The sequence below is a fragment of the Athene noctua genome, chromosome 2 (genome assembly GCF_965140245.1).
Source record: "Athene noctua chromosome 2, bAthNoc1.hap1.1, whole genome shotgun sequence".
Lineage (NCBI taxonomy): Eukaryota > Metazoa > Chordata > Aves > Strigiformes > Strigidae > Athene > Athene noctua.
This window is the reverse complement of record NC_134038.1, coordinates 69155264-69299442: the sequence shown is the minus strand read 5'-3', so window position 1 is coordinate 69299442 and position 144179 is coordinate 69155264.

Sequence of the window (144179 nt, the reverse complement as noted above, 5' to 3'; positions counted from 1 at the left end):
GCTCAATCTGTCTGCGTGACAGAAATAGGCCTGACGCATCTCGCCGAGGAATGCTAATAACCCCGGCCTGGCCCGGGCCTTTGTGGGCAAGCCGTGATAAGGAAAATCAGCCCGTCCTGTCAAACGCTGCGAAGGCCTGATCGGTGTTTGTTCCAACAAGCTGCATAGGCCTCGGAGTTGCCATCCTATTTCATGTAGTAAATGAGAGGAAAATAAGATCCGGCTACCACGGTTAAGATGCTGGTGACTGTGATGAAGCCGAAGTGAAAGGAAACCCCATTGAATATCTTGAACTGATCTTATCAGCTGCTGGAGAAATGAGATATTGGCAGGGGCTGTTGAGATTCTCACAGCTGAGCAGGTTAATAAGGTTGGGAGGCAGGCCACAGGCTAATTGGATTTGCCTTGGTTTGATAAACAGTGGCAGGCCTATTGCCAGAAAAACATACTCAATGTGGCTTTTTTTTCTTTGTTTCTCTTTAAACCATATTAAAAAAAAAAAAAAAAAAAAAAAGCTTTAAAAAAAGCTGCCTTTTTTTTTAAGCTAAAGGTGTCTTCCTGAATTCCCAGATGAAGAGGCCAACAAAGTCAAACTGTGAAACAGTAGTTGTTGGGTGTTCTGATTTTAATCAAACACCATTTAACCCGTCTGACCTCACAAAGTCAGCTCACATCAAAACAGCAAAACTATAAGGGCTAACTAGAAGCAGAAGGAAATAACAACTTATTGAAGCTTTCCAAAGGCTTAAAATATGCAAAAGGAACAGATTTTGCAGCCTCATCTCCAGGCAGATGCAGCCCAAGTGAAACAGGAGGCCTGTGCGGCCATGTCCATGTCATTCCTGATGTGGGCGTGCAGGCTGTGCCCATCGCCGCTCATCATGGTGCCAGCACCCCTTCAGCTCTCTTGGTCAATTTGATCCTGTGATCCTTCAGTTCTTGCTGTCATGCTGCTTCTTTCCATACTGTTATTTGGCAGGATCTAGCCTCTAATTTGCAAGGAGGTGAGGTGTGTTTTGTTTTAGAGCTGTAAAACTCTGCCCTGCAGGGGCAAGCAGAAGGTTGAGCTGTTAACTACGTGTAGCTGCACTGTTTGATGCGAGGTTCCACCCACCCTGCTGAACAAAACCTGCAGCGCATGCCGAAATGCCAGGACCTTGGCTGTGCTTGGATATGTAATGCTTTGAAAAAGTTCTAGCTGTTGAAGTTGCTTTCAAATGCCACCAATAAAATCCTCTCACTACAGTTTGCTTCATGTGTTTTTTGTTGTATTTCCTTCACTGATTCTGCTAAACCTTGGGGCTTTATTTTCATTGGCATGAACTTGGGATTGTCGTTGGCAGGGCTGGTCCAAGAAGAAATGATGAAATGAGAATGATGCTGCCTTACTCTTTGGTACAGATACGAATAGAGCACCTGACCAAGGCAGTGGGAAATTATCTACAGCAAAGCAGGAATTGTTCATTTTCTATTGTCTGTAGATGTGTTTGAACTAACTTCTGTTTAATTACACATATTTTTAATATGAGTGTGAGCAAATGGGTGCATTTTTCAAAGTGTACAATGGCCCATACAGTGGCGTCTGGACATCAGAATCTTTTCATGAACTTCTGTGACCTCATCTATAAAATGGAACAAATAACCAGTAGGAAAATACATGCCATCCCAGTGGAAAGCTTCTAAGAATCTTATTTTTTTGCTTTATTTAGTTCTTGTGTTTTCATGAAACATTTGCTCACCATCACATTCAGCGAGTCAGACGAGATGAGGAGCTAGAAAGTTTATTCAACATTTTATTTTTCTATATTCAGAATGTGGAATTGTTTGTAATTTTTTGAAATAAAAGATTAATTTATCTGAGGAAATACTGGTTTTCACTTTAATAACAGTTCAGGATCTTGGTTAAAATATTACCCCAACAAACAGTTTCCATTCTCTTCTGCCCCATTCTGTAGAAAAAATAGTTGTATTTTATAGCGTTTTATTACTTACATTAATTTTTATTTCATTATTTTAAAACATACTTCACATTTGCATAGCATCTTTTATCAGACTGTCTCAGAATACTGTGTCAAAATTAACATCTCCCTTTTGAAGTTGATACATGAGCAGAGGTTTCCTGGCCAACTCTTTCCTGTTTAAAATTTTCAAGTTTTTGAAAGCAAATCTTTTAGGAACATATAAATTTCAGCAAACATTGACTGTGCAGATAACTTAAAATTTCAGCAAGTTCAGAAGAGTCCATTTTTGGGCAGTTTAGATTCTCATCCTAGACTGGATACTCCTCGTTTATCCCTTGGGACTTCTTGATCCTTTTGCCAAAATAGAACTAGAATAGAAGTTGCCTGCTGAACCTGATCCATTTGTTTAGGAATAAGAACTAACTTTCTAGAAAACAATAACAGTCCTCACCTGAGAAGTGGGATGTTGCAGAATGTAAAGCTACCTCTTCCATCTGCTAGCTGAGTACCAAACCACTGCCTTTCTGAAGATGTCTTTCCCTTTCATTCTCTGGTCCACAGAATATCTAATTATTTATAGGAAGCAGAACAGTTTGGACAGAACAGAAAGTAAATTTTTTCCCCAACAAAATGAAGCTAAAAACTGGTCCCCCACATGCTTACCACATGTCATAACTCTCTGACTAGCAGCTTCTCTAGAGCAGAGAGGGTCCAGGCAGTTCAGAACTTACCACGTCCTTTGGCTCTGGAAGAAAAACTAAAAGAGAGGGAATGATTTGCCAGCAGGAGAGTTTCTTAGATCAAGATAATCAAAGAGATTTTCTTTTTTTTTTTTTTTTTTTTTTTTTAGTTTTGGGCCTGGAAACATTTAAGAGAAATTTTATTTCGTGGTAAATAAGAACAAAATCTGTAAATAGTACTGTGAAAAAAAGAAACAAAACCCAATCCCTGTATCTTGATGGAAATGAAACCATTCAGGGAAAATAAAGAAAATAATTTCAACTAAACTTTGCTTAAATTAAGATTCAGGTTTGTTTTTAGAGAAATAAAACTCTTTCCTCACTTTGAGTATGTTTCTGGACACCATCCCACAATACAAAATTGGCTTTGTACTTGCAATGACTTATGCATAATAGTTTCTTCCTTTCACATTTTGAGTGTTTTATTATTTTTGGATGCACATCAATACAGCATGTGGCACATGCATAAGGCAGACTGGTGTAATGGAAGTACATTTTCTGCAGTATAAATGCTGGCTAAAACTAAGTTGACAAAACCTCTTGTGCAAAATCCAGGTCTACTACCAGAGAAATTAATAAAACTCCCTTTAGTAATAGTAGGATCAGTCTTCAATGGTTTTCCAGCCCTACATAAAGCTTAAAATAATGTTTAAGTCAAAAACGTCTCACTCATCCTAAATTTGCTGTAAGTTGCATTTGGAATCATCAATTGATCTAGTTTCCTGACATCCCAAAATAGCAATAAACAGATGAATATGACATGATATGTTTCTAAAATCATGAAAGACAGCAAATAATGTACATATGGACTACTGATTTTAAAACCGCATCAAACCCAAGTATATCTTAGATAGTAATGTGGCCAAGGAGTGATTTTATTAGTTTGATATAGTTCAGAAATGAAATAAAGGAATAACTTGCTGACTAATGTTTTCTATTGAGATTCAAAATTTATCTTTCATTCAGTCTTATTTTTTAAAAAATAGACAATAGATAAATCAAAGCTAATAATAGCAGCTCCAAAGACATCTCATAAAGACTAACATGTGCTTTTACCTTTAATCTCAGTGAGAAGACCCTTGCCTTTAATGGAAGTATTCACAGTATATAAAAATGAGCAGATGATCACAACTTTGAAAGATGAGGGCCTAAAGAAACACCTGGTAATTAGTACTGAGTGATACAACATGAATAGAGCTCATAACAGGGCACTGAGGGGTTTTTGGAACATCATTTACTACTATTTTTGGAAGGAAACAGACGTATCCAGGATTTGGAAAAAGTAACTGTCTCAAAGCACAGGCAAGCTATTAATAATTAACAGGTACTGTGGAACAGTTTCCCCTCACATGTGGCAAAGTTTCTACAACATTTACTAAGTTTCACATCTGGAAAACAAAAAAATAGAGATACAGAACAGAACCTGAAAATGTTAATCTTCAAGAATAACCATTTCCAAAATCTCTGTGCAGGATTTTGGGACCAATAAGGAGATGAAGCAACTCTGCCTCTCTTCAAAGTGTAAGGCACTCTATGTACCTTGTTATACATTCACCAAAAGGACAGCACAAAGATTTGTATAAAAATCAGAAAGTAGATATGAATTTCAAAATACCCAAAGTGATAACAGGCAATTCAACAGCAGATTTTATAGAAAAGCAACAAATAACAAAGCACAAGAAACTAATGATTCTGTCAGGTCCTAACTACAATTTTGATCCAATATCAAACTTCTTTAAGAGGTAGTTTTCGGCTAGTATTTATCAAGACTGAAGCAGCACTTTTCATATCATCCCCTAATATTTTTGTTTTCTCTGTTTTGCATAGTAATGTTTTAAAACAAGAGTTCCTTAAACTTCCTTATAGTTAATTTCTTTTATTCAAATAATAGATTCAATGCAGAAAGACTTACTATCAGAATAGTTTCTTACAATGTATACAAATGTATTAGGAATAAATATGAAGAGGAAATTAAGAAAATCATACATAATGTGGTAATTAACACAAATATATTCTTGTACATTAGCATAGATATATACAAATACATTGCAAATGTAATTTGCCACCCAAACTTCTTTTTTTCATCCATGTTGACAAATAAGAGTTGAAAGATTCCAGCCCCTCAGTAACAGATAATCCACAGACAGACCATTATACATAAATTAATATTGTTATTTTAATGTTATTTTATCAGGATTCCATAGGAAATTAGAGCTATTTCAATGGCTTTTTATTCTGCTTATTTAAATTTTTTGTAATTTGAGACAAATACAGGAAATAACATGACTGAGAATCTCAATTTTGTATTCTCACGTTAAGATGTTGTAAATGGTTAACTTGAAGAGTAACCAGTTTTTGAAAATCAGATGTTCCAAGCAATGTCATAAACATAGCTAAAAAGGTTAAATGTTTAAAGACATTTTAGTTTTGAAAAAATGTGGTCTTTAAATTCTAGTATAAAGGTGTTAATATTACATTACTGTGTTTTATACATCAATATAGGAAATACGCTGAGTCATGCACATTCCCCTTTCCATGTTCTCATTATTCCATTGGCTTATACTGTTCTGTGATGCACTAATATAACCAAAGTTTCTCCTTCCAAGTGGTTTCCAACAGATAAATCCCCATTTTACAGTGTAAACCTCTGCTATTCCAGCTCTGAGTGTCTCAAAGGCTATACCTACTTTAGAAAGTACAGCTGCACAGTAGCACAGTAGGAGTGGATCTGTATCACAAAAATTGGGTTGCTCGGACCCTATTGTCTACCCAAGACACCTGCCAGAGGCTTTAGTTCAGACTTGGCTAGTCTGATCCTATGGACTGAGCACTAGGGGCTGGCATATGATAGGTACTGTCCTGGAGTTCAGGCTTCAGTTTAATTTTACCTAAAAGGAATGTAGTTTATGGCTTCATAATGAAAATAGTAGGAGTGGATCTGTAGAGTGCACTAGCTGGTACTAAGGACTTCATGTCCACACATTTTGGGGTACGGGGTTTTTTTAAACTTTGATGTAGATCAGTCTGATACAGTGAACCCATTTGTGATTAAAGAGCATTGGGTACATTGCCTGATACTCCAGGAAACATCTTCCAGCTGTTTTCTGAGACACTCATTTGTGAACCACAGGTCAATGAGTGGGGAAAATCAGGAGACTGACTTCACAAGCTCCCTGTTGCCCTGAAATAAAATGCTAATGAAAACACACTCTATTGCTTTCTATATTATACTCGTCTTTTTTCTACTGATTACATCACCTTATGTTATGTCAGAAGAATTTTCATCGTCACAGTTTAACTTTTAGCACTGACTTCACTAATGAAAACATTAACAAGCATCTTTGTGCCAGACCACTGTTCCCTTTCCAGGACAGTCTGGGTTACCTGTTAGCCACTTCATTGTTCATTTTAGGGTTTAGTTATCATCTCTGTCATCTTAATTAATAACTTCTTATTTAGCGTTATATCAGATTTCTCTATGATTCTTAATAAATAAGTTCCTCTCCAGGAGAATATCTAAGCTTTACTTACATGCTAGTTAGATGAGATCTATCACATTTTGCTAGTATAAAAAGACAATTATTTCACCAGTGAAAGAAAAATTAGTCTAGAACATTAGTTAGAAAACTAAAAAATCAGTCTGCCTTCTCTTAATATGTATCTCTTTGTCTCCTATTTTTCATTTACATCCATGTATTATTATACTTTGCTTCAAAATGTGTTCTGATATTTTCTACATTATTTAGGTCAAGCTGATAGGCCACCTGACTTTGCCTCTCCCTTATTCTCATATATATATATATATATATATATATATATAAATATTCCCTATCTTACATTTATATATTCCCATTTCCAATTTGTTATACTTAGTCTACTTGACCTCTTGTTTCTACTGCAAGTTTTCTTTTTTCCATAATTCTAAATTGGAGATTATCAAGTCCTTATGACTTTAACACATTTAATCTTTGATTTTTCCTTAATCTCAGATGTGGAATTCTAATTGTCATACATTCATCCTCATTAGTCCTTCTGCCTTTGCCTTTTTATTCATTATTATTGTCTTACTGAAAACCACAGCAATGTATTTGTCTTTTAATGTCTCCCTCATCCTTACTGCATAGAAGCCTTAGTTTTCTTATGAGGTGTCTAAGAATCTTTTGTAACTTTTTAACTTTCTTTTCAAGAACAAAATAAATTCTACCTCTGGCTATTTTCTCCTCTCCCTCCCCCCTCCCCTGACCTCAAAGTTATAGCCTTATTTATTGATTAGTCAATTTTTCTGACATTTCTAGATTTATTTGCTAATGTGTGCCCTTTCTGAGGTGTGTCTATAGTTTGGAACTTTTTCTACAAAAAATTTCCTGTCTTGAAGTGAAGCTCCAGATATTTTTGTACATTTGTGTTTATAAAATTTCAAATCTCTTTACTCAACCCTCTCAGTACTCAGGCAATTTGAGTTCATGAACTAGTTCCCTGATTTCTCACTTCACCCTTCTAACTTTATAAACCTTGATTATGAATCTTTCTTGCTTATCCTTTCTTTTGAATTGAGCTTAATAAGACTGTAATCATATTACTGAAGGGCCATTTGTACAACTAAGCCTCTTGCTACAGAGATATTAATGGCAAAGGATATTAATATCTTGATTCAATAACTCTCTTATGTAGAAATTTCACATTCAGAAATGTCTGCACCCTGTGTGTATTAATAGCATTTGGTTTACATTCTGTATTTGGAGATTGCAATACTCCTGCAATAAGTTAAAACCATCCAGAAACAGTTTCTGTCAGTAATCCTTTCATTAAGGGCAATGCAGAGATTTCTATTCACATCCAAATAAAATCTCAAGCTTTGAAACAGACCTTTCACGGTTCTCCGTAAAGCTTAATTCTCCAGGCTTTCTCAAACTGGATTTGATTCAATCATAGAATCACAGAATCATTGAATAACTGAGGTTAAAAAGGGATCTCAGGAGGTCATCTAACCTCCTGCTCAAAAGTGCCCCCCCACCCCCCCAATTCGATGTAATAATCCAACTTTGTGAGCAAGTACTCCATTACCTCCTCCAGATCATGGATGAAGATGCGAAAGAGGACATGTCCCATGATAGACTCTTGTGGTATACTACTTGTAACCAATCCCAAGGTAGAGTACAATGCACTAGACACTATTTTTTCAGCCTTATCATACAAATTTTTTTTACCCAGGTAGTTGTCTACCAAGCCAGACACTTAAGTCACAACTTCTGTATAACCACATTGTGGGATACAGTTATCAAAAGCCTGGCTGAAGTCAGTGAATGACATCCAGTGTTCTCCTTTTCCACAAATCAGACATTTTACTAAAGGCAGTCAGGCTGATCAGATGTGATTTATCCTTGATATTTCTATGGTGACTATTCCCCATCATCTTTCTCTCCTTTGTATGCCCAGAAAGAAGTTCTGAAAAGACAGACTCCATGATTTTCTAGCCTGTAGTTTTGACTGATCCTCTCTTTTTATACCTTTTATATATTTTCAGATTGCTGTGTTACATTCTTTTGTTGATTACTAAAGGATTTAAATTGAAACATGAGAGATTCCAACTGGATATTAGGAAAAACTTTTCCATTGTAAAGACAGTTCAAACAGGGGAACAGGGAGGATGTGCAGCTGGATGCAGTCCTGAACAAGATGGTCTGATCTCATTGCTGACTCTGCTGACCCTCCTGCTGAGCAGGAAGTTGGACTAGATTACCTCTTGAGGTCCCTTCCAGCTTGAATTATTTTGTGGTTCTATAGTCGTGCCAATGCATATTTAAAGCATGTTCACAGGATCTAAGCCAAGGAGATGCAAGAGCCAATAGTCAGTTCAATGACTACAAATAATCCCATAAAACTAGAGATGTTCTGTTATATAGTCATCTTCCATGTCCTATGTAAGAAAAACTCAACACGTGTGACATTTATTTCCATACACTTTCACAGTGACAGTCTGACATCCTCTATCAATAATCATTAGGACACTTATCATCAACTTTCTGATTTTCCTGACTACTGCTCTCATCAGTAGTATTCTTATTCCTTCTGACCATCACTCTATCCTTTAGTGGCCTGTAAAAACAGTGGTATTTCAGGTAGTAGATTTACCTTTGTGTGATCCAAATTCTTGCATAGAAATGGAAATTATTTTGCCTCAGATTCTGCCCCCTGTCTTAATTTGAATAGTTGAATGATAGAAGATTCAGTTTCTATTCAGAGACTCTCATCCTAAGTAATGTAGCCTACTTCTGCCAGATATGCTATTTTTCTAGGAATGCATCTCAGGGCATTCAAAAACTATCCACAAAGTATTGTTTATTAAAAACAATTCTTAACATTTATTATGCTTTCAAAGACCACCTGATATATCTTTTGTTTAAGAATCTTCTCAAAGTTGGCACAGCCATTCTTCATCTGTGGTGTCTATAGTGCTGCTTGACCCATCAGTCAGAAGATTTTTGTTTGCTTTCATCAGGATTGCTCTTAGACACAGGTGTAAAGCTTTGCTTCTGTCAGACAGCACAGAACTCTGCTCTTTGATCAACGAACTTATTGCTTGAGTTTAACAAGGGGACAAACCTCTCTCTTCCTTTCAATGGTGTGAATCTCCAGCCCTTTCTGAAATATACTTCCTCTATACCAATCATTTTATTCTTGACTTTATTCTCCCAGTCCATAATCCTCACGGACTGAACTAATTATAGTAATTTTTATTTAGTCAGTCTTTTTAAACTTTTACTCATGTGCTTGCAAAAGGTAATGGAAAATTCAGGAGGAGAGTTAGGTAGCAATTCAATAGTAATATTTTTAATCTGGGAATAAAGAGAAAATCTGTGTTTACCACATAACTCCAGCCCTATCCAAAATTATATAACTGACTAAATGTGCCAGTTTTACCATTATGTCATTAACACAAAATCTTATTGGATATTCTACTTGAAGGGAAAGTCAGTATTTCCAAAAGAATCTGAAAGCAGCTTTTGTCTGCTAACATCACTTAATTAACATTAATTAGTATAGCCAGAAGATTCATATTATAGTCTCAAAAGAGGTTCACTGATGCATGTAAGTTGGAAAAGGAATGAGAAAAACACATCAGCTAAATTCAGTGTATACTCAACCACATATATTACAAATTACTATGAGACAAATAGTAGGGTTTAAATGAAAATTAGTAAATCATATCTTTCTTCAGGCAGTCATTTTTTGCAGTTTTCAGCACTCCACCTCAAAATTCCATGTGATATGATCAAGATACACCAGCTTGCTAAATTCTTTCTAGATGTCAATCCAGACATTTTAAACTGTCAAAATACCTTCGTTTTCCTCCACAGGATCTAGACATCCAACAACTCTGCTTAAAATACTTCAGAAAGTTAAAAGTTCAGAGGTTAAACACCTTCCAGAAACTTTTATAAGTCTGGCTAGATTTAACACAAGTTCAAAACATTAAAACTCATAGTCTTCCCAAACTGAAAGACAGATGAACCTCAGGAAATATGGATTTTTGTTTCAATTACACAGCCAAAGTTTCAGAAGTCCCTTCATACTCCCTGGCTGTGAATTTCCAACTGATCCAAATCATTCTAGATAATTCATAATCATAATGTTGGAGGTGCCAGAGTTCACAGATTTACAGAGGCAAAGCCTCTTAATGAACAATAAATGAACTGCATCTTCCTTCTCATCAATTCATGTTCATTTTGGAAGAAAAGCATCAGATTATGAAAGCAATGTATTTCTTTCTTTAATGATACGTGCTTCAAATATTCTAAGTCATTGCCATAATGATGTGTTAATATAGTTCAAGACATGTGGTCAAATTTGCATACAAAATGCAACCTCTCACTTGTCTTTCAGAGATATATCATATAAATAGCACGAAATTTCTGCCTGATTCCAAAGTTGTGCTGATATTTGAGATTTTGGGTTCAAGCAGGAACATGATTTGGAAGTAAATTTCCTGGTTTTTTTTCTACTAATCACCTATTTAGTTAGGTTTTGGGCCAATTTTGAGATGTGCAAACTAGATTTTTTGAGAAAACAAAATCAGAAGCTTCACTCCAAAATCACTCTAATGTTTTACGTGACATTTTTCTTTATTTATTTAAATTCAGAACAAATGTATGGGCTGCTCCATCTGCAGATCCACAGTACACACTTATAGTTTTCTTTCAAAAATCTGTAAATTGCATGTGTAGTGGAGACTAAATTTTTTCAAAGCCAACCTGTTTGAAATCAGGTATAAGGCATATACAGAAGCCTCATCACCAGTTCCTTTACTCTATCGATGCACTTTTGCACCAAGTTACTTGCACCAACTAGACTTATAACATAAATCTAGCTCTCAGCAGAATAGAATTCTAAAACAGTTGGAATATTTTAGTGATAGTATCTTATGTAGCTTGAAAATCATTGACCTGAGATATTTCCAAGTGGATTAAAACCGCATCCATATTTCTTTAAAATTTTTAAAATTCTTTAAGGAAATTTCAGTTTGGGGAATTCATAGTAATTTATTGGATATTCAGCAAAAGGTTTTTCACAGTCATAAGAGAACAAGAGTTTATCCCTCCCTTATAATTTTTGTGGTGTTTGTAAAATACTCTTTTTGCTTCCATGACCTTTTCCTTCAGACTGCTGCTAAAGGCTGGGTGATAGTAGTTACAAAATCACGTAGGTCCTTCCAGTTTCATACCACAGAGAAGAAAAGGAGGAATGTCACATAACCATCCAGGTACATACATGAGCAAAAAGACAATTCTAACATCACTGAGAAGAGGACTCTAATGAGGCATGAGATGAACATGCTAAAATGGAAATCTTCCTGTGTAAGTCAGCAATCTTTGTTAATTCATTGGTGTCAGGTAAATATTTAGGCAGTTACTTGCCATCTCATTCACGGTGGTTTTTGGGGCTGTAATACAGTGATAAGCTTCATCACACTCTGTATGGTCTCATCCTATACAACATTCCTAATCTGAAATAAGAGTCTGAAGTTGTGATGTGGCCTCCAGCTAGCTCTCCATCCATCAGATATCATGTCCCAACACAGAATGAGAAGGCTGTGATTTCTGCAGCTTATACAACAGCTTCTCCAGTTTAAGGATCTGTGTGGATGTTCCTGTATAAATCACAATTTCAGTTTCTAAAGTATTATGGTTCAAATGGAGTAAATCATTGTCTTCCCCCCATCTGACTCTCTGATCCTATTTCGAAACACTGAAGTTGTCATGGAAGCTTGAAAAAATAGAACTATTTGCAATGCTTAAATATCCAACAATAAGCTTCCTTAATTGTGTAATTCCAATAATAAGTGATGCTGTAATGTTCTCCTGAGTCTGCATGCAGTCTGAAATGACTGCTTGTGAAAGAGTTTAAACTGCTTTATTTGATGCAGATTTGCATGTTAACTTTGGTTAACCATTTCTCAAAAAGTATGTCCATATATCTTGTGAATACATTTCATGACTATTCTAGCACACTATTCCTTCAGATATTCTCCTACTAGAAATGTAACTGTTAAACTAAAACATTACCATGGATACTTGCTTCCAAACAGCATCATCTGTGAAATGAGAAACTTCATTCTTGTCATGAAGGAGAAAACATTTAACCTGCTATGGTGAGAAATTAAGTCATTAGTTACCCACAGGAGGAAAAAGGATATTGTAGTCCCTGTATTCATTATACTAAGGCAACCAGACAAACGAATTATCTGTAGGAATGTATGATAACACAATTCCAGACAAATTAGTCAGTTTTCATAAAGTGAACTACACACTTTGTGAAAGTGAAGATCTTTGGCATTGTTATAAGAAAAGAATGGGAAAAAAGGGGATAATTCAGCCTACAACCCTAATTTCTCAAGTACGAAATGTATTTAGAATAGACATTCCACTATATTTTTACCCTGGAAGAAGAAACTACAGGGACTATTTACAAATTACAGTGTAAAAAGTGTAAAATCCAGTTTCTTAGAGTGTGCAGGAATACCATGAATAGACAAAATAATGAATATTTAATTTTTGTCTGTGTGGTTTGGGTTTTTTTTGGCTTTTTTTCTGCCACCTGGTCATTTGACATATTCTTCTCTAATACACTAATGTGATCTTTATGGATAATCAGTTATCCAGTTCAACTGCCTGTGACCCAAACTAGTAACCTGTGGAAAACATTCACTAAGAGCTTACACATTCATTAGCTATTATCAATCAGTACAGTTTTACTTTTTAGCTGGAGTTATGAAAAATGCATGAAGGCAGAGACGAACTCTGGTTTGTGGCATTTGTTGTGAAGCCCAGAAGCAGCAGCAACCCGCAACCTATCATGCATAAAACCTGAAATAACATTTATGAGCCCAGTCATGTAAAGCTTGAATAGTCAGATTCATGAAATTCACTGAGATTTGGATTAAATTTAAACCATTCTATACAGCTCTACTTTTGATTAGAGCTCTGTGTGCAGTGAAAAAACCTCCCATTTGAATGGAACTTATATTTTTAAGAAGTTTGAATGTGCTGGAATTTAAATTGAGCTCCAAGCTTGATCTTAAAATGTACGGTGGGTCAATTTGCATTCAGTGTAAAAGGGGGGGACATGACACGAAGGAGATAGCACTCCATCCTATTAGAATTTTAGCTATGGATCAAAGTTTATAAATACAAGGTTCAAAACATGACTGACTTTTAGTATCTGCAATTATGAAATTAAAAAACTTGAAGTGACTAAATGAAGAATGTAAGCTAAACAATAGAAACTCTATGATGTATTTAATTTTTACTTTTGAAGAAACACAAACAACAAAAAATATTTCTTCTTACCACTTCTCTGTGTTTTGCATTAAAAACTAATTGCACTGTACTTCAAAATATATATTTTCATTTTTCATTTGTGGTTCATAAAATATAGCATAGATTTAGCAATGACAGAAAAAAAATAAACACTTTGTAGATCAAATTTTCATGACAAACTAGTAGCATTTCATGCTTTGTATGTTTAAATTCTGTGTAAGTATCAGCCACTGTGGCTTTCACATATTTTCAGTACATGCAGAAAAAATCACTGAGGCTTAGAATTTATTTTAATATCTAAATAAATTCACAGCTCATCATTCAGATGACTTGTGGACTGCAAATAAAGTCATACAATGCATGAAGATGAAGAGATTAAATCACAGGTCCGGATTCCTGTAATGTATAAATATAAATACATAAATACACATACACACACACACAAACCCACCAATACATATGGCTAAGGTTCAGATCAAAATGCTTTGATCCAAGCCTGTCCTTTGGCTGGGGTCCAGTCTAGAGCAGAATAGCTCGGTTTCTCTTCCCCAGATCTGCAAACTTACATCTCTAATTAGTAGGAGGAAAAAAGCAGATAATCTCACATAGCTATTTAAAGAAAGAAGCTCTGGCAAGGTTCTGCCATTTGCGGCCAAAACCTTGCAAAATAGATAGCAAGATTTTAGTATTACAGATTCTAGGTTGATGGTTTGCAAATACACTTGCATAACTCCTTTTGCAGGATCAGGTTCCCGCTGGGATACTTACATCCTTATAAGCCTACAAAACTAAACATGTTATCAACTGTTTAATTTTAATTCTAAAATCTATTATTTCTGTCAGTATTAATCTGTGTATATAACACTTTCTATTTTTTTATGTTAAAACCTATTAGGAACTTCTATACATTATTATTATTAACTGTCTGAAAAAGCAGTCTTTTAAAAGAACAATATTACTATTTATTTTTTAAAACAAAGTGTTTCAAAGTATACCCTTAGTCATTTTCATATCTTTATGATTACCCATTTATTAGAACACATTCTTAAGATCAGTTTGAGTGACCTAGAGGGAATACATGTATATATCTTAAAGAATTCTGCAAAATGCTAATCAAAAAATACTCCAACCCCAAATTATTTAAAAATAGAATTCTATCAAATTTCATTGCTGACGTTTGTAAACTTTTTTATTAATTTTCTAATTTTCAGGAATATCAGGTTTTCAAAAAGTCTAATATACCAGATACTTTATATGGAAACCTGTCTGCTAATCAAATTAAAACAATAGAAGCCACAGAAAGAAGTTTTTAAAGATAATTTTTGTGGTAATTTTGAAAAGCTCAATTATTTTGCAACTGTTTGTAAAGCAGGATTCCTTCTTCTTAATGAAAATTAGATCACCCAGAGAGAGACCACATCAAACCCCTTCTGAATTCAATATTCAGAATTTTCTGCAGGGTGACCTATAAGCAAATTTATTTACTTGTCATGTTTGTCTTTGTTTTCAAATATGCCTAAGAGACTAACCTGTATTAATTTTATTTTAGCACTAGGCTTTCCTGAATCTACACCAGATATTTTCTACTTAGGATATTAATTCACAGTTTTTTATTCAGACTTTAGGCCTTTGCCACAGGATTCCCAAGAAAATCTTCATGATATTATTTTATTTTAAAATTTAGAAGCACATGTGATAAGCAGTTTAGCTAAGACTTATATACCTTTTCTCTAGGACGTGGTCTTCCTCTCAAACCAGTGTCTTGCAGAAGACAGACAATGGGGATAACTGAAAGGGTAGTGAGGCTAGCTATATTTTCCTAGTTGTTTGTAGACTCACATTCCTTCAGAAAAAGCACACACCTTCTAATAATCAAGCCACAGGTTTTATATTTATATTTGTGTCTACTGGCACCAAGGATGAAAATCTCATCCACACCAAAATACTTTAAATTTGAAAAACAACATGTTCTTCCACTGATATTTAACTTGTATTTCATATAGAATATCCTTTTTACCCAAATAGTACACAGATATATCAGTCTGCACGCGGCATTTCAGCAACATCTTGGGACAACTTCTGGAACAAATTGCCTTCAAGTTACTTAAATTTTGCTTGGATAGTTCCTCAGACTGTCAGATGTCATCACAGACTGAACTTTCTGTTAGTTTCCAAAACTTCACCATAAAGATATGAATAGGCTGAGAATGTTATTTGATGCTCCAATATGGAACTATAACAAGATTTTTTTGTTTGTTTGTTTTGGAGCCATGAGACACAAAAAGAGCTGTATGAATGCCATGAGACGTTTGGGGAGAATTTTGACAATACTCAAGAAAACTCAGTTGTTCATAGAAACTATATGATGGATTAGTAGATCCTTTTTCTGTGTTCTCTTTTTTCACTGTCATTTAAATGTGACGTGGTTTTATTTAGTGGGAAAGAGACACTACATTTATCCCCCCTGCTGAGCATTATGTTTCCCAGTATCTATGTATCTATGGAGAAAGACAGCCAGTTATGACTGATGACTATTCTGGCATTTGGAATGGAAGAGGAAGTCTTGCATCATATTTCCCATATCTACAAATTAGCAGAACCTTCAGCTTAAGTTTCTTCAGAAGTCCATTGCCAGCCTCAATGTATCCAGGAAGAAACATGTTTTCTCAGTGCTTTTTACTTTTCCTGAAGATAGAATCATGAAAAGTACAGCAATATTGTGTAAGTACCAGCACTGAATGAAGAGAAAGAAATCCAGAGAATTCTGATAACCACACAATATGGTGTGTGGCTCCTGTCCTTCTAGTGAAGGGACATATTTTTTACCCAGGTTCTCCTGAAACTGGAAGTATCATAATCACATCTGCTTTCTTTCTCAGATTTTTTCTTTTTTTTTGGAGGGGGTGGGAGTGGGGGTGGGAGTTGACCCTAGAACAGTGGTTTAGTTGTCATTTGAACAGGCCTTTGGTAGATGCAACATATATCTATGAATTTTGCCACAGTAGGACTTCATAATGAAGTTAAGTCAGGCTTTCCTGACTGAAGTAACTAGTGGGAGTTATAGCAACACTAGGTATCACAAGCAACAAGATGAGAGAGATTTAAGGAGCTAACAATAGCAGAAGTGCTTGGTCAGAGGAGAGCGTACATGAAAGAAAGGAGAGTGTACATGAAAGAAAAAACAGCTGTTTCACAGGGAGTCCTGAAAAGTGTGAATGTGCAAGGCTGAAAAATGACAGGGATCAAGCAGGAATAAAATTGGCATATGAAGGAGAAACGGGCATAAGCACAGAGGCAGGAATGGATCTGCTTATCAAAATGGGGAAAAGATTAGAAAAACTAAATCAGAAGAGAAAAGCTCTTGAGTGGCATGGGATGCTCAGAAGCTGGAGATCTACTTCCCTTTCTAGCTACTAAAAGTACAGCAGGAGCAAATTTTTACCTAGGTTCCTTGTAGATACCAGGCTCCCTCCTCCAAGTTTTAAAAAATTTCCTTACCCTTCCTTTGTGGAGTCCCATTAAAAACAAACAGTAACATTGAGCACAATGTCCTTAATCCACACCTGTACACAATTAAAATGGCAACTTTGGTGTTATTTTACTTAGATTACAATAGAATAATTACGAGACTGCTATCAGCAGTCTGATTTAAAAGAAGCTGAAGAGAAAAGGACATTAGTGGAAAAAGTAGATATAGATTTAAAAAACCAAGTGATTTAAAAAAAAATGTTGTCAGGTTAGTTCTACTGCATTTTAATAAATGGTACACTGAAATGACAAACTCCAGACATCTTCCACTTCAGCAATTGCATTAATTTGGACAACCAAAGCATATCTGCCCAATTCCCTCCTGTAGCATCCCTTGACCCCTTCTGAAAATCCCACTATGTATCTGTTTAAATACTTATGCAGAAGAAAGACAAATGAAGTGTGGGACAGTACAAGGATGGAGACACACTCGAACATGCTGCTTAGTAGTGTTTTAGTTTAATAGCCAATAATAATAACAAAATGCAAGTTTAATATCAAGTAATAAAAGCACAAACCAGCAATCTTCCAGTGTGATCTTAACTGGTACCTTTGCTGCTGAGACAGGAAGGAGAATGTGAGACTATAATAAATAACAAGAATCAAAGTCTGATGGTTTTCACCAGCTAATATTTCTGCGAAGAAATATTTAACCTCTTCAGTGCTGATTCTCCATAGATCTATTATATTGTATGCATTCAGGAGAAATAATTCCCAGGACATAATTGTCAGCTAAGGAAACGCGTTTCTTCTAAGTGTACCTTCAAGGGATAAAACAGATTATGACCAGGCACGAAGCAATAAATAAGGTTCCTAGATAGCAGAGAACAAAGAGGTAAATGGGTGGGAATGTCTTGGGGGCAACGAGGTCTGCACATCATTGGCAAGCCTGTGAGTCCAAAGCACAAACACCAAGAAATCACGGAGTTCCATCATGAAGAAAATACACTCTAAGCACCCTGTTTCCAAGAAAACTCTACCTGTGTCTCAAAGTCAATGAGATTCATTCTGTTTGGGGATCCTCTTGAAATGAATTAACATAATATAATGACAGTTATGTTATCCTTCTGCCCTAAATTCCACAAAACCAGGGACAGGACAAAATATGCTTGAGCCCAAGGCTTTAGAGTTTAACCACAGAGCAGGGATATGAATTAAGTAGTTGCCACATTTGCCTTTTTCATCCCTCTGCCAGAGATTGCCAACCTTGCACCAATAAATCTCTCATTAACATGCATTGCTTCTGAGTCCCTTAAGTTTGTTTGCTATGCTTTGTTTAGTCTGTTGGTGAAAAAAACCTCCAAAACCAAACCAAAGTAACGTGAATTTGTCAGTGGTTATTTTAATATCCCAAACTTCAAACCTCCATCTCATGGGGCTGTTTCCAGTTCAGTCATTACTCCTGGAGACCTTGGGCAACATTTTGGAGAAGACAAGGCTGGGCAGCTGCTACTGTCCCTCATGTTATTGCTTGTGAATCAATACCTTCATTTTCATTGATAGTGTCTGCCCTGCTGGATCCTGCAATTTGTGGAGCATTTCTTATACAGACTTAAGGAAAATAGGGAAAGGCAAATTATTGTAAAAGCTGCTGACCTTTTACCTCCTAGTACAAAGAGAGATTTATGCATGGTATAACACAGTTTACTAAGGTAATAGAAGCACAAAAGATTTCCACAAAAATATTACTGTATCTCCTAATACAGTGGTAAACTCTTTCACAAATGGTTCTGAGTACATATTTCAGGCAAAAGTATTGAATTCTCTTAAAAATTTATATAACATAGGCATCTTGAATCAGCCCATATGCAATCATAAATGGGCACATATATACATATATATGTATGTTCTATGAATGCGTATCTTATACATGCTTGTAAAGAATTTCCACAAACTGACTGCAATTTTTAGAAACTGAATATTTTGTAAATGAGGTAACTTGTTGTTAACTGAACCATAAATAAATATTTAATGAAAATAAATATATCGTCACTGAAATAGAAAATCACAAAGAAAAAACCCACAAAAGAAAATGGCCCTTCCTTTCTCCCTCCCTACTTCCCATCCTTCACACATTTGAAAAAATAAATCTAAAATACTTGCCAAATAAAAAAGGACTGAACAGGAATCCACTACTTCATGTTATATGGGGAAATGGAATTGTTTTATTCAAGTAGCTATCTTGGATACTAATATCAACAGTATAAATGAAAAAACATCATATGAGATATTTAGAGAACAGTACCTATGATATGCCTTCAGACCTTATTTTACTGGTCAGAAGGAATTATTTTACTGGTACAAAGGTGATAATCTTAATTCAATACTAAATATAAAAAGCACTGTAACGGAACTACTGTCATATATGGAGTTAATAGGAGTATTGTAGCTGATTTCAACCAGAGGATTGAAGATCACATAAGCATAGAACCAAACACTTAAAACAAGTCAACCATCTTAAATATTAACAAGAAGATTTCCACTAAGTTACATATAACAAAAGGCTTTTGCCAGAATAGACTAGAAACAGGTCTGTAGGTCCTGATGGCATTTGTGCCTCTGTTCATTGCAGTCATATCTGTAGTTTGTAATATCATGAAATCTGTGGTGAAATAAGTAGGACTTTGATATTCCTGTTTCATAATTACTATATTTGGAAAAGTAAAAATAGCAGAAAATCTGCAGAAGTAAATACATTCTGTCCAGGCTTTATTTATTTAGAGTATTTGGCCTACAAATCTGTAGCTCCTCTACTCTAGAGAAAAAGAACAACCACATGCCTTGGGCAAAGTCTCCCTTCAGTGTGGTAATGATGTTTAGAGGATTTCTGTATTAGTGTCCCTCCATGTATTTATAGCGTGTCATATACATAGTACAGTATTGTGGATTGTTTGGTTTACTGCTGGATCAGAACAGATTTCATGCAGCAAATGGTTCCCAACCCTTCCACTATTTTGTGTCCTTTCTTTAACATCCACAACTATTTTTGAAAACTAACTCACCAGATGTGCCATTCTAACGAGGAACTGGAATACATGTCTTTTTTCATTCTTTTCACTTCTCTTTATAAGCACCAAAAATTCATGTAAACAGCTGTTTCATTGTTAGAAAGGGATGAGGAAACAAAATGGACTTAAAAAGGTTATTTTTCTGTAAGTCGCAGTCCTTCCTGGTATTTACAGGCAGAAAGGAGGCGGCTGCATTCTGTCCCGGCCTGAATTCATAACTTGATCGTCTTCTGAAGAATTTATGAATCATGGTTAATAATCAGCTTTAGGCCCTTCTGAGGGAAGAATCACATTTTGAAGCTACAAAGGTCCACTAAATAGCCCATGGGAAATGACCCTGCATCCCATTAAATATAAAAACTCACTACTGTAGGACTCTATGTCAGAGGTAAAACATTTCAGTCTCTGCTCCCTTCAAGTGTCAGATAGCTCCCTCTGCCTAAATGCTTTATTAAGATTGAAGAGGCATACCAGATTTCTGTTTCTCAGGGAAAACTGTTTTCTTCTTGAAAAACTTTTTTCCCTTTTACTTTGGGGGAAAAAAACCAAACCCTTTCTTTTCTCCATTCCCATATATTCATTATTGTCCACCTTTTTTTAAAGCTTTTATCTATCTTTTATCTATTTCATATGCCTGTGGCAAACACCATAGTTGTCTTCTTTCTATTCCAGGAATCAGCTACAGTGTATGCTTTATCTTAGTTAGACCAGGTTGCTATTTTCCTATTTAAATGGAAGATATGGATTGAAAGTCAGATGTGAAGGTCAGGGAAATGGTTCTTAGTTTATTGTGATTTAGGTCTTTGCAGGCCACTTTGTGCTTGATGGAAAGCATAATCACAAGCATATTATTGAGAAATGCAGTGAAATTCACATTTTCTTTAATAATCTATTTAAGTTTCCCAGGCATACGTGGTTCCACATTTGTTTTGCTGTCTCTTCAATTGCAGTGGTGGTATTTGCCACAATTTCGACAGGAAAAAGTAATTTACAAGCACTTCTACATGTTAGTCAAATCAGTTTTTTAGGGAACATACATACAAGGTATGTGAAAGTGAAAAAAATACAAATAGAACAGATAGACCCACAGCTGTTGATTTCCATTGTGTGATTTAATAAGTAATATCAACAAATGATGATAATTTTATAGATGCTAGAATGAGTGTCTTGTGTTTCTCTACTTATAAAGGGGAAAATTTTACCAAAATATTTTCTCATGCAACCATTCTGACTTCAGTCAACTTCCCATAGCCTACAACACCTTTGTTATAAAAATTCTTGGCATACCTGATGGCTGTTCAGAAGGTCCTTAAACTGTATACATTTGACACAATATGACTAGCACCCAAGAAGATATAATGACTATAAAAAACAATAGTGTAGCAAGCTACCACCAGTAACAAAAGTCATAAATTATAATATCAACATAAAAGACTTGTTTTCAACCACTTGAGGTTTTACAAAGGATCTTCATCATGAGGAAAGAAAAATGGAATTCAAAAAGAGGAATATAAATATTACGAAGTCTGGAAAATAAAAGAATTACATTCTGACTCCATTATCTGAAAAATCCAAAAGAAGAAACTTCTCTGGGAAGTAATAAGGACGTGAAAGTCTTCAGCAAATTAGATATGATTTTACAGTGTGCTGGCTACAAAAAAATAACAACTTTCAACTGCCCACACAGAGATTTAATTTCTAAAAGCAGAGAAGTAATAAACAGCTATCCTTTTACAGCTGAAGTGCAGCCTTACTTGGAATATTGCCTGCATTTCTTGGTATGAAATTGTAAGAAAAATGCTAAAAATTTCCAGGAACTTTTAAGAAAAAACAAAAAACCACACCCCCCACCCCCCACCAAAAAAAAAAAAACAACCACCTAACATTGAGGAAATGACAGTAACAGAGAAGGAAAGAAAAAGACCAGTAGAGCTTCAGCTGAAAAAGAACTAAGCACCACTTTCTGCCCTGTCAAGAAACCATTTATGTAACAAAAAGGAAGCTCTTCTGTCTTATGATGATGATGTCTTCCATCACAGAAGGTAGAATCTGTCTGCTCTGGAGATGTGTAGGTTTCTGAGAATCCTGTAAGTCTCACAAAATATGCAAACAGAAATGTTTATTACTATACTTATCCTGTCCCTTCATCAACTTTATATGCTCTTGTTTTGACACAAAAGTGAGCTTCAATTGATTTTGAATTGCCTGTTGGCTTTATTCCAATGAATAGTCACCTATTTTTCCAGTCTGCAGGAACAACACATTATTTTAAAAAGGCGCAGATGTTAGAGGTTTGGGGAATAAACCCAAAACTGGTTTTCTTCTGTTCTATTTGTGTCTCTTATATTACCATTTTTTTGCATCTCAGTTAAAGAATAGATTGCCAGAGAGCGTTGCACTCAAAATCTTGACAAAAGGAATAGTCAAACCCAGGAATTGTTAGAATAATGAAATACTAATACTTACTTTGTTATGACCAAGCCACGTTTTACCCAGCTCCCAAGGTGGCATTCCTGTGATGAACAATAATCTGCCACAAGTCAGTCATTTTTAGCCCCGGAGTCTCCAGTGGCACCCTCTTCCTGTATTTTCAGGATGTCCACTATCATTCCATGTCTTTATTTTCTGCTGCATTTTATTCCATGACAATAGATCCTGCATTCCACAATATAACTATCTGTTATTATTGTGTATTCATTACAAAGTGTATAGAACAAAAGCAACTGTGCAAAGTTCAGTAAAAACTAAACCAAACCAGGTAAGAGTTACCTGATCATTAGATATGCTAAAACCATTGCGAGCTAAAACCAAATCTCCAGACAGGCTAAAACAAGTCCAGGCACAACCTAACAGGTCCTGAGGTATAAAAGAAGCCTGTGGCTTCTTACAAGCAATAGCAACTCCAAATTTACTGGGCTAAAAGGCTACATTGAATAACAAAAAGGGAACTGCTCGTAAGTGTTGAGCAAAAGAGTTCACAATAGATAGTGAGCAATAGTGCAACCACTACTTACATGTCTTGGAGCACTCAGTAAGTTTGAAACAGCCACCTGGGAGAAGAACAAGCATGGGATACACAGTGAACTCTCTCCAGCTCCTTCTGGAATATGATTTCTTGAAGACCATTCTAGTTTGAGACAAGCAGCACATAAACTCAATAAACTGTTTTTAAACCATTATCCTGTCCATGAACCTGTCTCCACCAAAATCTCTTAGCATCTTCATCTTGTATTTATTTGTTTAGGTTGCTCTCTTAGACTGTGGGTTTAGGTTGTATAAGGAAAAAAAAATGATGTGTACTGCCCAGAAATTACTCTGGAGAGATTTTGTTTTCTCATAACATAAGGTTATGATTGTTCTTACCATTCTGTGTCATGTACAAAAGGGTTGAATCCTACCTCATTGTTCCTTATGCCCTTCCTGTACAGAGGACAGCCTCACAAACGTGTCCTGTACTCTGCAGGACGGGGCAGAAGTGTCATTAAAACTTTATGGAAACAGACACTATGATTTCATGTGTAAAACTCTAAGTGCTTTCCTGGTGCCATATATATTTCATTATAAAACTATTAACGACATAGCTAATTATTACACAACACATACTTATTGCCTAAAACAGAATCGACGCATAGCCTCAAAACAGAAATGGAAGTAAAGTACATTTTATAACTAGTATTTAGCTTGTTTGATTAAAGCCAAACTGTTCTTCAATTTCTGTGTCCACATAGCTGTCTTTGGCCCAAGCAGGAATGCAGAAGTGTGCAGAATAGACTTGCCAGGACTCTGATAAAATATGTACTTTCTCACTTGATTCCTGGACTGCTGATTCAATGTCTTTGGAAACTCCTTCTGACAGCAAGCGTCTTACTAAACATATTTAAATGTATCTTGTGTATACAGACGGGTCCAGTGTATCCAACAACAACAGAAAAATAAAGCCATCTACTGAGAATTGGTCACATAACTTGAACATGAATACTTAGTTGTTATTCAGTGCTTTACATTTGTAGATCTCAAAGTGCTTTTGCAAAGTATTATCCACATTTTTCCCTATGGAAACTGAATTGCAAAGTGATAAACAAGTCATGCAGTGTCAACACACTTAGCAATTTTGTAGTTTTTGGGACAAGCACCAGTTTTACCCTCTGCCATGAGAACCCTGGAGGATAAACACTATCACAAAAGTTTTTGTCATTGTGTCTCTGATACAGATAAATGAAACAACAGTGATGTTCTATTTCATCCAGGAAAATACCTTAACCTGTTGGCTATGCTGCCTTTGGTTGATGGCACCCCTGCTGATTTCTTCTTCACATCCTTTTAAGTGCAACTACCATTGGAGCTTTAGGAAGAAAACTGGAAAAGAAAACATAACTAGCAAACCCATAAAATATCATTTTAACAATAACTATAGTGAAAGCATTTTTAAGAAAGACTCACAAGTCTTTTTCTATGTGAGAATAAGTTTTTCAAGCACTTCTATGTATAAGATCATAATATTTTATGATTTATTCCCAAACACATTGAAATGAACAGAAAGACCCTCAGGTTTCCTACAGGTGAAGAAGTTGTTGAAGATTTTTCTTTGGCCTATAAAAGCAGCTCCCTGGCAGACATATAGGTTCCTTGCTTAGACACAAAGCTTAAATGGAACTCTGAGAACAAAATAAAGCCATTGAAAAGAAAAAAATCTTTTCTGCATAAAAGGTTATTTATGGATCTCACCTGGGATTAGCCAAGAATTTCTTTCACGTGTGACTCAAATGAAAGAATAATGGAAAGTAATTACAATGTGATATATTACATCGAAAGACAGAAGTTTAGAAGCACATCTGCAGCCTACCTATGTGAAAGACAGGGAGGAAACTGACACAAAAAATACCTGAAAATGTGAACCCAGCAAGTAACCACAAGTTCCTACGTAAAAACATAATTTACATTCAACATCTGGATTTTGTGAACTGCCTTCACAATAAAAAAGAATAAAAACATCAAGTGGTGGAGTGTAGTCTGGAGCTGCAATTCCATCTCTCATTTTGCTTAACTTCTCTTAGGCGTTCCAAGAGAATGTTCTTTATAGCAATCCTAACAATGTCAACGCAATTAATTATGCAAATGAAATTCCTCCTATAGGACTGCATCCTGTTGAAAAAATCAGCATATTTTTAAACCTATCCAGTGCTTTCACATAAAGAATGAAAATTTCTGGACATACAAAAAGAATTCTTTATGAGAAGAGACTAAATGATAAAGACTACTTGATTTAGGGCTCTTTACAGTGACTGAAAAGATTAGTTCCCAGTTAGAGGAAACATTTTGGATGTATGTAAAACAATGATGGCATGTTGTACCCCCATGGCTTATTTGCCCTCTGACATTTTCCACATTTATATACACAGTGACCACAAAGCTTGTGACTGGATGGCGCTAGTCAAGAACATGGGAATCCTGTCTGCAAGTAGAGGTTACTTATACTCCTGAGAAAAGTTACGTAGTGGGAAGAGATTCTCTTTTGTCAGAGGATTAAGTAATGCAATATCACACAATACCAACCTATGTAAGCCCTGCAGCACAATGCCAACAGAGAGATATAAATGGGTTTTTTGATCACATTTCCATTCTGTGTTAAGATTTAGCCTAAAATTGATATTTGGAAGCAGACCAAACAATTAGACAGGTCCAGAATCCAGGAAGTGGATGAAAAAATGAATCTATAAATACTGTATATGCATTGGGAAGTTAGTCACATTTCTTCATAAAACACACAAAAGTTAAGAAAATAAGGGGATTTTATCCCTTGGGTAATGATCCATAATTTTCATACCCTATCTCTTTATTCTTTGCTTTTCTTCATAGATTTATTCTGTGATACAGGAATGGGAGACTGAGAAAAATAATGTTGTATACTGTTATTTTCCCTTTTTTATACCAGTAAAATAAAATAATAATATGCCCTTTCTGGCCACATTCTACCTAACTTTTTGCTTTTCCACAATGGCAAGATTTAAAGGATTTGGAAACCTTCTGTACAGTAGCTTAGTGATTCTGTTAATATGAGAGACAGAAACTGTGTTTTGTGCCAAATATGCTAGACACATTAGATATTTTTTAGATTAATCTGTACATAAAATATTTGTATGATAATCTACTTTACTATGATACTCTCTTTGTGGTTCTTTGACTTTACAGCAAGAAAATGTCTAATTTGGGAAGAAAAGAAAAACAGTTTAACTTGGTAACATTTTTTTCATCAGAGTGTTTACAGCTGCAATTCCATTTTCTTTCCACACTACAAGTTAATGGTCAGATCATCCACCTTCTTTTATGAGTTATAATATCCTGTTCTGTGGCTGATGACACTAGAATCAATAATAAAAATACCACCCCATGTTAAATCTACGCTGCGCCTCTCAGAGAACTGCTCCTCTTTTCCAGGCCACTTATGTCTAAACCAGAAGGTTACTTTGTGGAGGTTATCTTGACCTCTTGGCTTCACCAAAGCTCTTAGAAGTCTTATTTATCCAAGTCTCCATTGCAAATGCAGATGGAGAAAACATTTTACAGAGGACCAAGCCTGTCCACAAGGTGGGCAGAGGTATCCAGAAAAGCTTTTTTGGTGGAGGCTCCCTTGAGCTGCTGCCAGATGTTCTCTGGACAAATATACAGTAAAGAAAATACAGTCCTACTCTTATGGCCTTAGCACCACCTTCCAGACTATGTAAAGAAAAGATATCAAAATATATATATATATATATATATCCATATATATATAAATGTTCATATACAATAGGTGGAACACATATCCCCTCATCCTGCAGAAATCATGCAAAAATGACCTGTTCCATGAGAAATTATCCATGTCCCATAAGGAAAGGGAGGTTTCACCATTCAGGAAAACCGTAAGTTTAATTTACTTTTTGTGGGGCAAAGCTCCAGTCTCACAGGTTCAAATATATTTTTTGAACCAGAGGAAGGGCTTATCTGTCATATTTGCACTGCTATTGACAATTCTCATCTGAATGTAGAAATAGTGGTCTAATTATGACTGCAGCAGTTGTGGGTCTGTGGTGGGTTTACCCTGGCTGGATGTCAGGTGCCCACCAAAGCCACTCTATCACACCCTCTCCTCAGCTGGACAGGGTAAAGAAAATATAATGAGAAGCTCATGGGTTGAGATAAGGACAGGGAGATCACTCAGCAGTTACTGTCACAGGCAAAACAGACTCAGCTTATGAAAAATTAATTTAATTTAGTCAATTAAATCAGAGTAGGATAATGAGAAATAAAACCAAATCTTAAAACACCTTGCCCCCTCCCTTCATCCTAGGTTTAATTTCACTCTCAAATTCTCTACCTCCTCCCCACCAGTGACACAAGGGGATGGGGAATGGGGATTGTGGCCAGTTCATCAAACATTGTCTCTGCTGCCCCTTCCTCTTCAGGGGGAGGACTCCTCACACTCTTTTCCTGCTCCAGCGTGGAGTCCCTCCTAGGGGATACAGTCCTCCACAAACTTCTTCAATGTGAGTTCTTCCCATGGGGTGCAGTCTTTCAGGAACAAACTGCTCCAGTGTTGTTCCCCCAAGGGGTCAAAAGTCCTGCCAGCAAATCTGCTCCAGCGTGGGATTCTCTTTCTCCATCCACAGGTCCTGCCAGGACCTCTGGCACACACTCTCCATGGGGTCACAGCTTCCTTTGGGTGTATCCATCTGCTCTGGCATGGGGTCCTCCATGGGCTGCAGGGGCAGAGCCTGCTTCCATGGTCTTCACCATAGGCTGCAGGTGAATCTCTGCTCTGACCTCTGGCTGCAGTTGTCATTATGGCAACTTTTTATCCTTAAATATGTTACCCCAGAAGTGCTACCATTGTTGCTGATGGGCTCAGCCTTGGTTGGAGGCAGGTCTCTCTTGGAGCTGTTTGGCATTGGCTCTATCAGACATATTGAAAACTTGTATCAGCTTGTCACAGAAGCCACCCCTGTAACCCCCCTGCTACCAAAACCTTTCATGCAAACCCAATACAGGGTCACGGAATTTTTTGCTACAAAACACTTGTAGTATTTGTAAGTAAGCAGGATGTTATTTATTGTATAATGATATTATTATACAAGCAAATAGTTGATAAATAAATATAAACATTGGTTTAATTTCTTTACATTTTTTTCTGTAGCAGCTGGGGAGAGGTATTGAAAAACTATGGAGACTATGTTATACATTGACAAAAACAAGACTGGCACTGTTCAGTTTAGCAGGGCCATGCCTGTATACTTCAGAAGAAAATGGCCATTGGTATTGTTTCATGCAAATTTACCAATATTTTTTTTTATAAAGAAAAGGAAGAATGACATAAATACAAGACTATTATTTACTATTATTAGCATAATATTACTAAGAACAACATGTAGTGGGACTGATCATAACCTTTTTATTAGCACACGTTTCAGAGATATCCCAAATTATCTTTTAGTTGGTTTCCTTATTAATTCAGCTAGAGAAGACACATCATTAGAAGATTAAAATGGCATTATTATTTCTGGGTGATATGAAGCTTACTGGAAACAATAGTTGTTGTGACAACAATCACTGAAAAAGAAAATTAAATATGTCTAAAAGTACTACTGATAAGGCTGTAGTAAGAATTCTCTTTTTAATCTACATTATAACAAGTAAGCATTTTTTTCTTTCATGTCACTAAATCATATAAATACTAGAGTGAATTGCACCAACTAACAGTGCATTACTGAAGTGCTTGGCTTACAAGAAAGTAGGAAATATTTATTAGTTTTCCAAATATTGTATACCAGATGACTCGGAAATACTTATCCACATGATTAATGAAAAAGAAAGTTGTTTCCTGCAGGTAAGAACAATACAGACGAAGAAATATTTTGCAGTGCAAATAGAAAGGATGAAAAAAACAAAACACTTCCATCATATTAACTGTAAAATTATAAGACTGAGGAGTATGATATGCATAAAGCATAATTATATACAAACACATACTTTGAAAATGAACATCAAAAGTGTGTTTATATTGCAGTGAAATTAAGCACATGTCCCAGTTAATATTAATAACTTCCTTACACGAGTGCGTTTTCATTTTAAACATGTTTTATTGTGTATTCTTTCCCACGGAGTTGGATTGTCTCTTACAGTTCTTACACCAAAACCACACGAGTAGACGACTCATGGGCAAAGAAGCCTTCAGTGCTTGTCTGCCACTGCCACTTCCAAATGGAGCATTACAGAATTATATATGGTCTTATACGAGGTCCTCTTATATGCACTGCTCTAACTGATAGGGTCCTGTACAATTTGAGGAATACATGCATCAGAGAATGGAATAAAATAAATCAGTGGGATAGTAATATAGAAGTTGAAAGTACTGAGGAAAATGATGGAGGAAAGTTACTCTATGATATAGAAAGCTTGGAGTTAAGCATTACCAAGCCATTCACAAAATAATTTTGTGTGTTTATTAATTGAAATTATATATTTAAATAGGAAAAATAAACCTGTGGGACTACATTGCCTAATCAACCTGGCAAAAGTGACTGCCATCTGCTGAGGGGAGATCAGAGAAGCAACAAATGCAAGAAACACAATAGGAACCTGAGAAGTCAGCTAATTCACACTAGACTGGCTAAAAAGCATGCAGGGATGCTGAGGTTGTGTTTTTAGAAACAGCCAATTATTCCTGGACAACTAATGATTCCTGGGCCAAGCCGTACAAGAAATCCCTGCGGAGAAATAATTCTCCTGGCCCTGAGTAAGTCCATAGGAAAGTGTCATAACTTTATTGATGAAGAGCCACTCTGCCATAGTAGATATGTAGATACAATATACTTCATCTCAACAGCTTTGTGTGAATAAAAAGACCTGAAAAATCCTCTACTGTTATGTGATATTAAAAAAAAAAAAAAAACCAAACGAACAACGTGAGCTAAAAAAGTAAAATCTTCACTGTAAGTTTGGGAATAATTTTGGAGACTAATATCGGAGGCGCAACACAAATGCATACATTTCCAAAGAAGATTTTAGAAAGAACAAAAGAAAGTAAGCATGGACAAACAACAGAGTAAGGAAGTCTATTAAAAGTAAAAAGCCATCCTTCAAAGACCTAAAGTTCAATTTGAATAAAGAAACCAGAACACAACATGAATTTTGGTAGCTTAAATGTAAAAACACAATAAGGCCAGACAAAAATAAAAAAAGCTCAAATCTTATCAGGACCAGAAAGTCTGTCTGAGAGTCTAAAGGGCCAGTAAACAGTCAAGACATAAAATGAGTGCTTGGATGAGATGACAACATAGATGACAACATAGCGAAAGAACTAAATTACTATTTCAAATCTCTCTGCATATCTCTTTTCACATAGAAGACAAAAGAGAATATAAATATCAGATTTAAATGTCAGGAGTACAGCTTATACGACAACTTAACGAAATTAATGATTTTAGATCACCAAAGCCAAACACTTGCTTCCAAGAGCTCTGCTGAAATATGAGGAAGAAATGGCTGAACTATGGACTGAAGTATGCAACTTTGTTCTTAAAATTGTTGTCGTGCTACCAGAGGACCAGAAAGAGATCTTCGTCCAGAGGTCTAGAGTACCACAGATCAATAAGGTTATACTCTCAATGAAACTGGTGATAGAAAATATGACAAGGTCTGGAGCCTCTAGAGAGACTCATAAGGAAACTAAGCAGCCATGGTATAAGAGGAGAGTCCACCAAGGTATAAGAGGAGAGTCCAAACTGGATAAATAAACAGCTACAAATTTGGAGGCAGTGGAAAAAATGGTTGTTTTTTACAGAGAAGTGACCAGCAGAGTTCTGAATAAAACACTCATGAAAAGGAGATGAATAACTATGTGACAAAGTTTGCTGATCACGCTGATTTATTTTGGATCTTAAAAAGGAGTTGGCTCCAGAGAGTTGCAGAAAGACTACACAGCACTGAGGAACTGGATGACAAACTGGAAGATGGACTTCAATGCAAAGAAACATGTAGTAATGTGCCTATGGAAAAACAAACTTAATTTTAAGATGGGTTCTATAATGATGGGTTCTAAAATGACTGTTACCGCTCAGGAATGACATCATCAGTTGTAATAGATAGATTCACAAAATTATCACTTCAGTGTTCAGTAGAAGGAAAAAAAATGTATGTTAGGAATTAAGAATAGAAAACAAGTCAGAAAAAGTAATTATACTGCTATATAAATCTCCAGTGCACCTGCACTCGAATGTTGTGTACGTCTGACCTTCCCATTCTGGAGCTATGACTGGAAGTCAGGAAAATGTACAAAAAACCTCAACAACAAACGATGGCAGGGTAAATGTTCAAAAGTGTGAAACAGTTTCCAAGTGAGGAAATGTTAAATAAACTGATATGCTTCGAGCCAGACAGCAAGAAAGGAGGTATGATGGCATCCCTAAATTCAGAAGTGGTGCAGTGTAAGAACCTCTTCCCCTTCAGTCCTAAAACTATATGCAATCAAACAAAGCCAGCAGGTGACAGTTTCAAATCAAGAAAAAAAGGCTGATCTCCACACAATATGTAAATTAGCTGTGGTAATACCCAATGTGAAAGGCATTAGGACTCAACTGTTTGTTTGGGTTCAAAAAGCATTGGAAGAAGATATGGAAGAAAATGTCACTGGAGTCTGTAAGGAATGGAGATACCAGCTCTACTTCCAAAAGTTTCCTCAGTGTGTAACTCTTGGGTGGGGATGAATGTTCAGGGGAATTTAACAGTATACTTGTCATCTTCCTCTACTTTTTCCCAGGCATTTGCTTTTGTCTACTGTCAGAGACAGGATACGGGACCAGACAGGCTTTTGGTCCAATCTAGCGCAGATGTTCACATGTTCTTATTGATAAAACTCACTGTTGTATATTATGAAAAATAAAAATATTTGATTTTTTTTCCTGTTAAACTTTCCACATAATAACCAAGAATGAATGCTAAACTTCTTTGCAAGTGAGCTTGAAAGCCCTTCTCCTGATTGCACAGAATGCAAAGGAGTTCTGGAGTTTCTATCTTGACTACACAGTGCTGCTATATATCAGGAGTCCTATAAGAGCTTAAAAGTGTGTTCATTGTGGAAATCTTTAAAACTTAGAAAAGGTTTCTAATGGGTTTCTAAAGGGTTTCTCTTTTAATGTTTTAGCAGATCTATTTTGATGAATAGTCAGTATATAAAAAGGAAATTGAAAAGAAACAAAACAGCTACCTTTGCAGAAGCTTTATAAATAACCTTGCCGAAGAAAGAAAAAGGGGCTTTATGTTTTAACTCACTCATTCAGCTACATGAGGGTTAAGCAAGGTCAGACTTCTATAGTACAGGTGCCAATTAAAAGTAATCAAGTTACTGCATCATAATTAGTTACCATTTATCTGCTGAACCTTAATAACTGCCTGTATGTGTGCTCCTGATCTGGAACAATTGTAATACCAAATGCTTTCATTAAGGTCTGCCCATGTAGATTGCAATTGTGTGACATTACCTACATATAGGTCAGAAAATAAATTTATTTTTATAGAAAGTTTCAGAAAAGAGAAGATCTCTGCAATCAAAACCAGCATATGTTTCTGACGGAATTTCTTATTTTAGTAACTCATGCTTCCTTTCATCTTTTGTGTTTGGTCAGATGACATTTCCCTGATGCAATATGGTAGCTCCTTATTTTTAAGGAGAGGCAGTGAACCAGAAGATAAAAATTCAACTCAGTGGTCCTACCGTAATGAGGAAAATGTTTCAAGGCAATAGACTTATTACTTATATGAAGCTCCTTGTATAGACAAATCAACTTTTTCAATTTTCAATTTTTTCTACAGTTTTCCAGTTTCAGAAAAAGACCTGCTTTTAGGTGACATCATTCAGGATGATTGTATATGTGAAAGAGGGGACTGTAATAAGGACAGAATCTGCTATAATGGAGGATTTAAATTGCATGGTTACTGATTGGAAAACAGCTATGCAAGACCCAAAGTATGAAGTTATAATGCAATTCTGGATACTACTGAGCTTGTTGAACTGTTTATGTGGGAAGAAGCCATTGTGTCATAATTTCAGGAAATGAAATTGCACAGAAAATTTTGTGTAAACATTCATAAAATGTGTAAAAACTTTTGAATATCATGGGAAGCCTTGGTGATTATTAAAGTTAGATGAGTAATATTCTCCTGGATAAGATCGTAGCTGCCTGTCACAGGCTGATGTTTTCCAGAAAACTTCTTGACTTCCAGGTAAGACCTTTGATATCTTCACCAAACATGCCTAGTAAAGCTAATGGCCTTCAAGTACTACTCTCTGGGGCAAATGCAGCATAGACACCAATGAAGTCCAAGAATTTTGCTTTGCCACCTGATGAGAATGTAACTCAGAAAACTGCACTAGAAGGAAACGATGTAAGACATCACTGTCTATAGAAAACAAAAACATTTAAGATACTGGAAAGAAATATAAAATAGCAATATGTAAAGGAAAAGTTAAGAGGTTCCAGATGTTACCTGGAAATCAAGTTTACATTAAATAGTGGATTAGCATGAAACCATCCTTGCTACCAGCCACTGTCAATCACCGTACCCCAGTGTAGATTTGAGAGCAAAATGTGCTTTTTATTCTGTCATTAGGAATGTGAGGGCAAGAAGAATTGTCTTAGAGATAGAAGGGGTATAATCTCCGGCAGAGAAGGGGAAGAGAAACAACTGCAAGTACAGGAATACTATCATGGCTTGCTGGAGTGTTTTAGACTTGGCATGAATTCTGTCTAATTTTGCTTTGTTTTAGATAGATTGTTTGCACCCAAGACAGTTTGAAAATAGCAGTCAGCTCACCACTGGAAATATATATCTCTGCGTTTGGTTTCTCATAACCTGTATTGAAATAAACCAGAATGTTTTGGATGTTTCTGGACTGACACTTCGTTTTTGCTGTTAGAAAGTCTGATGTTGTGTGACATTTCCAAAGGCATTTTGTTTGGGTGTTCTCCAACGCAGAGATGAGCACTACTGATGAGCACTGGGAAATAATTTGAGAAACGGCTGCAGAGCCTGCAACTGAAATTCATCTCAGCTAAATCTAAACAGGGAGGAGGGTTACAGAGGTCAAATGTAGTTATGTAGTATGTAAAGAGTAGAATGAGCAAATAATCGAAAGGCTTTTGAAAAATATATAAACAGTCTGGTAGAAAGACAGACTGAGAAGGGTTTATACAAATAAGCAGAAGAAAGTTAAAAGGATAATTAGAGGAGCAAAGAAATAATATTGAATGTCAAGTTGTATGGTATATTTCAATTAAGGGCTCTTCAACTATATCGGTAATAGAGACATAGGTTCAAAGGTTAAATTGTCCCATTAAAAACAATGACGGGGGATTGAAGACAGGGCACAAGGAAATGGCAATTTGTTAAATATTATTTAGCTCCTGTTATTACAGCTGAAGAAGAAGAAGATGGAAAACTGCTTGGAAGAAGAATTGAGTTGCTTAAAAAGATAGGTCAGCTCCTAATAAGGGGCAGGTAAAAATTGGAAGTATGAGAGACATCGAGCTGTAAATGTACATTTCCCTGGTGTCATAGAGGCGGGGCGTAGCAGATATAGAAAATACACTCTAATTGGCTATAAATAGGGAGGTTCTAACTTGTTATCAACATTTTTTTGTACACAACCTTTATTCCAGGTCTCATATAGCACAGGGGTAGCACAAATACCTTTACAATCAGTGCAGCTCATCACAGGCTTTTATAAAGTGAAGTAATAGAAATTAACTAGGTTAGTACAATAGAAGAGCAGAACCAATCCAAACCTGTAAATTCTGGGAAAACCTAAGAAGATTCTTACAAAATACATGGAAATATATTTCCTCAAATCAGATACCAGCACTGCAAAGAGATATTAAAGCTCTGAGCTAGAAAAGTATCACGACATATAAATGAATATACTAACCAGCTCAATTTATAAACTGACTTAAAATTCGAGTTACCATATTCAAAAGAACCAGAAATGTTCATATGGCATAAGTTTTAAAATAGTAGTACAGAACATAATCAGGATACACAGTATAACATGATGAATTAGAATATTTTTACAACAAAGACAAATGCACAGTGACTATGAAGACTTAAAAACAGGATGAGGTTTCTGTGAATAGATACTTCCTGAAAACAGAAGTTCATCACCTTTTATTTCCAAAATTCCATTTTCACTATTCCTGTAAAGATGTGTGGACATTCATTCTATTAAAACAGTTGGAATTGAGAGTTTCTGGGAGTTTTGAATCTGAGTGCATCATCTTCCTTAACATAATATTTTACAGTGAAGATTCAGACCTGTGCTGCCTTCCACAGCCTTGATTTGATGTTTTCACTTTTTATTGCTTACAGGCAAGATTGGCTTGATCAGCCTCTTCTCTATCACAGCTATTATCAGTTAAAACAGTTTGGTGCGTCCCATCTCCTCTTTATATCTTTGCATCAGTGGAAGCTATGAGCTAAACCACTGGAGGAAGGAGCCTTTAGGATGCAAAACAGAAAGCGGATGGCTGGAAAGCTGTCCAGAAACCAATTATCCCCTTTTATAGGGGTTTAGACAGCTAAAATAGTAGATACACCTGTGAATTGAAGAAATAGTAACAGTCTTTGTCACAGACACTATGGAAAAACTTTCCATAAGACAGTTTGGGCCTTTAGGGTGAGCTCCAGAGGTCTCTGAAAATATGAAGCTTTTTCATCATTTTCCCTCTGTAAAAGATCACAAAAGAGGAGAGAACCACATTAAGAATATCAAGCCTTGTTCTTGACTAAAACTCTTCACGTCTCAGATGCAATACCAATAGATTTATTTCCATTTCAGTCCTGACAGACTATATGTCACTTATATATTCCCTACCAGCAGCAAAATATACCTGCTTCATCATGAGGCTTGCTTATTGTAATTTCCTCTTTAAAAAGCACTCATCAGTTTTGTCACATCACCTTTGAATGTAAGAACTCAACTGCTATGCTATTCTCATGAATTGGAAGTATATTATGCTGTTCCTCTTCTTAGTGCAGTAACTGCTTCTTAAACAGCTGATTTACTATAAAATGCCACTATTTTTAAAGCTTTTACTAATTTGGGACCTGGCTCTGTTCTTGAATCTCATTTTGACAGGTATCTGTGCTGTGTGTGTATCCTATTATTTAAATACCATACTGTCACCCCTTTGGAAGATAAATGTCTTTTGCATTGTTTGCTTCAAATTTAAGGTGGTTCTTAACTATGTCACTATGTATCTTTTTATGTCTTTATGTTGTTTAAAATTACAAATGTCCCAATGGAATGAGAGGAAAGATAGCAATAAATAGATATTATTACCATGGTATCAATCATGTTTGTTAATTCAGTACTTTGGATGCAAAGGTAAAACAATCACCAATAACCTGGTATATTTATTGCACCTACGCAAAAAATTTCTGTATTTCAACAAAATTCTCAATATGAACATGCTAAAAGGTAAGACCTGAGGCTTAAATCAGATTAAAGCACAAATCTGCTTTTATCATAAAAGGAGAGAGAAAAAAGCCCTTGAATTATTTTCCTTTTTCTTGCTACATATCTCAAGCCATTACTGCCAACCCATCAAATGAAAACTGCATCTTCTAGAAGCTAAAATTGCGAACACTACAAGTCATGTTGGAGTTGACATGAAAACAACCATTGCTGGCATATCTTGTATTTTTACAGCTGACTATTCTCTCCCTGACATTTTTAGTAAAGTTGAGCAATATCCAGATTCCAGCCTTGATACCAGTCGGCACAGCAACATTCATCTTAAGATGACATCTGTTGAGAATTTTTCAATAACTTAATGGTTATAAAGCATGTGAGGAGGGGGATAATAGAGGGATTATGACATAAAAATGCTAAAGCCCTTGTGGGGGAACTGCTGCACATAAAGTTTTGATTTGGTAATTCAAACTAATGCAGTTTGTAGTCCTCTAGAGAGAGGGCAATAATGGTGCACAATATGCTCTTAAACACTGATGCATAACACATTGTGCTAGAGCCAAAAGGCACTGTACAATATCATTATGGTGCAGAGAGAAGTAGCAACTTCGGGAGCTGCTTTCACAAAGATCTGAAAGCACAGGTAACAAACAATGCTATTCCTCTCCTTTCTATGTTCCTTAATATATTCATTTGGGTATCCTAGGAAAACATGGCATTCATTGTTAATATGGTAAAATCATAAAGCTAAGAGTACAAAGATCAGTGTCATGTAGTACATATAGGCTTTTTTTTTTTTTTTTTTTTTTAAAGAAAATGGATTAAGCAAGATTAAAATTTAGGATTGTTTGCCTTTGAAAGGTAATAAAATAGAGAATGTAAGGATTTGGACAAAGCTAGAAAACATAGGAAAAAATAAAGGCCCCTCTACTTATAATGCACCCAAATCTAGTATTATAATATTTTATTGAGTATTAAAAGCATGTAAAGAGAAATTGTTAAAATGGAATAGAGAATTATTATATAATTTATAAAAATCTTGTACAATGTACAAAGGATACACTTTTTTTTTCTTTTGCCTATTTTATTATTGTTGCAATTGGTTTATTTAATTTACATTGCATGTGCTGCTGGATGTAGTGTGGAACATAAAATTTAAATGAGAACACAATTTTTTGATTACTTCTGCAGGACTTCTGGCAGTGTGAATTTAAGGTTACAAAACTAATCTGTTTGAATGATAAATTGTCTGTACCAGGACACAGCAAAATAAATAAATAAACCCACTACCATATTAGCTGATTTTCAAGAAAAATCATGTATAGATGATTTGTTGGTTCATAAGGACTCTATCAAGTGTGGATGACTCCAGCATTCACATGGTGTAAATACAGTGAAACCATTTTGGATTTTCCAGTCTGAGTCCAAAGTTTAAGAAAAGGGTCTTGTCATTTAAAATATACTTTTTCTACTGAGAAATCCTTTAAGAAAAATAAGAACTTTGTGACTTCACATAAATGATGATTCGTCTCATCTCCCTTCTGCTGCCTGAAAATCGGTTTTCTAGTGCAAACTGGTCGATTTGTCTGACCATACTTAATGGCACCAATATATGTAAATATATGACAACCAGTTGCATCTCAATGTGATTTTTCAATCAGGTGGGACAAATCAGCCTCTTAGGCCCCATGTCCCTCTACTGTCTTTGAAGAAGTAGCACAGAGAACTAGATTACCTAATTCTGACCAACAAAGATGGCTAAAAATTCTGTCTTAATGACCCAGTAGAGAAGCTGTGGAAAAAAATGGAGAAAGAGATTCACACTCCTACATGCAAGTGTCTAGTGTCATTTCAGAGAGTGAGGGAAAATTTATTGGCTTTCTGCTGCTCCAGACTCTGTGGATTTCCTGTAAGTCCTAGGTCATACCTGCAACCACTATGCTGATGTGTCAGGCAACTGAGGGCATGTAAAATGAGTTAGCTGCTGCTGCTGCTCCCTCCTTCACTTATCAAGGGTCTGTGGTTCCTCTGCAGTCAGGGAAAAAACAGTCTGTCTGCAGCAAGGGATCAGGGTCTGAGGTCCTACCTGATTTTGAGTGTAACGTCCAGAGAGAACTTAGAGAGAAGCCAGTGGGTCTGCTCCAGGTAGAGTCTTGCACATCACTGTGGTCTTCCAGATCTCTCCTGCACAAGAACCTGTTCCTCCTTCAGTGTGCTCCCGAGCCATGCGGGTCTATGAAAAAGTGCACCATGCCTCATTGTGCTCGAGAGACTCGCGCTTTGTGTACAGCACTTGTGTCAACAGAAAGCTTTGCAAAGGGGCTCAGATCTTCTCAGACAGAGTTATTTATGTGCCATGTGATTGAACTTAATTTAAATTGATATCTTTTTGGTATCCCAGAGCATACAGCGGTCAGCCTCTCCTCTTTCGTCATTCAGCTGCACTCTGACATTTTTTTCCACACATTGCTGGTTACAGTAACAAGTTTTTAGGATCCTTTCCTTCCCAGCTTCTCCCGTCTTTTCCATTAGGAGTCTGATCCAAAGGTTTGTTAAGCAAATAGAAGATTTTTCCATTTAAAGCCAATGTCTTAAATCAAGCTGTTTGGTGGGAATTTTCTTTTTTAGCTGAGGTGTTTTTAAGTTTAATCATGTCTCTGGGAACAGACATGGATCCCTAGAAATTGAAGCATTGCTTGTTAGGATATTATTCCACAATACAGCAAACAGGACTCTGGGACTCCTGAAATCAGTGTTCTAAGGCAGCTGCAGGTTGCAAATTTGGACTGATCTGGAATAAATTCAGTTTGGGTTCAAATGTGCTGATTTTAATGTCTCCCACATAGCTTCTTCCTGGCAGGATCTAGATTGGATCAGGTACTGCCCATCATAAAAAATGTGCTGTCGTAAAAAATATGCTGTATGCTTACTTCTCATCTAGAGCAGAACAGCATTAGCACATTTGTCTAGTGAAGCATAGATCTTTGTGATTGTGAAGCTATGGAGTTAGAGACATTTCTTGAAGGCACAGTTCCCCCTCTGCTATCTTGAAACACCTGAAAATGTGTACAAACATAAGATGCTGCAAACCCATGAAAGTTCAACAATATTGCGTCACTCATGCCTGGTCTACAGGTGGCAAGGTTAAGGTTTCATCCCCACTGTTCCCTCTTGTTCATGACGACAGAATGACAGGCAACCATGACTGCGCTCCTCCTGGAGGCCATAGCTCATTTACAGTGTACATGCAAACCACGGGGTGGAGCTGGGAAAGTATACATGCTATCCCAATCATTCAGCAAGATAAGTGATTTAACCCCAAAAGAATAGCTTCCCTTTTATCCATTCTTCCCAGCCAGCAGGTTCTGGAACATCTATCTGATGTGATATATGAGATGCATATTATCTTTGAAAATAGAATGTCATGATGGAAATTATGAATTTGTATTTTGTGACACATCTACTAATTAAAAGACTCAAAAGTCTGCTCCATGCTTAAAATATAATGGGGAATTTACATGGAATGTATGTAAATCTTTTTATGTTTTCTTTATATATAGTATTGTAATCCCTAGAATGAGAATCTGCTGCATTGTTCCATTGCCAAAGTGATGTCTACAAATGAGGGCTCAGGGAATTGCTGCAGGCTTTCTGATGAACTGAGCCAACAAGCCACTGTGGACACAAGCCTGAGTTTTTTGAATGAAGAAAGAAGAGGATTTACACATGCAAAGATATTTGTCTCTCCTCTCTTTCAGATTTCCACAAACAGCTTGTCCTTTCATTTAACAGCAATAATTGGAAATAAAATAAATGCAAAAACTAAAAATACTTGAATTCTCCAAGTCTTTTCCATCTTTTCCAGCTATATAGTTTGTTCTGTAAAAGATGCTACTCTTCTTCACAGTTATCACTAATTAATAGATTAATAGAATAACTTGAAGATTCACTATTCTAAACACTTTTAAAAATACTTAAATGCAATTTTGCAGACAAATTAGTTGCGAAACTATCAGTGCAACTCAGTTAAAATTTTGAACAAATAAATATATTCTATATGTTATTCTTTTCAAAGAATGTTTGATCTAATAGCTTCTAAAGACTGAATCTTGTTTGATTTCTTCGTTGTTTAATACCTAAAAGAACAGTCTGAAAAAGACGAAAGATGTATTAGTTTGCTTAGCTACTTAGTATTAGAAGACTCAGTATTTTGTGAATTAAAGAACAAGATTCAGTTTAAAGGATGATTTTTTTTTTTTTTCCCCACAAATTGCTTCCCTGCTTGAAAATACTAAGTGGCCTTAAAGTGCCAAGAAGTTTTAAGAATTTTAAATTAATGTTAAATATTTTAAACCTTTTTTATAGAAAAAAGGAATACATTCAGTATACTGAACACATTCAAAACACAGCTACTTAATGATTTTCTAACAGATATTATATATATTTGTGACATATGATGACCTGAATTATACAGGAAGTGAACAAGAAAGAAAAATAAGACTGTCTTTCTCCCTAGACCCCTTGTGTCTGTGCATGGCCACCTTGTGTGCTGGGATTTGAAGCATGTGGCTCTCTGAAGCTTTGTACCCATTATCTTTCCTTGTAGATTTGAATAGATGCTCAGATGTCAGCACAGAGGAGAAAACTTTCCTGAATACATTTCTATAACTGTTTGTGTGCATGTGTGTATACATATATATATATATATGGCCATGATATCTACAAATTTTGGAAAATAATTATTAAATGTTAAGGCACAGTAGCCAGAAATATCTAGGGACTTTTCATCGTCATGGCTGCTGGAATAATTTCTTGCACACTATAACCAGAATTTAGCTGCCTCTGAAAGAATAAGAGATAAAACATTTATTGCAATTTTGCATCACTTTCATGGTGGTTTTTGAAATGAAGTGCTACCTATGCTTTAGAGTCTTTCCAGTCAATCAGAATGCAGAATTCCTTTTCAGAAATGCTTATTTTATTGTACAAGAAAGACATATTTCCTGAGAAATCATTTGTTACCAGTGGTTATGCTTTGCTAGTGGACTGTCTGAGGCAAATCCAAGATCAGTTATGGTTTGAACATAATCGTGAAGTGTACAAATAGCTGTTTTTAAAAGCAGTATTCTTGTAGTTTATATTCAAGGGTTTACAACTGAGGTGGTATATTAAGAAAAGTTTGTAGTTAAAATTCTGCAATGGAAAATGTCCCCCAAGTCAGAAGGCAGGACCCACTCTATCAAGTTTATAATTAAGCAATAATCCCAAGAAACGCAGTCATTACCAGCATTTAATGACTACTTTGTTGGTTAACAGCTCAACGTGAAGTTGAGGATTGTTAACACTCTATCAAACTTCTTGTTAAGTGTGCTAAGTTTTTATTTAAACACACTTGGATCGCAGCTGGAAAGCTGTGGGGGGAATCGGGCATTCCCAAGCGGCTAATGACCAATTTTTTTCCATCACTCAGAACACAGGGCACATTCCTTTATGTTTATATAATAGCTGTTAACTACAGATGGCTGGTGCCACCCGATTTTGGTACTTTGTGTGACCTTAGCCATCTACTCTATCTGTAGCCACTTGATGTCCTTTTGCTGCTGAGCTTTTGTGGAATAACAAAAGTTTATTTTAGAACCTTTTGGGTAATCCAGCCAAGATGACATAATAATTACCACAGAATTCAATAGTAAGACAAAATTGCAAGCACCTTTCCAAAAGCTGTGACAACCTCTGCTGAAGTCAAAAGGAGCTGCAGCGTACACCTCTTGAAAATTCTGAAAGTATCATGCAACTTCCTTGAACTGTATGAATCAAGCAGTAACATTGTACCTGAAAAAGTTTCACCTAATCTCCCAGTGGCAATAATCAACAGTGAGTACAATTTTAATTGGAATCGGATTTATTCTGATGGACCAGAAAGGAAATTATTTTACCTTGTTGGGGTGGGATGGCTAGGCGTGAATCTTGCAAAGTCCACTGAGATAATTCAGCTTAGGAACATTAGCTGAAAGTCGGAGTGATACATAAAAATTAACTGCAAGTTTTCTTCTGAACTGCCTGCAACAAGCAGCCATTTTCCTTTGTCTCATGCAGTAGAGGAGATGCTGCTTTATTTATGGTTTACAATAATTTCCCAGACAGGTAACAGCATTTTCACTGCAGCTGAAGAAACCTTAAATCAGCAGCATGGGTTGGACAAGGAGAGGGAGAGAGGGTAACAGAAGTGATGTCATGCATGGGTTTGTTGACTTTGTTGAAATACCCACAACAGTCGTGGAGTCAGACAAATTCCGCCTAATCAACCCGATAACTTATTATCAAAAGGATCTATTTCTTTGTCACGTCTGTCAGGGTAATCCGGAATTCATTATCATATTAATGTCCTGACTGGGCTCCTTTGGACCTCTGAGTTTTGTTTGTTGAAGAGCTTCCTGGGGCGTTTGGAGAAACAAAGCGCGCTCTCTGGAACATGAGGCATTCAGAGCAGCGTACAGATGGGCCTGGGCTCTTTGTTCCTCTCTGCCTGGGAGGCTGTTATGGGAAGCAGCCAACCTGCAGTCTGTCACAGTGAACATTGTCAAGTCATTGTGTACTTTTAATTGTTACTATGTACATGGAATCTGAAAGGTCGCTCTGGATATATAGTACAAGTGCACAGAGCCCTTTGCCAGACCAAACAGCTGTCCTGTGGTGTTCCCATATTCAGCTCCAGTCACCTTTCCCTCATTGAAGGATCCTTCTGACAGAGCAATTAAAACATACGATTTATTTACCAAACAGTCAATAAGGAAATCTTAGAAGTGCACTCTTTCACCACTTCACTGTTTCCCATGTGGCTGTCTTAACAGGTCCTTTTATATTTAAGCAATTATTTCTGCCCCAATGATATTACAGACCAGGCAAGATTAATTAAAGAGCCGACAGCAGAGTACAATAACAACCTCAAAATACAATCAAAGAGGTCAAACTGTATACCAAATTCTGCTCTTAGACATTCCTAGATAAAATAAAACTCTCTAAGTTTGTCTGACCTGCAAGAGATGAACTACATTCTTTTCTTTATTAAAGATATGTGAATATTCCTTTAGAAGACTTTGTGTAGTTTCTCATTTTTATCTGCAGTATAAAAGAATCAGTCTTAGAGGAAAACTTAATTGTATATGGTGTGAATAATCCTTGGCTGTAGAAGCACTACTCACCAGGGAGTCTACAAGCCATGTTCAGTCTAGATATGCTAATATTTGTTTTCCCATCATGCATCTCAGCTTTTGTTTAGAAAAATATGAATGCTTGCTAACCACAGCTGAACACTAATATGATGGTATTTCGAAATCTTTGCTAAGTAAATGTGGTTTAGCAATATTGTTATGTAAGCGAATTCAAAAATTAATAAATACTTAAAAATGATTAAGTTTAAGGCACAAATCCAAAGAGATTTCCAATTCCTGCCCACTCTGTTTGTCCCAGATGTGCAAAATATGAAGAAACCATACAAAATGTATTGTGAAGAATATGGTCATTCTCATACTGCTGTGCTGTATTAAAATTTGATAATGAATAATTTCATGTTGTATATATGTAAAAAGTAATAAATATGTATATAAATTAATATTTATATGTATGTGGGAAAAATACTACATTTAATGTCCTTGAAACCAGAGTTTAACATTAAAAAATCAGAGATAATGAACATAGATAAATGATAGAGCTCCAAAAGTATTATATAGAGAACTCTTAATGATTAACAACACTATATATAGTTCTGAGGGTCCTGCAGTGCTGAAAATGTACATCTAGTAGTATACTGAACCAGCTATTCTTTAATTTGGTACTGATTTCCAACTCTTTTTGGGGGTAGGGTCCTTTTCCTCTGTCCTTTCGCCGTTCATTTTCTCTGCTGGTTTTCCCCGTTCCTTGTCCTCATCCTTATCTTTACCTTATCCTTATTTTTGCCTTGAATATAGAACACCACAAAATCTGGTTTAATATTGTAGGTACATATGATAACAAAAATAACCTTCAGAATTATCCAATACCCATTTCAGAAATCCATTTATGACAATGAGATATATTTTAATTATATTATTGTAGCTGGTTTTGTTATTAGTATTATTGTTATTCTCCAGTGCTTCCTAATGATCCTAGTTATAGAAGTGAAAACAGCGAGACTTATACAATTAAATTTATGAAATTTATTATGATGAAAGTCTTTCCAGATAACATTGCTAACATCCATTTAGCTAACTGCGTTTCTCAGTCACTCTTTGTTTACACAAATAGTTATATATACTTAGTGTTTCTTTAGGTATTCATAACAACTCAGCTTCATTCATGTCCTGCATCTCTTGGATAAAGATCACTAGCAGCTTGCATATCCTTTTTCTTTCCCTGAAAAAGTCTGAAAACACTTGCTTTCCTGATTTAGGATTTAAACCAATTGGTCTGTTACTCAGATCACTGCAGATAACTTATCAGTATCACAGAGAAGGAATGAAAAAACCTACAGAAGCTCCAACACTAACTGCTACAAGTCTCCCAAATTGAGACTTAGACCTTAGTTTATAGTAATTCTTACTTCAGTTACATAAAAACCTGTTTCTGACTAAAGAAAAAGTAGTGTACTCCACAAACTGGGATTGTGTCTGAGTACTCCAAAGAAATCTTTAGGTGACCATAAATAAACCTATGGTGAGCTTTTGTTTAGAAGTTCTCACTGTTGATCAAGAAACCTCTGCAGGCACAGAAGTCTGCAACGCACAAGGCAAAGCAGGCCAAAGCAGAACCCTAGGTACTGGCTGAGTGTTTTTTAGTGATGCATTTTTACACAGAACACATTTTACAGCCTTTCACCTGGGACTATTTGCTTTACATTTTGATTTTTACAAAAGAAAAGCAGAGAAGTTTCGTCAAGAGCAATTACCACATCATGAGAAACAATTCCATGTCGTGGGCTGTTTTATTTCATCTTAGCTTTTCTCAGCAAAACTCTGTGGGGATAAAACTCACACTGAGCAAATCCACACTGAGGCTGATGAACTCAGGGCTCAGTTGAAAGGACACCATACCCAGCAGAAATAAGAAAATTCACTTCTGTGAAAAGTTCCTAATAGGTCTAAATGGTTTTTGTGATTTTTTAGAATATATTTTGTGACAGTCTAGAACCATTTCAAATCACTGATTTTCCTTGAGAGACTTGATAAATGCTAGTAATGAACTCTTGTGCTTTTAATTTCTAAGATTATACACAATACAATAGTCTGCTTATACCTTACCATAGATTTAAATCCATGTTGGGACTGCTCTGCAGCTGACAGTTCATAAATGTGTCCTTTTTTGGCATTTTTTTAACGGGTTACTTTTTTTTTTTTTTTTTTTTTTTTTTTTTTTAAAGAACTGAACAAATAGTGAACACTATAAGACAGCTACCTGGAGGTCAGCAGCAGTACTGCTGATTGCTGTACTTCACAGGAGGGTGTAGGTATAGGGGAGGGATCCTGGGGTTTGTGGCTGATCACGGGCTGCCCCCCGTGTTCCCCACTCCTGCCCTCTGCCTGACTGCCCTCTGCAGGCACTGGCACTCCCCTGGCCATCCACTGAGCCAGCCTGGGGGGCAGGATGCCAAAAAAAAGAAGGAATAGTTTTCTGTCAGTTTACTCCACTGAGCCATTCCTCCAGGGAGTCAGACAAGCACCACTGCCAGGGCAGGAGAGGAGGCAGGCGCACATAACCAGGGCTAGGAGGAAAGGCAGGGAAGAGGGAAGATTCCTCTGTCTGGTGGCAGTTAGCTGTCAGATCAGATTAGCTGTATCATAAAACAGTGTGTTATGGCATAGCTCCAACATAAACCCAAGGCCTCAGCACTTGAATGGGATGAGGAAGCTTATTTGTATGCTCCTGCATTTGGGACATGATTCCACCACGCAGTGGATTAGTGAACTGATCTATGCAAAAAACAACACAAAGTAAATGAAAACAAAATGGACAGAAAGGGTGGTTAGTTTGAACACCTTGGGTTTTTGATCCATTTTGCACTACTACTTGCAGTTATCAGCATGACGCAAGGGAAGACGGGCACAAGGATGCCTTCAACCACTGCTGCCACCCAAACTCCATTACCATAAAAATGAAAGTCCAAGTCCATCTGCCCTTATAAGCAAATGACAGTTTGGTTCACAGATTTGGAATGTCTGTCATGCAACTGTGAGTATATTTCTGTAGTGATTATTGCATCTAGGAATAGTTCATTTTATCTAAAATTATACTATACTTGAAAAACAATTCCTAAAATGGGCTGAATTCTTAAAATGAAAATAATTTTTAAAATTAATTCAGTTAAGAGCAAATTATTTTTATAAACACTGATGGCCACTAAATGAATTTTCTTAATTCACTGACTAAATGATAGTCACCTACATGGATATACTGTAACTCAGTTACACAGACACCATTCTATAATGTATGTTAATGTATATGATGTGAAAATAAATATTATGTTAACTAATTGTGCAACATACTTAAAAATATTATCCAAAATAATACCTTTGTAACAGTCTGCATATTTTTTTTTCCTTTCTCATTCTCACTCTTATTTTAATGAATAAGGTCAAAATTAATCTGCAATTAACCATTTCCCAAGTACATGAGAAGGTCATAAACATTGGATTTGCCTCAAAAATGAAAGAATTATATCTTAAAATAGATAAGCAATAAGCAGAGAATAGGTTGGAATATGTTTGAGATGCTGATGTACATGTGGAATAGCAAAGAATTTAATGACCCCTTTGCTCCAGTGATATGGCTTTTAAGACACAAAAAAACCCCACAAGCAAATCGCCCCTCCCCAAACATTTCACATGTGCTTGGAACAGTGTCTAGAAGTTCTGAAGCTGGTATTTCTTGAGCTTACAAAATATGTGGGTATTTTTTCCTCTGTTCGTGTCTAATCATTCCTGATTAGAAGACCAACCTGCCTGTCTTCCTAGCAGTGTTAACACTTTTCTCTCCTGTATCACAAATCTATTATGTGACAACTTCCTTTTCCCTTTTTCATTCTTCCCATAAAGTAGTTTGATTTTTTCCCTCTTTACAAATAGCACACATCAAGAGTTGTCATCCCTCTGCTTTAGATTTTCCGCTTCCCACCTTGCACCCTACAGACAGAGCTGGACATCCTTTTGCATGTGCATCTGCTCAACATGGAGATGATGTTCTTCACACAGCAAGGCCAAGGAAGGTCACTGATGTTCCTGCCTGGAACCAGGAGAGGAAAGACAACCACAAAATGGAATGAACAAGAACCTCAGGGGCAAATTTCCTTTTCAAGGAAGCAGAAGAGGAGATGAAGCACTGTCCTGTGAAAAGGAAAGACAAAGAACCAAATTCTGAATAGCTGAGTGAATGATAAAGAGCAGACAATCTAAGGTATATTTTCCTCATTAAATATTTCCAATATTAGATATTATAGATATTGAGGAGAGATGGAAAATCCCCAATTCATGAACAGTACAATAAACATCTCTGAAACTGTTCCTGAGTTTTCCTAAACGTTTTGTCAAACTATCCCTTTGGATTTTTGTTTTATAAGAGCTTGGAATACAGTATATTAAAAAACAGGAGGATGGCATTATGTAGTCAGCATACAGCTGGTTGTATTTTTATTCTAGACCATGTTTTAGATCCACAATGGTAAAATAATAATATACACACATAAACATTTTCAATTAAAGATTAACAACCAGACTTAATATACAAAAGCTAAGGCCAATACATGGTATAGAAATAGATGAATTAAACATTCATCAATTACAGCAAGTTACATTTAAGAGGCATGTTCTGAATAAGTCTGAAAGATTCTGATATTCAAAACAGTTTGTGGTGAATATCATTGAATCATATTATTTTACAAATATTTCTTACTAGGATTGCAGAGCTAAAATGTATCATTGTGACCCCTTTCCAGAAGACATTCTAAGCTATTGTATAATATAAAATATTGTACCATCCTGAAGTATAAATAAATAAAAGAGATTTGTTATGCTAGTCACAATGCTAATGCATAATGGTCCCCACTTTTCAATTTACTGATTATTACTTTTCCAATTTATCTAATCTTTAAAATCAAAGGTGAATTCTTTGCTGAGCATCCACCCTCTCATATTTTATTTAACTTCACCCTTGTTTCTTCTTTGTGTCCGCCAGCTACTGTAGTTTCATTTCACTCCAATCCATTTGATGCCTCAAAAAAAAAAAAAAAAAGAAGAAGAAAAAGTAGATATAAAGACAGACGGATAGAGAGAGAGAAAGAGAGTTGGGGGTGGGGGGTGGGGGGGAGAAAGAGAGGAAAGTTGCAGTGGGCAAAATATATCAATTAAAAATTAGGGTAAAAATAGTCTTTCATGTGCAGTGCATGTCCCTGAGCTAGATTAACATTGCTGTGAGCATGTTGCACTAGTCAGTTCATTGCCTGAGGAAAGTTTGCAGGCAAAATTCATCTGCACAGCTAGCACACTTGAAAGACTCAGGCACAGGGCTGTGTTCATGGCCTGGCAACAACAAAACACCTGCTTGAAGTTGAGACAGAATAGCAAGCTGGATGGAGTTCAAAAGAATTGAATGATAATCACACCCTGATTAACAAAAAAGTGAATTACTGTAGTCCTTTGTCAATAGCTGGCCTATTTGCATACTATCTTGCAATACCCAACAGGTTAGAACTTTTTAGTTACACATGGTCAAACATTAAAAAATGGAAGGAAAAAGCTTTATGCCTGTGTAACTCAGACACATTGCATGCATATTGTGTGTGTTACACCTTCTTAATGCTATCTAGTCTGATGGCATGTGTAGGGAAAACTCCACCCACTGTCTTTCCTCCTTCTCCCATTCCCCCACCTTCCAAAAACATACCAGGCAAACAACAAACACAGTCTATAATTTTGTTGGGCATAAGTGTTTTTAATGTATTTGACAACAAACAACTGTATATTAAACCAATTTGTTTCAGCAGATGAAAGTGAGTAATTTTAGATTCAATCCATTAGAGATGCTCTTGGCTATGTGAGCTTTTCGAGGTTTATCAGCAAAAAACCCCTTTAACAACCTACAACGCCAGAACATAAAACATGGAATGTACTACCTTAATTTCATACTAGATGCCTTTTGTTTCATAATTGAGTTTTCTGTGCATACCCTAGGTTTTATTTTAGATTAGTTTCACAACTGAATGTTGTCATGATAAAACGAGCACTTCTGTATTCATATCTTTACATTGCTAATAAGGTAGTGAAGCATGGCAAAGTGCAAATAGGAAACATAATAAAGCCAAATTAATACTGCTGATTGATGTTTTCCTTTATATTATAAATGAAATATTACTCCATAGGTATCTATTTGAAAATAAATCTTTTGCTGCAGTATAAGCAAAGTCCTGATGGACCACGGCTTCCATTTGTTGAAAGAACAGGCAAAGCACAGATTAGCAGTGGTGCATATTACACCTTCACTTTCCCTGGCAACATTCTTCCTTTGTAGGAGAGTATAACAGGAAGTGACCTCATGGGATCATTTCCCTACTCTAGTTGAGATCAAATATGTCATTGCAAATATGTCACATGTCTAGTTGTTCTTCAAAGTGTTTGCAGCAGGAAACTATAGCCACAGAAGATATTTAAAAAAAAAAAAAAAAAACACCTAAATTTCCATTATTCCAATTTAATTGTAAGTATGCTTTCCTTTGTGCTTATTACTTCTTATGCTCCTCATCTTGGATAAGGAAGAGACTACTCTGTTTCTCACTGCATTAAACTTGTATTTATTAAAAGTTTAATGATTTGTCTTCACTTTCTTCTGCAGCCTGATGAAAACTGGTAGCTTCAGACTTCCGTCACGGATAATGCTTTTTAGAACTCTAAATTCCATGTTTCTCTCCTGCTATGATCTCTAACTGGTCCTTTGAGGGCTTAGAAGTAGTAGAGCAGAAGGATAACTTCATGTGTCTTATGGGTTATCCTCTTGTTCCCGTTTTTGTTCAGCAGTGATATAACATCGCAATTCTGAACGTAGACTAATATTTGTCTTGCTATCTGCTGTGACACCAAATTTCATTCTGCAAAATTTTTATATGACCACTTTTCTCCTCATATTGGTTTTACAATGGATAACTACCTCCCTGTAGTTATGAATTTATTCTTTTTTCTATGAATCTGTTCTTTTTTTGCAGACAGTTTTTCTAGTGTTTCAAGACAATTTTACATTGTCTTCCTGTTCTCTGAAGCTTTTGTGGTTGTGTTACTTCCCACTCACTTAATAAACATTCCATCATCTATGTCACAAAAGGAAATCTTGAAGAGGACAGAGATGATCTGTTTGATTTTATCACTGAACCATAATCTTTGATACCTGTTTTTTACTGACATTGTAGCAAATTTTTCTAAAATGTGTCTTTTTAACTGACTTAGGAAAATGCCATGTGTGCATTGTTAAAAGGTTTCTATTGTCAAAAATAGATCTGTTGCTTCTGTTTTGTCCACAGGGCCTACTACTCTGTAACAGAATGAAATTATTTGCTCTTGAAAAATCCATGCTGGCTGCTACTCAGTCTTCTGTTACCTTCCAGCTTACAAATAGTATGTTGGATCATTTGGTTCAGTAGTTTTCTGAGCACTGAAATTAAACCTGTTGATCTATAATTCTCTTGTTCCTCCTTTTAGAGTTCATGTCTCATTTTAGAGATGGGCAGTCCATCTGTATTCTTCAAGTCTTCAGTACCGCTCCCATCCTTTATGTTCTTAGAGATCACTGCTAACAGCTCTTATACTGTTGTAGTTGAACCTTTCAGTAATTTAAGATGAGGTACATGGTCCACATGGCCTAAAATATCTGATTTCCTCAAGTATTCTCTATTTCTGTCCTCGGTTGTTATTGTACTCTTTGTTTGTTTTTTTATTAACTGTGCTTCATTAATCGCTACTCTCTCATTTCAGATTATTTTTTTAAGGGAGACTGAAACAACAAAGGTTTATACATCATACAGTAATAGCCTCCTTCTTGGTCAACTGACATTTTAGGTGATCATCTTGTTATCATTGGTACACATATACAACCATCAAAGTCTTAAATGTAACACTATTTTTTCTCATTCTTTATGTTTTGAATTTGATATACTTATCTTTTTTACTCATCCTTATTAAACTGACATTTCTGTTTTCTGCATACTGCCTTACTATCTTTAAGGCCAATAAAGTTTTCATTATTTAGTTAGCTTAATCTCTATCATATTTCTATTTTTTCTCCACACTGGGATAGTTTGTACTTGTGCCATTAGTATCAATTAAAAAAAAATGAAGCCTTCTTAAATGCTTTTTTTCCTTATACTTGTTTCCCATAAGAAATTCCCTGAAAACACTTGCTGAATTTAGAGAAACCTGTCTTCTTAAAGATCATTTTTTCTTATTATGCTGTTTTACATTATGCTGTGTTTCTCTTCTTCCTTGTTACCTCCTTGCTACTCTTCCTCCTTTTCCTCAGGATCATGACTATATTCATTTTATGGGCACTCTAGCTCAGGTTGACTTCCATCTGCCTATTCTCAGTCACCTCCTACTATTAGTTAGAATCAGATCTGAAATCCCCAGTTGTTTTCTTCAAAATATCAAATTTTGATATAAAAATATCAAAAACATCATGAATAAACACAAAGAACTGGTTTGGCAATCTGTGTTATGAATCCTGAAGAGCACATTCTCCATCCAACAAATACTAATTTACTCCACAGTATAATAGCTTCATCACTGCAACAGCTCCAAAATGAGGCCATGAGAATTCTCCCTTGCAGTGTGGTGGTTCTTGTATGTTCATATGGAAGAACTTTGTTGTCCGCAGGACGCAGAGAAAGCTGATCCAAGTTCTTTTTCACGTTCTGGTGAGTACTATAATCAACATGCTACTTTATCAGTGGTCAGCCTCTAAAAAATCAGATGCTGCAATATTCAGCAGTGTAACATCCATACCCTTTACGGTTTTAACTTAAGGTACATAATTTCACTACTAGATATATAATTATTCATTGAGCTGTAACCCTCCCTCACTCATATGCTTGTCTAGAACTTTATTAGTCTTTGAATGGATTCATGGATTAAATCTTTAATTCTGGAAGTTGTCCTACGAGATAGACTTGCTTTCTGATCTCCAACAGTGTTGGAACATGCCCATTTGATGAAGAGTTCACAACTTTGTTCCTTCAGTTCAGGGGAACCTCTTTCAGCTTAACTTGAAAACACCCAGAGAGAAAGTTTGAAATAAAGTTTGAATTCTGATTGAAAAGTCTATGGTTTTGTGATGCCGACTAAAAATCAGAAATATTAGATAAAGTATATGCATCCAGTAGAATAGTATTCCACCACTGTGCTTTCAAAAAGATATTCAGGTGTGACTTGAAAGTAGCTAAGGTGTCCAAATATCTTTAAAAGTCTTGCCTTATCTACAGTCATGGATGATATTCTTTTCATTAACCTCTGTCCTATCAATCTAGTTGTTCTGATCTCTCAGAAACCATTCTGTAGTTTCAACTGAGTTAGTTGTACTTCATCTTGGTGCTAGAATGGAAAAATCAAGAACTGTCTATAGTACATCACTTTTCAGTGTACCTAACATATATTTCAGTTTGACTTCTAAGTGTATCAGCATTTTCATCTGCAGTAGCTAAAAATGAAAAATACTCAACCAAATCACTTTTAAAAGTTTATATAAAATTCAGAAAATAGAAAGTCCAGTTACTCCAGTATATGGCAGGATATACTTGTCAACATTTTTTCAAGTGTCTGACATTTTCTCCTTATTTTTCCCCAGACATATTTTTATTAGAGGTTAGTAACATGCTGTTGCAAGGAAGGTAGAAATCTATTCTTTTTCATTTTTGTTTCAACAATACTTTTTTGATTATTAGAAATTTTTACATGATATAGAACCATCTCATCAGAAAATAGCTCAGGCCACAGGCTTTTTTTTTTTTTTTGGTCATGCTCCACTTTATCAGTTTCAGAGTTTGACAAACTGAACAGCAACTTATATAGCAAATGTTCCTTGAGGACATGGACAAGTGAATATAGCACAGGGAGAGAAAGGCAAAAATGAATGTCACACTTGCATGACTATCTAAATGCAAAGGTTGCTCAGGCTTCATAATTTGGGGAAGTAGGTTGGTAAGGAAAGCTTGTGAGGAAGAGATACCAATAAAGTGTTAATGCCTCCTTCCCCATAGCCTTTTAAATATATATATATATATATGTATATATATATATATAAATACTGACATTATTTAATGTCATTTAATGTCCTTAATATAATTTAATTTAATGTCATTGCTACAGTATTTAATAATGGGTTGGAGGAGACTATAGTTGTATCTACACATCTGTGTTAGTTCAGTGACAAACTGATCACAGGAAAGGGTGTTTGGAAACATCTAGTAGACATGCTAGTACTGTTATGCTGATTGCAGAGAACTGTGCTTTGAAACTTAGCACATGAGGCCATTTTAAAACTAGTGGTGTTGCACTGTGGCATAGGATTTCCAGACAAGATACATAGGCTCACCAGACATATCTGTTCCATATCACATCAGCTCTCAAACATGCAGCAGACTCATCAGATTTCCAACTATTGTCTTCATATTGACATTATAAAAGAAAATGTTATAGTATTTCACATTTTGAGATGAATACATCAAAAATAGGTGAAACAAGAAGGAAAAAGTGATATAGCATTTACAGCTTTGCAGATTTTGTTTAACTTCCCCTAGCTCTTGACATATGTCATTTCATTTTTAGGAACTCAAGTAACAATTTTCATCACCTGTTGGTGCCTCTTCCACAACTTTTCTGCAATTCTTTAAACAAAATAAAACAAAACAGGATTTGAGAGTAAGACATGGCTGTCATGTCTGTTCCTGATTAGCTTCACGGTAAGATTTTTCTCCTCCCTGACCAGTCCAGCTTAATAATTTTCTTTGAGCTTATTTTAGTCTGTGGAGCAACTAACCTAGTGGCAGTCAAATGTGTCTAAAATTGGTCATATCTTATGGTGGAAACTCTCTTGTTACGAAACGCAGTACTGAAACACTTATGTACAAAAATATCCTCAGGTGAAGAGGAGCTCCTCTTTCTTCAGGAACGCTTTCAGAATCTGAACCATTACTACAGCATCACACCCCTGTTCTCCAAATGCTATGTATCTTTTATAACTACAGATAGCCCTGGAAAATCATGACAGCAGAAAATTCTGGAGCAAACATGGCTACTGTGGGGCTACCAATTGATAGTACTGTCAGTATTACAACAGACAATATTACTGAACACTACAAGACTTAGAGAAAAAGAAGATACCTGTATGCACTCTGGCATATACTTTCTCAAGTAGTCATCTCACAGAATTGTTTCTAGTTTGTTTTTCTGTCCTGATTTATTTCCAGTAAATATCAAAGACTCAAGTATTTGTGTAAGATGGCTTTCTTTGCGACATCTGTTATTGGATTTAACTTGGAGAAGTGGCTGTGTTTAATCAAATGGGTTGAAATTATCCTAATGACTGTGACCTCTACTACTGGCATTATCAGATTCCTGTGTACACTGTTTTTCCATCACTTGAAGCAAGTTATCCTTGTTTCCACTGTTTGAAAAAGGTTTTGATTTACAACCAGGTGGGTTTGTGCACACATGATGGCTTTGCAACAATATCTGGATAATGTAATTTTCTATTAAATGGCTTGGCTGAGATGGTGGAATGATTCAAATAGGGCAGGCTGAAGATGAAAAGCTGAAGATGAAGATGAAAAGATGAAAAACTTGTCAGCTTTTCCTTAGTTTCATCAGAGTCTGTCAGAACATCTAGATCTGCCATATGTAGATATTTGGGTCATACGGTACATTGCTTTGTGGCTGTTAATTTAAAACTGTTGTTGTTCATTCCAGATTTCACCTGCACTCTCCAGTTTAACTTCTGTATTTTGGCTTGGGGAGAGAGTGATATTGTAACCATGAAACTCAAACTCTCGAGGCACTGGCCATGGATATTGTTCAGGCTGCACAGCTGATATGATCACTCCTGCATCTGAATGGTACCTACTGTTAGACTCTCTCTTTTAGGCACCTTAATCCTTGCAAACTTCCTTCTTTTTTCATGAATGGATAAATCAGTCCCTTGATATGTAACAATATCCACAGTATGAAGGGGATAGCTCCTTTGAAGACCTTGATTCAGCCTGAGTCTGTAGACACTCTGTACTGTCTTGAGTCATGTTGAAGTTCAAGATCAATTTCATGGAGTCCAGAGTCAGTTTTGTCCACACTGTTGAAGACACCGTCCCATTTTCTGCCAGGGCCCTTGCTCAGAGACCCAAATGGAGACATGGAATAGCAGAATATCAAGGAAACAGGGCTTCAGAAGAGGTTGTGCAGGGAATACAAGGTCTGACTGGGAAATAAAATTCTACTTTCTTCTGCACCAGGCCAGAGGCTGCAACACAAACCTCCTGCTGCCACAGCAAAATCCACTGTGTCAACTATATGTCTTACCTGGGAACTCTGGATTACTGTAACCATGTAAACACAGAGCCTGAATTTCCTTGGCATAATGTGGACACCTACCCATCTAAGTCCAGTCTGAGAACTCATTTATTTAATGTCCCAGCTGTGTTTCCTAACACAGAAAGACTTGTAATATTCTTACCCATTCTTTTGGAATAATTCCAGAAGAGAATAAAGTAATAGCTTCACTTCTGAGTGACTCATATTTCTATACTTTTATAGATTAATTCGTTAAAATCTTTGAAGCCATCTTCTTCCCCAACAGATATTAAATGTAACTAGTATTCAAATCTGTATGTTGGACTCCCGTTGGCTCATTTGTCACAAATTAATGTATTTTTTGATATCTTAGAGTCCATAAAAGGCTCAGAACTGTGGGGATGACATCTGTGAAAACACATATAGGTGTTTAAAGCATCCTATGGCAATTTTTATATTAATGCAGTATAAGTGCATGTTAATTCAGTAGAAAGCCTCAGCTCTAGCATGAACATGAATCCAGTTTCATATTGATCCATTCATTGCCTCTCTGAGTCCAAAAGCTTGCCCTTTTTTCCCTTCTGCATCTACTTATCTACTTATAGACAATCCCTACCCAGATTTCTGTATTTCAGAAAGGTATCTGGACAATCAAATGTGAGTTTTGAGGATATCTACTTGTTCAGCAAAGATGGCAGTCACGATTTTCTAACCTGTTACAGATTTGTTGATGAATTTCTCTATTAGAATTGTAAGCAAGGCATTTCCAGCTACTTTAGAGCTACTACCATTTGCTTTCTGGTCATAATACCATTTTTGGTAACAGAGTTATGCCTATAATGGAGAAATGCATGACAAATTTATGTATTCAGAGTAAATCACTGTGTGAGAATTATTCACTTGAATGAAGAAAAGACACTAATTTTCTTTATTCGGTTATATGCAGACTAAATTTACATTGTGAAGTTTCATCTGTTTATGCCATGACTGAATTTTGACCTTTGCATGTGAACGCATCTCAGCAGTCCGAGTAACCATAGGAATTTCCTGTCATCACATAGCAATAAAGTACAAATAGTGCCAGTGCTGTGAAAATTTCTTCTTCCTTAGCATGATCATATTTACACAAATGCAAGAGTCCAAAATCTGTCACTACACCTCCTTACTAAATTTTTAGTTATATCTTGACACCTGAACCAAGAATAACCAAGAATAAAGTGTTTTAACTAATCAATTAGCAAAATATTACTTTTTTTTTTTTTTTTTTTTTTTGACACATAGTACATGGGAGCTATGCTACAGATAGTTTCTCAGTTCTAGGAGACTATGCAAAGTGATTTCATTCTTGACATTTGTTACTCTAGACATGCAAAAGCTCTTAAGTTAACAACCAAAATGAATCAAGGTAGGATGATTGCACTGGCCCACAGATGTAATATTTCATAAGGAAGCTAATTGTTTTCCATTCTAATTTCTGTAGAAGAAAACAGGCTTAAGAGAAGTAGGCAGTAGCATCAGACAATCATAAAAAGAGATACAAGTGAAACTTAATGGTTTTCCTTTAGATCAGTTCTAATAGCCCATCCACATGATAAACAAGAAAAGATGTAAAAAAGAATAGGCATCACTCCTGCTAGAAAAAGGAGTGCTTTCACAGAATTTCCTTGGTTTTAGTCCTTCAGCAGAGGAAATTTCATATTAATTTGTATCACAGTTAATATTCAGACAGTTGTAAAAGATGCCACTTGACCACCAGTACATACCTTCCACTTAAAATGAAAGCATTCAAAAGGAAACTGAATTCATTACCATTTTTCCTAATGGAACTAAATTAAACAACAACAAATATAGAAGTAAACCAGTCTGGTTCCTCTGGGATTGATAGAAATAAATAATTAAACTTTTGCTTCTATTTTTTTTTTTTTTTCCAAATGTTACCTAGATATTTCCTTAACTTTGTGCATCTAGTATTCTATATTCAGTTTCATTTTCTTTGACTTTAAAAAGCACTAACCAATCTAGGAAGAAAACCTTTTAAAGGAGTTATTTATACTTAAAGTGCAGAGGATAAAGACAATGGAAAGTGCAAAAATCAACTCAAATATCTTCAGAAATAATTTAACTCTCATGTCACTGCTGACTGACAGCTCTAATAAATTCCTACATTTTAAGCAGACTTACATTTCACATGCATTTGCTCTCCACTACTGAGCAGACTTGAACATCTATTGTCAAATGCATAAAATAACATTAGAAATGCAAACTTAATGTAGCCAATGGTAATGTGTTATTTAAAACTTATGAGCTTGAATAAGGGCTTATTTTCTCCAAATTGAAATTTATAGTTTCATTTTAAAGTGCTAACTTGAATATTGATGGGCTTTAGGCATGCTGTTATAAAACGGGAATGAAAAACAAAGCAAGTAACTATGAGGCATAAAGCTGCTATTATGGTAATATATGGATACTTATATAAAAGGTGGATTCTAGTTACCTGTACTAATAGCAAAAAACATACAGTAAAATTTGTGCAACTGGTATAGGGAAGTCATACTTTCCTGCAATATATGTCAAATCATTATAAATTCTAAGTTTAGAATCACGATCTTTAAACAGCGGTGGCTGAAGAATAATTTTGAAAATGCAATTGCACCAAAAGGCAGGTGATAGTTTCAACTCTCCTTATGAAGGTTTTTTGATATTTTTTCTTCAGTTCCACTCTGATCAGTGAAAATAAAGAACAGAGACAGTGTTTCTCAGTTGCTTTCTGGCATCAGATTTTCTTGACACTGGATGGTTATACCATACAAAGTTATAGGAAAGCTAATTAAATTTACAGTAAACACAAATCTCCTTCAATTTCATAATAAAAAAATACCTCTCTATCATATATTGATTTTACAGACAGTCTAAACCACTGAAGTTTGTTTCCACTTCATCTATTCAAACATATTTTTGAGCCATACATATGTACTTTAGAAATGATGCAGTATTGCTCAGGGCATACAAAGATACTAACTTGAAATTCTATAGTACTTGTCATCTTTCGATGCAAATGTTTTACAAAGCAGTAAATAGCTTATAAAATACCCTCAGTGGAAGTATTTATGATGGAAAATTCTTATGATAATTAAGAAAATCATGCTTAGGAGTTTCCTAATTTTTCTAAAAATCAGAGGGTTTGATCAGTTGCTCAATTAAGAAAATAATTTAGTTTCCCAAATCCAATGCATGCAATTCAGTCCTAGAGGTGTGATTCTTCACACTAAAAATGATAAATTCCATAGATTGAAAACCCAGATCCAATCCTGCTTAATCTAGACATTAGAAGAATATGTAGCTGGGCCAATCAGCGTGCTAAACACTTTTCTCTCACAGGTCAAAAGTATTTCTAGAAATACAATATAGTAAAATTGTCCCATTGCTGTAGAAACAGCAGAAACACCTCCACCATAATTTGTTTTTACAAATAAATCCCAAACATCTCTTCTACACAAAGGCAAGGATCGTTAGCTCAAAGACTTTGCTTTCCACAACTTCTGTTTCGATCTCTGTACAAGAAAAAGCTTGTGAAAGTCTTTTTCCCTTTTGTTTATGTATCTTCCTAACAATTTTTCAGGGTGCTTAAATCGGTCTGTTTTCAGCTTCATAAGTCATTCTTGTGTGCTTTCTGAAGCATGCCACAGCTCTGCTGCACAGCCATGCTCCTTGCTGGGAATATGCTGTTACTTTTTGCAGTGCTGCCTATGTCAAACTATTGCTGTATTGTTTTGGCCAAAGCAACTTTCTCCTTTCGCTGAGCTTGGCCACTTCTCAGGTATATTTTTTCTTTAAGGAGACAGATTACATAAAACGTAGGTAAGGACTCAACAGAGAAATATATTCTTAAACAGCTCTAGCCTGAACAAAACCAATCTTAGTGCATCAACAGCTACAGGCCTTAAATTATAAGTGAAATGAAAGTACAATAATCAAGTCATTCTTTAGTTATAATTTGGGTGTAGCTGGGTATAAGGGCTATGCCTGTATGCCCACTCAATTCACTCGAATCATTAATTCTGTCACCTGTATATGTGAGATATCAGTCACCTGTATAGATGAGATAATAGATAAGGTTTGGACTGAGGATCAGTTCAAAACTAGGTGGCAGGTGGAACATTTGAAATTAAGTGTTTGACTTAAAGAAATACAGGTAGTAATTTTTGGTCAATTTGAGAAATTTCTTAAGGCAGCTCCTGCTGTGTCATGTGTGATTAGTATATTTAAATGTGTTGATTATCAACGTGGGTGGAGTGTCCCAAAGGCTGCCCTCTGTGATTTCTGCTGCAGAAGTTAACAAATTGTGCATAGATAAGATATAATATTCAATGGAAGCTGTTGCTTCATGACAGCATCTAGAACAGTCCTTTCAATCTAGTTAAGATATTTAACAGATGGTTTGTATGTAGTTAAGACAGGGGGAGTCAAGTAGCACAGTTGAGCAAAAATAATAGTTTGAGGAACTCTCCAAATCCAGCTAAAGATGCTGCTGCAAGAACCCTTGCAAGAGACTCATTTTACCATGGAACAACATTGCCCTATATCAAGTGATATTATCTGCTACCTGACATCTATTATCCAGGAACACATGTTAAGAAAGAAAGTATACTATTATTTTTTAAGAATAATACAGTATTGGTGCACACAGATTTCTTAACTAATGTAACTTTAACACAAGAAGACTGTTGCAATATTTCCTTAGTACACAGCAGCAATTCAAGGCCTTTTTCTGGTTTAGGATAAGATTCCTCCATATATGAACATACCCAAGTTTGCCTCGTTACTGGTCACACTTATTCCATCTAGTGATAACCTGAATTATTTCCTACCATTAAACTATTTCTACAAGTGTGTTCTGAAATTATTTTACAAGAAGTGATTTACTAAAGGGAAAGCTTGTGTTATAATTTTATGGCTGTGAAAATGCCTAATATACAAACATATACTTTATTAACAAGCCAGGTGTCAAATTTATTAAGGTTTGCTCAAAATATGCATTTGCCCACATTGATCATTCTGAAGAAGAGGAAAATACATGCAGGAGGATACTCCAAGATGTCATGTTTAGGAAGGTAGTGATGAGTGGCTGCATTTTGTTCATGTCTTAGACCTGCTCTAAAAATTGCAGAATACATCCAGTCTCCTATCTTGATTTCACAGCACTGCTAGCTCAACTGAGCACCTTTACAGTAAATTTTCAGATAGTTGTTAAGGTATGTTACTGTATTATTTTCTTGGCCTCCAAGTCATATAAGTTCCTATCTGGGCATTTTATGAGAACACATTTTTCCTTTTCTTTTCCTCTTTTTTTTTTTTTTTTTTTTGAGAAGAAACTCCTGGAAGACCTTATTGCTCTCTTTCAATATATTAAGTGGACTTCTAAGACACGGAGAGACTTTCTACCAAAGCCTTCTTTTTACCAATGACAGGAAAAGAGGCAACAGTTTTAAACTGAATGAGGGTAGATTTAGATTAGATGTAAGGAAGAAATTTTTTATGATGAGGGTGGTGAGACACAGGAACAGGTTGCCTGCAGAAGTTGTGTATGCCCAATCACTGGAAGTGTTCAAGGCCAGGTTGGATGAGGCTCTGAGCAACCTGATGTAGTGAAAGAAGTATCTGCCCATGGCAGGGAGGTTGGACTAGATGATATTTAAAAGTCCTTTCCAACCCAAATGATTATACGATCCTATGAAATTTTTGTATGATGTTAAAACTTCAAAGATTGCATGGGAAGACCAGGTGTTCCATTCACAAATTCACACATAGTGTAGTTTTCAGTTTCTCTCTCTTATTCCATAGAGTCTTCACAGATTTAGGAGGCTCCAGAGCCCAGAAGGGACACTCTAGTAAAATGTCAGCCTGACTGTGTTAGATTTGTTGGAGAGAGAAACCTTCTGATAAGTGCTTGCTAGAATTTGATGGAAAACAGGAAATTGCTGAAAGGGTCTAAGAGTTAGATGAAATAATTAAAGCTTATTGCTACTTTTCAGTTGAAGCATTTTAACCACCATGTTATGTGTACTTTTTGGTATGCTGAAACATAAATTAGATAGCAACTGCAGTGTCACTACTTGGTTTCTGTTAGCATTGATCTGACTGCTGTTTCTGGGAAAGTTTCATCATTCAGGCTGTATCTGATAGAACCCAGTGGAGAAGACTTCTCTAGAGTTTATTTTTAGATGAGACGTCTAACATTTCTGCTTCTCTCTGTTCTTTCTAGATTGTTATATTTTATTAGTACTTCATGGTCCATGACAGAAAATCTGGGCTTTTGCAGTGATCTATAGAAGCACAGGAAAATGTCTGTTATCACTTTGGCTTGGTCTCTGCTTGCCACAGTTCCAAAAAACCAGAATTCAGTCTTCTGTCAGAGCCAATAGTTCTTCCATTTTTGAAACAGAACATTGCTTAAATTACATTAAGCTAACAGCCTGAATCTTAGATCTTCAAGAGTACAGCTCACTTATATTGCAGTATGTAAGAAATATTTGGTCTTAACACTGATAGAGACAGATGATATAACTTAAGGACTGGTTCTAAGTGGTTCTAAATTAGGATTTTCACTGAAGTTTGCTGTGTTTCCAATTTCTAATTCTAGTTCATTTAGACAAAAAATAAAATCCCTTTGATAGAGCCTTTTGAAAAATATGTTCTTTAAATAACTAAATTACATGTAATGCATACTTCATAACAATGAGTTTTTAAAAAAGTATTGGCTTATTCTAAACCAATGGAAAGCAAGCTAACTCCAATATAATTGTGCTTTGTGTATCTGGCTTCTTTTGTGACCTACTGAAATATTTATAGTGGACAGAGAAAAGAGGCAGTCACAACTGCAGATTCCTGCAGCTGGGGACATCTCTGTCACTGTGGGCTTTACTGAGACAGCGATGCCCTAATTTCATCTGACTTTGAATATGTGCAAATCACAGGGAAATGCGAACTGACTACAGACTGAAAAAATCAGCACAGACAGAAAATCATTTCGGATCACAGTGTTATCAATATTTTACTTATGATTAGAAAGATTCTCCAGAAATTTATAACTCTGGTTTCAAGAAATTTATACAATTTCCTTAAAACAGTGATGGATGCAAAAAATCTGTGCAGAATTTAAGTATGATGTTTGTTCATGTTGATTCACACGACATGAAAGAAACAATTGTCTAAATTTACCATGGGTGGACAACATAAAGCTTTATTATGGATTATTTAAAATAATGTCTAAAAACATTGATAATATGCACTGCTTCCTATCTACTGTATACTAATATTTTGTGGAATCATCCTTGGAATTCATTAACACTGACATGACTGTGACCTTGAATTCAATGATCAATGTCATGATACCATTAAAGTCCTTCCTGATACCCAGAAGCAAAAGGGTATGCTTTGTTCCAGCCTCAATCATCTTCTGAAATCCCCATGGTGATGGCTCAAAAGTTTGGGATCTTTTTTATGTTTCTTTTAGTTTTAAAGGAAACAGGAAGTAGTCTACAACCTTGACCTTTGACAGGCTGAGTTCCCAATTTGATTAGCTCAAGGCCATAAAAGGCCTCTTCATATCACAGTCTTTTCTGAATATATTGTTCTGTAATAAATTTTCACTTGACTATAGGAAAGCAAAATATCAAAAGCAAACAAACGAAAATATCAGTTATCATTCATCTTAATGGGCTAGGCTAACTGAGTGAGTGTTTATCCATTGTGCTGGATTACTTTGATTGTGGATGTCAGCAATATCTGAGATGGCAGGGGTAATACAGGAAAATATGTTTAAGAAATGTCAAAAGGTTTTGATCAAATTAAAATGTCTAAGGCATACTCAAGGCAATCAGCTTCCATGCACAAGTTGAAAATGCAGAAGAGAAACATGCTGGAGGGTGGATTTTTTTTTTTTTTTTCCTTTTTCTAAGGATGATTGCATACCTACTTAGCAAAAACTATCATTGTTTATCTTGTCATCTCTACACACAAGGCATACCGAATCTCCTAATACAAAATATCATAAATTAATAGGGAATTTTGCCATCAGTCTTAAGCCATCTGTTAGTTTTTATTTATTTTTTAGAAGATGTTGCATAGTTTCTGTCTCACAGCTTACTTTACCAGGGAATTTTTATTCTGTGGTAATATTTAATCTTTTCAATATTCTCTGTAAAAAGGCCAAAGAAATCCAGCTGCGTTTGTCAAGGGGTAAGTGAGTGCTTAGGCAATGCTATGTATGCCTCTGTATTACCTTTGTTCTGTCTGCCTCTCACAAAAAAACTCTGTGAAAGGATACATGGAAATTTTGCTTAAAGAAAGCATTAGCTGTCTCCAGAAAACACTGCTGGGTTAAACCTTACATTAACTGTATGCAAAATTTCAATAAGTCAGAATTAATAGTTTCCAGTCAACTTTCAAAGAGATAGTACCACATAAGTCTTCCAATTAAAAAGAAAATTAATGCACACAGAAACTATTATAAATAGCATCAAATATAGCAAACCATATTTGGAATACTTTGATTAAATTTTAAACAAAACCTGTTGGTAGGAATTACTGATGATAATATGTCCCTCAAAGTTCCTCTCTTCGTTGTGATTACATGTATTCAAATATAATGTATTAACATAATATTTACATTGCCATATTTTAAGTACTTTACACTCAAACACATTCATCTCTGATCTTGTCTGGGAGCTGAAGTCTCAGGCTCTGTGTCTGGTAGATCACTATTGCTTCAGAACTTGAGTCAAAAACCCCTCCGAAAAACTCAAAAATGTCTCACCAAGCAGCAGGCCATCAGTCTCCACTGCTATAAGAGTTCTCAAGCTTGCCCTCCTGGCCTTCACTTGCAGGCAAAAGTCAAATGTAACTTGAATTATACCGTATATAATAGAGGTCCAGTGCTCATAACAGGCACTTCTTTCTGTCCTGCACGGATCTACAGAGGACTCTACAGATCTGCCTTTTGCTGCTGTAATTGAAACCTTTCCTCCTTGCTCAGAGTTCGGTGGTGACTAGACATGTCCTGCCAGAAGGTTCATCTGCAATGAAATCTTCTTTTACAGTCTCCGAAGCAGCTACTGAGCCAGACCAGTAACTGTCATACAGCTATTTCTGGATCTGCTTGTGTCCTCCTAGCAGAGCAGAGCCGAGCCAAGCAACCCTGCACACCACATGTGTGCAGAGACACAGAACATCCCAGCTGAACACCGTGTCTCTGCCAATTGCTTCACTCCCTTTCTTTTGGCTGAGGCATATGACTTACATTTCCATACAGTACCTTTTCTTATAATAATGCTGCAAAACAAATAACAATGTCAGTGACAGGGATTCCTTTTGAAATGCAAGAAGCAATCTTTAACCAACAGCTTAAGCCAATTTAAAAACTCTCTCACTTCTTGCTTTAAAAGCAAACAAACAACAGAACAGATTATTTTCAGACCATTTTATTACTCCTATGAGAGTGGGCAATGTGACTTCCATCATCACCCATTTTTTAAATTTGTGGCCTTGCTGTTTAAAAAAACTTCTTTTTTTTTTCAGGAAGATCCTTCTTTGTGGGGATAAGTCATGAATGCTGTAAAAAGACTTTGTGTTGGAATGCCAATTAACACAAGTATAATTACTGGTTCAGCAACAGCACTGTCAACTACTTGATACCCAGAAGCAAGAGGTACTGCAAATAATATATTTGTCACAAATATTGCCATGTGCAGAACAGAGGAAAGGCAACCTATCTGACTTCCCTGTAGTAAACTATATTTTTCCCAAATCAGTGCTCCCTGTGGCATCCTCTCTGTAGTCCATGTTGATTTGTTCAGCTTACACTGTTTGAATTTCCTAATAATGACTGAATAGCGGATGAGTGTTTTCGATAACTCGCTTGAGAGTTATCTTGGCCGTGCTGGTTAGAAGTGTAACAACCTTCTGAGTTACACAACTTCTGAGTTCTGCACAAGGAGATTTAGGAAGATGATTGTGATGGTGACTATTTCTCAACTAATCTTTTAAAGCTTTCTCTGAAATAAATAAATAAATAAATAAATAAATAAATAAATAAATAAAATAAATAGTAGTGGGAAGAAGGTTGGAAAAATAACAGCAGTGTTCAGGCCTGTAATCACAGCAGTGGCTGCCCCTGTCCGTGTCTAATGTAAGGGTTATGGAATATCATAATCCCTTCTCTGAGCTCCTTTACAGCAGCAATGATGACTAAATTTCTTGTGTCTTATCACACTGTCACAGACTGGAACTAGGAGAAGGAACTCTGAAGAAAACACAGCATGAAAACTAGAGAGCAGATGATCAGATTAGCTGCTATTGGATTTGTTAGCAGGGCCACAATCTGACTGAAACAGGCTCGATTCCAAGGCCCACGGAGATTTAAACCATCACCGCCTCCCCCCCCGCCCCTTATCCCTATCACACCATTATTTAATTTTTTTAATATATATCCCCCTTCTCCACATAACAGGTATCCTTTTACCCATTTTAAGTCATCTTCCAAAAGGATGAGGTTAAGAGTTAACACTTCACAGGTTCCAGTAGTATCAGATGAGTTGATGGATTTTGAGTAAGAGGATCCATCAAAAATACTACACAAAAAAATGCACATATAAGACTGAAAAGCAGTATTCCTTTACTGTTTAGTGAGATTTTCTCCATTTTACAAGGCTTCTGCAATGGCAGTTTACAGACATCTGTTATAATGTGTCCACTTGTGCTGCCTGCGTGATCTTTAACGTAGATCACATGCCACCCACATTCATACAGCAGGACAAACACAGTGAGTAAGATCAGTCATGATGGGCTAGATCCAGTCCTCATGGTAGTGGGTACAAATCCCACAGCATCAGGTAAAAATTTATTCTGATGATGTGTGGCAGTTATTGGTTTGTAAAAACAAATTAAATGTTATATTGCTTAAAATAACAGTTCTTACATTTAGTAAATATAGTACACATTCAACATCTGATATCGAGTTGCAAAGGAAACCCGCTAGAATATTCTAAAGCATCCACTATAACATAGGAAAAATGACATACAAAGAAAGAAATCTGATAGAGGATGTACTTTCATAAAAGGTATAAAAACCTGTACAAAAGAAGCACAGCTGTACAGTCAAGTGAAAAGTTTTGTGTACAACAACAAAAGTAAGTGGAGTATTAAAGCCTTGAATTCTGCAAAGAGATATTCGTAATGCACAAAAATGAACACCTGCCTAAGTGTTTGCACAGTTGGGGTTTTAGTTTTCAGTTTAAGATGCAAAGCATGTTTCTGTTCATACTATTGCCAAATACAATATTTTCCAAATAAATCATCACAAAGAAACAAAGATGTATTGAAGTCCAGCTCTGTAACTATCTTGGTGAAATGCACTACAGTGGTAGATACAGAAAAGTACTGCAGGGCCAGGATAATATTATAGTTGAGTGATAACTCCAACATGTTTTAAATTAAGAATATTTGGGCACTCACAGTTCTGAAACCTGTATTTCACTCTCCTTTGAAAACTGTGCTTCCTCAATAGACTTTCAGTGAGGGTTCTCAAGTTACGATCATTCTATAAACTTCACAAGATATTAATTTATGTAGATATGGACTTACGGAGAAGGCATTTTGAGAATTTTGTTCTTTGAAGCTATGACAGAAATAGATCCTTCATTTGCTTCCTTTCTTCTACCAAATATTGTTCACACCGAACAATCAAAAAAATAAGGAGCTTTACCTGCATAACCTACAGCTTAGGCCTTTCTTACCATCTGTATTTATCATAGAATAGAATCATAGAACCACCAAATCATTCAGGTTGGAAAAGACCCTTGGGATCATCGAGTCCAACCATCAGCCCTACTCTACAAAGTTCTCCCCTACACCATATCCCCCAGCATCTCATCTAAATAACCTCAAACACATCCAGGGATGGTGACTCCACCACCTCCCTGGGCAGCCTGTTCCACTGTCTGACCACTCTTTCTGTGAAAAATTTTTTCCTAATGTTCAGTCTGAACCTCCCCTGCTGCAGTTTAAAGCCGTTCCCCCTTGTTCTATCACTAATCACCTGTGAGAAGAGACCAGCACCAACCTCTCTACAGTGTCCTTTCAGGCAGCTGCAGAGAGTGATGAGGTCTCCCCTCAGCCTTCTCCTCCTCAAACTGAACAGTCCCAGCTCCCTCAATCTCTCCTCACAGGATCTGTTCTCCAGGCCCTTCACCAGCTTCGTTGCCCTCCTCTGCACTCGCTCCAGCACCTCAATATCTCTCTCATGTTGAGGTGACCAAAACTGGACACAATACTCCAGGTGTGGCCTCACCAGCCCAGAGTACAGGGGGACTGTCACCTCCCTCCTTCTGCTGGTCACGCTATTTCTAATACAAGCCAGGATGCCATTGGCTTTCTATCCATGCAAAACTATTTATTCATTCATTCAAGATTATATAATTTTTATCTTTTTCAAGAGGATATCTTGATGTGCTGATAAGACCTCACCTAAAGTCATTGCCTTGGCCATGATCCATCCTTGTGTATTCAGACAACACTTCCAGATACTGTGCTCCCATTAACCATTGTTTACCCAATGACAAATTGGTAGGATAAAAACATTTTTAGATATAATAATGTTGAACATGCTAGCTGCAGTTGTTTTGAATAGGTAAGTGTTGTTCTGGAAAGCCACTTCATACTTAACATTTTGCATTTCCGTTACAGCTGATACAAGTTTTTGTAAATGCGAACTGGTTTGTTTCGGGGGGTTTTTTGAAATCATGTGATCTTACATTGTAAGATTATCTGAGGAAATGGTTAGATCCAATCACTCAGAAGCTTTGCTGGAACAGTATCTACTCACCATATTTACTGAGATTAAAATTTTATTTTTGTTTTTTTTGGGGGGTATTTTGTTTTACATTTAGATTGTATCAGAAACTCTCATGCAATTCTTACAGAAGCTGACCTTATTTCTAGATGCAAATTACATTTGTAGAACTTCATCCACAGTCTATTTGAAAATGGAATCAGTGCATCACAGCAAAGTTCTCCATGGCTCAAAGACCTATATTTACAGGTTGCTAAATCTGAATAAAAACTTTCCGAGAGCTATAGTAAGCCCCGCATCTAGAAATTTCCAAATTTTGCCACATGCTATCATGTTTTAAAGCCTTATCCTGCCCACAGAGCTCAATGAAATTTATAATTAAATAAACCAGTTCTCATACATGGCAAACTTGTGCAATTTACATAGCTGTTAAGTTTTCATTTTAATTTTTTCCTAAAAAGTGTCTTCCTTGTTTGCCATTGCCTCAGCTGGATTAAAAAAAGCAAGGAACTGAGGGCTTGGATTTTAATAATCAAACATTTGGAGAAAGTCAAAAGGAGAAACATTTTTCAGCCTTTCTTGTTAAGTTAGTAATTTAAAAATTCTGCAATTCTTCTTGAAAACAAAATTTGATCAAGAGATGTTAGTATGCAGTAATGTAAAGAACAGTTGCTTGATTTCTGCAACTTCTTTTTACTTAGGTGATGAATGTAAGAATGAATACATGGTTGCTCTAAAGGACACATGTAATATAAAGAGGAGATCTTTAAAATCTGAGGGAGAAGGGGCATCACAGCATAATCTAATAACCTAAAGAGCTCTAAATGCCACACGTTCCCATATTTTAATTTAGAAGACCTTAAAAGTTTTCCAAACTTCTAATTACACAGAGAAAATTAGATAGTAGTAAAGTATAAAATGCTGCCTTTGTAAACAGTCTACCCATCTCCCATTTTAACTATGATTAGATGAATTCAATTCTAAGAAGAAACTTTGGTGTTAGTATCCGTCAACCTGACCAAAACATATACAAAACAAGGAAATGCATGTATGAGATACTCTTAATATGGTATAGCACATACAGTTTATATGGAGCTCTCTTCAATCAAAAGAGTAAATTGATTTGTCATGAAAAATACATAGATGAAACCATGTTTAGCTCTATTCAATTGTTCATCCAAATTACAGAAGCCTAGTATTTTCTTACCTGATATTTTCATAGGATATGTACTATGGAAAACAATAAAAAATAAATATCACATATTAAAAAAGTAATCACATATCAGCTTTTAAAAAGCAGTCAGGAAAGATCCATAGCTATTTTTCCTAACACAAACATAGTGAAATCAAGCCCAGCTTAAGCCATTGTAAACATATAAAAAGAATTCTGTAACCTATAATTCAGAATGTGCAAAGCATTTTCATTACTGCAATTGTGAACAGTGTTATTATTCTATTATGCTTATCTTCCCTCTCATTAGGGAGCAGGTTGGAATTAGTTACAGGTCATAATGATATTTGGACTTGTAGTACCATCTTCCACATCTGAAAAATAAGAATACCCTGACTACAGATCTACTGAGTCAACATCTCTAAGGTTCACTTTACCTTGCATAAACAAATAATGTTTAATTACTGATAGAGAGTGGAAATTGAATTACTTATAGAAATAATTTCTCTAACAATACAGGTGAGAAGCATCTCATGTCTTTCAGTGTAATGGAATAGCTATGGTGACTGGAGCAGGCATCACTTGCAGCATGTCACAGTCACTAGATGAATTTCATGTTGGACTTCTTGGATCTCTCTGACTACAGTCCTTCTTGCAATAGTTTTCAGCTGTTCCCTCTTCCTCAGGATGGGAGCATATAATTCCTCCCTTTCCAGGCTGTGCCCTGGATGTCAGAACAGATAGATCAGAGTTTACCTCAGGAGGTCTGGCTGTGATGTCCTGGGAGTAACACCCATGAGCAGATGACTTTGTAATACTGTATTTTTATTAGGTGAGGAAAAAACTTTTTAGAGGAATCCAGCCTTTAAACAATGGATGAACCGTATTCCTTCTTAGCTCATGCTATACTATCCTGTATCCTGGCAACCTGCCAGCAGCCCTATCCTCACCACAAACTTTTTCAGAAACGTTTTTCAGTCTCTTTTAGTCTCTAGGACTTCACCTTTGATAAGGTAAAGCACCTAGGCACCTATAGATAGAATAAAAGAGCCTGTAGCTAGTAAACTGGTCCATCGCCTTTTAAATAGGTTGACATTCTTCTCTGAGGATCCATCACACCTTTTTATTTTTTATTTTTTGATATTTTCATATACAAAATTTTTGTAGCCCTCAGAAAGATAACTTTACAGTAAAAAACCCCACACTTCTACTACTATGGCAAAGTTGTAACATGAGACTTGTGGCACAGAGTGAAAGCAAAGGTGCATCTAGCTCACTGACCTGTCTCTGCCAATGGTAATAAGTGGTTGGCTAGGGAGGAGCATGAAAACAAAATAAGTTTTTAAGGATACATTGTCAAGAACTCTCAGACTTCAAAAACTTGTATTTTAGAGATTTCCTGAACCAGAAGTGGTGTCCATGTATTTAATAATCCTCAAAGGATTTCTCTTTTATGAATTTTTCCAGTGACCCCTTGCATTCCACTAAACTTCCATCACCTGCAACATCTAATTTATTCTCAGAGAGCATTACCTTTAGACTCCTGTAGACACCTATATTGAAAGTAGTAGTTTAAATTCTCTTTACGGTTTATAAAGGACGACTGTAAAGAACTGACTTAAAGGAAGTCTAGACAACTCAGAGTCAAGGTCTATGCTGTGAACATCTAAGTTAACTAAGATGAATGCCAACCTTTCTGCCAGTTACAGTTCTTCTGGGGCAGTGTCAGATATAGCAAAATTAATCAATCTTCACAACTGCTCCCAGTTCCCAATAAAATACAGGTTAAACTTCTAGAAAAGTCAATATGAAATTTCAAAGAGAACTGTATCTTTAAAAATTCCATTGATTCAAAAACATAAAAGTCCCTCTTCTCTGAAATTATTGTCACTACATTAAAAAGATGGTATCACTGTTCACAAAATAAAATCTTCCTACAGGAAAACCCCAGTTGAATGGTCACAGAAATATGTCTCAGTGTTCAGTATTTTCTCATATATTTTTTATTTCCTTATATATAAAACACCAGCCTATTTTATCATGTATTCAGCTCAAATTATCACAACAGTACAATACTTAACTAATAAGCTAGTACACTAACAAGAATGACAGTAAATAGTAACAATTAATAAAAGTTAGAGCTGTTCAAGCTACTGGTAGTTATCTGGAGAGGTCATAGTAAGAAAAATAATTATGAGAATTTAATCACTAAAACACCCCACACCTAACTCACAGACAAAAAATGATCTCCTATGGAAGGAACAACAGGACAAAGAGTTGCCAAAAGAAACTTTATAAATTAAAGTCCTTACAATGAAGTCTCACTTTTTCTCTTAAATTTCACAGTAACTCTTTTAGAATGAGTACTCTTACTTCAGAAAAGTTTCACTCATTTTTCTCACACAAACTTGTTTCTCTAAGTCAGCTTAAGCAAGCAAGCCCCACAGACTTCTCTTACTAGGGCATTCTTTTGTCCATCAGAATTAGGACATCTCTGCCTGAGAGGACTATCCTGCATGATCTAGACGAGGGGATCGAGTGCACCCTCAGTCAGTTTGCAGAGGACACCCAGTTGGGTGGGAGTGTTGATCTGCTCGAGGGTAGGGAGGCTCTGCAGAGAGACCTGGACAGGCTGGAGCCATGGGCTGAGGCCAACTGGAGGAGTTTCAATCAGGCCAAATGCCGGGGGCTGCCCTTGGGCCACAACAACCCCCAGCAGCGCTACAGGCTTGGGGAGGAGTGGCTGGAGAGCTGCCAGTCAGAGAGGGACCTGGGGGTGCTGATTGACAGCCGGCTGAACAGGAGCCAGCAGTGTGCCCAGGGGGCCAAGAAGGCCAATGGCATCCTGGCCTGTGTCAGCAGTAGCGTGGCCAGCAGGGACAGGGAAGGGATCTGACCCCTGTACTCGGCACTGGTGAGGCCGCCCCTCGATTCCTGTGTTCAGTTTTGGGCCCCTCACTACTAAAAGGACATTGAATGACTCGAGTGTGTCCAGAGAAGGGCAATGAAGCTGGTGCAGGGTCTGGAGCACAGGTCGTACGAGGAGCGGCTGAGGGAACTGGGGGTGTTTAGTCTGGAGAAGAGGAGGCTGAGGGGAGACCTCATCGCCCTCTACAGCTACCTGAAAGGAGGTTGCACAGAGCTGGGGATGAGCCTCTTTAACCAAGTAGTAAGTGACAGGACAAGGGGGAATGGTCTCAAGTTGCACCAGGGAAGGTTTAGACTAGATATTAGGAAGGATTTATTTCCAGAAGGGGTTGTTAGGTGTTGGAATGGGCTGCCCAGGGAGGTGGTGGAGTCCCCATCCCTGGAGGTGTTTCAGAGTCGGCTCGACATAGCGCTGAGGGATCTGGTGTAGTTGGGAACTGTGAGTGCTAGGTTAATGGTTACCCTGGGTGATCTTCAAGGTCTTTTCCAACCTAGACGATTCTGTGATTATGTGAAATAGTATAAAATTTCCCTGTATGCCCAAAATACTAAAACCAGACAAATAGTGACAGTGAACATTATCCATTATCTTAAAGGCTTCTTAGTTCTATTTTTTCTTACTCTATTCTATGATCCTCTGAGTAAGCAATTTCTCATATTTTTCCTTTTTAGATGACCTTTGTAGCAGAAGATAAGGTCCTGTCTACATACAGTTCAAGCACCAAGTTAACTAGATAAATTAGAGAGCAGCCTAATGAAAACTGTGATCCATATTCACTCTTACTTCAGACTGAAGAGGAGAATCCACCAATTAACTAAATTAATATTGATAGGTTCTCTGTCAGGATTTCATCCATTCTGAAAACAACCTTGAAAATATGAATTAACATAATTTGATCAAATCTTAAGTTATTTGCAGACTAACTAAAATAATATAAAAAATCTGTGCCCATTGAAATCTACAGGAAGTCCCCAAACTTCACCTGAAAGCTCTGGCAAGGGCATCTCAATACATCATTTATCTGTCCTAGAATTTACCTTAAAGCTTTAACTCGAGTATGAGAAATGGCTGAGTTCCTGTCAATTTAGTTCTCATCCTAGCCAAGGAATCATAGACTCATAGAATGTTTTGGGTTGCAGGGACCTTAAAGATGATCTAGTTCCAACCTCCTTGCCATGGGTTGCCAAGTGACACCTTCCACTAGACCAGGTTGCTCCAAGCCCTGTCCAACTGTCCTTGAACACTTCCAGTGAGGGGGCATCCAGAACCTCTTTGGGCAACCTGTTCCAATGCCTTAATACCCTCACAGTGATTTCTTCTAATCTAAATTTACCCTCTTTCAGTTTAAAGCCATTACCCCTTGTCCTGTCACTACATACCCTTGTAAAAAGTCCCTCGCCAGCTTTCTTGTAAGGCCCCCTTCAGATATTGGAAGACTGCTATAAGGTTTCCCCAGAGCCTTCTCTTCTCCAGGCTGAACAACCCCAACTCTCCTCAGCCTGTCTTTATAGGAGAGGTGCTCCAGCCCCATTATCTTCGTGGCCCTTTTTTAAACCTACTTGAGCAGCTCCATGTTCTTATGTTGGTGGCCTCAGAGCTGAATGCAGTACTCCATATGGGGTCTCATGAGAGCAGAGCAGAGGGGAAGGGTCACCTCCCTTGGCCTGCTGGTCACATTTATTTTGATGAAGCCCAGGGTACAGTTGGTTTTCTGGGCTGCAAGCACACATTGCCAGGTCCTGTTGAGCTTCTTGTCAACCCATACCTCCAAGTCTGTTTCCTCAGACCTGCTTTCAATCCATTCTCTGTTCAGCCTGTGTTTGTCCTTGGGATTGCCCCAAGTCACGTGCAGGACCTTGAACTTGGCCTTGTTGAACTTCATGAGGTTCACAAGCTTGTCCAGTTCCCTCTGGATGGTATCTTTTCCCTCCAGCATGTCAACCACACCACACAGCTTGATGTCATCAACAAACTTGTTGAGGGTGCACTCAATCCCCCTGTCCACATCACTGACAAAGATGTTAAGCAGTGCCATCACCATACCAACTCCTGAGGAACGCTGCTCACTGGAAAAGCCAAGCTATTTCACTCCTGATTGTTTTAGTCACAATATTAATCTGTATTTCTTGTCCCACGATCCTAAATTACTCCTTTCTTTTTTTGGGAGACAAACTGTCTCAAAGAAAACAAGAAAGCAGATCTCCTACTGATAATGTCTGAACCTAAATGCAATTTTCATGGAATTTGCTGTAGAGAACATAGTGAATGCACTGTATCTCCAGCCACTTATTTATTACTGAGTTAGTGTTTCTGAGGTATATTCTTCTAAGAGCACAGAAGGTTTCTTCTTTTTTTTTTTTTTCTTTTACAGAAAAGTGCACCGTAAATTGTGTTTGTCCCACACCAGATGCCATGGATTTCATGGGCCACTCATGTTTTTGAAACTGTTTGAATTTTCAACTGTGCTCCCCCCCCGATCTTCCATCAGACATCCAAAAAGCAGACAGCTGACAACTGTTATGTGCTCTGTGGTATCTCCAACTCACTTGCTAGCTCTCAGCCATGAAGGTGCAGTTGGTAGCAACAGGGTTAGAAGGACAGTAAAAGTCTCTGGCTTCCCATACCCATGGAAGTTGCTGAAGGCACAATCAACACAACTTCCAGCTACCTTATAACTTCTAGGCCTCAGAGGCTCAGACACTCAGGCGTCGTTTTAGGTATTGTTGCTTCTGGACAGAGATGGTTGTAGATACTGATCTATCATGGCCAGGATAGGCATCTCCAAGTAAATACATCTTTCAAAGAGCAATGAGAGTTCTGAGAAATACAGGCCATATTTTCCCCCATTTTATTCATATAGTGTTATGAATATTCATGTGGTTAGATATGGCTTCTGTGGAAGCTCTCAAGGGAGAGCACATTTGTGTTATTCTGTACAAATGCAGGTTGTCTTATTCAAAGCCACACAAGGTCAGTTCTAGTTTACATGCCTGATTTTTTCAGTTAGTCACAGTTTTCCTTCAATGTAGTTAAGTCTTCTCACCCTCTTTTTTGCACGTACTTTGTCTCTTTGGGCGGATGCACAGCACTTTGTATAACCTCCCTGAGATGAATGCTGTTTCTGGGAAGATCATAATGATATTTTCTTTAAATTATATGGTACAGCTGACTAATTTGTATGAGTGATGCAAAATAGAAACAATCTCAAGTTTGGTGCTGAATAAATCAAAAAAGAATAGGGATCTTCATAAAAACCAGCACCCATTCCATATTGTATTTTTAGCAGACTCTGAAAAGATAAACATTGTTATTACTAAACCATTCTTCAGTGTCTTACAATTTGTCTTGCTAAAGCAGTTTTGAAAGAGAGTGTCCAGGCTACAAGGGCCTGTCAGCAATTAATTGTTCCTTGTGTGAATTTAGAGTATGAGTTTAGAGTTCACCTCTATCTCTCAGAAGGTGCTACTCTTTTGAAAGTAGTATTTGGAGTCTCAAGACACATTCTGTCACACAGAGCGAATTCAGTTCAAATACTAGTTTCCTAATGAGGAATTATTTTATTAATTTTTATTAGCATCAATTTTAATACATTCATTTGTGAGGAAAATCATCAGCTCCTGAACCTCCTCTTTGATAAGACTTCCTGTCAATAATATCTTTACTTACTGCTATTGTCATCATACCTCCCAAATCCTCACACGTCTATCCCAGTAGTCCAGCCACCAGTGTGATACTTTGTGCTTGTTTAACCCAACAAACTGACGAGTTCAGCCATTTCTTGGCTGGTCACCTGGAATACAATTTAAAAGTATTTTGTCAAAGTTAAAGCATTCCCCAAAGTTTACGTATTAAGCATAGCTCTTTAATGAGTGCCATGTGCACCTTATCTGTTCCTGGGCTGTTCCATCTGGTAATTTGGGTTAGAGGTACCTGCTCATTGTTGCTCTGTTCCTTCTTGCTTGTCTTAAGCTGTTGAACCTCCCAAGACAATATTTACAGAAGTTATTGCACTTCCCTGCAGTTCAATCCAGACAACATGAAGTCCATGTGAGAGACAAAAACCTTAGATCTAAATAATTTCACTGAATAAATCTTCATTTGTGAATTTTGCATACTTGAAATTTGTGCAACATCAACTATATTTAACTGTCTGAGAAGATGGAGATTATATAGTTTGATTTTCTTTCTGCCCAAGTAAAAGCTTCAATTTCAGACTCTGGGTATTCATAGAGAATTCTGTATCTATGAACATACTGAGCAGTAAACCTGTTTGCTACAGTACTTTTGACAAACTGACATAATGGGACCATGTGAAGAGATGAAATGTGCAGAATTACAATTAAATACTTGTGGAACTTTCCTTTTTCAACTTTTACCTAGCTTAACCTCACTTTGCCTTGTCACATTTTTTAACATTTGATTAAATGAGTCATCAGTTACTCTTAGTTAATTCCTAAATATATCTCACATTTCAGCTCAAATTCTATCATTTAGTTCCTGGTTATTAGCCATTAACATATAAAGATTGGATATGGTATATACCACATGGCCATAATATTTTCTGCACGTTGTCTTTAAACTAGTTAGTTTTTCAGCAGGTTTTAAAACATATTAAATACTGGGGTTTTTTTGGGTTTTTTTTGGTTTTTTTTTTGGGGGGGTGGCATGTTTTCAAAGATCTGAGATGGTGAATGACTATTTTTTCTTTGTTTATTTGTTTTTTTCTTACCCCAAGAATGTCTCTATATACTGTTAAAGCAGTGCCAGAGCTGAACAAGCTCCAGTTTTCCCACTAGTCGCAGAGAAGATGTTTGTAGTGTACCAATATCATGAACTGAGAAAGATACTCTCAGCAAAAACTACCATCTCAGCATAAGCAAGGTGATCAATAAGTTAATGGCATGAATCAATGTGAAAGATTTGGGAGAGATCTTAATTAAAGAAACAACTGCTGATACAAATTATGTTTCCAATGTATTGATGTAGCAGAGGGCATGAGGTTGAACGGAGATGAGTGCTGATCAATGCCTTTAACATTTGCATTCCTTTTCATCAGAAACCAGCTCTCTTCATCCGTACGCATACAGGCACTCACACACGTAGACAAACATTGCTACTGCCAGCACCTCAGAAGGGCTTTGGTTTCTTTGTCTTTATTGATTCCTATAGCACTCCTCTGGAGGCTGTTATGGTCGCCTCACCTTACAAGGTGAAATGAAGGTCTCCACAGACAAGATGATGCTCATTCTTTTAGACCTTTCTGGTTACTATCTCAATACCTTAAATCGGTAGGAAGAGCTCTGTCTCACTGTGAACATCATAACCTACATGTTATATTACACAGATGTGTAAGCGTAATCTTGGGAACTTATAGTTACACAAAAAATAAAGACAGTATTCCCTAACACAAAAAGACAAGCATGTGTGTGTGTGCGTGTGTGTGTGCGTGTGTGTGTGTATTCAAGAGAGACACTGACAAACAGATAGACAGAGAGAGAGAGAAATAGAAAAAGAGCATTCTCCAATGGCTGAACAGCACAAATATCCAAAGTCAATAGTTGGTTTCCCCAAGTGATTCAATCTGAGACACAGTTTAAAGAGACATCAATCTGTGATGTCAGCAATGCTCAGCATATAGCTAATGGAGCTTCAGAAGATCAATATTCAAACCTGCCTTCTTTTCATGCTGGAAACTCACACCACTGTAACATCTCCTGTGAGATGCAAAGTACATTTTATTTTAACTACTTTTATCACTGCTATTCACATTTTTGTTAGATCAGATGTTGATGTGTTTGGTTTGCCTTTTTTTTTTTTTTTTTTTTTCTAATTTGGGAGGGGAGGAAGCTTTATTCCCTAGGATGCAGAAAAGTAATTTAAACTTTAGCTCAGCTGGTAGTCATGTAATCCATCTTATTTTCCTGTCATGTTTTATAATGAAGTCAAAAGCAATCTTAAACTGGTGACATAACAATCTAATGCTGTGTAGTAATGATCATGTTGGATCCAAAAATATGTTTTTACTACATGCAGAAATTGAAGAAATAGAGCAATTTCAATTATCATCATCATAGTAGTAACCCAGAGCAACAATAATAAAAATATCTGATAGGAAGAGAAAGAACTACATTTTTAGCTACTTAAATCATAACCAAGACTCAGTGAAAAGGTTGAAAAAATAAAAAGACTGGAAAGTATCTTTCAATAAAATACCAATTTCCTGTGGTAGAATCACTGTGTGTTTCATTAGTTGCTTTTACAAGCCTTTGGAAAAACAGGGGAATCTAAAAGATTGAAGTCATTAGCAATATTAATATTAGCACTGATCTAAAATAACCTCCTATCTAGAGCTAAACTGTACCATGCATCACCTTTATTAGAGAATGGTTCTGTTAACACATTGCAATACATGTAAACTCATGGAGTATACAGTAAAATGATTTAAAAATTAAGTGAGCCCATGCTTCCAAATGTTAGTTCAAAGACTTGTAGAGTTGGAACCCCACTCTAATCAGGCTTTCCCATTTCCTTCTCTCACAAGAAATAAAAGAAAAACAAAACTAAGTCAAATTAAGTTGTTAGATGGTTTAAGTATTTGATATCTTTTGCTGTTAAAGGGCTGAGCTGCAGCTCATTTCTTTTCATCTTTATAGCAAAGCACAGGGTGACCCCAAGGGTCACTGAGGATTATCTCTGTGTCTTTCCATTCCATCTTACGTTATTAGTTTACACTGCAAATGAGAAACTGATGTCAGAAATATGCCAAACATTATTTATAAACACAGAAGAAGCCAGGGTGAAGTCTGATAGGTCTGTGGCTTAACATGTAAAGGTCTCAATAGCAATTAGTAATTGAGATACATCACTGTGAAGTAGAAACTGTCATCTGAAGAGCAGAAAATATTTTGTTAGTATGTTGATAATTTACATGAAATACAATTCTTAAATGTCAAAGAGTAACTAAGTATGAAATGGGTCAGTGACCTTATAACAAAAAAAATCAAATTACTAGAGCAGTGTCTTAAGGTAAAAAGAACTACTGAAGTCATTACTACTCTTAAGTTGACTCGAATTTAGTATGAAGTTACTTTACATTTTTGCATATACTTTATTTGATTGACCTTAAAATGTTGCTTTTTGGCAGTTTTAATAATTTAATAAATTATAAATAAATATATATTATATAATACTATTTATAGTTTATAATTTTGCCCAAGTATTGTAAATGGTGTATACAAGAAGATGTGAACTTTCTCCATTAATGAAAATCCATGCTAGTTTTACAAGGACTTCTAGTTAATCAGCATTCAGGAAAAATACCATATGATACAACATTATAACTCTACATTATCACAGACAAATGGAAACTACCCATTGTATTAATCATTGAAAAAACATTCAAAATACTTTAAGTAGAAATTGACTGTTAAGAAAGTGAGAGAGCAAAATTGTTAACAAGCAATGATATTTGGGGAGAAGAAATTGCTCTGGCATAGCAAAATTCACTGTACCTTTATAGTGTTATTTAAAAGCTAATGCCTTGGTATCAGAGGCTTTTTATGAAAGATATGCATTCAATTTTTTTATGCTCATTGCAAGTTACTAGAAAGATGTGTTTGATAAATATGTTATGTTTATGTGATATTGCCTTATACTATATTACACTAATAAATCAAAAGCATGAAGGTCACACATTTGAATAAAGATGCTGCCTTTGTAGCACGTCTTTCTTTTTAACCTAGTTTGTAATGAAGTTAGAAGTTAATGAAGTGCTGTGACACACAGACGGTGCATGCACACACACTCACACAAGGGCTGATCATTAAGGCAAATGCAGCAAGTGAGAGATGTCATATAACCCAGCTTTATTAATGCAAAGAAACATGATGATTTTCTTGCCATTGCCACCAGAAAATAAAAAAATAAAATAATAAAAAAAAACCCAAAAAAACAGAATCACAGAATCGTCTAGGTTGGAAAAGACCTTGAAGATCATCCAGTCCAACCATTAACTTAACACTGACAGTTCCCAACTACACCAGATCCCTCAGCGCTTTGTCGACCCGACTCTGAAACACCTCCAGGGATGGGGACTCCACCACCTCCCTGGGCAGCCCATTCCAACACCTAACAACCCCTTCTGGAAATAAATGCTTCCTAATATCCAGTCTAAACCTTCCCTGGTGCAACTTGAGACCATTCCCTCTTGTCCTGTCACTTACTACTTGGTTAAAGAAACTCATCCCCAGCTCTCTGCAACCTCCTTTCAGGTAGCTGCAGAGGGCGATGAGGTCTCCCCTCAGCCTCCTCTTCTCCAGACTAAACACCCCCAGTTCCCTCAGCCGCTCCTCGTACAACCTGTACTCCAGACCCTGCACCAGCTTCGTTGCCCTTCTCTGGACACGCTCGAGTCATTCAATGTCCTTTTTGTAGTGAGGGGCCCAAAACTGAACACAGGAATCGAGGTGCGGCCTCACCAGTGCCGAGTACAGGGGTTAAAAAAACAGAGGGTTTCTTTATACAAAAAAAAACAACAACAAAACAAAGCAAAACAAAACAAAACAAAGAAAAAAAGAAAGAAGGTATATTTGGCCAATCAGGTGACTAAGTCTTCCATTCAAATTTAATTCCAGTGTGTTTCTCTCATCATCTTCATCTCTAACCTAGATAAATTTGCACACAAAGAGAGCAACAGGGGCCTATAGTATAACTGTCTAGGACGTTCTAAGAAATACTTGTTATATTTTGAATTCCATCTTGTTGAGCATTTACTGTATTATGTGTACTGAAATATTGTCCAAGTTTGTAGATTTTAAGTTCATTTAGCTTTTTGTTTGTTCTAATGATTCATTCTCTCCCATTTCCCATCTCAATATGTTATCTCTGTATTCCTGCATTCATTCCTGTAATCAAGGAAAATCAACTGTTCCAGGTTCAGAATAAACTCCAGGGGTGTGAATGAGCAACTGTGGGAATGGGGACATAGAGAGCCAGAACTTCTTCACTCAATTATGCTGCCAAAGCCAATGACCCATGACATTACTTCAGCTCAGGAGCTCAGGTATTCCCTAGTGCTTAACTTCACATTGCTCTCTCCAGCAGGGTCACAGTCATTCCCCTGGACTGTCAAACTAATTTTATAAAACCTAATTGTCCAGTTTTATTTGACAACATTACCAAAGAGAAATCAAGGAAGATATAAGACATTGAAATGAAAAAAAAAAAGTTTTGGTTTGGTTTGGTTTTGTAATTAAAAGATCAGAGAATATGTAAAAAGACAAATATGTTTACTAGGAATTCACAAGGTAATTTCATTTGGGGAATGTGACAATAAACAAAGATGAACTCTACTCAAGTCCTGAGATACTGCAGACTTACTTGGCAGAAAGACAAAAGTGGTGTGAGCAGAAGGTGACAGTGGATTATCAGTATCTACTGACTCGGTCCACTGCAGGGTACTTCAGCATGTACTCCTAGGTGTCTCTTCCCAAAGGTCCAAGTGTGTGTATTAAACCCAAAGGTCATGTATACTGTGCAAGGGAAAGCATGATTAAAACATTCAACATGCAGTCTACAGCTAGACATAATTTCATTATAGGGATAAGGGAGTTTTCTAAGTCCTGATTACCTATTCAGGAACTTGGAAAGCTTTGCTCATTATTTCCAGGTTAACTGTTCGGAGGAAAGAAAAATTATAAAGAGAACATCAGCAAACTACTACCAGATTTTATTTTTTTTTAAAAAAAAGCAGCAACAAGCTACTGGAAATCAATGGTGCTTAGTTGAAATATCACTCTGAGGAACACTTAAGATAAACAGTGTCTTCAATACACACCCAAATGTCTCCTAATGTTACTTTTCAATTTGCATGCTTACTCAGCTTTTGCCATAGTTTCTCCTTAAGCTAACACTCATGGAACACAGACTTGGCCCACTGTGAGATGAAATTTCATTTATTTCAATTGGGGCTACACAAGACAAATTATTATAAATGATGCTTTCAGGATGCTGGGAGAAGATAGAGGAGAATTTCTTTGCCTGATGTAATCATAACAGTAAACATCAAAAGAAAAGTGCAAGTGCCTAGATACAGGGAAACAGAAAATTCAGTTTCTGTTGTTTACATCTAAATTAGAGTCAGCCTGAACTCACATTGCTGAGTGGAGCAAGTCCTTATGACTTTAGTGAGCTAATGAGGAGTACGCATTAGCAATATACAGGGCCATATTTGTAACAACAAAGTAAAAGAAGAATCAGTGCTATACAGTATCATAGAATAATAGAATGGTTTGGGTTGGAAGGGACCTTAAAGATCATCTACTACCACCCCCCCTGCCATGGGCAGGGACACCTTCCACTGGACCAGGTTGCTCAAAGCCCCGTCCAACCTGGCCTTGAACACTGCCAGGGAGGGGGCAGCCACAGCCTCTCTGGGCAACCTGTGCCAGTGCCTCACCACTCTCACAGTAAAGAATTTCTTCCTTATATTTAATCTAAATTTACCCTCTTTCAGTTTAAACCATTACCCCTTGTCTTATCTCTATACTCCCTGATAGAGAGTACCTCCCCATCTTTCCTGTAGCCCCCTTTAAATTCTGGAAGGCTGCTATAAGGTCTCCCCGGAGCCTTCTCTTCTCCAGGCTGAACAACCCCATCTCTCTCAGCCTGTCTGTCCCCACAGGGGAGGTGCTCCAGCCCCCTGATCATCTTTGTGGCCTTCCTTTGGAAGGCTCAAGCAGGTCCACATACTTCTTATGTTGGCGGCCCCAGACCTGAACACAGTACTTTGCAAATTGTCATCCTACAGGTAAGGCTGAGGAGCACTGCCAGAGTAGGTGCTTTTTCACATATTTTATTACCTGTTAGTTGCATTCGTTTATGCAGGATGTTTATACTCTTTGGGTCACCATAGTGAAGAGATGGCTCTTTACTCCAGAAAACTGCACTAAAATTGCATCAAAGCATTGATGGGTTCACTGAGACTGTTAGAGACTTGGTGTTTTTAAAGGACTAGCCTTTGTAGCTCTCATACATTCTGCTAAGTCCCTGAAGTGCACACTTCTTTGCAAAGCAGATTATATATCCTTGCCATAGTCAAAGAAAGAACTATTTCAAGAGCTAGTAGAATATCCAAGTCTTGTTCACTTAGATGGTCTCCTAGCCAAAGCAACTCCAACAAGCTTGAAGGAGTGATTATTAGTGAAAGAATTTACTCTTTATGTGAACACAAGCTTCCTTGCCCCTCAAGATGCTTAATGAGAATTGCTAGATTCAATGTCTACAAGTAGATGGTAGCACAAACAACCTGCAGTGGCAGAAACTATTTTTTTTTCCATCTTTTCAGGATGTAAAGATGCATATAATTAGAGAAGTTTCTTTAAGATAACATTTGAAATTGATCATATTGTGACAATACACATCATAGCAAACAAACTGATGGGGGGTCTCATGCTAGGCTATTAGTACATCTAATTTCGCTGCAGATACTTGACTTTTTGCATCATGTATTATGTCACACAGAGTACCATAAGCACCTATGTCACTTTTGTGTGCCATGGGCTTTTTTTAAATGACAGGAATATTTCTAGGAAAGCTTTTTAAAAGCCTCGTTGAATTCAACATTAAATTGCTATTTTCTCTATCTACTAAAGTTTTAAATAAAATATAATTATTTAAAATTAAAAAATCACAAGACATTTCTAAATGATCAAGCTTCCATCTAATCTATCTAATGGATTTTTGAAATATTTTAATCAGTTTAATTCTTTAGATCTACCTTAGGTCTGCAAGACTGCAGACTGTAAAGCAGCTAGCTACCCATTTACTATGTAGCATAGCACCAACAAAAAATAATGAAACCAGCATGTTTGAAACCATATATCATGCCTTCTCAACATGTATAAAGATACTCTTTTCCGTTTTCAGTGCATGCCTATATACCACATAGGAAAGAGAGACACAAATTGTTCACACCTACATTCACTTTCCTTGTACAAAACACATACAGTATAGTCCTCAGAAAGTTTCTGAACTTATTGAAAATGTTGAAAAGCTTTTCTTGTGTGAACCTCTGCAAGATGTGAGATGTGTGTATTGATGAATACAATAAGCTCAATTGGCTACCAATTAAACTAAGCAGAGACAAAGCACAGGCTCAGACACTCACCAGATTGGTTTTGACTTGGTTGGACTTGCATCCTTTCCATACAGCATTCAGGCATAATTCAGAGGACTGAATAATTCAGAAAACGTTACCAAGAGCTGCCTTTATGGATGATGCTACTTTGCTTTTTGAGATTATGAGATTTCAACTGGGTGGCCACATGCTGTGTTGTGACACATGCCCTCAGGGATCAGAGAGCAGAGACCCAATCATTTTATTTACAAGCATAGACACAGCCCTTTGGGACAGTGCTAAGTGTAGAAATTAAAACAAAATATCATCCACTTCTAAGATGGGTAGTCTGACTCCTCTTCCTTTGGGTCACTGGCAAGGGGCTGTTGCAGAATTCCTTTGCTGTGAGCAAGGAAGTGACTGTTCAAGATGCTGCAAGTAGACTGTGTGCTTACCTATTTGTCTCTGCAATAGTCACTGTAAAATTACTTCTGTTGTTGTCTAGCAGAGACTGAAGGAAAGGACAATTCCTGAATTTATTTTTAATGAGAGATGGGGTCTTTTCAAGGTCTTGACATACTTGTCAGAAGATGCTCTGTTTTTATTTTGTGTGTGCTCCATAAAATGATCCATGTAATCTGATCTATCCACTTTGTCAATAAGTTATAGAACATAAATACATATGTGGCTACTACTTGTTTAATTGTTTGAGATACCACATTATTTTTCCATTTGGAACAGTGAACTAAAGCCACATTTTAGTCAATTAAATGCTCTAATAAATAGAGTAGAAGAGTAGAAACAACAGATTTAAAGACAACATCTAGAGACAAACAAAAAGAAGGCATACAGAACAGTAATAAAAGAATGCTGATACTAGAGCAGTAGGTGTTTGATTTTAAATTTTGAACCACAGAAGTTAGAAATTAATTATGTTTTTCCCCTGAACCCATTTAAATAATTTGAATATCTTAAACATAAGTGTGCATGTCTGTAATTAACTATATATATATATATATGTATATACTGTTCTCAGACAGCAGTTGAAGCATTTTAGAGGTATGATATCATATCACATTACCAGAAGCCTATGTGTCTTTTGTAACATGCATCTTTAGAACATGACATAAAATGCTCATATTTGCAGAAAATACTTGTATGTATACATTAAAAAAAAAAAAAAAAAAAAAAGTCCTAAATATTGTTAAAATTATCATCTTGGGACCACTAGATATTGATTGGTTTTTGAAGGGGAGAAAATAAGACAGTTTTAGTGAAAGAAAAAGTAATTATCTCCTATCAGCATATCAGCCTAGCAGGACACACAAAATACAGGTCTTACTGAAACTGCTCAACCTACAGAGCCTTCTGAGTGTCTCAAATCTGACAAAGGTGCATAAAAGGATTTTAAGTTACTGTGCTTCAGACAGTAATTCTCAAGGAGAATTAAACACTCTGATTCTGAGACTGTAACAAGCATTTAGGTAAGATAGATGTGAGTCCCCCCCTCCTGTTTGCCAGAGAATAACATGGATAAAAGTCTTCACATGCAGCATGTATGTCTGGAGATTGGTAAAATAACTTTAGACCACTGCTACTTCTCACTCCTCATTTGATATTGATTTTTTTTTTTTTACAGTATAAGGAAAAAAACATGACATGAGATACTATTTTACAGAATAAACACATTGCTCAAAGTAGAATGGTTATTCTTAAACAAGTTATATATTTAGCCATTATGATTCTTTAGATCTTTTATTTCATAAATTAGCATCTTTAGGGTCTGATTTAATTGCTAGCATTCTGGGGACACTTTGTACACCAAAGTTTATTAAAGTCCATGTTTTAAAGATGTTAGTATTCTTTGAAATGTAGGGAACAAATATTCTCCCTCTCCTACCTCTGTACAGAAAGTCATCCATAATAATGATCTGAATGACTAAACAAAGGATATTCAAGGAATATGGACTTTGAAATACTATCCCCTATTAAATCAGGGGCATTCTGTGACTTTCCACACATTATTACTTATTCAGAGTAGCAGATAAAAAAAATTACAAGGTAGTTTATATTTTATTTTTTTGGCGTTTAGATTGTGTGCAGTTATCAGGAGAAAACCCAGCTGGTTTTATGATTTATCAGCCTCAGTGTTTCAGTCACTTGCCTACAAGACAATGGCATGACTTCAAATTTGCACAACCTGTCTATATATTATTCTGCTGTGAATAGATTTATATTTTAGGAAAGGATGTACTCCTACTTTAATTTAAAACAGAGACATAGCTCATATTGATTTCTATTAGACAAAAATTTGGATCAATGACTAAGATTTTCAAAAGGATAAACCTGGATTTAAGCTCTTAAAGACCAATATTCAGTCATATATAATATACAAATGGCCTGATTTTCAGAACTACCGAATACTCAAGAACTCTTGTTGAGATTAAATGTTTTGTGAACTCAATATTTAAAAAAACCCAAGTCATTTATGTGTATATCTAAATATAGACTTCAAGAATCTAAATTTAGGCTCCTATTTTTAAAATTCTTGGCCTAGATGTTATGGAAATCCTTCACACATTATTTACACAACAGATCAGGAGGTAAGATGAATGGTATATCCTAAATTCCAGTTCTAATTCTCTACATTGTTTTTCCAGTCATGTCTGCCAAAGATATCTACTTGTGGCTGGCTTTAATACAAGTTATTAAAAAAATAATACTGCAATAAATTAGTAAAGTTATGGTGGTTTTCTGTATAAAATTAAACATTTTGATACTGTTCCTCCAACTATACCAGCTTTTATCCCTGTGCGTGTTCTGAAACTATTTGCTACTATAGTATTCTCATAAGTGTATATCCTTGCTTACAGATTTCTTTACTTATACATATACCTAGATCTCTCTATTTAAATCAATATTAATATTGAAACCTATATTGTATTGATACACACAGACATATAGTCGTTTTATGGAAAACGTGACTTGTCAGTAAATAACATTATGTTTTGTAAAAGGTAATCCTGGTCTGTCAGATGGAAAATCTTAAGGAATCAAGAAGGAGTAAAATAGTATAAAAATATAGACCAGAAATTACTTACATAAGAAATATAAAACCGAAATATGAAGTACTGTATTTAAAGTGTGTGCAGGTTTGGGCAAAATGAGCAACTGTATCTATACAAATAAATGAGTTCCAATTGCTGTCCTTAGTTTCTTAAACCTTTGCCTTCTGGCTAAAAAATTTCCAAGCCCAATTTCCATGTAGTGATGAGTTCAGCCATCTTTAAATATGAGAAAGAGATTGTTACAAGAATAAGAATCTTATAGTACTGAGAGTTGATACTTGGAAAAAAAAAAGACCTGATTCTAAAGAACTGAGGAATGATTAGGTGAAAATTAGTGCAGATTTTTATACTTTATGATCCTTCACATTTAATAATTTATTGATAATAGCAGCATTCTTAACGATGGCTCCTTATTCTGAGAGACACAGTGTTTATATGTGTAGCAAATTTCTGTATATTAAGAATGCACTGAATATTTGCAGCCAGTATGCATTTGTAAATGTGTATCAAGCTGTGTGTCATTTTCTAATAGCAAACGGAAAATGTGTATACGGTAAGAGAATATTCAGGAGAAGAAAGTGGATAACCTTAGCTGAGAAACTTTTCATACTTTACGTGTCCATATCCCAAACTCGAGTCTAAATGTTGAAGTTCAACAACGATATTTTATATATGTGTTCTCAGAGTCATGTGGCCACTTTGCAATACTCTTGCAGCAGAAGGATAGCTGAAGTTGTTTTTCAACAATGGGATTTAAAATGAGCTTTTTAACCTAAAAGTGAGCTTTTATGATGGCTCCTAAAACTTGAAGTACATATGTTTAAAATGTAGACCAAGACTGTCAAACATTTGGGTCAGAAAACACTTTTTGATTAAAAAAGTAAAAGATTATATAGAAAAAATCTGAACTTCTTTTGGTCAATGTATTTGGAGTTGGATTTTTTTCCCCAGTTCATTATCAATAAATTATTTGGTTTCAGTTGCTGAAAACTGGGATTCAGTTTTGAAGGCTGGTCAAACACTGAACAGATGATTGACTGACAAGACTGTGGAGTGTCCATCTACAGAGATGTACAGAATTCATCTGGACACAGTTCTGAGCTACCTGATCCACACTGGCCTTTAAGCAACCTCCAGAAGTCCTTTGCAACCTAAACTGTTCTGTGATTCTGTAACCACTCTTTCTCTCCTCCATACCAGATTTTTTCAGTTCCAAATAATTATAGAGCAATTTGCAAAATTTATGTCTTTTCTGAATATGCTGTAGATTATGGCTCCAGCTATTTCTTTGATGTCTTTGCTCCCTACAAACAGAAAGGAAATAATATCTCTGGTAATGCTTTGAAGGTTCTTCGTCTTCTGAAAAGAAACTGCTTTATGAGAGTCTCTGGACAAGCTTTTCTGAGGAGAGCAGAGACTGAATGAACAGCCTAAAGCATCAATCAACTGAGTCAACAACCTAATGGCAGCAGTCGGTTCCCACAAGGGCATTTCTTCTATAGCACAAAGGACACATAGATATGTAAAGATAATAAAAATGTGGACTCAGCATTTAGCACAGACTCCTGAGTAATACTTTCATTGAAAAACAGCAGGATCATTGCCATATGATAATGGTTTGCACTCACACAATATATTTAAAATGCCTGCACAGATAGGAGTATTTCATATTCCTCTTCTGTTTTCTACATCCCTGAAACAAGACAACAAGAATATCAGCTGACCCAAAGAGTTGGAGTGGTGGTTGTTCAAATGCCATGCCATGTTTAGGACTCCAACACACCAGTTCATTACCACAGCTTAGTCAAGCTAATGTATGCCAGCTGACCTTTGGGAAATCTGTGTGTATTCCTCGACCACCAAAAATGTGAGACATAACAACTTCATACAGTTTTCTTTCACTGGTATTTTAGCTAATAGGTTTCATCCCAATTTGCCACAACCTGAGTGGATATGATGACAACTGCTGTGGTCACAGTTGATATATATAATTTTCTTAAACTTGTGGATATGTATGAATTCTTAGAGCAGAGAATGACCAATGACTCTAGAACTCAAGCAGAAACCAGCCGTAACATTTGGTTTGGTGTTTTGTAAAAACCATTTTGTTCTTACTTTAATTCTGTTACTTGAAATTGTCGATAGTATAGCATCTTTTTTCCTTTCTTTGGCAAATTTCAACAGAAAGATATTTCTTCATTTTTCAAACCATCTTCAAGTAGGGTATGTCTATAACTACCTATTTATAATCTGAGTAGAGCAGTATTTTCTGTTCAGGCTTTAAGGAGTGTGTTTGGTTTAGCCACCCTCGTGTTTCTCCCTATGCAGTAAACGCTTCCATTCAGGTGAAGAGTATTTCCATATACCGCTGTTTGAAAATAAAAATGAAGTGGAACCTTTGCTAATACTAGAGAAGTATTTTCACATGTACTCCAACCCACTCAATTACTTCTCAGTCAATGAGTAAGTAAATCACCAGATATATCACTAGGCTACTAGGTATTGATTTGCTTGCTAACTTAACTCACTGTAAATGAAGGCTGGCCTTGAGCTGGAGATCAGGGACTGCTTTTTGCTGTACTTCTCTTTCTTCAGCCTTTAAAATAGATCTAAAATAAATGTGTATATAGTAAGTAAATATAAAATAAGGAAATACAGAAATGTAATAGAAGTATATGAAAGGGAACATTGAGGCAAACCAAAATTTGTTACCCCATAAGAGACTGTGGATTCTTATATTCTCTGTGTGCCCAGTATTGCAGTTTTCGCTGATGGAACACTCCCATCAACATTAGATCAAGCCTTATAACAGCACCATATTCAAAGTGCTTAATTTGGGAGTTCTCTGGAGTCCCAACTCAGAGGTCACCCCTGTCATTTCAAAGGAGAATGCTACAGGGACATCGATAGAGAATCCGTCCTCAGCAACAGATTTTTAATGCATTCTATTAGTACGTGTTTAACGTGTAGCTGTAGCCTACAGAATTTTAAAATAAAACAAAACCATACACACCACTTTTAGAAACAGAAAATTATTCATGGGATTTTCCCTCTATTTTTTCTGGTCTTCAGACACTGGCAACTGAGAAACATATACTGTTCTTTTCAGCTGCATAACTATCCTGCTAGCGATTAATTACTTAGATACTTCTGAATAAATAGGATGTAAAGAAATACCTAACAAAAGCCTAATGCATCTCCAATGATGGAACCCCGTGCTATGCCTGAGATGAATATCCTTTTCAATTTTTTTTTGAAAGACAAGCAGATTATTCAAAATTATGGCAATCAGATACTGGCAGAGAAGAAAAATAGTGATATGCTGAACAGAAACCACTTAAATGCTGCGAGTCTCGATAATATAATATTTCCACAACTGTTTCTGTTTAAAACTAATAAAAATAAACATAAAACATTCCCTTCTCCTCCTATCAAATTCATTACTTTGAGCGACAAAATGACAAAATGATTAGCTGTTAATAAGGCCCTGGTTTAAAAGATTGACTGACATTGCATTACTCATTTAATTTCCGCTTCTCCTAGGTTTTTTTTTTCTTCCTCCAAGCACAGAGGGAATTAATATTATCACATCAAAGGCCTTCCTTTAAATGGGGGAGAAAAATCATTTAAAAGGACAGAGGCTGTGATTATTCAAACTAGGTTATTTGCACCTTGTATATATAACGATATCATGGTACAACTTCATTTTGTTCAAATTGCTGTCAGTCACTAATAGAAGAAATTTGCTTCCGTTTTATCAGCACTATTGTGTTCAGTCAGATTTGTGGGTGTGGGACGGGGGGTTCAGGGTGGGCATTAAACATGAAATCTGATAAGAAGGATATGAGGAATGGGGAGTAAGGAAGGCACCGAGCGAAGGGAGACTGATTGTGAATCCAACATTCACAATGCAAATGCTTTTCCCCCCGCTCTTCTTTCATGGTTTCCTTCCCTCTCTGTGTGTGTTGTTTTTATTTAAAGATACAGATATGACCGCACACTAAAGTGCAAGCGTGAGCCTCTGTGGAATAAGAGATTTAGCAATACGAATCTGTGCTCTGGTATTTTATTTCCTTTCACTTTGATTCCTGACAGACAAATTATCCTAGGGATGATTTAACACCTAAAGATGTATGTCATATTCCATAAAATAGTTGTATCGGTGGGAAAAATTATGAGTGGCACAACCCTTGGCCTAGCAACAGCCAATGATGTATCAGCATTTAAGTCTTGGCAGATTGAATTATTCCCCTCTCTAACTGTAACTGTGTTAGGGCTTGCATGACAAACAGTCCACTTGTCAAATATTTATCCTTCCTCCTAAAAAAAAAAAAAAAAAAAAGGAAGGGGGGGAGGGGAAAAAAAAAAAAGATTGACCAGGAGAAGGAGGGGGAATATAAGTGGTAAAAGACCAACCACAGCATGAAATATGAAACATAAATCACTGGGGTCAGGGAGAGCAGGGGAACTTGGTTACTAAGGCTCCAGATGGATTAAATAACGCACGTCCTGAGGGAGGGTGGGAAGGCAAGCGCTAAAATAATAACAGAACAGAATGCTCCTATGTCGAAAGGTTTGAAGACAAGCCTTGTTAATTCAGAAAACAGCAGAGTTAAATTAGCCCATGTCCCTGTGAAAAGTAGTGTTACATATTGTGCAGGAGAGATAAATTTTCACTCACTCTCTCCAATACACTGGCCACTGACAAGTAACTGCTGTGAGTAGTTCATTAAAATGTCCAATTCATGGGAGACTTTCAAAATTTATAATGCTTCCTATAGACAACAGGGTCAAGTTCAATGAGAAAGGAAGAGAGCAAAATAACTAAAGGAATTATTCACTAATTACCTTTTAAACACATTTACAATTTTTTTTCAGCAAGTATTAACTTACTTTTAATGCCTCCAGGTTTACGTCTTTAAATCAGAGAGGGAGATCAGAGTTCAGCACACAACCCTGTTTTCGCTGTCCTCTTGATGGAAGATTTTTGAACACGTAAGACCATGTGCTATGGCCTTAAGAGTAAATTATTTTAGAAGATATAGGATCAGACCTTTAGCAGGGAATGCAACAGTGATGGTAACTTTAATTAGGTTTCATTTACTTGTAAACTAAGAATATTCATTGAAGTTCAGTAATTACCGATGGGGTGGATAAGTACTGCATATTATTAAAACTACTGGACACCTGTGACAAGAGCTCATTGCATGTAAATAACCTTATAGAATTATTTGGGATGAAATATCTTTTCCTAATGGAATACATGAAGTTGAATTTTTTGCAGAATTTCAGCCATAATGATTAAGTTATTCCAGAAATATTCTAAAATTCGAAGGATAATTTACTTATCCCAGGCTAAAAAGTCTTTTAGATAGGAAACTGTATATTCTACAGGATTTGGAGGAAGGACTGTAACAATGGCAGGAAATTCATGCATGCATTTATTTCCTTTTGAAAACCTTTCCAAATTTATCTATAGCTTGGTGAAAACTACACTTCCCCATGCTAAAGTAGTCATGCTCATCCATGCCAATGGATGAGTAGGACTTTTCTGGAAATTGTAGCTTTAGACTGCTGCAGATTGTGTCAGGTTTCCCATGTCTCATCATGCTTCTGCCATCTGCAAGGCCTTCTAGCACAAGGTTTAGTCTTGCTCTTAGTCCTCACATAGGTTACAATTATTATTGCTGCCGGTTTCTCCATTAGCTCAACCTTGGATCCTGAGAAGACCCAAAACCCAGAAAGCTATCTATAAAATGTTTTCAACTGTCACTATAACAGTAGTATATTTTTGGATGCTTCTATGTGTAAGCAGTATAAAATTGGTCAACAACTCGACTGTCTTCTGAACGAGAGATAATGATGGATTGTTGGAACACAAGGACTGACAAGCTGGGATAAGGAATGAGACAATGGATTAGTTCAAGTGGGTGAAGGAGTCTTTTTTGTCAGAAGAACAGGAAGATGTGATGAGTGGAAAATTATTAGGATAGAAGAATAAATGAGTCAAAGGAAGGTTGGAGAAGGATCCCAAAGGACAACTGGAAGTGATTCACAGGAAATCTTAGAAAGGCAAAGACAAAATGTGTCTAGGCCTTTATAAAGGCTAAATTTAGCTAAGGACAAAGCGGTTAATTGGGAATTGCTGCCAGCATCAGGAAAAGGTTTCCAGAAATTTCCAGAGAAAGGTGGGCTACATTAACAGGCATTATGCTGTTTTCTAAACATCACCTAGGATTTGTCAATTAATATAATACCCTGTTTAGATATTTACTTTAGGGATAGCAAAGGAACTTTTCTTGTAGAAGCAGGAAGATGTGTAATGAAAGTGAAGGAAGGAAAGTTCGGGGAAGGAAGAAACAGAATAATCTCATGGTTAGGACTGCCCAAGAAAACTGGAGTGGATTTAAACTTGCAGATTAAGACAGATAAATTTAGGTGTCTACATATGAACAATTCAGGTGTTTACATATGCTGCAGCTCCCCCTGTACTCAGCTAATTATAGTATACTCAATACAGTTAATGGAAACTCAGGGCTTCTCAGCTGAGCACATATGGGTATCACCTTCAGGAAGACTCCATTGACTCCAGGAAGACTCCATGAAGACTCCAGGCTGACACTGTGAGGATTCAAATCCTAGCTTCAGACACTGTTTCTGACTGTGCTACAGAGCTCATCTATGTTCCTGGGCAAGAAATTTTAAAAGATTTTTTAATGAGATCACTATATGCAAGTTCCGTGGGGGTTCTTGGTTGAATGATTAGAGACCCAAGGACTTGATTGGCATAAGCACTGAGAATTCACAGCTGCAAGTGAAGCAAATAAAAATAATAATTTCAGCTTACAAAATGATATCTAATTATAGTATTATGAAAAAAATTCAGGCAACAGGGCTCTCAAATTCATATTTGAAAGTATCTTTGACATGAATCTCATTCCAAACCAGTTCCTTTTGCAGAAGGGTAAATTCCCTTATCTTTGTTAAGTCCCCATATAAAAGAATGATCACCACTATAGAGAAGCCATGAAGGACATTCATCACTGCATCTTCAGAAGAGCCTTGAATAAATAAGTATGTCCTGGAGACTACACATTGAATAGTGAGGGCAAAACAGTATAGTGAATCGTTATTTGTAAGAAAACATTACCCATTGTATGAGGCAAAGGTCCCATGGAAAAAAAAATAGAATCTGATCATATTATTAACAACTTTATAATAATACACACACTGTCAGAGTAAATTAAGGTTGCATGAGCAATTTTAATTCTGGGGTTTTCTAATTTTTGAATGCTTGACTTTGCAACCTTAATAGCTTCTTTTAATACATTTTTATGTGCAGCTATATAAAGTGCAGAGCCTTTTGATTTATAGCAAATGAGTATTCTTTGTCTGCTAGAGTCATGTACATCATTAGTTCAAGTGGAAGAGCAGGACTTAGATTATATGTGTTTAGAGTGTCATGTTATGGCTTTTTAAAGTATATCTGACAATGTTAAAAAGCTCACGAAAACGCAGGGTGAAAGGATAAAGATGGATGTGATTGAAATAGCTAACTTTCCGCATATATTTGCAAATTTGTTCATAATTATTCAGAACATTGTTTTTAGAAATTAATTACCATTTAAAAAACTCCTTAATTGTTATTTTATTAAAATATTAAACATATTTTAAACCAGTTTCTGGAGGTTTTTTTTCTTTTAAGGTGGGCCCAATATAATGTTCAAACATTTAACTAAATCATATGAATAGTCTCATTAACTTCAAATGAAACTCAGTTAAAATTATTATTACTGCTTTAGCGGAACAAGACCTTTGGATAATTGTTTAAAAATAACACTTGTGGGATAAATCCCTATATGCAGTGTTCCAGATCTTTTCACATGTAGATTCCCAGAAGCAAGGAAAGAAACAAATTTTTAAATCTCAGTAGCTTACTTTGTCCCCTCCTTTACTAAATGATACTGAAAGCTCCTCATGAGTTTTTCCATAATTACTCCACTTCAGCATGATACTTCTCCTTGTACAATCTATATCAGGCTATCCTCACCATGCTCCACAGCATCCATCCTCATAGAGGGTAATTTTTGCTTCAGAAAGTGCTTAATCATGACACTAGTTCTCAAGTGACATGTCCTACCCTTTGCTTACCAGTGGGATTCCTGTCCTGTCAGAAACAGAGTGTCAGAAAAGGGAATTTGCCCCCAGACTGTGCCATTACGTTTCTGTGTCAAACAAGGCCAGGGATAATGAATACCATCTCCATCACAACCACTATTCCACTCCACTGTTTGTAACCCATGGATTTATAATCTAAAAGATAGGCTTCCATATAACAAATGAAAAAAAATTCCATCTAGATAAGGGGGTGGGGCACAGGACAATTTTTACTTCATTTCAGCAAGACCACTTTTTGTGAATAGAATGAGGAGGGTTGCTCCTGGAGAGCTATGACATTTACTCAGATGTACAAAAGTAAAAAATATCTTTTTCAGATACTTGATTTTAGATCATTCTAGAACTCAGTTTAACTGCAACATCTTGAGGGATTTAATTCTAAATAGACCAAAAATTTGGCATTCCAAACATTTTTACAAAATAAAAATTATCTCAAAAACGTAGTTGGAAACACTTAAATATTTCCTTCAATAAAGTTTTCTGTTTAATGTGCATATTAAATATATCAACTAAATGTATATATAAATATATAGATAAATATCAGTACATACATATTTATAATATTACAATTAAAGCAGTAATGTATATTTCAGTGAAAGAGAGAAAACAGTTTTAGAAGTGCTAATTTTATCTCATTTAACAGCAAAGGAAAAAAATAACATTTTTCCATTTTCTATTTTAAAAAGTTGTGAAATTGACATATTTCCATCAAATATTTCATTTTTCTAAATCTACATCTTTCAGTCAAAAACTGCTCAAACACTATGCTGACTCTAGTAATTAATTTCTTATCCTAAGGGAGACAATAACTTGTTTTCACATTCATGCGATCTTCACAGATTCTGTAACCTTTTTAAAAAGAGAGAAACTGGAATTGATTCAGAAAGCAAGTAGAGTGTGAGAAGAATTTCCAGGGAAATCAAGAGACCACCTGCTAATGTCATGTTTTCTCAGGTGAGCAATAATACACAGTTTTCACAACTCTTTATCCAAAGTGCAGAAATAGCTACTAAGACTCACTATTGAGCATGATACAGCTTTGGTTGCTGCCCGCAGAAAGAAAGGAACAAATTACTTATGCTTTTTTATTTTATTGAGTCATCACTAAAATATGAACAATGAGTGTATATATATCTAAAAATACATTTTAAGAAATTAAGATTCTTCAGGTTTTTCTACATGTATCTCCCTGTGCTATGGTTTTTTAGTGTCTCTGCTGCTGAGCATTTTTAAAAATCCTCAAAGTTTAATAGATATATATTCACTTTCTGTTGAATGACATTTATTTGTGATGCCAATTTTAAGGTGAAATCATTTTTTGAATAAATAAACAAAATCTTTCAGTTCACATATGCATTTCTTGTGTAATTCTGGAAACATTTCTATCTGTAGTCGAAGTCAAAAAACTTCTAACAGTTCAAATGAAGCCAAAATGAGAAAAAAAAAATCAGCAGATAATATGACAGTGTTAACATCACTAGAATTATTCCTTTCAATTATACTATTTTTGTTAAATAATTAACTAAAATACAAGTAATAACCCCTTGGTTTTTATTTTTGTTGCAGCAAATATGAAAATGGTAACAGAAAACAGACAAAATATTACTACTACTTATTCATGTTCTTGAGTGACATCACTCTAGTCACTTCATAAATCAAGAGAGAAAGACAGAAAAAATGCATACAGTGACAGTTCTTTAGATTATATACTTCTGGTGTTATTATTCATATATCCTCCTCTGAAATCACACAGAAAATCTCTGAGCAGATGTGAGATTCACCTGACAGGTGGTGTCCCTCTACATTTTCCCCATTCGGGAATGGCTGGGACAGCTGTGGAACTTTTCAGTGTTGCAAGCATTAAGTTTTCACAGGAAAAGGAGGTGGCTAATGTCCAATACAATAGACTTGCATGTTTCACGGAGATAAAGATCTGGAGCTTACCTGAGGCTTCTCTTAGAAGAGCAGTTTTTGGCATCCCTTGAATGAGCAGTACCCCACTTCATACCTGTCTCCTGATTCCACTGTCTGTGGTTATTAGGTTAGCTCAGAGTTAGAGCTAGATACAGTGGGAACAGCTTTTGTTTTGTGAGCTGTCTTCTCCATCTTAAGGATCTGCCTGATTGCAGTGTGTTCTACTAACAAAAGTAGAAGGGAGGTGAGAGATGAGTCTCATCAGCCTTGTCTGCCACAGGCTGCTATTCCTTAAAGAAAACTCTTTTCTTGAGTGTTTCAGGATTTATCCCCAAAAGGAAAATAGTTTCTGGGATTTCTTCAATCCTTGCATCCACTGCACAAAAAAGAGGAATTTTACCAGTAATGCAAAGATTGTGAAAGACCTCTTACAGCATTTCTGCTCCATAAATGCATGTCAGAGAGAGAAATGAGAAACCATAATTCAGTGTGTTTCACAGCAAGAGCTCAGATCCTGTCACATCTTTTCAAGTCTGTATCTTGCTGATGAAGCATGGTCCATTACAGAAGAATGCAATTCTGTTGGATGGTCCAACAGTGGAACAGTAGCACACTTTGCCAAATTCAAATTATCTTGGCAGGATTTCTATACAATTAACATACATTTCTATCAGTTCTTGTTTGTTTTGAACTTTATTAAGTAATATCAGATTGCTGCATTTTATGTCTGCCTTGAAAGTACTCTAATCAGAAATGCACTGGAGCACAACTTGCAGCAACTTTGGTCCAGATGTTAAAATCGTACATTTAGAAAAGAAAGGTTACTGTTTAGATAAGATTATGCACACTTAAAGTGGTGAAGGAAATACTTATCCCAGGCACGTTATTTCCACAGATAATTTCACAAGTCTCAGTTTTTATAATACATAACACAAAACATAAATTCCTCAACAAAGAGCATCTACATAGGAAAATTAAATTGCCATTCACCTTCGAGGAATCCCATTTCTTTAACCTTTTGATTTATATAACTGAAATCAGCAGTTTTTCTAGCCTATGAAACTAACAAATAGCTGGATTAGGTATGGCTTTTTCTTCTGTCAAAAAGAAGCATATATGTATTGAAAATAAGTAATGGGAAATTTTATGCAAAAGATAATTATAAAATGATGATATTTGTATAAAAATAATGTTTAACTTGGTAGTACATTTTCAGTTAACTCTACGATATTTTTCATCTAACATTATAAAACCACTTATGCTCAATATTGATAAATGCATTACTTTGTAAAGCTACAGCTGAAATAAAGTTGCAAAGCTACACCTGGCAAAACAATAATAAATGCATTTTGATAAAATTTCAATTCTATTTGGGGGGATTTATTTCTAAAATGGTGGTATGCTCTCCACCTCATAAAAAATCGAATGTGTTCTGGCAGCATCTTCATCCAAATAGCAGCTTGAAGAGTGTTTGAAGTACTACTGTTATGTCTGAAAGACTGTATCAGGACCTTGTTTGTCAGACTGCATGTTTGTCAACATTGATATATCAAAGGGGTCAGGTCAATAGTGCTACAGTATAAAGTGAGCAGCACAGGGTCAAATAGAAGCCCTGAGACTTGTACCAAGATCAGATAGGAAAAATATGAAGTACATTTAAAAGGAGCCAATTGCTTTTCTCACTTCACTGAATGCAGGTGTATGTTGACCTGGATGGTGCTTTTTTAGATTAAGAAAAGAAGGTAACTTGCAGCAATATTAAAATAGGAAAACAATAGGAGCAGGAGCAGAACACTTCGAAGTTTGAAAATCCTCTTCAGGTCTTAAAACCTCGTAAGAGGATGAGAAAGTAGAGTAAGGTTGGATGGAACAGAAGCAGTGGCCAAAATCACATTTCCTTCTGGCACAATATATTCCCAGCCTGGATAATGCTCCCAAGCACACTCATGATCAAATCTAGATGTTGTAATCATCTCTCCTTCAGATATTAGCAATGTTGTCTTTCTTTGTCCCTCTGTCACTATGTTTCTTTTCAAAATCTGTCCTCATTTTAGGCTGTGATTACACACACCAGTCAAAGATGGTGCCTTTGATCAGTTATCATCTGCTTTTACAGATGGAGGCAATGTGATTTGCCCAAGGCTGTAGAGCAAATCAGAAGCAGAGTCAGAAACAGAATCTGGATCTAGATTTAAAATAGATCTGTTACCAGTAGACCAGCTGAGCAATAGACTTTGCATATTTATGCCATTTTAGCCAAATACTGCAAACAGTATTTGATTTTCCAGCCCAAGAAATGTAATTACAACAATATGTTATTGATTTGCATGGTGCATTCTGATGTTGATACTAAATACTTTACTGGAGAACGGATAATAATATGACTGGGTAGATGGACAGCTGCCATAAACCAAAAGGATGTGATGACATTCTTCAAGGAAAATATCCCAGTGGATCAAAACTAGTGTTCAGCAGTTTAAGCGGAAAGTCAAATGTTAGGACACTGAACTCAAAAGCCCCCACCTAGTACACTGTCTCTCTGCCATCTGTCAGAGTGAGCTGGGCTAACACCAAAACAAAACAAACATTTACAACTAATCTCTACTGAAGGTTTTAAAAATTATTCCAAGCAGTTATTCAGCTACAACCCAAGGACAGATCTTCGCTACCACCAAATTAAGAGACATTTTACACAGTGAGGTCAAGATGTTTTTAATTGGCTCAGTTGAAAAAGGAGTCCTCAGAGCACTATTATCTATGCTGGTTTTCTGAGTGAAAAACAAAGCAAATCAAGGCCAGAGAAAGAATTTCTGTACAAAACAGATGTATATATGCTGAGGGCTGACATATTTTTATCACCATTAAGAGAGCTGTCCTAAGATCAGCATTGCTTAGTCAGGAAAGAAATATCTGACAATGTATGGCATGCATCTGTTTATACTTAGTGTCCCTTAGCAGAAAGTTGACAAGGTCTGCCCAGGAGTTTAACAACCAGCCCCACCCTTTTTTTCCCCCTTCTCTCTCTACATAACGAACACTCCTTCTGTTTTGAGATATAAAATGGCAACCTTGGGTGTATTGTTTTGTTTTGTTTTTTTTCCATCCCCCTAGGTTTTTCTGTTAAGGTCAACATTGCTTCAGAGTCCACCTATCACTTCTAATCCAGTTGTTTCCAGTATTCATTATATCACTTCTTAGCACAAAAAATATCACCTTCCTTGACTCTATCTGTGAGTCCTACTGCTCATCATGAAGAAATTCAGAGCTGTTGAATGATGATAGGTTAGAATGAATAAAAAAGTGTCTGCAACAACAACAAAATAATAAAAAAGGGGAAAAAAAGAAGTGGAGAAGAAGGTTTCTGAAGAATGTGGGAAAGATAAATAGGACTGATACTTTGTTTCATTGTCAGTAGCACTCTGGGGTTATTTGAAGCACTTATTTATGCACTGTAAGCAGAACAATACTGTAGAAGAAATGATTAAATACCAGCTCTCCGAGCAATAGACATCTCATTGTGGCAGGCCTAGACTCACCACTGGGTGGTTTTGATAAAGGCAATATGAGTTGATAACTGATACAGTTTGCCAGGGAGTCATCTGGGGATGCTGACAGCTACTATGCTTTAATAAAATCATTAGAATGTAAATGTTTTTATTGCGAAATAAAGAGCCTCCAGCAAAGTTGACACTATCGCTGCTCCCTCCACTGAATGAAAGCACCGATTAGCATTCAAATGATATAATGATAGTCTGGTTATCTTTATTAAAATTTTTCAAATCGAGTCTTCATTTTGCATGATTGAGTTTTAAACAAATGCAATATTCAGTAGGCTGGTGAGCCAGTCTGAACACTCTTGAAATAATTAAAGTGTGCCTTTTATTTTTTTAAACATGTGTTTCATAAGCAATGAATTGGATTTGCTATTTTAATATGACAATATCTAGTTAGCTTTGCATAAAATAGGGATGTTATAGCATAATTATTGAAAGGGTACAACTTTTAAACATATGTTTCATAAAACTGAATTCAATTTTCTGAAATGTGACAATGCCAGTCAGCTACTGAAATAATATCAAAGGATGACTTGATTGTTTAGGTTAATTTCATGGACAATCTTTACTATATCATAATTGATGGTAAATGGGATGCTTTGTGGAATTTATTTTCAAAGGAAACCTAGAACTCATTTCCCATAATGTTCATCAATTTGGGGTTCAGACTTTTCAACTGCAAGAAAATGAAGCAGATTCTAAGCAAAGACGTCAGACCCTGAATTTCTGCAACATATTACTCAATGTAAACTATCAGAGATTTTGAACTACCCAAGAAGAGCCTGAGGAAAACCAAAGAATAAATTAACTCATCTAAGTCCATTAGATTGTACTCTACATAGGATTAATCAAACATTAATAAATATTTAGAAATCCCATAGGACCTGATCTTCTTTTCAATACTTCTTTCAGTCTTGTCAACTTAGGCTAACCTTTCTTCTGGATTAACTAACCCTATAAAACATACTGTACTACAGATACCAATAAATACACAGTATAGTATTGTAAGCCAGTATGTTTTGGCTGGTTCTTGGTTATAAAGAATCAAGAGAATCAATGATGACATAAATGTTCCTTAAAAAATGTGTTCCTGAAATAGCTGTAGTATTGATTCCAGCCTGAGACAGCTTCAGACCTGAACTGAGGGGAAAAAAAAAAAAAAAAAAAAAAAAATCTGAATAGCTGACAAACTCTTGTATCCATTGTTTGAGGAAACAATGGATAATGTAGGTGCATTCTTATTTCTTAACTAGTCCTTTATTGCAACGACTTTCTGAAGATGTCCTGGACGTTTTAGAAGATTGTAAAGAATCAGACATTTCACTATTTACATTTTACTGAAGAAGTGCCAGGGATTGTCATCAAAAGGAGGAATATAAATACTCCTCTGGTAGCAAAGCTAACATGTGAGAAAACAGGAATGTTAAAGACGTATCCTTTTAGCTCTTGTGCATTAGGAACCACTGGCACACAAAGCTGCATTTTTGCATTATTGAAAAAAGACAGCAAATAATTGAAAGATATGTTGTTGTTGGGTTTTTTTTGTTGATTTATGAGTGTGTATAAGAAAGAGTTAAGGGCAAAATTAGAATTTTGTATGTTTGTCAATGTGGTGACATTACACCAATCTGACTAAATGGGACCAGAACATCTTTAGCAGTAGCATCTAGGAGAGGACTAGCTAGTGTGTGGTACCTGCTGCTGAGAAAAACACATTCCTCTTTTTACACAGAAGATGTGGTTACCATCTAAAGGACATAGAAAACAGTTCAGACCAGAGCACTCCTTTCCCTGCACATCAGATTTCAGAAGTCTGTAGAGCACCCTGCGTTGTCCTAAGAGATGCACTGCTTTGTGGCTTGGGATCAAGCCCTGCCAGAGGGGGAGAGCACCTCTCCTGTCTATTGCCAGTGTAGACAACCTTGCCCAAATGAGGGATATCGCCACAGTCTTTGGAACTAAGCTTCACCAAATGCCTTGTAGGCATTTTTTAGAGTATTATTAGATTACTGAGCTGGAAGAAGAAAAGCTTCTCCATTTATAGAAATCTGTGTTCCCACTCTTATCAACAACTTGTAAAAGTGAGAGCAAGACGGTACTGGTTCTATGTAAAAGCCATTTCAACAAATATTCTGCTGAATGACCAAGGGAAGTCTTCCCACTATCACCCACAAAATATTTCTATTTGCAAATATTCTTGTGGCATAACATACCTTATGCTCACAATCATTTATGTTGATACATCTAATGTTTTTTTCAAAAATTTCAGATTTTTTTTAAAATAAACCAAAACCTTTCCAGGAAGAAATTTTCTTTTCGCAGAGCAATACAAGTGCAAACCTGATATTTATATAGATTGGTTCATTGGGACAGGTATTGTACCAAAAACCTAATTTGGTTCTAAAATAGAGTTTTGTAAAAGAGATCTAATCAGTGTGTCTGGTTATACTCAAAGTCTGGGGGGGGGGGGGGGGGGGAAGAGTTGCTTTCTACTTTTTCTTATCCAGCCCAGGTATTATATTATTGATTCAGAGAGGAAATGTGCTGAGCAAGTGGCCCTGAATGGAACTGAAAGAAACCCTTGGGACCATTTATGAGATAGAATTTGAGCTCAGTTAAAGAGCTATAGCACATGCTGTTCTTCTTATTGATGGGGAAGGAGTTTGCTCTTTTAGTAAAATCAACACAGTAACACCTGCTTTAGAGATTTAGGAAAGAACACAACCCATACCGACTTAAGAGCTGGACAGACATGAGTGAACTCTGAAGAAAAATCGAGAGCAGAAAGGTAGACATGGATTTGAGTGGACATAGGCCTATACCATGCAGAAAATCATAGAAGATTTGAGAATACCTTTGTACCCATCATACTCAGCTCTGGAACAGTTATCTTTGTTTCTTTACCTTCACAGTGGGAACAGTAAGGGAAAAAAAATTATGTAAAAATAAGGAAGCCTCGCACATCCATCATGCAAGTTTGTGCATTTATGTATGTCCATTCTGCATGGTGTGTACATATAGTGATAAAGTGACAGAAAAAAAGAAGAAAGGGGAAAAAACCTGAATATATCAATGAAGGGCTCCCTGAGTAAGGAAGTCTTTGGGAACTGTGACTTCTAGGAAGCATGCTTGTTTGTGTCTTGCTTGTGGGCACTGCACTTTTAGGAGTATACTGGAGCACTTTCAGTTTTTACGTTTCAAAGATAAAGTGGCATTTAAATGGCTAGGAGATTTTTTTGTAGGCACACAGGCCTGAGCAGCAGAAAATGAAGCTGATAAAAGCTGGGCACAGAAAAAAAGAGAAAGAAAAAGAATAATAAAAAGAAAGGGCAGAGACAGAGAAAACTCAGGGAGAAGATTTCCAGAAAAAAAGAATAAGTGGAACAAGATTACTGTACAGTGTAAAAAACCCCATGAAATTGGGAGAAAAATATAAAAATATGGGAAAAAAAGGTAAGGCAGATATTAGAAGAAAATTAAGACTCAGTTAGAGAATTAGAAATGGATTGTTCCACTGCTACATTTCATAGTATTATCAGTAGTACTATGACAGAACTTGCATCCTGAATTTTCAAAGTCTTTCTTTAATAGACGGTACCAAGCTCATGGAGCACAACACACAAACTGTATATGTTTTTCAGATGCTAACACATGCTGGACAAAGTTCAACAGCTGCTTTCACAAGTGTGTGTTGAAAATGTGACTGAACAACTGGCATAGTGATTCAAGTGTCTTGAAAACAACTGCAGTATAGTTTTAACTGCCATCTTCTGCTTCCTCCCCATATTCTTCCTTCTGGCTCACAGAAGGTTGTCAGACACACAAAATTCTCTGGACTTTAACTAACAGAATAAAATATCTAATATAAATTACCTTTGACTGCTGAAAGACTTTATTTACAGCTGCTCAGAGCTGCATCTGGAGAGTTTAGGTAGAGGCTATGACTGCCAGATGGTAGCCAGACTGACCCAATTAGCAATCTCTCTCATCCTGTGCCTGAGTTTGTAGTGTTACTCTTCACATCACGGTTGTCTGACTCAAGACAGTACCTCTATGGTCTGAAATAATAAATACTAAAATAGTAGTAATGTTGTCAGGTGAGCCAACACAGAGCTCTGTAGGCTTGGCTCAGTCAGAAGATGCTCTTTGCTACAGTTTTTCTGGCTGTTGAAGTCAATGATGTAGCTCTTGATCAGTTCAATTGTTGACAGTTAAGGCCTAATCTTGGACTGCTTTTCAAGGTAGTGGTATGTTTAGAAGAGTAATGAGGGCTGGCCTGAGTGGACAGAAAAGTGAATAAGCAGGAAGAATGAGGAAAAAAAAATGTTTAACTTTCTCAAGTATATATTTATGTTTCAAAAAAAAAGATTAACTGGTGAGGCTCATGATATCAGGAGATCAAAGCATATTCAAGTACAAAAGGGTTATCTGCTGAAATCGCTGTTATTTATCAAATGATAAAAAAATTATCATTTATAGTTGTAGCTGTGCTAAAGAACATCATCTAGACTGATCTGTGCTACTTGTAGTACTTGCACTACTACTCCAAGACTATTCTGTGCTACCTGTAGTTGATCTACTCCTACTTGTAGTTAGAAAAACAAATAACAACCCCAGCCTTTACCAGTGCACAGTTTAGGAAAGGCAGAGACATACAGAGTAAAAGTACAGACCCTTATGGGACTTATGGAAAACATTCCCTGTCTCACCTGAAGAAAGGACTAGTCTCATCCAAAATGTCTAATTAAAATAGCCATGCTACTCTGTTTATGCTTCTCTGGGTGATTAGGAAACAGGCTCTTGTATTACAGCATGAAGGTGGAAAGAGGCTGATGTTTGCATTTTGTTAGATAGAATTTCTTTTGCCTTTCTGACCTGCCCTTGGCACACACCAGTGACTGGGGGAATGTTGGCTTTAAGCCACTTCGCTACACTCAGGTCTCTGAGGCCACCTGAGAATCAGTAAAACCTTGTCTGCATCATAATGCCAATTCCTCTCAGGTGAAGATAGGAGGGAATAGTGAAGGGAAGGGTTGTTTGGGTCTTTTTGTAAATATAACCTGGGAAAAGGCAAAGTGCAGAGCTTTGGTACAAGTACAGCAAATCCCATGAGAGATACCCAGCATGCTGTAGAATTCAGGTTTCTAACAGTTTTGTGCGGCAAGAGTAATTAAAAAATGACTACTGATGAGGATTGAAGGTATCTGGCCTTCTCTGAAAAGCTTGTCACATACCAGCCTGTTATTATGCTCACATGAAAACCATATTCCTTCATCCACATCACCTTTATGGCTGCTTTGTTTACAGTTTTATGGACACAGGTCCCATAACTTTGCTTTGACCCTGGAGGACAAATAAATGCAAAATAAATCAATGTGAAATTCAGAGCATGCCAGCAAGTTCCATCACATCAATTTGGGAAACTCACCAAGTTTCAGCAGGTGTAATATATCAATATACAATCGTACTGGTTCTATTATAAACTTACAACTGGTCACAACATTAGCTTTGATTTCTCATGCATTCGTATGTATTTTAAGGATTTAATGAGGGAATTCAAATAGGTCAGCCAAAGAAACAGTGCAGCTCAGACACAGCAGAAAGACTGAATGAGTTCTTCATTTAGCCCTTAGTTTTATTCTATTTCTAGCTGCTTTCCATCCTTTTCCTGGAACTGGGTATTGCCATCCTCATTTCTTCTGCTCCTCTCTTACTTGTCATTTGTTAGACGTTAGATTTATTATTTTTCTTCCTTTGTGTGTAGAACCACTTTAGTAGCAGTTATTGCTTTTTAACATAAACGATATTTTTAGAAATGGTGACCAAGAAAGACAAATTTAGAAGTGGAGGGATCGTTTCAGAAACATAAACACCTATAATATTTGATCTGAACCTGATTCAAATATAAACATTTGGGGAGGTTTAAAAACTACTTCTGAGCCAAGATTTTAATCTCTGTAACACATTTGGCTATAACAACATGAAATTTCTTGCTAAGAGTTGTTCACTGACATCATATTATTGATCTCTAATGCAGGGAAGTTATACCCAAGGAAGAGGTGGGAATCTGATATACTTCTGAGGTCTAGCTCTTTTCCTGCTTCTGTTCTGTTTTGAAGAGTAACTTTTTGCTGCTCTTGATAATGTCTTGGTGTGGATATTATGTGTTGTCCCTTGCCCAAATTGTTCTCTGCCTATCTTTTCTTATTGCTCTCCATTTCCCTGGCCTGTGGGTAAGGGAATTACAACTTACTCCTATGACCTGCAACCCGATATTCAAGTATTATGGATGGTGATATAAAAGAGGGTCTCATTTGCTTTTATTCCTCCCAGCATATGACCCCAATCTCTATCCCTTAGATATCTGATTATCCAGATCCTCTGACTCTCTTCTGATAATCCCTTTTTCATTTCACTGAGACTGCTCATGGAGTAAAACAGGATTTTCCTTAAGTGGGATGGAATTATCTAGCTTTGTCAAATCACCAATCTGTGTTTAGCAAGACACTGGGTTGATGAAAACATCACTGTTATAAGCTGTGCTAAGGGTTCTGAATCTCGAGGTTTATTTATCAGATTGCATTCTAAATAAAAACTTGTGTTTTTTTCTTTTTTTAGTTAGAGATATTTGAGGCTACTTACATATGTTCCTAAAAAGACACTGGAAAAATTAGCAAGGGACTTATTCTGAGTAAGTAGATCAAGACCTGGATTTGTTCTTCACGAAGGAAAGAAATAACACAGCTTGCAGGAAATTGATCAATGCCTCCAGAGCCATATTGTGAATTTCTCTGCTTTCATCTTTACACATGGAAATAAAAGGACCTATCTGTTTCAATTGGAGTTTTATAGCTCTGTTTTACAGCACTGACTGAGTTATCTGTCCCTTTGTTGGTAAGGAAGTTGATAATTCCCTATCTGAAGGTGTTTGTATTTTTGTCATCAGCTTTTTTGGGCAAACATCAGAAGTGACCACAATCTCAAAACACAAGGAAGAACATAAATTGGTAGAAAAACACAGCATAATAGACCTTCTTATATTGTGCTCAAGGGGACTCCAGGGACCAGCCAATCCATACAAGAAGAATAGTGTGAGCTAGATGGGACCCAGTATGATTAATCACCAGAGCAATGCAGATTTAGCGCATTAGGTGAAAAGATAAATGTGTAAAACGCTGTGTCAGAACCCATGGAGTGGCCCACACGGTAATTCAGGGTCAGTAATTGAACTTCACTCTAATTATCCTGGGGAGATAATATTAACTTATAGTTGAGTGTGAAAGAGAGAGTCCATAATTCATCACTCGATGGGGCTGCTCATTGCATTGTGTTATTGAAATATGATGGCTCCATTTTTATCCTGTCATAATGACAACTGATGTGCTTATTTTCTTTCTCTGTGCCTCCAGGGGATGATGAAATAGTAAGCAAACATTCTTTCTGGTGAAAGAACAGCACTTTATCACACCGGCTTCAGTTCTAAAAAAGCATTTGCAAACTCAGAAACAATTTCTAGAACCAAGGCTGGGCATTTCCCCTGCATTCTGGTTGTAGACAGCTAACCTAAATAAAAGCTGCTGTTTTTTCCCTTCATGAGATGCAGTTTTCCTTTCCCCAGATATCAATTGTTTCAGTTTCTTAATTTTTTTGAGAAGTTTCCTTCCCCTATCTACTTTTCCTGGGATGCAAACTTACAGATGAAGTTATTTGTAGCAGAGAGGTCACTGCACAGCAATGATGGCTTCTAGAAACTGGAACATGTCCATTTTCCATTTCACGCCTACATAGCTTTCATTCAGTTCCTTTCAAAAATATCAGTGTTTTCACTATCAACAATTTTAAAATCAACCCCTGTTTGAGTTTCACTATATTCAGCATTTTAAAAGTATTCAAGCTATATCAGTGTCAGGAACTTCCTAGTTTTTGCAAACTTCTTCTCCAAGTAACCTATCAGACTACTAAATCTATCAGATTTTAGGTCAGAGAAGATTTCAACTGCAGATTTACTTCAGCAGCATAGAACACATTACCAAAAAAATCACTGGATATTTCTTTCATATCACTGTGTGGCTTCTCCTATCCTGTTTGAGCAGAAAAGTCGAGATTAGTCCACAGGAACCAAATCTGTTTCATACCCATGACTACACATTTATGCATGATTATATTAGATCTTGACTTAATAGTGTGGTAAGATATTAAGAAGACACAAGATGGACTGGACAAAGGGAAAATATTTAGGAACTCTAATAAAAATGCCAGAAAAAAGAGGTAATATTCTAGAAAGGGAAATTCTTGTTACTAAATGTGGAATTACAAGTGCTGTGAACACTGCTCAGGTGACTTGCAGTGCACTGATGATGTTGACAAGAGATTGTGTTTATTGGACTATATATAGACTTATGTCATACTTTCACTGCAGTTACATCATTTCTAATTGATGATAAATGAGAGATGCTTGACACAAACAAGATTCAGATGGAATTCATAAGGCAAATTGCAGTTTACTAGAGATATAGAAACATCAGTAGCTTTAATGAAGTTGTCGTTGTTTTGTGTTTTTTTTTTCTTTTTTTCTTGCCTCTCAATGAAACAATCTATATCTTTGGTTCACACTACAGTTGTGAAGGTGACTATTTTTCCTGACAAATTTTTAGTGCAGGTTTATACTCCCAATGGAAGACACTGAAGTTCTTCATATTGCTTTGGCTGGCAAAAGTTACAAAGCCATGAAAAAAATCTCAAGAATTCTCAACAGCAATGTTCTGATTTAGCATTTCTGGACAAAGATTGAAGTATGAGGAAAGATAGCTTGAGCAACTGATTGTCACTCACTCTCATAACAGGGTATAAGGAGAAAACTGACCCCTGAAAAGACTGCACTGTGGTAAGAGTCACTTGAAAGGTATGCTGGTGGAAATAAAGTTGACAATGCTGGGAGAAGGTCAAATGTAGACAGAAAGTAGAGAAAAAAAAGCTGAATAGTGTAAGACTTTGGAAAAAACCTATCTTGCTTTACTGGAAGATAAAAAGGTGAAAGGAAGGAAGGGGTAATGTATCTACACATTGGCAGATGCATTCACATTAATAAATCAAACTGGACAAAGGTATGGGCTTCAACATTATCTTGAAGCAGTCCAAGTATTTAATTGTCAGCATGTTTCTTGCTATTGTTTTGACACAGGTCAGATAGATTTCTCTCAGAAAATGCTCAAGCACCCTTCCAGGATGAGACAGGCTTGGTAGTGCCTCCACTGTTAGCATAAACAACTCAAAGATTTTTTTGGGGGTAGCAGAGTGGGTGTGAGGCAACAAGGGACTTTAGCTTCATGGATGTGAGCTGCAGAGAATTTCTGAATACTTTTTGCTACTTTAGAGTACAGTCTTTAACAAAAATGATAAAGAAATGAGTAAAAGTTCTTTTCAAATTAAAAGAATCAAAATCCCGACATTTCTCATTCCCACTCCAGATGCCTTAGTAGTGACAATTTCAAGTGTGTAAAGTAGAGGATGAGATAGGATGAAATTTAACTCTGGCTTTTGTTGCTGTGGATGAATAAATGGTTCTAGAGTTCAGGGTTCAGGATTCATTCCAGTCATTTGGTTTTTGTCTGACTGTAGCAAACTGGCGGTGTTTGCCGTGCAATCTTCAGTTACAAACTGAAATTTTAACACACAAAATGGACAGCCGCTTTCACTTCAGATATGTGACAAAAGGATATTAGGATCAATAACATTATGGAGGAGGTTGTCTTTTATGCCAGGTACTAATTTATTTCACATGTAACCCTTTTATTGTTGGTATTGTATTGTCTTACACTAAATGTCACCTGTTCTTTACCTTTAGTTTATTGCCTTAAATAGGCCTTTATCAGTTGTTCTTTTAACAACACCTTTCAATATAAACACTGATCTTTGATCATAAAATGAATACTACACAAACACAGTAGAAAGGACAGTCACTGTGAAACATAAGAAGGCAGAACTGGCCCATACTTATCAAAATGTTAGTGCTGTGTCCTAGTGGCAGAAAACATAACTGTTACAGTAAAGGTGAAGATTTAGAAAATGGCTTTTCAATATTTAATACACCATGTGAACCCAGATTGTACTTAATATTTTTACGCATAAAACCAGAGAAAAAATCATTAATTTGGTGACCAAGGAAATTGTTTTCTCTAGATCAGATTTTATTCCAAAATGCACATATTTTTCTTGTAATATTCAAAAATAAATATATCATACCTGACTATCCAAGTGTGACTTTTTAGCACTTTTTTTGTATTTCTTTTTTTTAGCTGTTTTTAAACAGAAAAGTATCTTATATATAAACCATGCTTTTTTTTATTGCTCATATATTTTAATGTCAAATTATTTTGAAAAAAGCTTTCTGACACTGTTTTCTGATATGTAATGTTTTACTAGGCACATAGAAGTTAGTATTTTATAAGTGTGCAAAACTTAAACCTGTACAGTGAGGATGTAAAAAGCTACAAGTATATGTAAAATAACATCTTAGCTCCCATAACCCATCCTTTCCTACTGTTGGACTATCTGATTTTATATGAGATGCTTTAAAGAAAAAACACTAAATTTCCTTAAAGCTTTCCTAAGAATCATACTAAGTTACATATCCAGATATAATGGAACATTTCTGAAGCATGAAATAATTGCATGTAGCCTTATGTCAAATAAAAATGGTTAGAGTATTGAGTTAATTAAACCACTGATCTGTACCAGCGGCTATGTTCATCATCTTAGGTTCCTGCTGTCTTTCAGAATAAGTGGGTTTCTGTGTATATCATCCATCTCTGGTATTTTAGAAGTCCAACAGTCAACATAAAAAAGTGAAAATAACATGTATAGTGGTGTCTTCCACTAGTCTCACAAGCTAATCTGTTTTATCTTTTTTTTAAAAAATGGCTACATTTACATTTACTGACCCTTGTATACAAGTCATAATGTCAAGAAATCCATTTGCCCTTTAATAAAACTTATCATAATGTCTGAAGGCTTGATTTATGGACAGGTCTGTTGTCACCTTGACTGCCTGAACCCTTTCATTTACTGCAAGAGTTCCAAGACAGGTCATGATATTTACACTAGGTCAGAATAATAATGTCACCAGGATCATGGTCCCTGACAATAGCCTATTTGTCTCATTTAAATGATGAACATCATTGGTGAAAATTGCAGACTGAAACCATAACACACAAAGGACAGTAGAACATGACCATGCAGGATATGAAGAATGAATATTGACCTAAACCATGACCTATTTGTTCTGACTTGCTATCCAACTATTTCTTGTCTTTCTTTTCAAAACAGTCTCCAACAGTATCCACCTGATCCTGAGAAATAAAATAAAAATATTTTTCTTGTACCAGTTCTGACAAATGAATATTACTTCCAATAAGTATGAAGGTGTATGTGGTGCCGCTTTTCTCATGCCATGGTAAATACGTACATGCTATACTTTTCAGATATATCAGAAATAATTTATAAGAACTAGTTTTCTCCTTGCTGTCTTAAAAAAAAAAAAAAAAAATCAATTCCTTAAGAAGTACTTCCTGAACTACTTCAGGTATTCAGATCCAAGGTATTTCAGATCACTGTGAAATTTTAAAGTGTTTAGGTATAACCAGATAACCTTGTGTACAATTTAAGGATTGGAATATAAGGTCACCATGCCAAAACTTATTTTGGGCAAAGGACACAAAGGACATTTACCTGTTCGATGTCCAACAATGAAATTCAACAACCCAATCTAGAAGCCTGTTTTCCATCTACAATAAATGAGAAGAGATGAGCACCTAGGACCAAAGTTTCTAATGTTGCATGGTGAGTAGGCAGAAAATAAAGCCAGCTAATAGGAAGCACAGATGATGCATCCCGTGTACTGAGGTCAAAAGTTCCATTTTTGACACTTGCCTTGTGTACATCCCTGTGTAGCTGCCTCTGCCACTCACACGGTAGTGATCTGCTGACCAGCTGCTGTGTGCCTAGGGCTCCTGCAGCAAGGCTTTAGTGTTGCAGCCCTTTCACAGCATGTCCTTTAACTGATGCATTCCGCCCAAGATCACTAGTGGTCCTCCATTAAACATTGTGCAGCACCTCTGGAAAGGCTGTGATACAGTGCTGTGTGTACACACAGTGCTGCATGACCAGAAATACTTGTGGTGTGACCTTTCCACATGTTGCCATCTCTCCATTTCCCCCACAGCATCCTTTGTGTGTCTCAAGCCTTAAGATGCCACATAACAAGGTGATCTGGAAACAATGTTGAGAGGAATGCTGCCCAGAGCTAGGCAATTACACATGGTCCTGAGGTGCATGCCTCTAGGAACGGATTTATAGCTCAGAGCCTCTGCTTGACATAAGCATCTACATTTTTCCTTGAGTGCAGATAATTGTGTCCGTATTTTCTTCCTGAACATAACAGGATGAGCATTAGTTTGAGAGGGCTCAAACTCTCATTCCTCAAAACAGAGTGTTTTAACCTATCATAGTTAAGAAGTTAACTTTTCCAAAGCAGAATTGGGGTAAAAAGTGTCCTTTCAGAAGCAGTAAAAATTAGTAAATGCTCTAAATATCCCATTTAAGCTGGGCATCACAAACACAGCAAGCACGATACTTGCAAGCAATAATATGTCACATTATGCCTATAACAGGAAGCATTATAGTATTTTCCAGTAAACGACTTAAACTGATGAAAAATAAGCATAGTAGCATGGAGGCAACAAGTAATCTGAAAATGAATGTAATAGTTCAATATTGTAGTAAGATTACAGTCCCTATTACAGATATGACACTATCTGTTACGGCAGCTATTTTTCTATTCAGCATTCACATATTGCATCATGGAATAAATATGTAATCTGAGATTTTGGATAGAAAGTCATACTACTGCATAAAATGAGGCATAAGGTAAGAAGACTAACATCAACTTCAAAGTAATAAATTTGTCTGCAGATTTTCTCCAGAGATGTATTCCTTCCCAGAGCAAAAAAGGACCTTCCCCAACCCACACGCCTAAAGATGTACATCAAGCAAATCACACATATACTATCTAGAGGGCAAGTTTTATCCTCATTCTTACCTCACTCTCTGACTGAATTTGCACTATAGAGACTGAAAGATAAAGTTTTTGCCAAATGTACTTTTCTTAAAATACTCTGTTTAATCAATACTTTTTTGCATTAATACATTCCAGTGGGATGGTTTCTGTCTTCCAGAGCTGTCTGATGATAGCAAAGGAAGGAGAGAAATCTAAGGCAAGAAATACTGTTGGTTTTGCTCCTAAGACCACTGGTTTATCACAGTTCTGTCTTGGGAGGGCATGGGATAGTTTGCTCCAATATGGACAAAACATGAATTTTGAAGACTCAGAGCTGTAAAATAGAAGTCTGTGCATGGAGAGTTCCAAGAGTATGCAATCACAAAAAGGTATGTGGTTCATGGGGAACCTTGCATCCACCTTATGTCTGTACAGCTCAAGATAGCACATGCATGACATGATACTTATTTTCCTTGCTTTCTTTTTGAATAAAAGAGTAATTTTCACAGCATTTATTGAAAAAGGGGATGTTTCAAACCAGCATTTCATTTTTAAACAGTTATAAGGAGGTTGCTTTAGATAATAAGTCAACAATTCCTTCAGAAATCAGTGGAAAATGCTCAGAGCTATTATTATCTTGACAGCATATTGCAAGATTAGTAGAACAATTTCATTATGTTTATAACTACCTCATGCTGGCATTTGATTCCCATTTGTCCTTAAAATGAAAACAAAGAAAAGTAGCTGCTCAATCACTCTTAATTTCTGTCTCTCAAGCACAAATCATTCTATCAACTACACTGTTATTTTCTTCAAAGTAATAAAAAAGTTCCTATTAAAGAAATTTAAAAGTTCAAATGGATTTTAGGCAAATGGAGTGAAAAAAATGTATGTGAAAAAAAAAAGAGTGATACAGTTAACACCATACTTACACATAGCACATGTGGATTAACTATGTACACCTGTGTCGTAATCCATTTTTAATGGCTAAATTCCTAACCATCATATATCTATTTTTTGATGAAATTACACATTTATTTGGGATAATTAATTTTAGTTATAGATCTCATTACGAATGTGGGGACATGGAAACACTGACAGGGGGCCTAAATCATCTAATGTGATTTTCCATTATTATTGCAAATCTTTTGATATATAAGGAACAAAGTGAGTGTGGATTTCTCTTTGCATTAGAGAAACACAATAAAGAGTCCTTGAAGACACCTCAGGAAGTCATCATATCCATTCACCTTGTCAAAAACAGGTTTAGCTACTCTTATATCACTCTTAAGAAATATTTGTCAAACTTGTTAATAAAATTTCCTCTACTGATGGATTTTTCAGAGAGGCCCAAACTTTGCAGATGCTTCACTGACATTGTCACCGTGAGCTTTCTTATCCCTGAACCTTGTTGCTGCAATTTAAGCTCGTTCTCTCCACACTAACCATCTTGCACAAAGTTAATAGTTCTTTGCATCTACTTTTCAAAAGGATGAAGACTGCTGTCATGCCATCCCTTCAATATTGTCTTATTACTCTCTCTATAGTTTACCTTTTTCAGACCCCTGATTAGTCCTGTCCCTCTCCCTTAGACTCCCCCTAATTTATGCACAAATTTTTGAAAGTGGGATGCTTAAAATGAAAACTACTCAGGATGAGGTTTCACTATTTAGCAAGTACACCAGAATTGAGTGGTGTCAATTATTTGGCTAGCTGTATTCCTATTAATGAATTCCAAAAGGCTATTTACCTTTTTTTTTTTGCACTATCATAATGTCATTGATTCATTTCCAGCATGTGACCACTATAATACCTACATTTTTTCTGTGAAACTTATCCCACACCACCATGCTGTATTTAAATAATTGCACTTGGTCTTAAGGCTCGTTTCTTGAAGTAATCTTTATTGCTTTCTATTATTTCAAGATTTTTTTCTCTAATTTATCAAGAATATTTTGAATTCTAATTCTGTTCTTCAAAATACTTCATCCCTCCAGGTGGTATTAACTGTAAGTATAGTTAAGTATACAGTCTTCCACCATACAGGTCATTAATAAAAATACTAAATTGCACTAAATTCAGAACAGATACCTGCAGAACTTCCCTGCAGATAATGAAACATAGAATCTCTCTGAGTACAATTTTTAACCGATTCGCAATTATGCTATAGTAGTATTCATTAAGTCCCATTTCTCCTTGTTCAGTTTATGACTATGTCAGAAAATACAGTGGGAAAATCCTCAGAAAGGTCAAAAACCACACTGAATTCCTGATCTACAAGTCTGTCATCCTTTCATTAAAAATACATACATATATATATATATATATATATATATAGTGTTAGAGAGCTTTCATTTTACAAGTCCATGTTGACTGCTATTTGTTTTTCTTATTGTCTTTCAGATGATTACAGATAGTTTGATTATTTGTTTCTGTGCTTTTTTTTTTCCACAAGAATTAGATGTAGCTAACTGCTGTGTACCTCCTGCTCTCTGTTTCCTTTTTTTTCTTTGTTTTAAATAAATAAATTAATAATTCCTGCATTTTCCAGTCTCAAAAATATCTGCTTATTTTTATATTTCATTTGAAGATTATTAGACCCTAATGAGTTGAAAACATCTGTCATAGATAAGTACTCTCATTTATTTTTCCTTTGTTCTAGATTGACTATTTCTTTTTCTTTTTTTCACAACAATTTTGTTAATAGCAAATGGTGGCTTATTATTTTAATGCCTTATGAAGATCCATAAACCATTAAAATATTTGATCTTCTAAACATCATTTGTCAATACCTTTCCTTCTCCATGAAGAAGCTGATCAATGATATTCTTAGTTTTCCTTTTACTGTAAATATACCTTTTCCTCATTACTAATGCCATTTCTTGTAAGTTGCACCTCATTTTGTCTTGACATTTGGGATTTTGTCCCTGTGTGTTTTAAAAATTATTCTTAGTAAGCTAACCTAGTTTTTGCTTCCTGTGCACTTTCCCCATACATCTGAAATCAATGAAAAATTCACAATTTAGAGAAGTTTCCTATCCATTTGTCTTTCCTTTGGTTACTTTCTATTTGTACTCATAAGAAAAGTCCAGCAATACTTTATATTTTCTTTTCTTACACTCACCTCCAATAGTCGCCACCCGTCTGAGTATATATGTCTTCCTGACAGCCTGATTTTTAAAAATGTATTGATTTTTCCATACCATTTTCCCTCTTTCTCCTGTCAGGTCTTGAATACTGCTGGTTTATGGTTATTCACGTTAAGATGGCCTTTCACTTTTACGTTCTTATCCAATGTCTCCATGTTGGCTGAAATTAGTTCTAACCTGCTGTATCATTTCTTCATCTCTCCCATTCTTTTTGAAAGCATATTCCGTGCTCTGAATATTTTGCCATCTCTTCACAAAAAGCCTTATCCACCTGAACTTCTTTAAATTTTGGACTGTTGCAGATCCTAGATAGCTCCATTATTCTCTTCCATGTTCGTCTCTACTCAGAGATTTCCAGCAAGGTTCTCTCCTTTTATTTTCTGTCTTGGCAAGCACATGGATCCTTGATCTTCAAAGCAATACTCCTCCTTCTTTTCATTACCTGCTTTTCTTGTACAAGCTATTCCTCTTTTATATTAACATTCCAGTCATAGAAATTATCCTACCATGTCTTTATTATACCAATTAAGTCATAAACTTGACCATCTAGTAAGAATCTCAGCCATTCTTTCTTCCCCATATTACTTTCATTAATATATCTATAGCGGGATGTTTTTCAGACTGCCATACTACTTCTGATGTCTTTATATTGTCATAATAAGAAGAGTTCTATTCTCTTTCCCCAGTTATATGGGTTTGTCTGCATTACTGTTTCTTATTGTCACTTGACTAGTGCTCTTCTAGCTCTGTTAACCCTCATTTAAAGCCTTTTTCATGACATGGTTTCAAAGCTAGGTTTGGAAGACAATAGGGTTTTATGCAAAACAAATTATCAAAGTAATCTATTATTCCAGATATTATAACTGGATTGGGGTGGGGTGGTGGTGGTGGCTGTGGTTATATATTTATTTTGCTTTGAGGTGTATACTCCCAAAGTTCTCTCATCCTGCTTTGTACCAGTTTTTAGAAGGAAATTTTACACTTTTTCTAAGTGTTCAACACTTCAATTTCATACTGAAGTGCCTCCAGACTGCTTGGACTTTCACTCTGTAGTTACCCCTCACTTCTTGCTTTTTAATTACTGAGTTAGAGTCTCTTTCAACTCCCAACTCTCCACAAGTACCTCAGCATTATTATTAAAGAAGACTGTCGAAGTGAGAAATTTCTCCTTCCAAAGCTATACAATGGAAACAAAGTTCTTGGTGAAACAGCTGCATATGCATATTTAAAGAGAGGATTCTTATGGATGTGTTATATCAACTAGATTTCAATTATTTTATATTCATTAAATTATTTATCTAATGCATAATATCATGTCCATAAAAATACACGTCGAGATAGGCTGTTATATCATACATTTATGCTATAAATCCGTATTGCAACAAGTATTTTAAAAATTCTGTTTTCATTGTTGTTCCTTTGATACCATATTTCCTTTACATAACCATATAAACAGAAAATTGTTATTTTGCAAAATAAATAATAATTTACTTGGAAAACGTCTCTCTACTGTATTAACTTGCACTTACCTAAAATAATGTATCAGCAATAGTGTATCTATATACAGCTAACTAAAAATTCTGTGAAAGATAATTTAAAAAGTAAAATGGATCACCTTGTTCTAGATTTCTAATAAACTTATCTTTGTTTCCAGACATAAATTTAAAACAGCTTTTTAAGTAGCAGCCTTTGCAGAGATCAACAATGACAAAAGATACTTTATGCAGGCACTAGCCGTACAATCATCAATTAAAAAAATGGAAGAGGAAAACACAGAATGCAAATAGCAGTGTGTAACTGTGAAACACCTGTTTTGGTTTTGTTTATTCTTTTTGTCCAATTGTTTGGACAAAATTAATTTGTGTCCTATTCTTTGAGTCCAATCAAATAGCTTTTTTGGATTTTTTTTTTTTGTGTTTAAGATATTAAAGAAATTAAACTTATGGGAATCTATCCTAAACCTTCACGACGAAATACACTGCAGCTGCATAATGCTGTATGTTTCATAGGACTTATAAAATTAGAGACCTTTTTGGTAAAGTTAGTGAGAGACACAGCTTGAAAACCAAAATTCTGCAGGAAAACCAGAAGTGACATAACAAAGGGCTGACATAATATCCAAGACACTGTCTTTATTTATTCGATTTCTGTCCAGACATGTTTGACATGTCTGTTTTCATGTCTTCTCCTCTAATAGCAGCTGTGCTCTGATGAGGTATAATAACTTCAATTTCTGGCCTTTTTTTTAATTCTTCTTCTCACCAAAGTTAAAAAAATTCTAACAATATAAAAGTAGCCATCCCATCTGCTTGAACTGAGTGAAAATTTCACAGTTTTGATGGAGATTCTGACAAAGTAATTAATGCTAAAGTAAACAGTTATCAAGAAAGTCTGTCTGCATTAGGAATGCTCCCATTTGAGGCTTTTATTTACTTTACACTCTTATCTACTTAACCTTCTTTAACCTACCCATCTATCAAGAAACTATACAGCTATGCATACTGACTAGGATTTCATGTAATAGAAATTGTGAACCTCAGAAAAAATGAGATTTATATAACTTGCATTAGGTCCTCATAAAGTATATAACTCCGTGAATGATGACACAGGTTTAACTGATGAACAGGTTTACGAATCTGTTGTCACTTAGGAGTGTTAGTGCTTAAGTAAAATATCCAGTAATTTGTCAGAACTTTTAAAATTGTTTACTTGAACCAGTTTAATTTTTCTGTACATAACCGTGCTATGCAAACTTCTTTGTATACAGAAATGAGAAAGGACTTCCTAGTGTTACGCAGAAAAAAAGGCCACATTAAAGAGAAGATTTTAACAAAATTGAATGAAGTCTTGAAAGTCTTGGATATTTTCCTTCAAGCTGTATGATATTTAGGAAAGTTTTGGTTGGCTCTTTGGTTGGTGTGAGAGACTGCCCGCTAAGGATTAAACACTGTCAAAATGCAAAATAAAGCCAGTTTACTTCATTTTGCATGGAGCTTTTAAAGCTGTGGTCTAGGGAATGTGTTTTATTAGCTTATAACCACCTGTCACTTCAAACTATATAAACCATTTGCTAGAGAGAGCAATTAAACTGAAAATTCTCAGAGGATCATTTGAAGAAATGAATTATAAACAACAAGGGAAAGGAAATTGATATAGACAAATATTATTTATATTGCAAATTATACCCACCTTATTTACAACTCTTAACACTGAAATTCTCTCAGATTTTACAGTTGTGATCAGATGCAGATATTATTTTGATTCTGAAATTATTTTACTCAGTGCATGAGTTCATTTATGGACATGCATTTGTGACTTGAAAGAAAGTGTTTATATATATCCAGTTGTTTTTCTTTTCCATTTCTGTTGGCTTTTTACTTTGAAACAAGACAGGTCAAACAGGAAAATAAGGAATAATTCAAAACACCGAAATGAGAAGACAGTGGAAAAGTCTAGAAAGGTCTGTTCAGACAATTCAGGGTATTAGCTGTTTCCTCTCATTTGGTAATTTGCCTTTTTTTTTTTTTTTTTCTCTGGAAAGAGGCAGGATCTTATGTCCCTTCCTATTCGAGGATGACAGTTACAGAAGTGTAACTTGAAAAAAAATCCTGTGAAGATATTTATGTTGAAGTTTTCCTATCAAGATTAACAGACAAAGATTAAGAACATTCTACATTAATACAGTAATGTGGTGACATTTCTTCTAATATCTAAAAAAGTTGTTTTAAATTGTTGTTATGGGTTTACAAAAATAATTTTATCATTAGATGATTTTGTTAGTGTGTTTGCTGGTATGCTTAGGTCTTACAGCAAAGCAACTATGTCTAAGTAAATTTAAGACACCACCTTAATAATTTTATTTAAGTAGAAGAATTCCTTAGTCTCTTAGAATTTCATACAGTGTTTGTTGAATAGACATATGGAAAGAAGTAAATCAGTTATCAATAAAACAGTCTTCTCTGGACCATCATGAATGTACACATTTAAGCTAACCACTTAATGTTGTCTACATGTTTAGTTCCTTACATTTATAAAGGTGAGGCAGGCTTCACATTACGCTTTAATGTTCTCCTACTCTTCAGATTCAAAGTCAGATTTGGTTTGTTCCTTTCAACTGTGAAAATGTCTAATAAAATTTTCATCTTCGTTATTTTCAAGCTAAATCATTTCACGTTGGGTTTTTTTTGTTTGTTTGTTTGTTTGTTTGTTTGTTTTTGTGGGTTTTTTTTGTTTTTTTTGTTTTTTCAGTGAACATAGCAGTGATAGGTCATGCCACAGTTTAAACAAATTTCTTCCCTTATTTAGGATTTCCAGTCTCGCCTTAGCTGTTAGATATACATGTGGCACTTGTAAACAGAGTCAGAGTCACTCAGGGAATATCAATCGGTCTTGCTGGCTTGGATTTCCTCTCTCCAATCAGTAAGTTTAGTCCTTCAGGCACAACAAGTCACATCAAGAGATTGTGTGTAGTGCTTAAGCTCCTTGGGTCATTTAGATGTTCTTTCTACTACATTATCTTTTGACATGCACCTAGGGATAGCTTCTTTCCCTCACATCCCTATATTCAAGTGAATATGGCTCACATTCAACTTCTCCCCATACTATTGTTAGAGGGATACTGGGTTGCATGTTGGTAGAGGCCTAATTTCTAACATATCTCTAAAAATGTTGGAGATGACAGACAAATACATCTTTATGGCCCCTGTGGCAAATAGGTCAACCTTTTCTTGACAAAATACACTGGACTTTTATAATTACAGAATTCTTTGCCTCATTAAAAGCCATGTCACCATTAGCTCAGTAAGATAAGATATACAAGATAAGCAGACATCCCAGCTGAAAGTTTGAAAAATGCCCATCTAAGCACCTGATGATGAGAGAAAATGAGCAAAGGTGAGAAATTGTTACATTGCAGGACAGAACACAAGGGATGGAAGTAAATGTCACAGAAATTGCAATTCAATAATGAAGATGAAAACATTACTCTATCCAAGATTCCACCCACGATTCTGTCATTTATTTTTTTACTGAAATGGTGGGTTTTATCAAACTTCTTTGTATGTAAGTCAGCAGTCATTTTTATCAAACGGCATTCCTGAACAAAATGAAACAGTGATGTGTTAGTGAAACTCCAATCTTTCTCCTGTGTACCATGAAGTTCTGTAAACCCTCCATGACAAAACTTTTTGTTCACCATGCTTCTATGGATAGGAATTTTGGAGGAGCGTAACAAGAAAAACTGCAAAGCTATCATCTACGTGCTTTCAGCTTCCCAAAAATTAGAGTATATATGTTTAGCAACCTGTAGCCAAAAAAAAAAAAAAAAAAGAAAAAGAAAAAAGAGTAACTATGAAGGATCACAAAAAACTTGAGATAATGTTTATCATTGCATTAAACTTGTAACTTCTTACTATCCAAACACTATGTTGTGGTTACAAAACAGATGTTATAATCCTTGTTTAATCATTTTAGAATAGATACTCATTAATCTAGTCAATAATAATAATAAAAAATTAGTGTTCAGAGTTCACTGACAATAAACTTTTGTTCCTGACTGAATAAGAAAGTAAGATTTTAGATTTAAAACTTCCAGTAATATCACATTCCCTTCAAGGCAGAAGATAAATTAGAAAAATAATATAATGTCAACTGCATGACATTTTTATAGATTTATAATTTTAAAAGAGCTCTTATGGAGTCAAGTGGACAGAAGAATTGTAAGGTTGACAAAGCTACATGATAACTTCACTTCTTAGCAATATCCCGCTTTGGTTGCATACTGGATGGTGGACAGCATGAAAAATATAGACAAGTATCCTTTAAACTACTGTCAGTATTAATAATCTCTGGGAATAAGATGATTCAAAATACATGGTACTAAGCAATGGCCATTAGACCAGCAGCAGTGTAGCAGGACATTCTTTATGGAAGGGCAAGGTAACTTGTGTGAACTGCCTGGCAATGTAACTTTAACTACGATTTCAATAATTTCCATGTTACAATTACTCTGTGTGCATATGAATGTAGCCAGTCATGTGTGACAGTAAAAACAGAAATTAAGCTCTTTAGGTTCTATCTGGTCTATGTCTAGGACCCTGTCAGAAATTATGCAAATAGAATTTTTGTGAAGTATTTTGCAAATAGAATTTTCTAATCTGAGTACTGTTATAGCACATACCTTGATCCCTTGCTGTAATTGTAGAGACAAAAAAAAAAAAAAAAAGAAAAAAAACCCCAAACCATCAGCATATCAGTTTGCCATAGTTTTCTGACTAAAAAAAAAAAAAAAAAGCATCTTTTTATAATCTCTTAACCAACTAAAATAATTTAAAGTGGATTTATTTAATGATGATTAGATCCTTAGAATGCACATGTGTATAGGTGCTTTTCTGCATCTACATGCATACGTACATATATGTATATGTGTGTGTGAATATATCTGCAAAAGAGGAAAACTTTTTCTAATATATTAGGTTTTCTTAATTACCATTAGAACAGAAGTGAAGGCATTATGACAGGATTTTTGATCTGTACTGGATTAATCTGGAAGTAAAATTCTTATCTGTATCTGTGGACAGGAAACTCTTGTTTCTCACTGTGAGCTAAAAAAAAAAAAAAAAAAAAAAAAAAGACAACTGCTAGCTCTGATCAGCACTGCCATATTTTCCAAAAGCCCATGAACCAGAACAGTGGGTTAAAAGGAAGTTGACCTGACACATCCAGGTAGACTGATAAACTGAGCTGAAAACATTTCATCTTGCAGCTGATGCTAGGTGAAGCATATATGACAAATTGTAATGGCTGCAGGGTAATGGATCACCTGTAAGGGCTCAGCATTCACTCTCTAACTTGCTCACACTCTCTCCTGCTCCCTCCCACGCGCAGCAGGTAACTTTCCCTTCACGAGTCTTAGGGCTGCTGGGGAGAATCATGACTTTGGCAGCACCCTCTACAAAGTAAGCGTGCTATGTCTTTACACATATGCCTTTACAGCAGGACAGGCTGTGCACTCAGGCACAGCTGATCTCCCATAAATTCTCACTTTGGGACAATGCATGTCTGGCTGGCACTGCTCACCACGCCTCTAAAGAAAACAGTACCCGCAGCATTGTTGGGACCAAGAAACCACTTCTACTGGTACGCCATCACAAGCTTTCACTAATTATCACAGAAGAAGATGCATTCCCTGGAAAAGAGAGAGTCCTAAAAAACCTACGTATTCCTAAAATGGTTTGATTATCCTTTGCTACCAGAGCTATACTCAGCTGGGGTTCCAGATCAAGGATGAGCAACTTACACACTTCAACATATAAACAGATAAGCCAGACAGCAGTATAAATAACACACTAGCTTGTCTCTGGCTCATTGTCTCTCAAACTGTCTGCCTCGCAACCAGCTCCCTTCTGCGAGATGAATGTCTGACACAGGGCACCAGCCACAGAAAAGATCATATATATGCAACCCAGAAATACTGGATAGGGTTTGCTTAGAGTCCCCAGAACTCTCTGTCATACCCACTTTGAGTGCTAGCCTCCATCTCGTATTATGTCTAAGAACATAAGTGCTGCAGTTTGCTGCATTTCCCTGTAATGGAAAGTGTAGGTTTTCTGGACCCAAACTTATAAAATGTAACTCACAGTTTATAGAAACTAAGTTAAACTGGGATAGCTTAATATGTCGACATGCTAAAAAAAATTATCTGGCTTGTCCTACACAAACACTTTCATATAGTACTATTTTAGAGTATCGGATGCATGTGAAATCAAGGCATGCTAACATTAAGCTCAGTAGCCGTAGCCACACACACAAGTTTCCCCAGTTTTTTTGTGTTAAGAAAGTAAAAATATGTAGGAAAGAATGTAGTTTTAACGGATTCACATGGGTTCCTCTAAATGAGCGATCTTCAACATTAGACATGTTTTCTGTTTTCCATTCATGAAAGGCAAGTCCTGCTTGACAAACCCGATCTGCTCCTATGACAGGGCGACTTGATTATTGGATAAGGGAAAGGCTGTGGATGTTCTCTACCTTGACTTTAGGAGGGCCTTTGACACCGGTTCTCTCAGCATTCTCCTGGCGAAACTGGCTGCTCATGGCTTGGACGGGCACACGCTTTGCTGGGTAAAAAACTGGCTGCATGGCTGGGCCCAAAGAGTTGTGGGGAACAGGGTTAAATCTGGTTGGCAGCCAGTCATAAGTGGTGTCCCCATCGCTGGAGGTGTTTAAGAGTCGGGTCAACATAGCACTGAGGGATCTGGTGTAGTTGGGAACTGTCAGTGTTGGGTTAAGAGTTGGACTGGATGATCTTCAAGGTCTTTTCCAACCTAGACTATTCTGTGATTCTTTTAACAACCTGGCTTCAGGCTTTTATGGAAGTTGTCCATGGAAACATTTCTTGGACAAAATGGGTTACAAACTAAGCATTTTCTTTCATCTACTACAGTCGTTCACTAACATATAATCAAAAGATCTGTATCTCACATAGATGTGCGAACACATTCCAGGAATATTCTCCATTTTTTCTCTTCACTTATTTTCTAGATCTTGATTCTAAATGGCTATTGTGTAGATTATATTTTATCTCTTATTTCACCTAAGCAAGGGTCCAACAAATACATTTTCTATCTGCAAAACATCACAGACAAAATTTATTTTTTTGTAAATTGTAAATGAGGCTGTTGATATGGAGCTGATAGGTTGAATGTAACGTTAGTCACCATGAAACTAAATGACATGGGAGACATCCTTGACTTTCCCTACCTTGAAGCTTTTAATTTGACATAGCACATGCCTTGCCTCTCACATCTACCTGTCCAGAAAATCCATCAAAATTAATGGTGTTACTTTGTTATAAAAGTGGTTTCAGTGAGACAAAATTATTTCCAGAATTTACATTGAATGGTATGAAGATAATTATTTTTCCAACAAAATTATTTTGTAACAGCTGAAAATGAATACACAGCTAGCAAGGGGAGACTCAGAAGAGAAATCATCAATTATTGGCTGTTGTTTAAGATTGATGCTGATTCACTAGGGCTGGCACTAGAACAACTCTTTTACTTTATATTTGTTCTTAGTAGCATATAGACAGTCCATACCAACTTCTACAGGATCTGAAATGGCAGCAAAGAGATGAAAATACTTATCTTGGCTAAATGCTAACCACTGACAGTGTCATCACTATAATCTATGTGTACCAGTCTCACACGAAGTGTTGCATTGTGTTCTGTGTTTTCCCATCCCTTGATTTTGAGAAAGAGAATAGCCACCCTTATTTACACATTATGCTGTTCTCTGAGTGCGTAAGGTATTTATACTCCTGCCAGACAACAGGCAGAACAGAAAGGGAGAAGACAACAGTAGGCTTGTGATATTCTGTAGAGCAGTACTCAAGACTCCAGGAAGACTGGCAGCGCAGCTTGCTTTTGTGATAAGAAAGCTATCGCTGTGAAAAACAGTATAAAGATTCTCTAATCAATTCCTATATCAAATTATTAGTGCTTGGTGGAAATGCGAGGTTGTAGCTGAAATATTTTGTCAAAATGCTTATATGTTTTGACTCTGTACAGAACTTCTGATGTCTGACATAGGTGTTTGCTTCTTATTCTGTCTTCTTTATATCCTTTCTTTCTTGTCCTAACTTATTTTTCTTCTCAAGTCATCTTCTCCACCATTTTTCACTGAATCAGATTCTCCTTCCTATTAACTGGTCAATATTTTTTTTTAGATGGTGATCAAAGGTAGAATAATGTAATTTCTATAATTCCAGTTTGCTGGTGGGTTGACCTTGGCTGGCTGCCAGGTGCCCATCAAGCAGCTCCTTCACTCTCTCTCCTCATCAGGACAGAAGGATAAAATATGATGAAAAACTCATGCATTGAGATAAGGACAGGGAGATCAATCACGAGTTCCTATCTTGAGCAAACCAGACTCAAATTGGGGAAGAATAATTTCATTTATTGTCAATTAATAACAGAACAGGATAGTGAGAAACAAGAACAAAACTAAAAACCCCTTTACCACATTTCTAACTGTTCTGCCTCCCTCCATCCCTGCCCCAGACAGTGCAAAGTGGCTGCAGAATTTGGGTTATGGTCAGTTCATAACACTTCATCTCTACTAGCTCCTTCCTCCCCATGCTGTTCCCCTGCTCCAGCATAGAGTATCTCCCATGGGATACAGTCCTTCACAGACTGTGGGTCTTTCCCACAGTCTGAAGTTCTTCAAGGGTTCTTTCCATGGGTTATAGTCTTTCAGGAACAGACTGCTTCTGTGTGGGGTCCTCTCTATAGGCTGCATCTCCTGCCATGAGCCTGCTCCTACATAGGCTTTCCACAGGCTGCAGCTTTCTTCACGGCTTATTGACCTGCTCTGGTATGGGGTCCTCCATGGATAGCAGTGTTGATACCTGCTCTGGTATGGTCCTTTCCACAGGTGGCAGGGTGACAATCTCTATGGCTTTAGACCTGTTTAGCCTATTCTACCCTATTCTATCGAACTTTTTTGTACCCTAAAGAACCTAGCTTTGGATATTGTGAGTCTTTGGTGCTTCTGGTTCACTCACTTTTAGGAAAGTTGTGGGTTTTAGAAGGAAATTAAGGTAGAGTAAGGTCACAGAATAACATGCTGCAATGCTGCAAAAACTGTCTTCGTTTTATATTAGATTGCTTTTTACTGAATCTCTTAGGAGGTATTAACAGCAGGATAAAAATAGATTCCTTAAACTAAGAAACATAACAGTAGACTTTAAACTGAGTTTCCCAAATTTCTGTTGTCAAACTATGAGAAATCCCAGGACATATGATCACTCAGATTTAGTAGTTGAAATAATTTACTATAGAGTAAAATGTAAGTGTTGTCAGGGGATTTTAAACATTACTTTATTAAAGAGAACATTACGGCTGATGTAATGATAAAAGTAAACAAAACAAACCTTTGATAATTCTTACATTTCATGTGGGGTAGAACTATTATGCGCATAATGCTTTATTCCTCAAAAAGGTGAAACAGTACTGAAGGCGAATGATATTGAGCACTTTTTATTATGCTTCCTACTGACCATCTCCTTAGCATGTTCCTTTCTTTCTCTTTTAGGAATTTATGCACTTCAGTGTTCCAGCCAAGGCACCTAAATTCTTTGAAATCTGCTTCTGTCACAATGATTTTGGGTCTATGCTCTGGCTGAGTAATGAGGTGCTCAGAATCATTCAAGCAGACTTCAGTCATGTCCCCACTATATTAACACATCCCACAGAGCGTCCCAGAGACCTTCAGTACAGCTTACAAGTGGATATCCTGAACATCGGAAAGCAAGGCATATTCCTGAATATAAAACTCTTCTAGAATAACATAAGTTCTAGATGTGATCTCAGAAAATATCTACATATATCTGCAAGTGAAACCAAAAAATAATAAGGACAATTGTTCATCTAGCTTAGACATGTTACCAAGGTTAAGTTGGTCTACACCTTGCATCAAAACTGCTTCCATAAAGAAAAGATGAGTAATTGTCATAGGAGACTCTCTCCTGAGGGAAAGAGAAGCTCCAATATTCAGACAGGACCCACTTAGCAAAATCTGGTGCCTTCCTGACACCCAGGTTAAAGATGTGAAGAAAAAGATTCCTACACTGGTATGGCCCTCAGATTACTATCCATTCTTGATTTTTCAGGTAGGGAGGGGTGAAGTTGCAACTAGAAGTCTGAGGGCAATCAAGAGAGACTTCAGGGCCTTGGGACCACTGGTTAAGGGATTAGGAGCAGGGATTGATGAGGAAAGAAACAGGAAGAGCCAGCAGATCAACACCTGGCTCTGAGCCTGGTGTCATCAGCAGAATTTTGGGGTTTTTGATCATGGGTTGTTTACATGACACCAAGTCTCCTTGTGACAGATGGGGTACACCTGTCTCGAAAGGGGAAGGGTATCTTTTCACAGGAGTTAGCAGGGCTCACGGAAAGAGCTTTACATTAGATTTGAAGAGGGAAAAGGATAAAACCAGGCTCTCTAGAGATAAGCCTGGGGGCGGCACACCAGTGTTTGAGGGACAGTATGCTAGTGAGGTCCTTTGGTCTGCCAGCTCAGTGGAGGCAGGGGACGGGGAGCTGTGTGAAAGCAAAGGCACAATGGCTATTGATGTGTTCGAAACCATGGAAGCACCTGAGACTGTTCATGTAGGAATTAGGGCTTCTCCCCCCATAAAGGTGGTGGGATCAATAGCCCAACTGACGTGCATCTACATCAATACATGCAGCATAATCAATGACCAGGAGGAGCTGGATGACACTGTGCAGTGGGAAAACTATGACATAATTGCCATCATGAAAACGTGGTAGGATGACTCGCACAACTGGAGTGCTGCAATGGATGGCTATAAACTCTTCAGAAAAGGTAGGTGAAGAAGTAGAGGTGGTGAGGTAACCCTGTATGTCTGGGAGTGTTTTGACTGTCTAGAACTTGATGTTGCTAATGATAGGGTTGAGTGTTTATGGGTAAGAATCAGGGGGAAGGCCAAGATATCATGGTGGGAGTCTGTTATAGACCACCCAACCAGGATGAAGAAGCAGAAAAAATATTCCATAAACATCTCGGAGAAGTCTCACAATTGCTAGCCCTTATTCCTGTGGGGGACTTCAACTTACCAGGCGTCTGCTAGAAATACAGTACAGCAGGAAACAGAAGAGAGGAAACAGTCCAGGAGGTTCCTGGAGTGTGTGTAAGATAAATTCCTGACACATCTGGTGAGTGAGCCAAAGAGGAAAGGTGCTCCACTGGACCTCTTGCTTGTGAAGACAGAAAGACTTGTGGTTGATGTGACAGTTGGAGGCTGTCTTGGGCACAGTGATCATGAAATGATACAGTTTTCAATTCTCAGAGAAGTAAGGAGGGGGCTCAGCAGAACTGTCACTTTGGACTTCCAGAGGACAGACTTTTGCCTGTTTGGGAGACTGGTTGACAGAGTCCCTTGTGAGGCCATCCTGAAGGACAAAGTAGTCCAGAAAGTCTGGATGCTCTTCAAGAAGGAAGTCTTAAAGGTGCAGGGCCAGGCTGTCCCCATACGAGCCAACATGGAAGACAGGCCTGGCTTTGTCCAGACCTCAAAAAAAACAAAACAAAACAAGAGTTTATGAGCTTTGGAGAAAGGGGCAGACAACTCAGGAGGACTACAAGGATGTCATTATCTTATTCAGGGAATAAATTAAAATGGTCAAAGCCCATCTAAAACTTAATCTGGCTGCTGTTGTAAAAGACGAGAAAAAATGTTTCTATAAATATATTAGCAACAAAAGGAGGGCTAAGGAGAATCTCCATCCTTTATTGGATGTAGTGGAAAATAGTGACAAAGGATGAGGAAAATTTGAGGTACTTAATGCCTTTTTTTTGCCTCAGTCTTTAACAGTAAGACCAGTTGCTGTCTATGTACCCAGCCCTCTGAGCTGGAAAACAGAGATTGGGAGCAGAATGAAGGCCCAATAATCCCAGGGGAAACGGATAGCAACCTGCTACAGCACTTAGACACATATAAGTCTATGAGGCTGGATGGGATCCATCCAACAGTGCTGAGGGAACTGGCAGAAGCACTCATAAAGCCCCTTTCCATCATTTATCAGCTGTTCTGGTTAACCAGAGAGGTCCCAGTTGACTGGAGGTTAGCAAATGTGACACCCATCTGCAAGAAGTGCTGGAAGGAGGATCCATGCAACTACAGGCCTGTCAGCCTGAACTTGGTGCCGGGAAAGGTTATGGACAGATCATCTTCTGTGCCATCGTGCAGCACATACAGCAGAACCAGATGGTCAGGACCAGCCAGCATGGATGTATGAAAGGCAGATCCTGCTTGACTAACCTCCTTCTACGACAAGGTGACCCACTTAGTGGATGAGGGAAAAGCTGTGGATGTTGTCTACCTAGACTTTAGTAAAGCCTTTGACACCATTACCCATAGCATTCTCCTGGAGAAACTGACTGCTCACGATTTAGGTGTACTCTTCACTGGGTAAAAAACTGGCTGAAAGGTCAAACCCAAAGAGTGGTGGTGAATGGAGTTAAATCCAGTTGGTGGCCAGTCACAAGTAGTGTTCCCCGGGGCTCAGTATTAGGGCCAGTGTGTTTAACATCTTCATCAATCATCAGGACAAAGGGATAGAGTACACCCTTAGTAAGATTGCATATGACACCAAATTGGGCTGAAGTGTTAATCAGCTTGAGAGTAGGAAGGCTCTACAGAGGGATCTGGACAAGCTAGATCAATGGGATGAGGCCAACTGTGTGAGATTCAACAAGGCTAAGTGCTGGGTCCTGCACTTGGGTCACAACACCACCATACAGTGCTACAGGCTTGGGGAAGAGTGCCTGAAAAGCTGTCTGGTGGAAAAGGACCTGGGAGTGTTGGTCGACAGCCAGCTGAATATAAGCTGTCAGTGTGTCCAGGTGGCCAAGAAGGGCAACATCATCCTGGCTTGTGTCAGAAATAGCGTGGCCAGCAGGACTAGGGAAGTGATTGTCCCCCTGCGCTCCGCACTGGTGCGGCTGCACCTTGAATACTGTGTTCAGTTTTGGGCCCCTCACTACAAAAAAGACATTGAGGTGCTGGAGCATGTCCAGAGAAGGGCAATGAAGCTGGTGAAGGGTCTAGAGAACGTCCTGTGAGGAGCAGCTGAGGGAACTGGGGTTGTTTAGCCTGGAGAAAACGAGGCTGAAAGACATGTAGATGTGGCACTTTCTTAGGGACATGGTATAGTGATGGACATGGCAGTGTTAGGTTAATGGTTGGCCTTGACGACCTTAAAGGTCCCTTCCAGCTGAAATGATTCTATGATTCTAGATAACTGAGGTTTATATGAGTAGGGTTGAAGATCAAAGTTCACGAGCTTTAGTTAGAAAAAGACAGAAGATATAAAAGATGAATTACTGCAAATAAAAATCTGCTGTTACACATATAAACTATTTTTAGTATCAAAATCATAGTGTTCACTATTTTACAAAGAAGTTAAAAAGAAGGCTTAAATACTAATAACCTCTGAAATTTATCTCAGCATGACAAGGATTTCTATAAATGAAACTAATAGCATTGACCATTAAAAATATGTTTGCAGTCACTATATATGTTGAAATCAAATGCAGATAGAAAGCAGTGGCAGAACTCACAATTCACTTAAGGACAAGCCTTAGCTTACTGTGTTAAATGAGCTGGCTAAATACAGTACTTGTTTCAATGAAATAGCAAAACATAGTGACTCTGTGAGAACTCCAAAGGAATTTACTTGTTTTACAACAGTACAGGTAGTAGTTTTTCCTAAATGGACAAGTTGGTCTGAAGACACAGAATGATTTTCCAGAAAGAAACACAATTTTATAACGAAGACCATGCAATGAAATGAAACATTTCCTCCTTGTCTTCACTAAGAGTTCTGTGCTGATGTTTCCAACAGAAATGCAATTGTATCAATGTCATATAAAAAAATATAGTGGTAGTTAATTTTATGGAATTGCCTGGCATTTCAGCACCTTTGGCAACTAGAACTGCTAAGAGTTAGTCACACTGGTAACATGACTAGAAAGAAAAAAGATTAAAAAATATCCTTAAGTAGAAAAGAGGCAGATGAGCTGAAAACTCAGACCTCAGAGCCTAAACTTTTTCACACTGAAGGTATCAATAAAAACTCTTTGTCTTTCACAGTAGCTAAGTGAGACTTACATTTTCTGGCCAATCAAAGGATTTGTTAATCCAAGAAAGTGTTAAAGAAGTGGCAAAGTACTCATTTCTCATTGAAATGCTACTGGGAAGAAATTTCAAGGACGAGGGGTGAAATGAACAGTCTTTATTGCAAAAGTTGTCCCAGTTGACTAGGGCCATTCTTACTGCATTTTTCAAGTAAATAATTTAGAGAGAATCTAAAGTGAAAATGTGATTTATTACACATAATTTCTAGAAAGAAATATTAAAGCAGGAGCAAGAAACGGGCAGGTAAATTGTAGTGGGTATGGTGAAAGCAGGAGCAATCAGCACACTTCTATCAGAGGGTTATTTGAAATCAGGATTAACACTCTACATATCACAGTCACACCACATGGACATGACATTTAATATGTACTATTGGCAGTTAGATAACCTCACAAGTGGTGGCTGAAGTGTCCATCTATGTTTAGGCTTTCTCTCATAGTATGCATTTAAATCGAGATTCCTGCAATACATGATTACTCAGTCTCTCACTTTCTCAGAGAAAAACTGGACAGCCAATGTTTCAGAACATGACTATTCTTTCAGATACACCTCATATACTTTCATTTGCCCCCAAAATGAAAACTAAACCCCATCAATTATATCTTCAGCACTAGTAGGCAGCTGATTCAATAGTCCCAAAGTCCAACTAAACACATGTCCCTCATTAATGGAATAAATCCATGGAGGCCTATAAAAATGGTGTTGAAGACCTAGCTCTTCTCACATCCAACATATGCTTTCTGTAGAAAGGTCAGCTCACTAAAGATGGAAATTCTTGTTTGTGTCATAGCATTTTCCATGACATTCATCCGAGAAAATGGCATTTTATTCAGGTTGATATTTTTCTCTTAAACATAGGGAAAGTGCTTTCTGTAGCAGCTCTACAGTCTAGTCACTATTTAAAAAGCCTTGAAGTGTTTTCAAAAGCATGATCATCACACACCAGTAGCTCAGTAATATTCTTCCTAAAATTTTAAAAATCTTTTTGTTCCTGTAGTTAATAGAGAGTAACCCATCCATAAATGTTGATTATAAGCATCTTTGATTGTGGAAAAAAAAAAAACAACTAGAAAGACAAATCTGCAGGACAGAATTATTCTTGTTTCACAGCCTAACATAATGAGAGTTGTTTCATATTGCTTTGTGTGGTTTTGTGGGCATTTTTTTTTTTTCCTTTTAATACATGGCCTTTGATTTTTTTCTTTTTCTTTTCTTTTTTTTTTTTTTTTTTTAATGCCTCTTTCCTTTTTTCTGGCCATGAAGGAGGAAATAACAAAATACCAGGAAAAACATCTCATGTTATTGTTAGGCCAAAAATGCTGGGAGGTCTGTGTATGGGTCCGTAGAAGCAAAGTAAATCAGATACCAAACAGTAACTAAAGTTGTGCTATAGCTAAAAATATTTTTCATTTAATTAATAAAAAAAATCACCATTACAAAAATATTACTATAGTTATAGGCATGAGTAAAAAGTGTTGTAAGCGTACTGCCAGTCTGACCACAGAGAACTGAAAAAAAACCCCAAACCAGAAGTATTTGAAATTGGTCTCTAGATCATGGGTAACTTAATTAACATTTTCTGTTGTTTTAGATTGGTTAAATCTTTGAGTTCTGTCTTAATTTCAGCATGAGATTGCTACTAATTTCCCAACAGTGAACTTAAAACACATACATATGTTTGTGCATGTATATATATATATATATATGTGTGTATACTTTCATCTTTTATTTATCAGGGAACACCTTAGTTGTTTTATTTACTGGTTAAACCATGTAATTACCTGTTTTAGTAAAACCTTAACCTAACATTTGAATTTTCTCCTGACTTCTTGTTGTAGAATGATGACAAACATTCCTGATATCATTTGTCAAAAGCATCACTTTAGATTATAAACAGTAATATATTTTGCTATACTGATCATATAAAGATTTGTTCCTGTGAACAAAGCACTACTGTTCAAGATTCACAGAACTGTAGCTGCAATTTCCCTTAACTGGCCAGGAAAATCCCCCTGGTTGCCTGAATGAGTCTTTTCCAGCATAATGTAGAGTAAATTACCAACCACACCTGGGCAAATGGATAGTCAAGTCAGGCTGTCCATTTAAAACGGTATGAGAATGCAATATTAAAGGAGCTAGGTATGCCATAGGTCAGGTTCTTACACCCCAACTAAATGCTGTCAAACAAATAATATATTTCACTAGCAGAATTCCTATTTTTTCCACATACAATGAGTTCTGAATGATATCTAAGGCTGTAGAAGAAATTAGAAAAAAAAAAGAAAAAAAAAGAAGATAAAGGAAAAAAGTTCTTACTGGAAGAGCAACAAAAATAATAATAGAGGAATAACAGCATGGATTTAAAGTTATTACTTGAAGTATTAATCATCACTAATTAATTACTGCTGGTAAAAAAAATTGTCTACAGGGTGATGGAAAATGAAATTATGAAAAGAGTTTAGTCTCTGAACCTTCCTGCTGTTAGAATGACTTCTTTCAGTGCATATGTAATGTGTATCTTCTAGTGGAATTGTTTAGAAGGCATAAATGTGACAAGAAGTTTGGATGAAATGCATGTATATATGAACACAAGAGATAATATAAATGGTTTTTGAATGTTAAAAATCTGAAAGTTGAACAATACTGCAACTGGTCAATGGAATAGAACTCTATATGCCTATTTATTTATGCACAAGCCTATTTGCAGATATTTGGCCTTACTCTGAGAAGTAATATAACATGTTCTCATTTTCCCTATCATTTACCCTATTAGGTAGGAAATTGCATACATATATCATAAGATGTAAGATATGCATTGGTAATTTTAAAAAAAAATAAATTGTAATTGTTCAACAAGTTTAAATAATTGTGAAAATTTTTATATACTGTTGTGGTTTAACCCCGGCCAGCAACTAAGCACCATACAGCTGCTTACTCACTCTCCTCACAGTGGGATTGGGAGAGAATCAGAAGGGTTAAAGCAAAAGCCACGCATGCAAGCTTAGCAAAACAAGGGATTCATTCACCACTTCCCATTGGCAGGTAGATGCTCAGTCATCTCCAGGACAGCAGGGCTCCATCACACATAACGGTGATTTGGGAAGACAAACACCATAACTCTGAACATCCCCCCTTTCCTCCTTCTTCCCCCAGCTCTATGTGCTGAGCATGAAATCATGGTCTGGGATATCCCTTTGGTCAGTTGGGCTCAGCTGTCCCAGCTGTGTCCCCTCCCAACTTGCTGTGCACCCCCAGCCTACTCGCTGGTGGGGTGGGGGGAGAAGCAGAAAAGGCCTTGACACTGTGTAAGCTCTGCTTAGCAGTAACTAAAACATCCCTGAATTATTGACACCGTTTTCAGCACAAATCCTAAACATAGCCCCATACTAGATACTACAAAGAAAATTAACTCTGTCCCAGCCAAAACCAGCACATAGACATAGAAGAAAGAGATTCTTAAATCTAGGAAATTTACACAGTCTATTTTATTCCTTATTAACTGTGTGTTAGAAATAAATGGCTGCAGCATTGGCATGGAAATGCACTGTATGTTTAAAAATATGAAAAATTTATCTTTCAGTTTTATTTCTACTCTCTGGGTAATTTGATGTCAAATGTTTTGAAATGCTAAAACAAATGTCCATTTGCAGACTTTCTGATCTGAAATACAGTACTTTCTATACTTCTTTGGGCAGAAGCATTTAAAGTGATAAGTATAGAGTAATAATACAAGAGTAAGGAGGAAAAAAAAAAAAGCAAGCTGTAAACAGCCCCAGAGGGAAATATGAGCAAAAACTGCTGGACATTCTTGAGGGCTTTCCAAAAACATGGTACAAGTTATGTTGTGTGGATTTTTTCAAAATTCTCTTATAATTGTAGTCACCTTTCTTATTTCCTTCTTACCTAAAGAGAGATTTTATTAACTAGATTATTGTTATTTCAGTTTGTGCTTGGTTTTTAAATGTACAGCATTTTCAGGTCTACAGAGAAAGCATTTGAACTATGGAAAGAGTACATGTTTTCTGTATGCTGTGTCAGAAATATCCACATACAGTGCAATCTTGGGATTATTAAAGCTAGTTGAAATTTTGTTTTAGATGACAGCAACGCTCATTCTTGTGTATAAAATTAAAAAAAAAAAAAAAAAAGACAAATTAAGACACTTCAAGGTTATCGGGCCATTCAGGAACATATAGGGAGGTGCAATGAATTCCTTTTATGCTTTCTGCGTAAACATGCACTCCAGAGTCATTAACAAAGTGAGTGATAGGCTGAAGCTTGCCACAGTCACTGTGCAGCTAGCGTCTTCATTTACAAAAAGAATTTGCTTCCCATGAGTTATTTCAGTGTGGTTGAGTGCATCTGGATGTAAACTGAGTACATTTTAATTAATGAATCTACACGATAGCAAGCAAATCTCAAAAGATGTGAATCAGAGATCCAATTTGAATAAGTGTCTGGTTTCTCATAGCGTTGAAATAATCAGTGTGCAAAAGAACAGCAGAAGCAAAAGGAAGTTACAAGGATTAGCAAGGAAGTTACATAACCTTCATTTAAATAGCTGAACTTGGTATGCCCATGTAAGCATCCCTGGCCAGGTTACCAGCTGGCATAAATCAAATTGACTCCATTGATTTCAAATGTGGTACATCTGTTTACATTATCTGTCAACCTCATTGACATAATCCAAAATTGTAGAGTGAGTAAATCTGACACAAAATGTAGTATCAGAAATCAGAGGCTTAGCATGATGCTATGCTGCCTTTAAATCCTGTGGCCAAACTCCCATTGAAATTAGTAAGTATAGGCTTTCAACCTCAATCTTTAATTGAATTGCTATCATGAGAACTGCCAAGGCCAAACCTGTGGACTGTTTCTATAGTGTTACAATTTAGACTTTCCAACATATCATTAGACCTGCGTACACAGACGTCCCCATAAAAGTTTCAGATGCCCAAATAGAGGTGTACTGAGTAATTTTCCCCAGTTTAGACAAAAAAAAAAAAAAAAAAAAAAAAAAAGGCAAGAAAGAAAAAGTCTTGCTAAAAGAACAAAGTGGCTTTGTTTTGCTGACAAAATAAAAACCAGTATTTTGTCTTCTGCTTTTTTCCTGTTCTCCTGTGTAAACGTGGTTTTGCAGATGAGACTTATCTTCCCACCGGTTGCTTTACTTGTTATTTCTTTCATTCTCTGAATCAGAGTGATTTAGATTCATGTTAAAATGGCTTGAAACCTTATCTGTATTCAAATAAAACTAGGCACACTAAAAACTGGATTTTAAGACATGAATTAATTAATTCAGCATGAACTGGACTCCATTCAATCTAACTCCCCATTAAGTTAGGCTAAAGTATCATGAAATGGGTCTGCCGTTATAGACAAATTGGCATCACACCATTTTAACTGAAATCTGTTTTAAAACTCACTGGAATGGATGCAACTCTGAAAAATCTGAATTGATCAGTCCCAAAGAATTGCATAAAGGCACCTATGTCAGCTAGTGTAAAATCACCATGAGTGAGATGTATCTGTTAACTTTAGATGACTACTGTATAGACCTTCACATCTCAGCTAGTTATCTCGACTCTATAGTCAGTAAAGAAAGAGGCCCATTGAGGCCATGACTCATTTGGTTTATTTTAGATGCCTGCCATATCAGAGGAGCTGAGCCCTAGAAACCTTTCTTTCCTGCCATGGGTTTCAAAGACAATCCATATAAATAGCTCAAATACAGATGCATGCTTAGTAGGTATCTAAATATGAGCAGATGAAGATTATCCTCTGAGTATAAATTAGGGTGTGATTTTGCGGTCTTTATTATTTTTGATCTGTGCTTTACAGTATTTATTGCAGACGTTTCTTTCTAGGTAATGCTTAGTTTGACTGAGATTAACAAAATTAGGTCATATGAGTCCATGTGGATATATCCAATGCTATCTCAAGATAGACTCTGTTTAGGTGTACCTAAGTAATTTAGAAAACAGAAAGCATGCATTTATGCAAATGCAGCTGGATAAAAGATGCTGTTTTCTTTGGTTTCTGACATATTTAAATTGAACTTTCTCCTTTATATGTATATATAAATACTTGTATAAAAATTTTATGCTAATATCCACATAACTGTGCTTGACAACCACCTTAAAACATATTATAGGGTATGAACAGAAGTGCAAAGTTTTTTAGACCAATTACTAAATTGTACTCTGGTCTTATATCTTATTCATGTAAATGAAACAGGTAAAATAATCTCCAATAAACAGTCAACTGAAAAAAATAATAATTGTGCGTAACCTTTGTTGTCCTTTCTCTTTAGTGATTCACAACACAAAACTGCTGCTATCAGGCTTCTGAGTGAAAAAAAAAATCTTCAGAGTGATTTCTACAAATTTTAACCATTAATGTAAAGACAATAAAAGCAATTCAGAGCCTAGAAATGCCATTCTTTGTCCTGTAGTACCCCAGCAGCTCAATTAAGACTATATCAGATCAGCTGCTTGCCTACTACTCTGCTCAGGTTTATGATTATCTAACTGGTCTGATCTTAATCAAACCGTGGCAATATTTAAGGGTAGAAATGAAACAAAGGAAACAGTCTTTTTTTTAAACTTTTTGGTGTGTATCACATTTTTTGTCATCTGATTCAAATACCTTCTGGAAAACTTTTCATCTGTTGCTGAAAAACTCATAAGTGAGATCAAGAACGAACAAACTCAGGCAATTGTGAGCATGAATATGGAATTGAGAAGATCATGGTGCTAGATTCACTGTGACCCTGAATAATTATCAAAGAGATGGAAACAATCTATATTCCTCTGAAGAGGTAGTTTTCTCCTGGTTTTGAGGCTAAAACTTACTCCTGTATTTAAAATCAGATTACATGTTCTGTGTCAAATTCTTCATCATGAAGGCAGGTTTATTTGTGGTATGTCAGAGAACAGTGAAGAATTTCTCTTGAGAATTTAGACCTTCTTGAAAGAGGAATGTCACCATATAGAGGCACTGGAGACAGTGCTGGATGTCTTAAATTTGGTTCAAATTGGATAATAAGCCTGAAGCTCCAAGTGATTCTATGTCTCTTTTACTCTTCACCTCGACAAAATACAAAGAGTTTGGGTTTATTTTAATCTTTCAATGAGGACTTTGCAAATGTGAAAGGCTAATATTAATGCCATTCATACTTCTGTAAATGAGATTATCTACACATTTGCGTGATATAAACATTAAATGAAAGGTATTTTAACTGTTCTTAACTTTTCAAATGCTTTGCTTTCAATTTTCAATGTCAGCAACAGTTAAGTGATGGCGTAATCCCTCTGGAACTGCCTTATAGTAAGGTATAAGCTATATTTATTTATTATTTTTTGTAATTTTCTTCAGATCATGTGCAATACATAAAAGTGTACCAACAGTCACTCCTTGGTAAAGAATGACACAAATTATGGAAGATTTTCTATAGAAAATAACAACAAAAACAAAAATCAGCAAATGATAGATCTAGCTCAATGACTTTACCTGCCTCATTCTAGAAAGATATGTGTACAATACTATTCACACTAGAAGAAAAGGCAAGAAGCATTCTCTTTGTAAATATTACATTGAGAAGGCAGATTTAGTTTTAATTTTGAATGACAAGTCAAGAATGTTGTTTAATGCAAATCCTTTCCAAAAGAGAACATACAACAAGACACCATTTATTATTCATCGTTCACTTTCTGTACTTCATTATATATATCTGCTATAGGGATTTTACACCATTGTTTGGTCTAAGAAAATGAGAAATATAAATGTACCTTCAGGGATGAACCCAATCTGTATTAAAGCAATGCTATTAATTTTGTTACAGTGATTTATATTTCTAAAGTCACTCTTCATTCTATAACCATAGAAATCTTCAGTTTTACTAAACCAGAATGCTTAGAATATTTTGCACAGAATTTATGAAAGCACAGATTGAAACCAGTAACGTAACACCAGTAAGATACTGAAAGAGCAAAAAATTAGTTTTCCTCCTGTTTTGTGGGAATTTCTTTGTTTTATGTTCAATGTTTGTACAGCTCTTAGCATGAAGTGGTCCTGATTTAGGATTAGCACCCTAGAATTTTCCAGTAATACAAATAAATTGCAATTGCATCATCACTTGGAAGGAAATTATTTTTACTTCTCAGTAAAGTAGTAAAGCTTGCTACCTAATAGCAAAAGAGAAAGAAGGATGTCATTCCCAGCATTGATTTGTGCCCTCAGAATTTCTGGTATCAAGGCTTGTCATGCATATGAGATCACAGCAATAGCTCGCACAGGATAAATTCTGCTTGGAAAAAAAAAAAAAAAAAAAAGCCATCTAGAGGTAATTCTAATTATAGCATTTTGTATTAGAAATACCAGTGTTACTACAATTCCCAGAATTCTTCAGAGACTGAAATGTGTCTGTGTTTGTCCAATAAGCAGAAAACATTACATTTTTATGGGCAAATACTAAGATTACTCTTTTTACATAAAATATATTTGTGGTGCAATATACCATACTCCATTCGATAGATATCAAAAGAAAAGCAAAAAATTACAAATACACAGCAAAATAAAAGAAGGCAGCACAATCAAAACAGTCCCCTATTCTACCTGTATCAAAGATTAGTACAGGAAAATGTGATCATGATAAATGAATTAGTTTTAATCCATCACTCTTTAGTTATATGGGTAGTCTGAAAAATTGAATTAGTATTTCATGTTAGTGAAATGCTGGGGTTTCAACCCTAAGCCCCAAATTAAGGTTGACATCTGGGTGATTCCCACAGCCCTTCACAAAGGGGGGGTGAGTTTGCCTTTAGGCTTCCCTCCAGGGTGCAGCAGCCTTGCAGACAGAGCCATTGGGTAAATGAGCCCCAGGTGTCTGCATTGAGTAAACAAGGGTCAGGTGTCCCACCCAGGGATAAAAGCTGGGACCACTTGCAGGAAGGGGCAGTGTCTGTCTGTGAGGTGGATGCACTTTGCAGAGTTTCTTGTTGGGGAAGGACCTCCTGCCTCTCTGGGAGTGGGCACTAGTCAGGTCTGGCCTTTGTAAGTGTGGGCTGTGTAGAGATTCAGTATGTGGCTTCCTTTGTCTTATGTGTTTGGTTTGTTGACCTGGTTGTCTCCCATCCCTTCTATGGGAGACTGCATTTCACCATTTATTCCACCCATTGTTGGTCATGTGGTGTTTTGTTGGGGTCAGTGGTATTGATTATGTATAATCTGACTTGTTTGTACCCCCAGTGCTCACCCATGTACTGGCCCTTTTGTATCAAATACAATTTGGTCATTGGTTCATCTTTATGCCAGGCCTGATAATTGGCAAAACAGTTATCCTTTGAAATATTTTTGCATCAAAAGGTAATAGAAAATGCAGTTCTGAAACAGAGTGTGTTTATGTGCACCTAACTTTATTTTTGTTAGATAAACATTTGAATATTAATTTTAATATATGTGCAGCCTAAGTGGCTGCAGCTCTTTGACAAAGAACTTTTTCCTTTCCTATGCAAGTCTCTTTTAAAAATTATTATCTAGTTACTATCACATCAAAACTTAGAAAGGAGTACAAAGAAGGGACCAACAATCACTGGAGCAAAATTTTAGCCTATGAAAGGCAGAAATGTGACTCTCCAAAGAAAGAATCTTCTTTTCCCATCAAAATCCACTCAATAAAATGGAGGGTTGAACAAGTGTTTCTTAATTATTATTTATAATTTATTTTTGTCAAGAGATGATGATTTATTCTTTACTGAGGAATTTTGTCAGTGCCAAACAAAATACTACTTTACCTCAAAATCCTTCATCAGTTTTTCTGAAACTACACAAATATTTATTTCAGATTATTTTCTTACTTTAAACAGCAGAAAAATAAAAGCAGATACAAGCAGTTATTTATCAGGTGCTTGTATCTGAAGCCAAAATTAACTAGTAGCTCCAAGTGAATCTTTTTAGTAATTTCATATTTCATTCATTTAATCCAATATGAGTAAATGTGGCAGAATCTTGTATGAGTGACTTACTCTTCCCATTTTGACCCTTTGCATAACTAGTAGAAAATATTAAAGATTAACTAGAAGTTAATAACAAGACCAACAGACCATTTTGAAAACACAACTAGAAGTTCATTAAGAAAAATGTCTATGGGCTATCAAATATGATGGGTCAAATATTTAGCAATGCTGCAGAGTGTGACAAAAGCACATCTTTACTTTCCTGGAAAAGTTTGGGCTTCAGCTTCTCAGAGTATTTTGGACCAGTGCATTTGTTCTTTACCTCACAAGTTCTACAATGGGACAAATTACCCTTAAACAACCCATCTGCGTGCCAGAGAGATCTTCAGACTTGAATCCAACTCACCTT